Below are 121,896 nucleotides of genomic sequence, written 5' to 3'. Positions count from 1 at the left end.
GAAATGAACCTGAAAAAGTAACCAGTGAAATAGCAACCAGCTCGATTATAAACCATATAAATGACTCTAGAATAACAGAATTGGTTATAGTCTATAGTCCATCTTGGCAGAAGGTGTCTAGTTAAAAACATCAAATATTGTTAGTGTCACTGAATAAGGGTTTCAAATTTCTTAAAAGCCCTTTTCTTACTATGAATATAATGAATGCAGGATAATTCCAACAAAAAACTTAAAGCATTTGGCAGAGAGAACACGTGCTCAGATTCTTCCTGTAATAGTTTACAGAAGGATTTCAATGTGTCTCTCATGCGCCATCTACAATGAGAAACTTCAGTGAGAGACTGTGGTCCTCTGGGAGACTATGTAATATTTCATAATTTACTAATTGATTTGTTCATATGAAGGTGACACACAGTAGTATATTTGTGTTGCTTTGGAATGAAGGAACACATATTGTCACTTGAAGACAAGTTCTTCTGATGCTAATTTGCTGTTTTTCTTACGAAACCACCACAGTAGCTATCTAATTTTGCAACAACTGGACATATGGACATAGATGTTTAACTCCAAATTTGGATAGAAATACTACTAGAACATAAATTGGTAGGGAAGTTGTTTTAAAAGATCCTAAATTTTAAAAAACAGTTCTTATTTCTCTTGCAATCTAATCACAGGAATTACACCAGTTGAAGTGTGTAGTTTTGAAATCTCAGGCTGAGGTTTTTAGTCAATAGCTATTTAAGTATTAACTGTTTTGCCTCCACAACATTTATGAGGCACTAAAATTGAATTGCTTTTTAAAGTTTATAACAGCTTAACAAAAACCCCAGATTCCATTTGATAAACAACAGTCTTCAAACCAAATGGAAGAATCATATTGGCTCACTTGCCAAGTAAATGTAGGTCTATCATAGGCCAAAAATATGGATGAAAGACATCAAATACATTCAAAATGACACAGGAGACCAAAAAAGTTATTGTGCTTTAATTTCTTTAATAATATATTCAAAATTTTAATATGAGAAGGGTCACTGTTTTAATTAACATTGAAACACAATTATATAGAATATAAGACTGAACACATTTATGAATAAATTGCAGCATCTGTCTTTAGGTTTGTGAGCTGACACATTTAAAATGTATAACATATGAAGTCACAGAACCATAGGGCTAGAAGGAAACCCCCCAAGTTAATAGCTTAACTACAATCAGATCCATCTTGATACAGAAAACTTTTAACTCATGTGACGGTCATTTTGGCTCATCTAACTAACCCCACAGATGTCAGCCACAGGGCCTTGCAAATGTGGAATGGCCATTTTCAGTTAAAATGAAGTAAAATAGACAACCAGAATTAAATCAATCCCCCTGGTTACTGTTTCATACTTTCAATATGAGCACTTAAAATGTTAATAAGATAAAATTCACTATTTAAACTCACATTACATGTACCCAAAATTACAAATGAATACAGAAAGAATATAAGACATACTGTAGCCTCTGGCTTTCAGATCACACACTGGTCAAAACATTTAGAAATTCAAAGGATGTGAAGTTACAACAGGGAGTGGAAAACCTTAAGACAATTTAACTAAGCACGCTCACTCTACAGCTGACTCAACTAAAGACTAGGGCAACTGGACCACAACAATCCAGGTGTGCTTTTGAAGATGACAGAAACAACCTTGGTCGTGAGAAATGCAGGCTGACCACTCTAGGAGAATTTAATCTTCAAATTGGCAATTAAAATTTCCCATTACAGGAGGGGAATAAAAGTAGAAGAACATTAAACATCTACGAAGTTAATTACTCTTGTAAGTCAGGATGCCCTATGCTGAGGCTTTAGAATAAAAGTACACTTCACAAATAGAACAGTGAACATAAAGCATAACGAGTAAAGATAATAGTCATATAGAAGTAAGGCAAATTTTCTTGACTCACAAAAACTGTTGTGATGACCTTTTCATAATGAATTTAAAATGAAGTGTTAGCGCTAAAGACAAGACAAACATAAAACCATTTAACAACTTTAGAGCTTATGTAATATTCTTGCTGAACAACAGTTACAGAAATTACAAACAAAACGACAGAATATCCTTAAAGCAGTGCCGTCTCTATAATCTGTAGTAATCTCATTTGCTAAGTTTTAAGAAATATTCTCTGGTTTATAAATTTTCTGCAAATAGACTTCTACTTTATTGTTACCCAAATTACAGATATCCAAGATACCGACGATGTGCTCTCTATCCAGTTCAGTCACTGCTTTTATAATATCACCTAAAAGTAGAAAGCAGATGGTAAGTATCGTAAAATAGTTAAATATTTACTTGGATTTAGTATCACATAAGCTGAGGTTTTTATTCTTATAATATTAACAATGTCCCTCACCTTCTCCATCTTTCCTCCAATGCATCACACACATTAATCAAAGTTACGTTCGAGTAGCTTTTGCAGATAAAAGTGCACACATCAAACAGATGCTACTAATAATGCCAAGATGTGGCTGGTACGTCAGAGCCATATTTAGTTATTTTTATTTTTTAATTTTTTTAGTGGAGCAAAGTAAATCTACATATTTTCAAAGTCATTTATGTGGTGCCAAATAAACACCTTATTGTTACACTTCAAGTAAGTGCAAATATCAATTTTTCTATTTTGAAATTATTATTTGTAAAATTTACAAGACATAAAGCAAAATACATACATGTAACTGAAGCTTCTTTTAAAGTGTATTTCCTTTGAAACAGCTTTTTATTAACTAACACTTAGCTTTGGATACTCTCAAGAAGCTTTATAAAAAATGGATCAGATGAGTGACATTGCTGAAAATGGCAGAACAGGGAACTCCAGGGGTCTGTCCCTTCACTAAAGCAACTTATAAAGCTGGCAAAAACTCTCAGATCAACTTCTGCAGAAGTCCGGAATTTAGACAAAAACTTAATTAAGGGGAAAGATTAATGAAGAAAGTAGCTGCTGCACTGCGATAGGAGTGTGCTGTGGTGTTTTCAATTGCCAGCCTACTCCCCAGATCAGCAGCAGCCATGAAGACGGCAGCTTGCACTCCTGGTGCAGGCTGCTAGTACCAGAGGGAGCAATGCAGACCTTATTCTCAAAGATGCGGTTGTGTGTTTTGATCTGTCGGGCAGTTTCCTCCAGGACAGATGCAAGGGCTTGCTTTTGTTTCACCTGACTGGAGCATTCCCACAACTGGGATAGCTTTCCCAGTGGCTTTTGTTGAAAGCACATGAAGTCAAAAGCATTGGCCAGAGAAGCCAGGGCGGTTGGGACAAGCAACAGACAGACCAGAAAGCCTGGGGAGGAAAAGGCTGAGAAAAGAGCTATGTGTGGGAATAAGGGCTTTTAAAAGCTCCTGTGCACATCAGGGAATCAAGGAAGGCCACGTGTATGCCTAGTGCTGGATGCATGCTCAGAAAAGGCCAGAGAAAACTCTAATTGTTCACCTCTGGCTGACCATCAGGCTCCACAGAGCAGGTAGTAAAGGCTAAGACAGAGTTGTAGGCAGCCTGGCTAAGCGGTGAAGGCATGCTGCAACACAGATCCAATCTCCAAAAACTGGGAGAGTACTTCTTCTGTTTTTTCCTTTTCTTGGCTCCGGGTGTTTAAAAAAACTCTTTCAAAACACTAAGTGACCACTACTAGGCTAATAGATCACAGGCTTCAGTGGCTACATACGTCAAAGACTTCATTTTAAATTTGAGAAAACTAAAACAATTAGAGGTTAAGTAACTGAAGCAAAGTCACATGGTGATTTTCATCCAGACAGTCTGGCTTCAACGTATGTGCTCTTAACCTTTTATGCCAGAGCCACGTCTCTACAAAATTGTGCCTAAGAGTCACTTGGTAGATCTAGGTTTTGTGGGACCTGAAGGGTATACTATTTTGGGGCCCTTTTTATGAAAAAGAATACAAACTACAAAAGAATACCAAAAGGGCTTTGGGAAGGACCTAAGCAAGTGAGGGCTCCTCAAGCTTAGGCTCCATTAACTTCACAGTAAATCTACCTCTGCTAGACATGTCACAAAATCTGATGAATGATTTAAAATTCTGCAAGTTCACTAAAGCACAATGAATATAATAACAACTGCTAGTATTATATAATTTTCTTTTTCTTTGAGTGAGATGGACTTTAATTCAGATGCTTTGGAAAGATTACAAGATCTTCAAATTTGATGCTAAGAGCAGCACCCCAAACCTTAATAGTTCTAATTTCTATCATATGTTGACTTTTACAAATAATGACTTACATAGTACCTACAACATAAAGTAGAAGTAAGTTTTCTGTTTATGTGACTCTGCCTACTTGCATAATACTTTAAGCAAATGACAACCACTCTGTGCCTCGATCTGTTCATCAGTACCTACATCATAGGATGTTGTGAGAATTAAATACAGTAAAGCACTTAGAATGGTGGTTGACACATAGCAAGCACTCCAATACCAGCAACAATCACTTTCTACTTAAGAAAACCTAGAACAAAATTATGTTATTATTTATATCACAAAGGAGTTCTTTAAAAGGGACTACAGATTTTACCTATAAAATGAGCTTCTCTAAAATTCATTTTAAAACTGAATTACAAAAATTGTAAAAATTTTTAGGAACATCACAAATACATCAGGTGAGTGTGACAAAAGCAATGCTATGTTCTCCACTCTACTTCCTCTTCCTGGTCACATGGGAATGCAAAGTGTCCTGACCTCTTTGTAACTAGGTCGTAATCATGTAAGCACGTTCTGGTAAATGAGAATGCAAGTAGGAGTGATTTGTCACTTCCAGTCCAACACAACTGAAAGCCAGTGTCTGCTTTATCTCTTTCTTCCTCTTCCTAGACAACCCTAGAAGCCACTTGTTTTTGCTGGGGTTGCAACAAGATGGAAGCAGGCTGGATTCCTGAATCACTGCAGAAAAGACTGCTAATGACTGATTGCATCAGACTTGACTAGAGCAAAAAATAAACTTTTAGTATGTTAAGTCACTGAGACTTTGGAGTTGCTTTGTAACCACAGCACAGTCCAACTTATCTTGTAATACAGTGTGGTATTCCTGTCTCTGAAAATAATATGGGAAACTTGATTACCTAGAGAATAATAAAATTGTTTTCTTACATGTGTTAAAACCCTCCCGTATCATGTTATGCTTCTGAAATGTTTATCAATGGATAAATTACCTCAATGCTTTCAAAGAGGTGGAAGGCATATACATCCTTGTACTTCATAGGTAAAATGATACCAATTAGGACAACACATCAGTAAAGATTATTCAGTAAATCATTTGGGAAAGATGGCTAACTACTTGGAAAAAAGATAAAGCTGGATCCCTATCTCACTCTCTGTAACAAAATAAATTCCAAATGGATTGAAATTTTAAGTTATAAAGGTGAAGCCATATCAACAACAAAAAAACCAAACAACTTAATTCAAAAATGGGCAAAGGACTTGAATAGACATTTCTCCAAAGAAGATATACAAATGGCTAAGGAGCACATGAAAAAATGCTCAACATCATTCCTAATTAGAGAAATATAAATTAAAACCACAATGAGATATCACTTTAGGATGGCTGTTATCCAAAAAACAGAAAACAACTAGTGTTGGTGGGGATGTGGAGAAATTGGAATCCTCATGCATTGTTGGTGGGAACGTAAAATTGTGGGGCTTCTGAGGAAAATGGTTTGGTGGTTCCTCAAAAAGTTAAATACAGAATTATCATATGACACAGCAATTCTACTCCTAGATATATTCCTAAAAGAAGTGAAAGCAGGGACTCAGATACTTGTACACCAATGTTCCTAGCAGAATTATTCACAATAGCCAAGAGGTAGAAACAACCAAAATGCCCATTAACAGATGAATGGATAAACAAAATGTGGTATATACATAACAATGGAATATTATTCAGCCATAAGAAGGAATAAAATCCTGATACATATTAAAACGTGGATGAACCTTGAAAACGTTATCTCAAGTGAAATAAGCCAGACACAAAAGGACAAATACTGTATGATTCCACTTATATGAGGTAGCTGAACAAGCAAATTCATAGAGACAGACGTAGAATAGAGGTTACCAGGAGGTGGGGAAAGGGGGGAAGAAGGAGTTATTGTTTAACATGTACAGAGTTTCTGTCTGGGATGATGAAAAAGTTCTGAAAGTAGATAGTGGTGATGGCTGCACAACATTGTGAATGTACTTAATGTCACTGAATTGCACAATTAAAAATTGTTAAAGTGGTAAATTTTATGTTATGTATATTTTACCACCATAAAAATTATATATGAGTAAAAAAAATGAAGCTATAAAAGTACCAGGGAAAAAAAGTGAATTAAAAAAAGTCTTGGACTGGGTAATGCCTTTCTGAGTATGACATAAAAACAGTAGACACAAACCCAAAGACTGCTGTATTTGAGTATAGTCATGTGTCACTTAATAACAGGGATACGTTCTGAGAAATGTGTTGTTAGGCGATTTTGTTCTGCAAACATCACAAAGTATACTTACACAAACCTAGATGGTATAGCCTACTACACACTTGGGCTATCTGGTACTAATCTTATGGGACCACCATTGTATATATGACCCCTCATTGACCAAAATGTCATTATGTGGCACATGACTGTACATAAAAATAAAATTACTTAAAATACAAAACAAGCCTCCTATTGAATAAGTGTCAAACTGGGTAAAAGTATTTTCAACACGTGATAAAGGGTTAATTTCTTTAATATCCAAAGAGAGCTTACAAATTAATAAGAAAAAGAACACTCATAGAAAAATGTAAAAAGTAAAACTAGCATAGAAAGTTCTAGAAAGTTCACAGAAAGAAAAAATATAAATGGCCAACAAAAATACGAAGATGTTCAAGCTTAAAAAATTAAGAAATACAAGTAGAAATAATGATATAATACTTTTTTGCCTATCAGTCTGCCAGAGATTAACATGACCAATAATACCTAGCATTTCTAAGGGTGTGAGTAAAGTGGCATTCTTGCTTTTGGTTAAAGTGCAAACTGGTGTAACGTTTTTGGAGGACAATTTGACAATATCTACTGAAATTTTAAACACATCTTTTGAGTGAGTGACTTGTCTTCTAGGAATTCATCTTACAGATGTATTTGCATAACTGCACTATATGTAAGTGTATATATATATAGTGTATATATATACACACACTATAAGTGCACTTATATATACACTGTAAGTGTATATATATACATATATGTGTGTATATATACACACTATAAGTGCACAATATAAGTGCACTATATGTAAGTGTGTGTGTATATATATATATACACACACATATACATAGTCATGCACTTCATAACAACATTTTTGTCAACGATGGACTGCATATATGACGGTGGTCCCATAAGATTAGTACCATATAGCCTAGCTGTGTAGTAGGCTATACCACCTAGGTTTGCGTAAATACACTCTATGATGTTCACACAATGATGAAATCGCCTAACGACACATTTCTCAGAATGTATCCCCATCACTAAGTGACACGTGACTGTGTGTGTGTGTACACACACACATACAGACAAAGAGATATTCATTGCAGTACTGTTTGCTAATAGTGAAAACATTTGGATACAATCTAAATGTCTGCCAGTAGAGTACTGATTAAGTAAATTTTCTTACATCCACACAGTGGAATATTTGTAGTTATTAAAATGACTGAGGTAGCTGTCTATACACTAATACGAAAGATATCTAAGATGCGCTGTCAAAAGGAAAAAGCTGGCTATGGAACTATATGTTTACTACAATTCCATTTACGTGTATTCCTTAAGACTCTGTGTGCATGTGTGTGTGTGAGAGAGAGAATATATACTGTTCTATGCAAAAATAATTGCTTAAAGGATTCAAAGAACACTGCTTATCTCCGGAAAGTGGGTAAGTGGGCTGGTGGAAGGGGCTGGACCTGGGAAGGCAGGGAGGGAACTTTCACTTTTACTCTAAACCTTTCTGTACTGTTTGAATTTTTTAATTATGAACATGTATAGCTTTTGTAACAAAAAATAAACTAGCTCATAAAAATTGTTTAAAAGAGGACACTAATGTTATAGTATGAGCCACTGCATTACATCATTCTGTGCCTATTTTTCTCTTTCAGTGTGGAATCATGGAAGGAATGGATAAGTTTTAAATCAGACAGATCTGGGTTCAAATCCTAGCTATTACCCATGCTGATGAATGTCTCTGATTTTCAGTCTAGTCATCTACAAATAGGAGATAGTAATGTTCACCTTGCAAGGCTCTTATTAGGATTAGTTGTAACTTATGTAAAATGCCCAGGCACAGTGCTTGGCACAGAGCTAAATGGACACTATTACTGTTAATAATGCTCTGCCATGGAAAACACAGTATTCCACTCAAAATAAATCACCTTGCTTTTGATTATCACATCACTCTTCTCCTCTCGTGATTATTGCCCTTCATGTCCCAAATATTAACTGTTTTGGCAGAATGGCATCAGGTATTTTCACGTGACCATGTTAGTGACTGCTGGAAGAATATTGGCACTAGCAACTAGTAGGTAGCTGATAATTTTGCCTTGACATTTTATTTCAATAACACATAAATATAGAAGAAGAAACGTGACAGAAGTGGATATTGTATGAACAAGACAGGGATGCACAGATATTGAAACTACATATTAGGGTACTAATTAAGAAATCTGGAATTTCTGGAAGTCTAAGGAGCAGCAATGTGGGAAGTAATACTGCAAGTCAACTAACATATCATCTCTAAAATGGACTGTGGGAAAAATTAAAAAACTCAACTCTTATAAGATACTCAAGTTCAGTTTGCAGTAACCATTACTGCCAAAAGTTACTTAATCAGGCACAGCTCATAAGACTTGTTTAAAACAACGTACACTCAAGAGTTTCATCATCTTAGAAAGACCCACCACAAAATCCCAAGATAATAAAGGCTTTCTTAAAAGCTCTTTTAAATGTAATATCCTTATAAGCTTGATGAAAACTGCTAGAAACCTTACCACATGCTTAGGAAATAGAAATGACAACAGAAAATGAAAAGGATAAGTATAATTGGACACAATTTTATAGGGAGATAGAAATAATTCAAAGTTTGGTATATTACATAGCAGCCTCAACAGTCAGTTGGTTGAAGGATTTCACTATTGGGATGACATACACTCTTAGCAGTCCTCAAGGAATTTCTTGCATAGCACTTGAATAACTAAACATTTATGAGAAAACGATTGTACTGTACCATACTACGGAGATATTAAAATTACCGGCAATTATAAGGTGAAAGGACAAATTGCCCCACCTGAGTTAAAAGGAGAGAAGAGTAGAATTGCACTGCTCCATGTGCATACCACTTAGATCTAAGGTATACTTATGTTTAGAATTATATTATAAGAGAAAATTCTTAATGCCTGCCTGGAATAGAAACCATTAATCTATTCAGTTTTATTTAAAAATATATTCTCACTTATAAGTCTTGGGCTACATGTAAATAACCCTTTAAACTATATTAAATGTTAAGGCTAGTGGGGCTGGCCCCGTGGCCGAGTGGTTAAGTTCGCGCGCTCTGCTGCAGGCGGCCCAGTGTTTCGTCGGTTCGAATCCTGGGCGCGGACATGGCACTGCTCATCAGACCACGCTGAGGCAGCGTCCCACATGCCACAACTAGAAGAACCCACAACGAAGAACCCATAACGAAGAATACACAACTATGTACCGGGGGGCTTTGGGGAGAAAAAGGAAAAAATAAAATCTTTAAAAAAAAAAATAAATAAATAAATGTTAAGGCTAGAACTGTTTATATAATAACGTCTTAAGATTAGGACTGTTTACGATATTAATTTTATTTTCTGAATGAAAAGAATACAGAGACGATCTTACCTGCAAGTGCTCTTGGACGTAGCACTCTGTCACTGTCAGCTGTCTCCTGTGGATACACACAGCTGTAATTCATGCAGGTTAATAATGTGTCTATTTCAGATGTTCGGATATCTTCCGGACAATACATGGGCAGGAATGCAACATCCATTGCTATCTCGTGGTTCAGACCTGTTATAGAAAAATCACAGCTTATTAAAAGCTCACTGGGTTAGTACACGGTGCTAATGAGGCCAAGTTTGCTGCTCTGATCCTAACATGTGCCAAATAACCTCCCACCTGTAAAAAACTAGTGTTTCAAAACTGCAGACTAAAGCCTTAGCTGTACAAACATTTATGAATACAGGCTATTAGTCGAAAGAGGAGCTATTTCAGGGCAGTCTATCACCACTGCTGAAAATAAAATCTAAAATGTTTTCCCTACTGATGAAAGGTCGAAATCTTAATATCCAGAGGACAGCCTGGTCACATAAATAAAGACATGTAGAGTGTTTTCTTGGTCATTTATGACAGGTGCCATTATAGAATAAGAGAATTCAGAGATAACTATTGGTTCCCTTACTGCCATTTGGACTTAAGGATATATGACTCAAGCAAGGCCAGGGATGGGAGTAACTAGGTCCCATCTGTCCTCAAATATACAAGACAAGCGTCAATCATTCACTATTAGGGCTATAAAAGGTTGCAGTAGAAAAGGGGCTATGGGAGAACAACCAAAGTGAATCCTGACCTGTGACTGTTATCTTTTTACGTGGGTCAATGTCAGTTATAGCAAATAAAAAAAGACTTCCTAGTTGCAAGGGTTTGAGCTGGGTACTAAAGGATGAGTAGCATCTAAATCAACAGAGAGGAGGGTATTTCAGGCAGAGCAGGGAGTAGCCAAAAGTATTGACCAAAGGAAGGGGCCCATCTTGGCTGAAGCAAGGGTAAACACACAGAGCACAGCTTTAAAACTATATGAATTCCACCCAGTTAGCCTGATATTTAGTCACTGAGTTCCATAGATTCTATGACCTTAATATCTTTCCTATAAATCACTAGAGAGATTCTGAAGTACTGAATATGGGCCAATGATAGGTAAACAAAGTCCTTTCTGTTAAGCTGATCCAGAAATGCAAGTCCCTTTTTTGCTTTTTATGGGCAAATGACATTAAATTCCTTAGCTTTAATGTAACATACAACTAAGGGCTACTTACAGCTTTTTAAGGATTACTAAAATTTAGTATTCATAAACTAAAATAGTCATGATATCTGGAATTTACTAAGGATTCCAATTCAGTATTATAACAAGTGTAGCTATCCCCTAAATCTTAGCAATACTGCAAGTGTCATGTGACTGTGCACAAGCTGGTATCTTGTTTCCTTGCTTTTAAGACTAAATTTAACTCTAAGATATACCATCAAATTAATAAGTTTTTTCATAAAAAGGAAACACTCCATTAAGCGTACCCATTCACCATAAATGCATTACAACTTGCAAATGTAAAAAAGAAGTATGTCTTAGAATTGAGAAAATAGCAGAAGTTGCAAATCCTGATATTTTCAGGAAGGTAGCTTTATTATCAGTGTGTCATTGATACTATTTTGAGTTGTTTTCTAAATTATAAAATACTGTGAGTTTAGATACAACATTATCAATAAAATTTGTCATGAGTTGTTTGGTTAAAACTAGAGTTCAGAGTGCAAATGTATAAACAGGCCTCTGTACTTGCTGTTCCTGTGCCTAGAATGTTCTTTCCCCAGATAACTACATGGGTTTGCTCATTCACCTCCATAAGGTTTCTGGGGAAATGTTACTTTCTCAGGGAGATGTCCCGTGACCACGCTATTTAAAATTTAACCCTTTCCTACTACATCTAACCCCTTTTTTCTAGCACTTATCACCATCTCACTCTAGTAGATGCTCTTTTATCTGTTGTGTCCACTCATGTAACCTTAGCACCCAGAACAGTGCTGGGCACATATTAGGTGCTCAGTAAATATTGGTTAAATTGAGCAAATTAATGTACATTTGTGTATTTTTTACCTATAATTTTCAAATACTAGACTTTAAGACATTTGTGCATTTAGTGTTCAAATATGAATTCATCCATATTCCCATTATTAAAAGAGATGAACACAAATATCTTCCCCACAATGTGCACATATAATGCACTTCAATGGTGATTTACTGTTTAAGTGTGACTGAAATAACTTACAACATACTAACTATGTAAGTGTAATAATATATCTGGACAATATTCAAAATTATAGGAAAATATAAAATCAAACAAACTCATATTTCTCTTTTGTAAAGTGTACTATATGCAAATTATATACCTTCTTCCTCAATTATTTGTTATCACTGAGTTTCTTCTCCACTGAAAAGTGTGTGTTTGTGTGTATGTGTTACGGAGGAGGGCGATTTGTAACCCCAGCACCTAGCATAGTGCTCGTCATATACTATATTTTACCAAATCTAAGATGCATTGATTTTAAGATGATTATTATTTCATATACCACTAAGAAAGAAAAATGTTACCAACTAAACAATGGCAGGACATCAGTTATAACATGCATACCGATTTTCAAAGATGTTAAAATATGGGAAAAAAGTGTGTCTTACACTGATGAAATCTGATAGTAAGTACTTCAGGTTTAATGACTAAGTTATTTTCATTACGCAGAGGGATAAAGGACAGAATTAAGGAGTGACAACAGTAATCTAGCTCTGGAACTCATATATTCCAGTGTCCTGCAATATCTTGAGGATGTGAGGGAACCAGCGGAGGACCCAACGGTGAGGAAACCCAGTGCTATTCAGCTAGTGGGTCCAGTGGGCTTCAACAAGGAAGGAGGCACACCTCTGGGGTACAAATAATTGGACCTGAGCCCTCAGGCTAGTACCAAGGAGGGAAGGAGTTACATTGGTCTGCTTGGTTGCTTTAATAGGGGAAAACAATCAAGATAAGTAAAACCCTATCTATTATTTCAATATAACTGTAGCATATTAGTTTGATGTTATAATTAAAGCTATTAAAATTTTAAAATTATCATTTAAACGTATTTTGCAGAAAAGGAAAAGAACCATATGAAAAATTTTTGACAAAATATCTTTTGACAAAAAATCTAGAAAAGATTATTTTAACAGCTCTCCTTAAATCATATCCACTGTTACTGGGGTTTGCATCTCTTAACTTCCAAGAGACCAAGAAATGGCCTTTAAAGGTTTACAAAAAGCTAGCTGAATTATGTTCCTTATTGTCTAAGTCAAATGCAAATTGAAGAGAGGACTCGTAAGCTTTGATTGATTCACTGGATTTTCATAGGTAACTAAATTAGTGTTAGTAGAACCAATAATATACCATCTACAAGTCCAATCAAGATTTTGAAAAGTGTCTTCTTATACTTAAGGTGAGAAATAATTTTCAAAATTTGGAGAGACTGACAAATAAACGTTAAACTTTGTACTTGGACTAAAAGCACTGAAAATTTAGTTTGTTACTTCATCTCAATATCTTCTAAGTGTGTGTTATTACATAGTGGGCAATGGGCTGAGGTTTTAGGGCTTACTAATACTATCAATTTATTTGAGGCAAGTGAGATGGCATAGCAAGGATTTTGACACAAGACTCAGTACTTCTGCGGTAGGTTTCTGATATTGCTATGTACTAGCTGGTTGTTGGGAGCCATTAGAACCAAGGGAAGGAAGATTAATAATTCTTTTCAACGCTCTCAATAATGATTCACCCTAGACCAGTCAGAGCTAATGACCAAATAACAGGGTTGTGGTCTGAATAAGCTTTCTCCCAGAATGAGACACTTCAAAATTTCTAGGTCCTCCAGAGATCAGCAAGGTACTCTAGAGGGATAATAAACCACTAGAAGATAGCATCAATCTAGGTTGGACAATCTTTGTGCCTGAAGAACTTTAAACGTCATATAGATTTATTGTCTGGGTTGGTTTCAGCAGTCTTATCTAAAAACAGGTCTAGAACAAAGGTCAGAAAGCTATGACTTAGGGGTTAACTCAAGCCTGCACTTGGTTTTACACAACCCATGAGTTAAGAATGGTTTTTACATTTCAAATGGTTGAAAAAATCAAAAGAAGAGTAATATTTTGTGACATGTGAAAATTATATGCAATTCAAATTTCAGTGTCCATAAATAAAGTTTTATTCAAACACAGCCATTGATTTACACATAGTCTATGGCTGCTTTTACATTAAAACAGAAGAGCTGAATACTTGGGACAGAAACTGCATGGCCTGCAAAGCCTCAGACATTTACTACTTGGCCCTTTACAGAACAAGTTTGCCCCCTTTTACGGGACACACATAAAGTCATTTTCAGTGTGTGTTAGAAACTGACACACATATAGTCAATTTCACTATCTTTTAACAAATAGTACATTAATAAGAGATTTAGTCCTTTCTTCTGAGTTCACTGCTCATGCCATGCTTAAAATGTATAGGCTATTTGTCTGGTCTCATAATACAACTTGGGTTCACTCTTTCATGAAAGATATGAAAAATTCACCACTTTCACATCTGATATTAAGTTCTCATCTTAACCAAAATCAGAGAATATCTATACTTCAACTACTATTAAGAGAGCAGTAGTTTTCAACCTTTATTCTACTACTGCATACCTGACAGGATGCATTCTTGCCAGTGGCTCTGTGAGGCAGTAAGTCTCCCTTAGGAAGGGCAGGGAGACCAAACAGACTGCTTCTCTAGAGTGTACCAGAATCCTGTGGAGTGTGGGCAGGTCTCTTTCGATGATTTTTATGGGATAACCTCTCCCACTAAAGGTCTACAAGAATCACTGATCCCACTACCACTTGTCCTACTTCTTTGGATTTTATCTCTGTATTAAGTTAAACCATGAGAGAGCTAAGTACATGGATTATATAATAATAATAAAGGCAAAGATATATTCCTTTATGGAAATGCCTTACTAAGATCCGACTAATGATTATACTGATTATATATATTACAAGGTTGATGCAAGAATCAACTATCTGAAGAGCATTTCCATATCTTTATAAAAGAGAACTGTAGTTGAAGATAATCCATTTATTATTCTGTGATATTTATACAATAACTTCATATAGTAAGTTTAGACTTGACTTTCATTAGAGGAAAAAAATAACAGGGTTCCTATATATGAGTGTTTGTTTTCTCTATAATAGAAGATATGCTTAGAGACTCAGGAGACATAATTTCTAATCATGGCCTGGCTTCTACTTAACCAGGATAGGACTGGAAGATATCCAAGTTTCTTTTAAGTCTAAAATATCTCATCAGGAAAAATCTCCTTTCTCCCACCCTGCCAGAAAGCTCACAGAAAATTACTGCCAAATGACAGTAATTTGGTTATTTGCAAGTACCTAGTAACACCTACTTTTTCTGTTTCCTTTCAAATATTCTGTTTTGAGATACACAGATGGCCAACAGAAAAACGAACGATGCTCAACATCGCTAATTATTAGAGAAATGCAAACCAAAACTACAATGAGACGTCACTTTACATCAGTCAGAACGGCTATAATTACCAAGACAAAAAATAACAAATGTTGGAGAGGATGTGGAGAAAAGGGAACCCTTATACACTGCTGGTGGGAATGCAAACTGGTGCAGCCACTATGGAAAACAGTATGGAGAGTTCTCAAGAAATTAAAAATAGAAATAACATATGATCCAGCTATCCCACTACTGGATATTTACCTGAAGAATTTGAAATCAATGATCCAAAGAGATTTATGCACCCCTATGTTCACTGCAGCATTATTCACAATAGCCAAGATGTGGAAGCAACCCAAGTGCCCATCAACTAATGAATGGCTAAAGATGTGGTATATATACACAATGGAGTACTACTCAGCCATAAAAAAGACAAAATCGTCCCATTTGCAACAACATGGATGGAGCTTGAGAGTATGTTAAGTGAAATAAGCCAGACAGAGAAAGAGAAATACTTCATGATTTCACTCATATGTGGAAGATAACAAATACATGGATAAAGAGAACAGATTAGTGGTTACCAGAGGGAAAGGGGGTTGGGGGGGGTGGACGAAAGGGATAAAGGGACACGTATGTATGGTGATGGATAAAAATTAGGACCACTGAGGGTGAACACGATGAAGTGTATTCAGGAATTGATAAACAATAATGTACACCTGAAATTACACAATGTTATAAACTATTATAATCTCAATAAAATTACTTGAGGGGAAAAAAGTTCTGTTTTGTTTTATCCATACGTGGCTTTTTTTTCACTTTTTAAATCCCTGTAAACCACCTTAAGTCCTTGAAAACACGTAGGATATGAAATAACACAATTCTAACATGGATTAGAGCTGGTTGGGCAGAATGATAAATTTGCCTTCTCATTTGATTCTTACTTTTAGGTGATGCATAGCTAAAGCTACAAAGCTTTACAATTACTTGTAAGACAGCTGAGATGTTCACTGGATCAGTAACATGTTAAAAAGAAGAAAAATATTCAATTTCTACGTTTCCAGATGAACTCACGATTTCCATGGTTACTTTTTATGATATGTGGGAAATCTTTGCTATAATTTTTGTCTCCTAGATATAAAACTAAGACTGATAAACTACTCAAAGAGACCAAGGAATGCAGTCTAGAAGCATTTGAAACCTGGGTCTGAGATTGTCTAACAGGATCAGTGGAAATTCATGTTTTTCATATATTGTACACATGTACACAATCACATGTATGTACATATGTATGTGTGGGAAGGTAGGGAAGAGGGAATGGGAGAGAGTAAAGGGGGGAAAGGAATCTTGATAAAGGTCGAGGCAATTCATTCCAGTAGTATAGATGTAAAAATCTATTAACTGCATTTTTTGAGGCATTAATTTGCTAATGATTTTTCTACATTCTTTCATTTTAAAGTAACAAGACCTTCCTTTAAAACACAAATACAAACAACTTTTCTTTGACTCTGAGAGTAGTTCATTTTGCCTAAGATTTTATTTTAGAATTTTTTGTATACATTTTTCCTTCATTAGAAACAAACAAAAATAAATATAAGCTTAAAAATGTACTGACTCCTTTAAATATCTGTAAGTTCTATAGTTACTTCTCAATTTTGAACAACCTGAGGAAAAACAAGCTTATTTTCCTTTATCAGACACGGGAAGTTTTTCCAATAGCTTCTTTCTGCTCAACCTGAGTTACTAGAGAATTTTATTTTCTTTAGGGGCTAAACAGACCTCTGTTCATAGGAGCTTCTCTCGATTAGTACTCCTTTTTCTTTAACCTATATTTTACCCTTTAATGATTCAGATGCACTGAGAAAGAGGCAGAGAATATGGGCAAGGAAATGGTGGCTAAAGGAGAAATCATTTTTAGTTAGATAGTCAGGGATGAGGAAAGTTCCCACGGTTCCCATTGGTTCCCATTCTTCTCTCCCCAAATACTTTCTAAGGACTTGCCAATGTTAACATTAAAAGGCCAGAATTAGAGCTTAATGTATTCCAGAATTAGTGCTCCACTCCTTTGGTTTAAGCCAAACAGGAGCTCTCCTTGGGCTTAAATTTTTTTTTGGGGGGGCGGGGTGCTTAGTTTTTTGAAGCAAAATAGTATCATCTATATTTAAAATGTTAAATTAATAATATTCAAAGAGAAGAACAGTTGACTCACCTAGGATGGTTACTTCAAAATGCCCAAGGCTTCGGGCGCTCTTAAAATTATCAAGTTTTGGGGGCCTTCCTTCTGGTGGCACGTATTTTGCAGGCTGAGAATTATACTGCTCAGTAAGAAACTTTTTGTGTTCAAAACTAAATTTCCGTGGAATGCTTTCAGGATAAACATGGCTGTAATACTGATGATCTATTAAGTCAAACTTTTTCTCTCTCCACAGTGGACTTTCCCACCTATCACTTATAGTTTTTCTGGCTTTCCCAACGACACGAGCAGTTACGCATTCTTGACCTGTTGAAGACACAATGAGATAGACACAATTACTATAAACTAACCAAATCAAGTCATTCACTACAAAAAAGTATAGACTAATGAGGAATAGTTTAATTAAATTTAAATTCAAACAACTATAAAATGTAAATTAAATGTCCAGATAATTCTAATTAAAGTGAGGAAAGAACTAAATTCACTCTCAAAATAAACTTTTACTCCAAAATATTAAAAAGTGATATTATTTTCTCTGTTGCTGGAATTATGGAGATTTCTAACTATTTTCTTTATACTTCTTTCTGTCTTTTCCAAATGCTTTTAAGTAAATATATATTCCTTGTATATTCAGTGACAAATTCAAGTTATGTCAAATTCATCAGAATAACAACCTTTAGAGATGGGCCCATCACTCACTATTGGTGGAATTTAAGCTTCAAATAAAATTTTGTTAATCTTTGCTAAAAGTAGCCTGAAGAAATACATAATACAATCTTTTTCTTGGATATAACTCTCTTTCAAAGGGACCACTTATCTGTTATTTATGATACTCCTTTCAGATATAAATGACATATGGAAAACAAAGAGAGAACTTAATTGAGATGAAACAGCACTTCAATTCTTGATTGTTCTCTATCATCAAGTCAATTTATCATTTATGTACAATTTACCTAACACAGTTTCTAAGGCAGAATATAATTCTCCCCTACACATGATGACATTCATTCAACAAATAATTATTTAGCACCTATTATGTACCAGATACTCTGCTAAAGAATTTGGTAAAATAACATTTTAATTAAATAATACATTCTAGTAACTGAAGACATAGGGTCGAATCAGAAAAAATAGATTTTGGAACAAGACTCTCATGTTGTCAGTTCTGCTAGCTGAGGCAAGCCGACAGCAACTCTGTTCCAGAGTTTACCAAGATTGCTGAATTGGTTCCTTGCAGGCTGCTTATGCCTTGGTGTAAAAAACCTTGCTGAAGCAGAAAGGAGCTTCAACAGCAAGGTTTCAGTGTGGTTAATATACTACCTCTGCTTTTCAAACTTTATTCCGCATTCCCAGACTACTTTTTTGGTTTCTTAAACCTAGCCAGAGACTTACTGAAAATTTATTATGAAGTAAAATACTAGAATGAGCTGTAAGAGAAGATGAAGAAGTTGAACACATACTTCTTAGTCACCAAGAATTCAAAATACTGCAGTATTACAAAAGAGTTTTTTTTAACTCAAAATTCAGTTGATGAACACACTTAACTGCCTATAACGATGCTTGATAACAAAAAGGATAAAAAAATCAATCACATGTGAAAAGGAAAGGAATCAATCAAAGCCAAGAGAAAAACTCAAAGATAATAGGACTAAACTGAGGATTGGGCAGTGATTTAATCTTTTTTATCTTCCCTCCCCAAACTAATAAAAGTACATAATTAGAACAGCAGTAACTAGCTATTATAATGATCCAAGTTATATTGAGTATTCCTGACTGATTTGTTCTAAAATATAGCATGCAAAGAACAAATTATAGGCTATTCCAATTTTTAAAAATTAAGTAATTATATCTACCTTATAGAAAAAAAATCCTATGAGTGACTCTGTCAGGAATAAGTCAGAATATTTTCTATGCCTGTTTTCTTATTCAAGTGTTAATATTAAGAAGTGGCAAAGTATAAAGGTGTGTGAAAAATTCTGCTTTGTTTTTTAATTTAGTAACTTGGGACTGTAATTACCTACCCCAATTATATGTCCCTATTTAATATAAATGGGTATGAATTCAATACGAGAGATATTGGCAGTCACTGGTTGTGCATAGCAAGACTGCAGAGGGAATAATTAGGAAAGAGACAAAATACAGCTAGAGTTCCAGTTTTTTAAAAAATAAGATAGAAAATTATGAACCAGAATTATTTTATTTTTAGCTTGAATACTACTAAAATTACCATATGAAACACATTATGCTTTTAAGCCTAATGCATAACTAAGATACAGGTTAATTACCTAGCAAAATTACATTTTTGTATATATATATGATTATATATTATAATGATCAATGTAATTTTTTTTTACCTACTGGCCACAGGCGTCCTCTTTATTTTTTAATTTTGTAATCTTTTTGTGAGGAAGATTCGCCCTGAGCTAACACCTGTTGTCAATCTTCCTCTTTTTGCTTGAGGAAGAGTGGCCCTGAGTTAACATCTGTGCCCATCTTCCTCTGTTTTTCGTATGTGGGGTGCTGCCACAGCATGGCTTGATGAGTAGTGTAGCTCCGTGCCTAGGATCTGAACCTGTGAACCTGGGCTGCTGAAGCGGAGCTCACAAACTCAACCCCTATGCCAGGCTGGCCCCTAATCACTGTTATTTTAATGACTCATTTTACCCTTATTTCTGGTAAGAATGGATTTATGTTTTAGTGAGGAAAAATTTCAGAAGTAGACCACATTTAGGTTGTGAGGTAAAAGAAGACAGTATAAATGTATGTCTGTAGGTATGGTGATTTTGTTTATTCATAAGATCTACTCTGAGCATTTTATTATGTGAATAAGAGTGATAGGTATTGGTGTGTGGAGGCGTGGGGGAGGGAGAGGAGCTATATTCTTTGCCTCTTCCCCCCCTAGCCTCCACTGACCCCACCCTGGTGCAAGATCTACAAGGCTAGAAAAGAACAGGATATTCCAGTCAGTGCTGAGGTCTATGCTTGCTAGCAAGTACATCACAGACTTTTCAAAGGATTGTGCAAGTCAGAGATTACGTGTCATGTCTTGTGATCTCAGTAGTACTGTTACTGTTTATTGCTAACTTTTCAATGTATGTCTTATCTACTTATTTAAGTTATCAGATGTAAGGATAAGATGTTAAACTTTGGAGTCTTCAAAATACTGAGCACAGTCAAAACACACAGACAAATTAACTATATATTCACAAAATGAGTGACTTTTGAATTTACAGACATAGTAATTTCCAAAGTTATCATGAAACTTATCTGGGAATACATTAATAACCATGTTATCACATATAGGTCTAATTCATTCATTAAAATTGGAGTATGATAAACAAGTGGGACTACATCAAAGTAAAAAGCTTTTTTTTTCTTGAGGAAGATTAGCCCTCAGCTAACATCTGCCACCAATCCTCCTCTTTTTTGCTGAGGAAGACTGGCCCTGAGCTAACATCCGTGCCCATCTTCCTCTACTTTATATATGGGATGCCTGCCACAGCATGGCTTGACAAGTGGTCCACACCCGGGATCTGAACCAGTGAACCCTGGGCTGCTGAAGCAGAATGTGCGAACTTAACCAAGTGTAAACTTAACCATGTGCAAACTTAATCGCTGTGCCATCAGGCTGGTCCCTAAAGTAAAAAGCTTTTGCACAGCAAAGGAAAACCACCAACCAAATGAAAAGGCAATACTGAATGGGAGAAAATAATTGCAAATCATATAACCAATAAGGGGTTAATATCAAAAATATATAAAGAACTCATTCAATTCAATAGTAAAAAAACAATCTGATTAAAAAATGGGCAGAGGACCTGAATAGACATTTTTCCAAAGAAGATATATAGATCACCAACAGGTACATGAAAAGATGCTCAACATCACTAATCATCAGGGAAATGCAAATCAAAACCACGAGATACCATCTCACACCTGTTAAAATGGCTATTATCCAAAAGACAAGAAATAAGACGTGTTGGAGAGGAAGTGGAGAAAAGGAAACCTTTGTGCACTCTTGGTGAGAGTGTAACTTGGTGCAGTCACTATGGAAAACAGTATGGAAGCTCTTCAAAAAGTAAAAATAGAACTACCATGTGATCCAGCAATTTCACTTCTGGGTATTTATCCAAAGAAAACAAAAACACTAACTTGAAAAGATATATGCATCCCCATGTCCACTGAAGCATTATTTATAACAGCCAAGACTTGGAAACAACCTAACTGTTCATTGATGGATGAATGGATAAGGGAAATGTAGTACATGCATGCAACGGAATATTATTCAGCCATAAAGAAGAATGAAATTTTGCCATTTGTGACAACATGGATGAACCTTGAGGGCATCATGCTAAGTGAAATAAGTCAGACAGAGACAGACAAATATCATATGATCTCACTTATATGTGGAATCTACAAAACCCCCTCAAAAACAAAAAAGTGAGCTCATAGATACAGAGAACAGATTGGCGGTTGCCAGAGGAGTGGGTGGGTGAGGGGGAGTGAAACGAGTGAAGGGGATCAAAAGGTATAAATTTCCAGTTATAAAATAAACATATGGGGATGTAATGTACAGCATGGTGACTACAGTTAATAATACTTGTATATTTGAAAGTTTCTAAACGTGTAGATCTTAAAAGTTCTCATCATAAGAAAAAAATTTGTAATTATATATGGTGACAGATGTTAACCAGATTTATTGTGGTGATCGTTTCACAATATATACAAATATCGAATCATTATGTTGTACACCTGAAACTAACATAATGTTATATGCCAATTATACCTCAATAAAAAAAAGAAAAAAATAATGAATGTAAAAGAGCTTTGTAAATTAGGAAGAACCATTATCAACTTAATTTATCAGCCACTTCTTGAGAAACTATCCTGTAAAAGAAATGCCATATCGGGGGCTTAAGACATTAACTGAATAAGGTTTGTGCTCTGCTTATCAACAGAGATAACATGCATTGTAGTTATATTTCTGTAGAAGTTTTTTTTAAATAATTAGGACCATTTAATTATCAGTTTCTTCAAGATTTATATAACTTGAAGTTATATAACTAAATAACTAAATAACTAACTAAATAACTAAAAGTTATCAATATGTTTTCAACATTGTTAATAGTCAAGAAAAGAAACATACAAAGAGAAATGAAATATAAAGGCAATTATTCATATTGCTTGGGCAAAATCATTTACTGAGAAAAACATTCAGATTCCAAAAAAGTAAACAATTAAACCAATTATTCATGTGCTTAACACATCCAAGGGTTTATACTCATATAGTCTGTAAGAATTCACTGATTATTTTTATTTAGTTCCTAGATTTATTTTTCTACAGGGAGACTAATAAATATGACAACTTTGTGTAACTTTCACAGTTTAAAAAGTGCTTTCAAACAAACACTTGTTAAAAAGTCTTATGGTAATTCATGAAGCAAATTAAGGAATGCTGTCCATTTTAGAGATGAATAAATTGAGGCATAGAGTGATTGAGTGACTTGCCTCTGTTCAAATAAGTAAAAAAACTTTGATATAGTATATGAATGTGCTATATTTTATTTATATATTCTCTGTTAATTGACACTTAGCTTCTAGTCTTTCCTATTATAAACATTGCTCTAATAAACATCTTAGAACATGTTTTCCTGTGTGCCCAACATATAGGTCACAGAGTATAACATATTTTCAACAAATTAGGTATTGTCAAATTACTCTCAAACGTAGTTGTACCACATTTATCTAAGAAAGGGGGGGCCATGACCCTCTTTGATACACACACATATCTGCTTATATTACAAAACAATGGATAGACACACCATAGAATGAATTAAAAAGTTACCTATAGTGGGGCAGAAGGAATAGGATGCAGGGAACAGGGATAGAAGCTACACTTCTTTAAATATATATTCTTGTATATATTTGACTTTTGACCCATGGAAATGATTTACAAAATTAAATTTTAATTTAAAGAAAGCAATCCTTAAACAAACAAATAAAAGAAAGAATCTAAATATCTATCCAGTTGGTAGCATAACCATACAGAGAGAAAAATTACAAGCGGCTTTAAACTATAATAATTTGACTGCATTCCTAGTGGGATATATTCAAAGGGCAAAAGAATTGCAAAATGAACAAACAAAACAAACTTTGTTTATAATAATATTATTGGTGGAAATGTTGGGATGAATATTCTGAAACTGTTTTTATATGTGACAAGTTAAAGCAAATAAATTACTATGTAATATTCTGATTTTATCATCTCCAGGGTCTTTCAGAGCCAGGATTCTTAAAGTGGAATAAAAAGCCTCTTCTATCTTTATCTCCTAAGTAAAAATTCTGTATTTTTAATTTGAATTGGAAGTATAAAAATGAAATCATGACATATTTTGTCTTAACTAGCCAACCAACCAGTCAAATGAGTACATTTTCTAGTTCTGCTCACTGCAAAGGTCTAGAAATAATAAAAAAAAAACCCAGTATCAGTGAGCACCCATAATGCCCAATCTGTAGTCTACAAATACCAGAGCTCTGTGGAGAAATGGTTGATTCCATGTCTGGAACAAGAAATGTTCAAGACGAGCACGGATATACCTTGTCAAACCAGATATCAAAATAGTTATCACAGGCTCTTAGGGTTGTATCAAAAGGACTCATAAACAAATGTGAAGAGTTTCCTACTAGCCGAAGATGGTGTAGTTTTACGGTCTCTTTTAATCAGTGAAATTGACCTTCCCTCGAAGAGGCAGGGATAACATAACTCGAGAATGACTTGCGACTAGCAATGAGGATGGTAAGTGCTGTAGATAAAACACATCAAGTATGTTTAAATCCATGAGTTCATAACATTATTAAAAATACCAGAAACAAACAGAAAACTAATTGGTGACCTTTGGAGGATACTAGGGATCCAATTCATTATTTTGAAAATTGATAAAGAGAAAGAATCAAGTATCTATCCTGCTTTTCCTGAATGAACTGTACATCTTAGTAACCAAATAATAGATGAAAAGAAGTTTCTCCCTATTGAGCTATTTCAGTTACTAATTGAAGAAGGAAAGATAGGATTAGAATATGACCATTTTGCATCTTCTTATGAATTAAGGGACCTAAGCATTTATCATCAGCAGCCAATAAGAGTATCAAGAAACAACAAAACTTTATGAGTTGAGTAAAATGGCAGAGTAGGCAGCTCAAAGCTTCCATTCCTCCATAGAAACACTGAAAAATAAGGAGTATCTGTCAGAACTGTCAGAAATCTAGAAAACAATCAAAGGTTTCAGCAACACAGCAAACGCTGAATCAAGAAAAAACAACTTATAGTAGGAAAGCTTTGTGGCATTTTCACTTGCCCTTGTCCCACCCCCTCCTTGGCAGAAGAGCAGTCTTGAAGAGGGCAACCTGAATTCCAAATGTAGGACCCTGATCCGTGGTTCCAGAGGGAACAGAGCAGATCTTATTCACAAATTATTGTGTGGATCTGTTCTAACTTGTCTGGAGGCTTCTTGAAGGGCTGATTGATACAAGACTCTTATCTCTGTTTCACCTAACTTGGAACTCACTCAGGATGGAAAAACAGTGGGTATTGCTGGAAATCATTAGAAGGTGGACAACCTGTAGACACCCGGGGCAGATTACAGTTGAGACATAAACTGCCTAAGGCCACATAGGAAAAGCCAGGGAGAGAGCTTTGTTGGGAAATTAGTGCATTCAAAAGTATCCCTGTGATCTGACCCACCCACCAACACCTGAAAGGGTCGTGTGACTCCCTGCAGGGGATGGGGGGTGGGGAGCTTCCTCACCCAACAGTGTGCCCAGGCAGTTGTGCATCCCCAGGCTACACAGCCAGCCTGTGCCAGAGGCCTGCCCTACTCAAGAGAGAGCTAGCAACAGCCATGCCCTCAGGTGCACAGCAAGCCACACCGGAGGCTTGCCTCACCCACTAGTGAGCCAACAACAGTTCTGGGTGAGGCGTAACATGGGTGTATTATCCATGTGTTCCTTTTTTTCTTTGCAAAAGAATTTCTTTCATACTGTATTTTCCCCATCAATTTATTATGAGAAATTTCAAACATACCACAAAATTTTTAAAATTTTACAATGAACACCATATATCCACCACCTAGATTCTCTCATTTTGATGCACGTGCTATGTCCATCTTTCTAACCATCTATTAATCCATTTTATTTGCATTCTTTTCAAATAAATTGCAGACCTCTGTTCACTTTTTGATAAATACTTCAGCATGCATTTAATTACCCAGAGTTTAATATTTGTTTAAAATATTTTCATATAAACTTTACAATGAAATGCACAAATCTTACATATGTGTACTTAAAAAATGTATAGTTAGGTAACCAAAACCCCTCTCAATATATAGAGCATTGCCATCACTCAAAAATTTCCTTGTGCCCTTTCCCAGTCAATCCCCACCCTTGCATCAACACCTACCCTCAGGGAACTACTGATTTCTTCACCACAGATTAGTTTTTCTTGTTCTGGATGTTAATATAAATGAATTCATACAGTATGCACTCTATTGTGTAATATTTATTTCACTGTGCATAATATTTTGGAGTTTCGTCTATTCTGTTACATGTTATCAGTAGTTTGTTCCTTTTTATCGATGAATAGTATCCCATTTCATGAATATACCACAGCGTGTTTATTCATTCTCCCATTGATGAACAACTGGGCTATTTTCAGTTTGGGCTATTATAAATAAAGCTACTATAAACATTCTTTATAAGTATTTTGTGAATATAGAGATCTCTTGGAGCAGAATTTCTGGGCCATCAGATAGCTGTACATTTAGTTTTACAACTGACAGCCAGAGTTTTGTCCAATGTGGTTGTATCATTTTACATTCACATCAATAGTGTATAAGACTTCAAGTTGCTCTACATCCTCACAAACACTTGGTATTACATGAGATTTTTGAATGTTAGCCATTCTGGTGGGCATGTAGCGGTATCTCATTGTAATACTAATTTGCATTCTTTTGATGACTAATGATGTTGATTACATTTTCGTATCTCTTCTGGCCATTCATAAATCTGTTTTGTGAATGTCTGTTCAAATCTTTTGTCCATGCTTAACTGGGTTAGTTTGCAATTTTATTTTTGAATATTAGGAGTTCATTATGTCTTGGATACCAGTCCTTTGTCAGATATATATCTTGAGAATATTTTCTCTCCATCTACAGCTAGTCTATTCATTCTCTTTTTTTCAGTTTCCATTTCTTAACATTTTATTTTTTAAATAAAAAACTGTATATATTTAAGTTTTACAACATGATGATTTGTATACATATACATAGTGAAATGACTACTACAGTCAAGCTAATTAACATATCATTTCCTCTACAGTTACCATTTCTTTTGTGACGAGAGCACCTGAAATCTACTCTCTTAGCATATTAAAACACCAGGGGCATGCATGCACAGATAAAAAACCATGTGAGGACACAGCAAGAAAAGACGGCCATCTGCAGGCCAAGGAGAGAGGCCTCAGGAAAAACCCAAACCTGCTGACACCTTGATCTTGGCCTCCTAGCCTCCAGGACTGTAAGAAAATACACTAATTATGTTTAAGCCACCCAGTCTCTGGTATTTTATGGGAACCCTAGCAAATTAATACAATTGTCAACCCCAACTAGAATACTGAGTCGGCTGAATAGAGACAAGGAGTAGATAGATGAGTCATCCTTGACTCTTCTCATTTCCCTACTCCATTTTAATTAATATCCAGATATGGTTGATTATATTTTCAAAATTTTCTTTACTCTCTTCTTCTACTTTTTTCCTTTGATTACCACTGCTCTATTCCTGGCCTTCATTATCATTCATTGGCTTCTCTGATTCTAAAGTCGTTTTCCTTAAACCTGCCCTCGATATAGCTGTCAGAATGAGCTATTAAAATGCCAATCAAATTATGCCACACCACTGCTTAATATCTTCCAAAATGTCTCCCTTAATGTCTAGAAAATAAAGTCCATGTTCCTTCATATGGTATACTAGGTCCTCTACTGATGTCAACCTTTAATCTATTTCTTCAGCCATTAGACTTCTCCCTGTCTCACTCTTTTTGCTCCAGCAACACCAAAACAGTTGGTAGTTCCTTGAGGTTTCCATGAAATTTCTTATCTTTGTACTTGTGCTAAAACTGTTCTCTGCCTATACACACTTGGCTAATTTGTCAAAACTCTACTCATCTTCTAAGAATTAGCTGAGGTATCACCTGTACACTATAGTGTTTTAAACTTACATTTTCTCTTTCTTTTTTTAAGATAGAAAAATTGGAAAAATACAAAGCATAGCATAGTAAATACCAGTATACCCAATACCCAAAATTACACATTTTCAGATTTATATTTTGCCATCTTTGCTTCAAATATTTTCATGTTTTAAACTTTCTTATTGTGGAAATTTTAAAACATACAAAAGTAGACAGGAGAGTACAACGAACTCCCACATATCTATTATCTACTTTTAACATTTATCATCACATGGCCAACATTCTTTTACCTATTCCCTATGCTAATCCCAACTGTTTTATTTTAGAGCAAATCCTTGAGATATCATTTTATCCGTAATATTTTAATATGCATCTTTAAAAGATAAACACTTTCTAAAAAGATAAAAACAAAATTATTAGTAATAATTTAAAATAATTTTAAATATTATCAAATATTTTGTTCAAATTCCTCCCATTGTCTCGTAAATTATTTGCATTTGGTTTGCTGATATCAGAATGCTTCATATAAAATATTAATAAAATAATAAAATAAATAGAACATTGAAGATGAGATTTAAATAGCCTTTTTAAACTCTTCCTGGTCACTTTCCCCTTTCTTCCTTCCCTAGAGGCAACTAATATCATAAATTAGCTATGTATCTTTCCAATCCAGGGTAGATTCCTATATATGTATCTACGAACAATAAAGAGTTTGGCTTTAGATTTTTTAAAAATACGCAAAAAAGCTATTATAATACTGTCGTGATTTTTAAAATGATGATTACATCATTGTTTTATACTCTTTCATTTTTACAACTGTTTATTTGTAGTTTTCTCTTTTATTCTTGGTCAGTGTAGCTAGAGGTTTCTCTATTGTGTAAGTCTTTTAAAAGAACTGACTTTAGGGGCTGGCCCCATGGCCGAGTGGTTAAGTTCCTGTGCTCCACTTCGGCATCCCACGGTTTCGCCGGTTCGAATCCTGGCCATGGACATGGCACCGCTCATCAAGCCATGCTGAGACAGCGTCCCACATGCCACAACTAGAAGGACCCACAACTAAGAATATACAACTATGTACTGGGGGGCTTTGGGGAGAAAAAGGAAATAAAATCTTTCAAAAAAAATAAAAGAACTGACTTTAGGCTTTGCTATTCTCTATTTTTTTGTTTTACTATTTCACTAATTTCTGTTTTTAACTTTATTCTCATATTTTATTGAATCTAGAATGCTGTAAATTGTAAAACAAGTCATTATTTTACGTGCCACTAAGAAAAAATACAGTGCCAATTAAATCATGATATACAATTCATTTGGAATACATGTCCTAATTCCAGGGATGTTAAAATATGCAAAAATGGATATCTTGGAATTGATGACATACAATTTCCTTCCCTCTGGTTCATTTGGGTTTACTTTTTTCCCTTAGGTTTTTTAATTTATTGAGACTTGTTTTATGGACATAATATGGTCTATCTTGATAAATTTTCTGTGTGTATTTGAAAAGAATATGTACTCTGCCATTGTTAGGTAGAGTATTCTATAAAGAATAATAAGGTCAAATTGGTTGAGGGTGTTGCCATTGTCTTCTATATCCTTACTGATTTTCTGTCTAGTTTTTCCTATCAATTGTTGAGAAAAAGGTATTGAAATCTTCAACTATAATTGTGAATTTGTCCATGTCTACATTCAATTCTATCAATTTTCACGTAGTTTGAAACTTTATTGTTAGATGCCTACACATTTAGGATTGTTATTTTTTTTGGAGAATTGTATATAATGTAATATTTGTCTTTATTCTTTGTTCTGAAATCTACTTTTATGATATAAGTATAGCTACTCCAACTTTCTTTTGCATGCTATATAATTTTTTTTTTTTAAAGATTGGTACCTGGGCTAACAACTGTTGCCAATCTTTTTTTCTGCTTTATTTCCCACCCCCCTCGCCCCGCCCCCCCGGTACATAGTTGTATATCTTAGTTGCAGGTCCTTCTAGTTGTGGGATGTGGGACGCCACCTCAACGTGGCCTGACGAGTGGTGCCATGTCCACACCCAGGATCTGAAACCTGGGCCGCCGCAGCGAAGTGCTCGAACTTAACCACTCGGCCACGGAGCCAGCCCCTATAATTTTCCATCTTCTATATTGTGTCTTTAAATTTAAAGTGGGCTTCTTTTAGATCATATATACTTGGGTCTTTCTTTCTATCCAATATGAAAATCTTTGCTTTTTTATAGGGGTGTCTATACTATTTACTTTAACATAATTAATAATATGATAGGGCTTGAATTTGCTATTTTTTATTTGACTCCTTTGTTCTTTGTTCCCCTTTTTCTCGTCTTACCTTCTCTTGGATTGGGTACTTTTGAGAATAATTCCACTTAGCTCTACCATTGACTTATTAGCTGTGCTTTTTTTAGTGGTTGCTCTACGGTTTATAATATACAACTTAATTTATTATGGTCTATACTCAAATGATGTCATGCCACTTTACATATATAGCATAAGAAATTTACAACAGTGTTATTTCCATATGACCTCCTATCTTTGTACTATTCTTGTCATACATTTTACTTCTACATAAATTACAAACTGCACAATAAATTTTTATTATTTTTGATCTAAAAGAGATTAAAATTGAGAAAATATACTTTATTCTACCCACACATTTACTATTTCTGGTGCTTTAGCTTCCTTTATTTAGATCTAAATTTCCATCTGGTATTCTAATTTTTCTGCCTGAAGATCTTCCTTTGTTATTTTTCATTGTGTACGTCTGGTGGTGATGGATTCTCTCAGCATCTTTTGTTCTTTCTTTTCTCTATGTTTCAAAGATATATTCACTGTGCACAGAACTCTAGGTTTACAGGTTTTTTCTTTTCATTGTCTTTTGAATTACATATCTTCTCAAGAGAAATCTGTTGTTATGCCTGTCTTTGTTTCTGCACATGTAACGTGTCTTTTTTTTCTTTTCTCTGGCTTCTTTCAAGATTACTTTTATCATTGTTTTTCATCAATATATGTGTGCTTGTGTAATAACTTTTCATCTTCTTGTTCTAGGAGTGTACTACATAAGTTTGTCAACTGCTATCTTTTAAATCTATTTACATTTTTGAGGTTATATTATTAGATGTATATACTCTCATGTTTGTTGTTATCTTGTTGGAATGTCATTTTTATCATTCTATATTGCTCTCTTTATCTTTACTTAAAGTTTTGGCCTTAAGTTATATTTATCTCATATTAATATTGCTATACCACCTTTTCTTTGTTTCGTATATGTCAGGTATATCTTTTGCCATTCCTTTATTTTCAACCTTTTTATATAACTTTAAGTGTGTCTCTTACATGCAACATATAACTAGAATAATTTTTAAAATGGATATCTGAAAATTTAACATGTTTACACTTATTGGAATTGGTGATGTATTTGGAATTATTTCAGTCATTTTATTTTGTGTTTTCTCTTAATCATGCTACTTTCTTTGCTTTTTTCCCTTTTTCTCTGCCTTCCACTGGACTTTTGATAATTTATTGTTTTTTTCTGTGCTGTTTTGGAAGTTATGCCTTGTATACCTATTCTTGCAGTATGCACTCAAAAATTTTTTAATTTCATGTTTAAATTTATGAAGTCTACAGTTCATCAGTTTCTACCTTTCTCCATATACAATGATCTCAGAGTGCTTTAATTCTCATCTTCCTACCCATCTTAAAAATAGTACTTTAGTTTCATTTTATTTCAAATCTCATTAATTACCATAGTTATTAATTTTTACTGACTGAGTTTATTTATATTTACCAATATTTTACCAACTGCTTTGTTCACCATTTATTGCTGCATTCTGCTACTTCCTTTTGGTTTCATTTTCCTTCTTTCAGAATTCTTTAGTAACTCATTCATTGAGATGCTATGAGTAATAACTCTCACAGTCTTTGAATATCTAAAAACGTATTTATTTCACTTCACTCTTACAGTTTGTCTACTTAGACATAGAATTCTAGGTTAGAACATTTTTCTAGGTTCAACACTTTGAAGACATTATTCCATTGTCTAAGGCATCTATTATTGTTGATAAGAAATCTTCATCTAATTATATTTCCTTTAAGGATAGATACACGTTTTCTCTCTGGTAGTTTTTAAGATATCTACTATCTTATGCTCTGCAGGTTCACTATGATATAGATTTATTTAATTTTTCTGCTCAGGATTCACTGTGATCCTTCAACATAAGGATTTATATATATCTTTAAATTTGAAAAAGTACTTCTTCAGATATTGCTTCTTCCTGACTATCTCTATTCTGTCCTTTTAAAACTTATATTACATACGAATTGGAGCTTCTCACCCTATCTACCATGTCTCTCAACTTCTCTTTTACCTTTCCAATCTCTTTACCAATCTCTGGTGTGATTTCCTCTGAATCAATCTTCCAAATGCACTAATTCTCTCTTCATCTGCATTTTCTTATTCTTCAACCCCATCGTATATATATTGTTTTCAAATATGCCAGTCCTTTTTCATATTGATCTATTCCTGACTTACAGCTTCTATTCAATTCATCTAACTTTTTAAACACATATTTATTTTAAAGCCTCTTTCTGATTGGTCTAGTATTTCTAGTTCCTGGGGTATAAATTTTCCCACATATTACATCTGATCACATTGCCTCAAAGCAGTTCATTTCGTTGGGAAGTTTGTAATTTTTTTGACCATGAATTCATTTTCAGTAGATGTTTTCTATGGGAGTCCCAAACACTCTAGGTTATGAGAAGCCTCTCCTTAAGGCAGTTTCACACTTACCTTTGTCAAGACCTTAGGGGTTTCACTGATTTTGGACCAGATATTAGTGTTAATTTTTTAGCTCAGAGTTCTCACCATTTCAGTCATTTGAACTGTGACCACACTTCCATGCTGTATTGTCCTGGCATTCTAGTTTCTCTCAGGTGACTTTTTCCTACCCATTGACTAGGGGATATAGAAAGCTCCTTGATACTTGCCTATACTGATGAGCATAATTTCTCTGGCCATTCACACTGTTGCAACTTTATGTTAGTTCTACATCACATGCAGGAGGCCGGTGGTCTGGATTCTCCTTTCCATGTGGTTATTACTTCTTAGCCTATAGTCATTTAGGCCCCTATCTAGTTCTGAAATGCCCATGAGCAGAGTTTTAGTTTTAGTTCCTACTCACTACTAAATTTAAATTCTTTTGTTTCTGGCCCCTATGGATTTTTCATTCTTGTTTTGAGCTTGGTTATATATTTATATTATAATGATTTTCCCCTTATATTTTGTTTTACTTTTTTTGGGGGGGGAGGTGCAGACTCCAGGACCCTTTTGTGGGTTCTTAATCTGAAACTGACTAGAGGTCAATCCAAAATAAGAATAACTCATAAAGTAAGAAGGAAATAAAGTGTTAAATGTTTAGTCCAGAGACATGATCCCTTATGAGACTGAATTTAAACCAAATCACTCTAAGGATATCCTCTTACAACTAAATTATGTTATGAAATCACTTCAGAAATAATCCCAAAATTCAAAATTGAACCCAAAATAAACCCAGTAGCAAAGAAAGGAACTAAAACTATTTTTTAAGCTTTACCTATATTTATTGTCAAATAAAATTAAACTCCCTACTTAATTATTCTTCTGATAATTAAACCTAGTGTATTTGAAGGGATATACTATCAAAGAAACAAATTGATAAATGTAAGTTTGGTTATATTTACTTTCACTTTGGTGATGATACCAAATTGTTCTAAAGTTGTACTTAGACAGTACTTTTTGACAAGGACCTAAGCTAATTTAAATGAAAACCAGAGACAAAAATAACTAGCTATATATCTATTTAAAGTACTTATATTATGCTAGTGGCAGGCAGGACTCAAAAAAGCAGAATCAAATCAAACAGTAATCTATATATAATAGTGTTCCATAAAGATTTCATAAATAATAATAATAAAGCAACATACGTTGGACAGTGCTTGCCAGGCCCAGGTTATTTTCTTTTTTTTGTGCAGAAGTTTCTGGCTGAGGTACAGGAAATCTAGAAAAGATGAAAAAAGGATAGTCAATAGTTATAAAAAGAGACTTGAATGGAAAAAAATTAATTGGTTACATTCAAGATTTATTCTAATTCAATAAATTTAGAAAATATATAGGTTTAGTTTCTTAAAGTAAGGCATTAAAAATTTAAAGAAATTACTTTCAAACTATGAACACATATCCATACATAACATAATTTAAATACTGCAATAGATTTAAATGTTCTTTTAAGGAGTATTCCACAAAAGGAAGCACTCAACGGTATTAAATGTCAACTAAAGATGGATATACCTATTTCATTATCTACGATAATAATTCAAAAATTAGTTCAATGGCCTAGTTAATGTTTGCTTTGTTTAAATATTCTGGAAAACTATCTGGCCTAACTCACAAACCTCATTTCAGTTTTCTATAAGCCTCAAGCTTCATGCTTTTCCTTCTGCCTGGAACAACTTTTATGTCCCCTTTCCTTTGCCTGGTTAACTGTTATTCATCCTTCAAAAGTTAACACAGGCATTATTTCCTATAAGCAGCCATCCTGCATCTCTAGTAAGGCTCACGGCTTCTTGTATATGCTGTCATAGCAACATGCATATATTTCTATCATAGCATTCATCACACTGCATTGAAAATTACAGGCTTATCAGTCTGTCTCTTCCGAAAGATCCTGCTATAAGCTCTGGTATAAGCTCTACAAAAGTATAGATTCTATTTTGTTTTTGTATCTCCACATAATATCTCCTCAACAACTGTTTATTGAACTGACATGAACGGAGGGAAAGGGAACCATCTTATTTCGAAGCCAAGGAGAAGTCTGCTTTTATAAGGAATGATTTCCATCTGGTGTGCTTTTAGCATTTTTCTGTGATGACTTTTTCCTATTGGTTGGATTTCTGAAACTAAAAGCATAAAGTAAAACTGAAATGTCATATTGTAAAATGCCACATAATATTGCTCAACTTATTTTATCAATGAATTTGTCTCAAAGTAATATTCTTCATTTTACTAGTGAACTAAAAAGTAACTTTCATGAAGGAAGCATGCATTCATTTAACTACAAAACTCCAGCAAATAAAAACATACTTTATAGTTGTAATTTTAACTTTTTTCAGAAATTAGTAAACTTGAAAACATCAACTTTGAGAGAAATCTAAATAACTAAAAAATAGTTAAATTCTGTGTATTCTGAGATCCTTAAACAGAATGTATATACTTTTTAAGACATGTAATTATAAAGTGATTGTTTTCATCTGAAATTAGAAGAATAAATTGAATAAATTTTCAGCTGAATAGATTAGGAGAAATAGTTTTCCAAACTCTAACAGCACCATTATATTGTACAGAATTTTTAAAAAGTGGCTTAGAAGATTTTTACTGGAATACATAATTACGCATTTGTAAGACCTAAATGTCTTAAAGTTGAAGGGCTAACTGATAGAAGTGAAGGTATACAATGTCTATGGGTATTAACTGAACAAATTGAAAAAAGAGAGATGAAAAATGAAAAAATAAGAAGTATAGAAGGAAAGAAAGGAAAAAGAGGGCTAAAGGAAGAGACAATAAAGATGCATATGGTGGGTAGTGGCAGAATATTATAAAAATTATGTCAGAGGATATAATTTATACTCTAACCTTGCCCCTTTCACCAACTTATTGACCTTAGATAAAAGTCATATAGATTCTATAGTATCCTGCTCCCTTATCTATATAACAGGATTATAATTAATATTACTATAGTCTTATAAAATGTCTTTCTTTTTTTTTTAAAGATTTTATTTTTTTTCCTTTTTCTCCCCAAAGCCCCCCGATACATAGTTGTATATTCTTCGTTGTTGGTCCTTCTAGTTGTGGTATGTGGGATGCTGCCTCAGCATGGTTTGGCGAGCAGTGCCATGTCCGCGCCCAGGATTCGAACCAACGAAACACTGGGCCGCCTGCAGTGGAGCACGCAAACTTAACCACTCGGCCACGGGGCCAGCCCCTAAAATGTCTTTCATGCAGAGAAATTAAAAGTACTTAATATACATACAAACATATATAAATCCTATATTTATTCTTTCTGAGTCTCAGATTCAGCATCTATAAAATTGAGGTAATTATCCTGTGCCTCCCTCATGCAGATGTTGAGGATCAAAGGAGGTAACGTAAGTAATCTTGCACTGTACATTGAAATGTTGTATACAATTAACTGAAAGAATATTTTCAGTGCTTTCTGCCTAAGAAAAACAGAAAATTCTTTTGAGAAGTTGCTAATATAAGCAAATTAGAAATAATTTATAATGATCAAAAAATGCTAAAGTCTTTTATGATCATTAATTCAAACTAGTAAATGCTTTTCAGGCAACAACCATTATTTAAAAATCTTTCCTATGGTGCCCCTTCTGCTTTTCTTAGGAGGAGACACTGAAAATGATTTTTAAGGATTTATTTAAGTGGTATGGTTCACTTTCTCTCTTTATGGAATAAATATTATCAACAGAATGAAATGAAGAAGGTATAACATCTCATTTAATATATTTTATTTCTCAGTGCTAACTTTTGAATGAGTTGATGGATTTTGACTACATTTTAATATCTAACAGAGAGCACTATCTACCATTTGGATTAAAATGCTGGTTGATACAAGCTCTTAAATGGTCATGTTTACTATTATGGTACCAATAGAAGCAAACTAACAGGTGACCCAGACATTGCAGTTAGCAAGCCAGAATTTAAAATACAATGATTAATATGTTTAAGAAACAGAGGAAAAGATGAACAAAGCAGATACAAAATCTCAAAAGAGAACATCTAAAAAAAGACCAAATGGGCTTTCTAGAACTGAAAATCAGAATAGCTGAACTTAAGAACTGTGGTAAAATAAAGAATATATCTGGTCTTTGTCCCTGGTTCCTAGCACAGAGCTTCAAAAACCCTTAGAATTTCCTTAGATATAGGAGTGTCTTTTTTATGCTAATTAGTTGACTGATGATGAGCCACTAGATAGCTTGAAGATGGGGACTGTTACCAGAAAGACCAAGCATATGATTCAAAAGTTGGAACACTGGGACAGGCCACCCCCACAGAGGGGAGGGGGCTGAAGATCAAGTTCAATCACAAGGCCAATGATTTAATCAACTGTGCTTAAGTAATGAGATTCCTGAAAACTCTGAACATCAAGGCTTGGTGGAGCTTCGTGGTTGGTGAACACGTTGATGTGCCAACACCGTGATATGCCTGGATTCCATGAGGAGAGGGCACAGAAGTTCTGTGTTCCCTCTCAGACTCCATTCTGTCTCTTCATTTGGCTTTTCCTGATCTGTATCCTTTATAATAAAACTGTGTTTGTAAGCATAGTGCTTTTCTGAGTTCTGTGTATCATTCTAGTGAACTATTGACTCTGAGGGGGTCATGGGAACTCCTGAATTTGTAGCCAGTTGGTTAGAAGCGTGGGTGGCCTGGTGATCAGCTGAAGTGTGGCTAGCATCTGAAGTAAGGGCAGTCTGGTGGACAACTGAGTCCTTAAACCTGTAGAGTCTGATGCTAACTCTGAATAGTCAGTGTCAGAACTGAATTGCAGTACAGCTAATTGGGGTGGAAACAGAACAATAACTCAGTGACCTCAGCTGGTAGGTTTAATAGCAGACTGGACACAGTAAAAGAGTAAATAGAGAGATAGGTCAATAGAAAACGTCCAAACTGAAGCACAAAATCAAAAAAAAGAATTAAATATGTATATGAGCAAAAAAACACAGTGTAAGAAACCTGTGAGTCACAGTTAGAAGTGCTAACATATATGAAACTGGAATCATAGAAAGAGAGGAAACAATGGGGCAGAAAGGCTATTTGAAGAGATAATGGTAGGTAGTTTTCCAAAACTAATGAAAGACATCAATCCATATATTCAAGAAGCTGAGTGATCTCAAAGCAGTATACAACAAATACAACCACTCCTTGGCACATGACATTTAAACTGTTGAAAATCAAAGACAAAAATCTCAAAAAGTATTTCGAGAAAAAGGATGCAATATCTTTGAAGGAGCAAGTATAAGAAATTTGCCTGACTTCTTAACAAAACAATGAAAGCAATAAAACAGTAGAATTAGACATTTAAAAAATCCTGCAACCAAGTGAAAACATCCTTTATAAATAAAGGTGAAATAAAGATGTTTTTAGACAAACAAAACTGGAGAATATATCATCAGCAAGTTGCACTGATATAAATGCTGAGAGGAATTCTTCAGTCAGAAGGAAAATGATCCCAGAGAGGATGGAAATAGAGGTAGGAATGAAGAGAATCTAAAAAAAATGTGGATAAATATAAATGAATGCTAACCATATAAGAAAGACAATACTAATAATGTCTCATGGAATTTAACATTTATAGAGAATTAAAATGCAAGACAAAAATAATGAAAATGGGGATAAATGAAGCTGAAGTGTTCTAAGGTTCTAGCATTATCAGGAAAATGTAAAATAATTTGTATTTAACAACAATAAGACGAGCGTTCAGTTTGTAATTTATAGAGTAACCACTAACGAATACGTAACTATCAAAATAAAAGAGGGGAAATTGAACAATTAAAATTATTTGATTAAGCAAACAGTATGAAGATTGATATAAACCCAAATATATCATTAATTCCATTAAAAGTGAATGGAATAAATACTCTAAATAAAAGACTAAGATTATCACATTAGATCACAAAAACTAACAACTTTTCGCTGCTTAAAAGAAACAACCTTAATATGAGGACATAGAAGCATTCAAAGTAAACGGGATTGAATATATATACCACGCAAGACCTAATCAAAAGAAAATTGGTACAGATATATTAGGACTAGGCAAAGTAGACTTTAAGGCAGAAAACATTGTGAGAGACAAAGAAGAAAATTTCATAATAACAAAGGGGTCAATCTATCAGGAAGATATCAGAATCCTAAATCTATATGTATGCAGTAATAGTACTTCAACATATATGAAGCAAAAATTGAAAGAAAAGGAGAAATAAATCTTCCATCATAGTGGAAGATGTTAACACACCTATTTCAATTAGCTGAGGGAAAAAGCAGACAAAAAAATCAGTAAAAGATATGATCAACACAATTAACACACTTGGACCTAATTAACATATATAGAACATTGCACTCAACAATGACAGAATTCACCTTATTTTCAGGTGCATAAGAAGCATTTACCAAAATTGACATATGTCCAACTTAAGGAATGCCTTTCAGCATATTTCAATGAATGAAAATTATTCAGAATATTTTCTCTTTCCAGAGAGGAGATAAGCTGAAATATGCAACTTCAAGTGACTGGAAATTAAACTATACACTTGCCAATAAGTCATGAATCAAAGAAGAATCATGCTGAACTCTGAACTCTAAAAAAAATTTTTAAGTTAATTTTTATTGAGTTTATGACAGTTTACAATCTTGTGAAATTTCAGTTGTACATTATTGTTTGTCATTCGTGTCGTAGGTGTACCCCTTCACCCTTTATGCCCACCCCCCAGCCCCCCCTTTCCCCTGGTAGCCACTAATCTGTTCTTTTTGTCCACATGTTTAAATTCCTCATATGAGTGGAGTCAGACAGAGATTGTCCTTCTCTGTCTGTCTTATTTCACTTAACATAATTCACTCAAGGTCCATCCATGTTGTTGTGAATGGGACGATTTTATTTTGCAAATGAAAACTACACTAAGATATCACCCCACATCCATTAGAATGGCAAAAATAACCAAAACAAAAAGTAACAAGTGTTGGAGAGGTTGTGGAGAAAAAGGATCCCTCATACACTGCTGGTGAGAATGCAAACTGATGCAGCCACTATGGAAACAGTACGGAGATTTCTCAAAAAATTAAAAAAATAGAAATACCATATGACCCAGCCATCCCACTACTGGATATCTATCCAAAGAGCTTGAAGTCAGCAATTCCAAAAGTCCCATGCACCCCTATGTTCATTGCAGCATTATTTACAATAGCCAAGATGTGGAAGCAACCTAAGTGCCCATCAACTGATGACTGGATAAAGATATGGTGTATATATGCAATGGAATACTATTCAGCCATAAAAAATGTTTTTAACTGACGAAGAATGAAGTAGGAGGTAGCTAAAGCAGTGCTTATACAGAAATGTATAGCATTATATGTGTATATTAGAAAAGGACCAAAAATTAGTGATTTAAGTATCCAGCTCAAGGAGCTAGAAAAAGAACAGCAAGACTGATTCCAGAAAGAAACCCCAGAAAACACAAATTACAAGTATCAGGAGTTGAAAATAGGACATTACTATAGATTGTACAGAAATATAATAAGAAGATATTACAAACAATATTATACTAAAAATTTTTACAATTTAGAGGTAAATGTCAAATTCTTTGGAAAATAAAACAAACAAAGGAAGAAATAGAAAATATGAATATTCTAAAATCTATTAAAACATTAGTCAAAACCGTCTCCAAAAGAAAACCTCAGACTCAGGTGGTTTCACTGGACATCCATTCCAAACATTTTAAGAAAGTAATAACACTCATTCTAGGAACGCTTGAGTGATTCAACATTCAAGAAATTAATCAATTTACTTACCACATGAAAATAAAATAAGGAAAATTCAACAGATCAATAGATTCGGTGTAAACATCTGACAAAATTCAGCTCACATTCACGAGAAAAATTTAGCAAGCTAAGATCAGAAGGAAACTTCCTTAATATGATAAAAATTATTCACCAAATTTCTCAATGGTGAAATCTTGAGAGCTTTTCTTCTGAGATCAGGAAATTTAGACATAAAGCCAAACTTATAGAAACAGAAAGGAGAATGGTGGTTGCCAGGGGCTGAGGGGTGGAGGAAATGGGGAGATGCTGGTCAAAGGGTATAAACTTCCAGTAATAAGAACAACAAGTTCTGGGGATCTAACATACAGCATGGTAACTATAGTTAACAGTACTGTATTATATACTTAAAAGTTGCTGAGAATAAATATTAAATGTTCCCACTAAGAAAAAATATTAGTTATGTGAGGTGATGATGTGTTAACTAATCTTATTGTGGTAGTCATTTTGCTATATATACATGTATCAATTCATCATGACGTACATCTTAAACTTACACCATGTTATATGTCAATTATATCTCAATAAAGCTGTGAAAAAATTTTTAAAAATTGTCCTTAGACCACTAAAAAAAAAGAAGGAAATTAGACATAAATGGTGTCTACCACCAATTCTATTCAACATTGTGCCAGAGATCCTAATCAGTACACTAATTCAAGAAAAAGAAATAAAAAGCAAAATGATTGAAAAGAAAGAAAGAAACTACAGGTATTTGCAGATTACATGATTTGCACAGAGAAAATTTAAAAAACCCCTACAAACTTAGAATTAATAAGTGAATTTATCAAGGTTACTAGATACATAAGCTCAACATACAACTAAAAACTGCTACTCAAGTGAGCACAGCTACTATAAAAGATCAGAGTTTCAAAAAATCTTAAAATCTAAAATGATTCTGTGTTCCAACTGCTTTATTAGAATCCCACTTTTCCTGCTTCTTTAAAGAAACCAAAACTGTTAATCATATACAATTCATAATGAATGAGGTTATGTAGGAAAGATCCACGCTGAAACAATTGGTGAACGAATGTAAGCTATAGTATTTTAAATTGAAGTAAAATGCTTAAATAACAAAATACTCAGAAAATTAAGAATAGAACTACCATATGATCCAGCTATCCCACTCTGGGGTATTTATCTAAAGAACTTGAAAATGCAAAGGCATAAAGATACTTGCACCCCTATGTTCATTGCAGCATTATACACAATAGCCAAGACTTGGAAGCAACCTAGGTTCCCATCAAGGGACAAATGGATAAAGAAGATGTGGTATTTATACACGATGGACTAATACTCAGCCATAAGAAATGATGAAATCCGATCATCTGTGACAACATGGATGTCCTTGAGGATATTATGCTGAGTGAAATAAGTCAGAGGGAGAACGTCAAACACCGTATGATCTCACTCATAAGTAGAAGATAAAAACAACGACAAACAAACACATAGCAACGGAGAATGGATTGGTGGTTACCATGGGGGATGGGGGGGAGGACAAAAGTGGTGATTAGGCTCACATGTGAGGGGATGGACTATAATTAGTTTTTGGGTGGTGAACATGATGTAATCTATACAGAATTCAAAATATATTACAATGTACATCCGAAAGCTATATAATGTTATAACCCAAAGTTTCTGCAATTAAAAAAAATAACCAAAAAGTTACTATAATTCTACTAAAGAAAACATTTTGTTCTATTTCATGTATGCACATATGTTTGCACCTATGTTTGTACATCCCCATATACATGTTTGCGTGTGGATACACGAGTGTACATCTTTATAAAGACATACCACATTATATCACACTTTCTTCAATTTTCAAAAAAAAATAAAATACAAATGTTTATTTTTCTCTAATTATCCATTTTAAACTCTTTTTCTATTAGTCCATGCTGAGCATGGCAGATAAGAGGGTTTCTGTTATGGGTTGAATTGTATCCCACCCCCACCCCCCGCCCCAATTCATATGTTGAAGCCCTAACCCCCAGTACCTTAGAATGCAACCTCATTTGGATATAGAGTCACTGAAGATGTACTTAGTGAAGATGAGATCACACTGGAGTAGGGTGGACCCCCAATCTGACTAACGTCCTCATAAAAAGGGGAATTTGGACACAGACATAGATTGGGGTGATGTTTCTATAAGCCAAGGAATGGTAAAGATTGCCAGCAAACCACCAGATGCTAGAGGAGAGGTAAAAGGAACTTACCCTGCTGACACCTTGATCTTGGACTTCTAGCTTACAGAACTGTGAGACAATAAATTTCTGTTGTTTACGCCATACAGATTACGGCACTTCACAACAGCAGCCCTAGAAAACTAGTACAGATTTTGGCACCAGGAAACGGGATGCTGCTGTAACAAATAATTAAAAATGTGGAAGTGGCTTTGGAATCGGGTATTAAGCAGAGGTTGAAAGAGTTCTGAAGCACATAACAGAAAAAGCCTATATTGCCTTGAAGAGAATGTTGGTAGAAATATAAATTTTGACGGAGAATTTGTTGAGGGCCCAGCAAGAAAAAAAGAGCTGTCGAGAAAGCTTCTGTTGTCTTAGAGAAAACATCTGTTGTCATGAACATAATGTTGCTAGAAATTTGAAAGTAAAAAGTGCTTCTGGTGAAGTCTCAGAAATGAGGAATGCGCTATTGGAAACTGGATGAAACGTGATCCTTGTTATAAAGTGGCAGAGGACTTGGCTGAATTGTGTTATACTGGATGGAAAGTAAACTTGTATGTGACGAACTTGCATATTTGGCCGAAGAGATTTCTAAGTAGTGTTGAAGGCACAGCCTGGTCTCTCCTTGCTGCTTATAGTAAAATACAAGAGGGGAGAGAGAAGTTGAAAAGGGAATTGTGAGAAAAAAGGTACCGGAACCTCAATACTTGGAAAATTCTCAGCTTATCCATATTGTAAAAAATGAGAAAGATTGCTCTGGAGAGAACACCAAGGGTGTTGCTGGACAACCATTTGTCCAAGAGATTAAGCTTGTGACTTGTGGATCCAATAAACCATCTCAGTATGCACGCGGCTAGTTTGGACTGAAAGGGACATGGGTGGGACAAAATGAAGGAAGACTGTTGAACTTCTGAGATTCTATAGTCAGGAAACGAGCTAACAGAGATACCCAGCTGTGATCATGTGCTATCCTTCAAGAAAAGGGAAGAATGACCCTGAGGGTGAGGCCATTTCTTCAATTCCAGAAGGCATGGGCACCTTCTCAATTCCAGAAGGCAGGGCCATCTCCTCAGTTCCAGAGTGCAGGGCCACCACTCAGGGCCAAGGGGTGAGGCCACCACTCTGATGGGCCCAGAGGACACATTATCCTGCCAGAAAAGATAATTCTGGAGACTTAAAATCAAATGGAATTGGCCCTGCTAGGTTTTGAACTGTCTTGTGACCTTTGACCCCTTTTTCCTTCCAATTTCTCCCTTTTGGAATGGGAGTCCCTACCGTATGTCAGTCCCATCGTTGTACTCTGGACAGATAACATATCTAGTTTCACAGGTTCTCAGATGGAAAAGAATTCCGCCCCAGGATGAATCACCCTGCATCTCATCCATACATGATTTAGATGATATAATAGATGAGATTTTAGACTTAGAGTTGATGTTGGTATGGGTTAAGACTTTTGGGGATGATGTGATGGGGTGAATGTATTTTGCACGTGAAAAGGACATGATTTTCTAGGGGTCAGAGGCCAGACGGGGGTTGAATTATATTTCCACTAAATACCAATAGGACTACCAATATGTAACTAACAACATCTTCGATGACCCTCAGAATGTGACCTTATTTGGAAACAGTTCATTGAAGATGTAATTGGTTAAGATGAGGTCATACTGGAGTAGATCAGTACCCCAGAGTGTGTCCCTAATCCTGTATGCCTGGTGTCATTATAAAAAGGGGAAATACAGCCATGCACACAGGGAGAACGCCACATGAAGATGAAGGCAGAGACGGGTGATGTTTCTATAAGCCAAGGAATGCCAAAGATTGGCAGTAAAGCACCAGAAGCTAGGGAAGAGGCATGGAACAGATTATTCATCACAGCCCTCAGAAGGAACCCACCCTGCTGATACCCTAATCTGGGACTTCAGCAGCCCTAGAAAACTAATACAGTTTCTAGTATAATCACTCATTTTATAGGGTAGAAACAAACCAAAAAAATTAATATGCTACGTATACGCTTAATACAAATGACTTACGGTTTGGCATGTGGTCCTTGCAGAATTCTTTTTTTCTTGATAGGACTCAAACTTCCATTTGTAGCTTGAACACACTGAAATCCCACAGGACCAAGGTCTTGACGCTGTTTACTATCTCTTTCCCGACTTTGACTTTCTGTTCGAGCTGCCTGGGATGTTGAGGGTCGGTTAGCATCCTAAAACCAAACATTTAGAGAAAACATTTAAATCTAATTAACAAAAATTATTTCTCTCTTAAAAGACTCTACAATTTTACTTTACTCATTTTTCATAATCTTAAGAGTTGTGACAAACCTTTGCAATCATAACAGTGCTTTTATAAAGCTGATTTATCCTAATCCATCTGCTATTAAAATATTTTTAAAAGAAAGATAAACAAAAGTCCTTCTTATATTGGTCTAACTGAAAAGTTGGATTAGATGCTTATTTCCATAGGAAAAGCAATTCTAGAAATAATTTTTAAAAAGATAAACTCATGGCAAAAGTTAACTTATTTGTCTTGATTGTGCCTAGATTCCAGAAGTGGCCACTTCTACTAGAGCATTTATCCTACAAGAGTCATTGCTACCTCTCAGAGAACCTGAGTAAGACTGCCATACCAGATATAGAGGTAAAAACTTTCTGTGGGAAGCGTTCCTATAGTTCTTGTCTGGATAAAAAGTAGGACAAGAATATAATCATATATATCACTTGGCTGAAAGCAAAAACCAGATACCAAGTTTTGAGCACCTTGGGAAATATCAGAAGCAGTGGCCTTCACCCAGCCTGCTCCAAAACAAGTGACAGAAAAAGGAAACAAAGAAAAATGAATTTTTTCTTAGGTTTACATCATTAAGAATCAATACATGTGAGTTCTGAATAAAATGTACAAGGTACCAATTGTAACTATGATCATAGTGCTTTCAGAGATATGATATTAATTCTCTGGCACCATACCCGAAGTGTTTCTGATGTTGAGGCACTTCCAGTTGCAACGCTATGGGGGACATACTTTATAACAGTAATTATCCCCTGAATTGCAATGCGCTTTTGTTCCCTATACTGCAAATCTTCAACCTCCTTCCTCACTTCACTCATGGCTGTCAAGAGCGACTCAACTGCAAAAGAGTAATTCCAAGGAAATCGTAAGTTTTAGAGAACTGAAATGATAAAAATAAGAATTAGATTTGCAATGTAATTTTACAACATGAATTTATAAACTTGCTATATAACTTAAATTTGTGACTTTTGGCATCTCCTTATGTAATTTTTGTAAAATAGGCAAAACATATTTATCAGTTAAATTGTGATAGTCTTCCAGTCTGGAGTCCTAATTTGAAACAGAAATTTTACATATTGACTGTAATTTACACATCATATTTCAAACTATAAAGCATTGCCTAGCCACTGCATAGAAACACACTTTTCAATATTTTCAACCATATACTACACATTCCTGGCATTATGAAGTACAAGAGGATGCCAATATTTAGATGATGATAGGTCAGTTTTCAAAGTTTCTCTTTTTTTCCCAAAATCATGCAATTATCCCATAGTTTTTCAAAAGAATATACTTATGTTAAACTTTTCAACTGTCATATCTTAATTCTACTAAAATAAATTAACGTTAGGGCTCTCATCACTATTATTCTGCATCTCATTTATTTTGGTGTCATTTTTATTTAAAGGTAGTGTTCAATTATGCTATATCCAATATATGCCATTCTACAAGAGTAGCATAATATAGTTGTCAGTATCTTCACATCAAATTGTCCAGTGTCCCCTTGATATCTCTAGTCTCTTTATGTAATGTCATACGAGTTGGGATCTACCAAGGTGAGATTCGATTTCAATGACACTAAATCAAGATAATATCTCTAGTTAGTCCTCGTCCATGTTCTTTCTCTTCTTCTAGTCTAATAAAATCAAAACATTAATCTTTTGGAGGCATGACATGTAGGTTTTAGGTCTTCATAAAGACAAAATTATTATCAGTGAGTGTTGGTATATAAAAGAATATAAAGATGACTAACTGATATGGCATATACCATACATACAGGATATAGACATATCATAAAGGAATAGCAAATACATTATTACCTTTAAGAGAACTACTATACTTCGAAAATGTCTCTGGCACTGGTGGATAGGGGTAATATCCACCAATAACGGTATTCTTCAGTTCCCCAGAATCAGTCTTTGCTTTAATCCACTGAATAAAGTTTTTTACCTTGGGATCGTTGGTATATGGCTGGCCTCTAGGACCTGTTTTCAAGAAGGGAAAAGGGCAAAAAAGTAAGAAATAAAAAAAAAATCTCACTATAATAAAACGTATAGACTTTTTTGTATGAAAACTGTTTAATATTAAGGCTCTTGTTGTTTTTTTTTTTGAGGAAGATTAGCCCTGAGCTAACATCTGCTGCCAATCCTCCTCTTTTTGCTGAGGATTATTGGCCCTGAGCTAACATCTGTGCCCATCTTCCTCTATTTTATATGTGGGACGCCTGCCATAGCATGGCTTGATAAGTAGTGGGTAGGTCCATGCCTGGGATCTGAACCGGCAAACTCCAGACCGCCAAAGCGGAGCATGGAGACTTAACCACTGCACCACTGGGCTGGCCCCAGAACAGTCTCTTATGTCACAAAGAAAATAAGTTCACTTATTCATTATGTAGCAGATAAGTATACTTAACATGCATACAAAAATTATCAAAAAGAGTAAAAAAATCCTAACTCAAGAAAGAAATCAGACATATCAGAGTTTAAGTGCACTAAACTGCAGCTGTCTACAGGATACTGAAAAGCCCTAAGAAAAAGAAAACTACTCATCTGGATTTTTCTAATTATCCAAATGGGAAGCATCTTTTTTAAAGAACTGATTTTTAAATCATGTATTAACCTGAAGGTATGGCATCATATATGAACTATTTTGCCTATGAATATAGCTCAGCATTTAATTCATGCTCTTAACATACTTAAAAGTGCCATTTACATCTGATACTATTAGTACACATTTACATCTAATATTATTAGCATTTATAAAATGAGGTGTTGACAAAGCTGTGTGTTACATCCTTCCGCAGACTCTTCTTTTGGCAAATTTCCTAATTATCAACATGGTAGCATTCTAGTAAACATACCATTCCACACCACTCCCTCACTCATCTGGAAACTTTTATCTTTATTGCTTTGACCCCATTATCAGAGGGAACAGAGAAAAATAATCTACTTGGACATAAGCAGTGAGACTCTTTTAGCCATATAAGTAAAATGTGAGATCTGGGGGCCAAAATTGGATGCACATTTTTGTTTTATTTAGTATTTTAAAATATTGTTAATTGAATCCATATTGTGATATAGGGCCTAACAGTCTTCAATATACCTAGCAATATATGATTATCAACCTTATATCAAGCAGGAGTTAAGGTTAACCAAAGGACACAAACACAATTCTCCAGTGAGTCACAAAATCATTGCTTCAATTGTAAATAACCTAGAAGCAATATATTTCATAGGATAAATATTCTTTGTTAAAACATTCTTATAGTGATAAAGGAGGTCAAAATAAAGCTATCTTGTGGTTGAATGCTGTAATGTAAAAGTTAATTTAATGAAGAGAACATAGATTACACTCCAATAAAGTGTATACAAAGAAATTGCTCACCAGTAATAAACACTCGACTCTCATTTGTAGTGGTGAGGTAAAGCAGTTTAGGTACCTGAGTGTCATTTCTGACAACTTTCAACTGTGTACACATGAAATATGTCGCTGTAGAAAATGAAAACACTTATGAAATTACTTCTGCATTTCAAAGAGGACATATCAAGATCAGGATCTAACACAGTGCTTCTCAAACTTTAATGAACATAGGAATCACCTGGAACAACTGTCAAAATGCAAATTCAGGTTCAGTAGTTTGAGGGTGCCTGAAATTCTCCATTTCTAATAAGCTGCTAGGTGATACTAGTGCTGCCAGTCCTTTGACCACATTTGGAGCAACAAGGATCTAACACTTACCTTTTCCTTTAGATAAAGGATCTAACACTTACTTTTCCTTTAGAAAGTATGACAGCTGCACCTAACTGAAGTCACTGCTTGCTGCACAGTTGAAGAGTGCAATAGTCTTTCTAATCGGGCACACAACTGAGTGTGAACTGTTATTTCCTACAGAGAAAAAAGCTTAGTCTCCATAATGCGTTCATTAATTATCCCAATCTAACACTGATCCCTGAATTACTCTGACTCCTTCCACCAAGTAGGGCTATATAATATTAATCTGAATTTGCTTATGCAAGTGTTTTATATGTGCTTATCTTAATTACACTTGAAGCCTCAATGACAGGGCTTATACCACCTATTCTTTTCTGTTCACCTTGCTAACCAACTTGATAGACTAAAAAGAATTCTTGAAAATGAGATGAAAATGCCTTCAGACTTCAACTACTTTCAAAAGCTATCAATTGTTTTTAATTATCTATCAGGTTATTTGGGTAAAGTTTCACTAATCCAACAATATTTTTTTATTTTAACCCATTACATGCAAAAAGAGTTATGGTCTTACAAACTAGGAAATGAAGAAATAAATGTAAACACTTGTAATCTCACAAGAACGGTAAGTTCTCATTTGAGAATAAATATTTCCCTAGAACATAATAATAACTATAAATTCATTTCCTCTATCTCATATTTACTAGTTCTTTATTTTGGAGCAACGAAAATAAAGGAAATCTTTATTCAAATGACTAAGAATAATTCTCTTAATTTATATCGCTTTTCCTTTATTTCAAAGACTGCACAAATATGTGAGTATTCATGGTTAAAGATGTTGATATAGGAATATTAAAGAAACCTCTAATTCTAATTTCGTGGCTGTTAAAAATCAGACATTCCAACCCAACACTTTCTAGCTGTTTGACATCCAGGAAATCACTTAACCCCTCTGGACCTTTGTTTCCTCACTTGTGAATTTGTAAAAACAACTCTTTAAAAGGGAACTGGGAGTACAAAATAAGATAACATCTATGAGCATCCAGTACATGGTAAACACCCAATATTAGTTCCTCTTAGTTCTTCACTTTCCTTACTCAGAAGTAAAAAAGATGCCCTACTACTAAAGGATTCTGGTATTATTCTGGAAGACCTTCATAGGCCCAAAGCCCCCTCAATACTCACTATTCATTTAATGATTTTTTTCCCTTAACTCTGTCAAAAGATGAAAATAAGCTGTGATTTGTCGTCAACTATTGTACTAGAGTAAATCTCACCAAGATCTGTACAGACTTTTCTTAGAAAGATGTATTTCACATTATCATAAGAAATAGAATGTGCGTGCCTCACAACATTTCTGTGAAAAATCATTATCCAAAACTTGTGTCCGCCTGTCATTTAAAGGGGCTAAAAAGAGAAATAGACCTGGCCGTAAAACCTATCTAAAATGAGGTAATGGAACTGTCATCAGAGGAATACAATTACTACCAATCATTTACGCCCTGAGAGAAGTTATATGAGAGGTCATAGCACCACCCACCTCAGAAGCTCATGCCTTGGTTTTGGCCAAAACACTTTTCCTGCCTCCTCCCCGAATAGCTGGAGTGAAATTCAGTTTTATTCAGATATATTTAAAAAATGTAATCTTATAAGCGGAGAGTAGAATCTAATGAGGTAACGTCTGAATGGTGTGTGATACTGTTTTGCAATAGAGAAAAAAAGGGGTAGCAGAACAGGCCTGTAAATGGTCTCTAGGTCTCCTGACGATCTACAATTTCTACCTTGTTGCCGAATAAAAACAAGCTACGTGTAGTCAAGATTAGGAGTTTCCCCAGTGTTGACAAGCATTTAACAATCAGTATTTCATTCATATACTCATTTGGAAAATAGTAAAATAGCATGCCATATCTAAAATAGCTTTATGCTACAAATTCAAATAAGGAAAAATTCACTGGAATTGTTAAAAACTATTAAATATGTTTTTCTTATCATAGTAGACCGAAGACTAACTTGTTATATAAAATATATAACAGAGCATACCTAAAATGTTTTTAAATAAATGAAATCAGTGGAAAAAATATCTATATATCTGAATGAATGTAACGGGAAAAAGTCAGCAACAAAGTAAAATATTGACCAGCTGGTATAACACCACCAACCTAATACTAACTTAATACTCAAATGGAATCATACTTATCATTGTCATTATTTAATTACACGGTCTGCCAATCCTCTACCAATTGATTCTACATTAGTAAAGTTTTCAATGTCTTTAATGTGGTCTACTTAGTCAATTTCCAAATGGATACAAAGGGAATTCACTGTCTGTTTCAGTTTCACTGAATCTTAAGCTTTCATGTCTGAAATGCTAACAATGAGAACTGAGAAGAGGACCTGTTTTCTAAAAAGCTGGTTTCAATCCCAAATTAATTCTGAATAGAAAAAAACCAGAAGGTGGTTAATATCTGTAATACCAAATATAATATTAATACAGAAAAAATTTAAACATCCTAACAGACTGCTTAACTTTGCAAACCCAATATAATGCCACTCAGTAAGTCAGTTTACTCTACAATTTTTTTAAGTTAATGCCCCACACTTCCAAAAATAAAAAGATAAAATTTTTGAAACTGAGTACTTGGGTAAATGTTTTCAAAGATTTCTGGCTGAGATGTAGAAAACAGTTCCACTATGAAAGGTTGTTCTGAAGTTCCGTCAGCAATGTGAATCCAGCGATATGACCAAAAATCTTCACGGCTTTCTATATGAATAGATATTAGAATAAATGAAGGTAACCAATTATGCACATATGAATACAGAACTATTCAATGAAATAATTTTTATGACTTTCAATTTTAAAAGCTTACCTTTCTTTTTTGACCGCTGGACCCTTCCTACAAAAACTAAAATGCCAATAACATCACAGATATGATTTGCTGGCATATCATCCAGTTCTGATCTAAAAAAAGAAAAATTGTTAAATAGACTTTGTGTCTTCAAACAGGGGAAAAACATTCTACTATTACGATTGTGAAAATGAATATCTATATAATTGCTATAGCATAATTTGGGGTAGACTTTGAGCAAATTATAATACATTGTTTCAGTGACTAACATTGAAAATTAATATTTACGATATTTTACAAGAAGCTGTTTTACCTTGTGATAAAGCGGGGATTTAATTTTGGCAATCTCCATTCTGGTTTCACCTGCTTTTCAGGAATGATAATTATATTATTTGGAGGATCTCGAAGGTTCAGGCAGATTTCTGAAAAACAAATATATTACTTTAATATGATATTTAACACATATAAAAGAATATACACGCATATAAATTACACAGCAAAAGACTAGACAACACTTTTGAGCCCACCACTAACCCTAAGAACTAGATCATTATCAACAGCTTTCATCTACCTATTCCTACATTATCACATCCACTTATCTCCTACTAAAGCGTTAATCATACCTTAAATTTTGTGTTTTATCATTTCCTTAATTTTTTTAAAAAAGGTTTTTAATACTTATGTGTTTTTGCCCAAACAAAATACTCTTTGGTTTTCTTTGTTTTTGAACTTTATATGGATGGAATCACACTGTATACAGTATTCTAGGGCTACTTTTTCCACTCAACATTATGATCTTAAAATTTATCCACACAGCTGGATGCAGTAGCTTTTTTTCTCATTTCTCCTTTACCCAGCTGAATAAGGTTCCAGGGTGTTGCTATACCACAATTTTATTTACCCATTATTGTGTTGATGGATATCTGGATTATTTCCAGTTTTTTGCTATTACGAACAGGGTCACCATCAACTGTTTTGTACATGTCTCCCTGTGCACATAGGCAAGAGTTTCCTAAGGCATTATACCCAGGAAGGAAACTCTGGATTGTACAATATGCAAATATTCCACTCTACAGGAAAATTTCAAACTATTTTAAAGTAATGAACCTATTTACAGTTCCAGCAGCAATATGTAAATTCCCATTGATGAACATTCTCTCCGAACTTTGGTATTGTCAAATTTCTTATTCTTTGTGAATCTAGGCACAAAATGACAATTGTTGTGATATTATTTTGCATTTCCCTGATTACTAATTATGTTGAACAACATTCCATATACTTATGGTTCACTCATGCATCCTCTTCTGTAAAATACCTGTTTGTGTCTTTTGCCCATTTTTCTATTAGATTGTTCGTCTTTTTCTTATTTATTTGTAGGACTTTTTACATGTATTGGATACTAATCCTTTGTTGATTATATCATTGCAAATATCTTCACCTCGTTTTTGTGGATTTTTTCATTCTTCTTATGGTGTCTTTTGATGAACAAAAGTTCTTAATTTTAATGTAGTTAGATTTATTAATCTTTCATTTATAGTTACTATTTCCTGTGTCTTATCCAAGAAACCCTTCCACAGTCCAAAGTCAAACAGATACTTTCTATAAATTCTTCTAAAAGTTTTGCCTTTCACATTTAAGTATCTGGTATATCTGAAACTGATTTTTTATACTGTATGAGATAGGGATATAATGTCATTTTTTTCTCACATATAATCAACTGTCCCAATACTATTTTCTGAATGGTTCCTCCTTCCTTGATGATTTGTACAGCACATCTGTCATAGATCAAACTTTTATATGTCTAGGGCTGCTTCTTGACTCTGTATTGTGACTTGCTGATCAGTTTGTCTATACCTATACCAATATGACATGGTCACAAATACTTTATAATAATTCTTGACATTTGTAGGACAAGTCCTCACTCCCTCTTCAGCTCCCTATTCTTTTTCTTCAGAAGTGCCTTGACTATTCTTAATAATTATGCCTCCGTGTAAATTTTATAATCAGTTCGTCAGCTCCAGAAAAAAAATTTAATGAAACAGCACAGAATCCTCAGATCAATCTAGGGGGACTTGACATACTTATGAAATTGAGACCGACCTCCTAACTGGGAATATGGGATATTTCTCCATTTATCTAGGGATTCTTTAATCTCTTTCAGTAAAGTATTATAAACTTCTCCAAACAGGTTTTACATCTCTTCTGTTAGATTTATTTCTAGATACCTGACAGTTATTATTGACAAGGTAAATTATGTTTTTAAAATTATAATTTCTAACTCTGTTATTGGAGTGTACACTATCAATTGACTTTTGTATATTGATCTTACAGCTAGCTTTGCCAACACCTTATTATTTGTAATACTTTGTGTAATTTTGGATTTTCTTTGTAGAAAATCTAATTTGTGAATAATGACAGTTTTGTGTTTTTCTTTAAAATCCTTATGGCTTTAACGCATTTTGTCTTCTCACACTAGCCAGGACAACATTAAATTGAAATAGTAATAGAAGGCATCCATGTTCCCCATTTTAAAAAGGAATGTTTCTAAATTTTCCCCATTAAGAGTTGTGTTTGTTGTTTTGTTTTGATTTTGTAAACATCCTTTATCAGGTTAAGGAAGCTTCCTTCTCTTGCTATTTTCTTTTTTAAATTTATGAATGGGTGTAAGACTTTAACAAATGTCTTTTGTGCCTCTACTAGGATGATCATTATCTTCTTGAATCTGTTAATGTGGTGAATGACACTTGTAGATTTTCATATGTAAAATCAATTTTGCATTGCTGGAGAACAATGCAACACAGTGTGTAGTCATTTTTTACATATAACTGAACTCAGTTTGCTAATATTCTATTCATAATATATGTTCATAGCTGAAGCTACCCTTTAATTTTCCTCTTTCATACTATTCTTGTTCGGTTTTGATTATCAAGGTTATTTTGGTAGCAAAGAATGAGGTAGAGAGTATGCCCTCAGCCTATTCTCTGGAATAGTTTTGAAATGATGTATTCCTTGAATCTTTGATAGAAGTTGCCTATAAAATGATGCATGCCTGGTATTTTCTTTGTGGGAAGATTTTAAAATTCTGATTCAATTTCTTTAATAGTTATAGAATTATCTGGGCTTTCTATTTCCTTTTATGCCTGTAAATAACATTTTTCTAAAAATTGCTGTGTAGCAAACAAAGATTAAACCAGGGTGGAGATACTTGATTTCTCAGCCTACCTATTACCACCCATGTGACTAGAAAATTTACTTTACCTTTAAGAATTTCAGTCTTTTCATATATGAGTGAGGAAAGTTTGTATTACATGATACTATCTTGTACCTGGAAAATAGTTTGCGTTTCACAAAGCACTTTTATAGTCATAGTTACTTGATTATATTCAAGGTCCCTTCCAGCTCTAAAATGCTAAGATTTCGAATGAAACAAACAGCTCCTTCCCCCCAAAACCAAAAACACTTGATGCTATTATCTCAATATATATTATCCATTACAGTCTAAAAAAGCTCAAGATTTTAAAAAGTTTATTATTTGGGTATGCCAGCTGAATACTATTTTGTAAAAGATAGGACAGACTCATATACAAAAATGTCAATTTACAAAGCCATACATTACCAGCAAATAATAAGCCCTTTGATTTACAATAGAATTTTCATTTTTATAGGCTTCCATTTATTTGTTTTTTTTTTTAAATTACAACTTAGTTTCTATAACTTGGAGCTACAAGTGTAAATATGAAAAGCCAAACCAAGATAAATTATCCTAATACTTTGCTTCCATCATCAACACGTACAAGGCAGTGATGGTATCACAAATCCTCATTCTCTCTTACTGACCAATCCTGGCCCCCTCTACATACTCTTCCTCATTTATCCTGCTCACATTTATACTACTCTGTTGTTATTCCTAACCCCTACTTAAACTTTCTCCTCTCCAACCCATTCTCCTACTCTCCTGACCATTCTTATTTCCTCAACTACATTTCTGTATACTTCTTCTCCCCTTTTGTTCATCACATTTTCTTACTGTTTACTGTCATTCATTTCATTCTATTGTAATTTGTTCATCTTACATATCTGTTACCCTGTTAGACTAATTTTTTTAAAGGTAGAACTCTATATTACTTATCTTTGTATCTCCTCTGCCTAGTATGGTTTACATAACTATAACGGAAAACTCCATTTTTTTTTAAATAGATTGGCCCTGAGCTATCATCTGTTGCCAATCTTTCTCTCTTTTTTTTTCTCCTCAAAACCCAAGTACATAGTTGTATATCCTAGTTGTAAGTCATTCTAGTTCTTCTATGTGGGATGCCACCACAGCATGGCTTGATAAGCAGTGTGTACCAGGCCTGCAAACCGTGGGCTGCTGAAGTGGAGCATGCAAACTTAACCACTCGGCCACGGGGCCGGCCCTGAGACTTATAGAGATCTAAATCAGTAGTTCTCAACCCCAGCTGTACATTAGCACTACCTGAGCAGTTTTAAAGACATACCAGTCTTGGTCCCTTCCTCAGGGTAATTCAAGCAGAATCTCGGAAGGTGTGGTGCCTGTGGTTCTCTAAAGCTCTCCAAGTGATACTCATGTACTTTACGGCCAAGATTGAGATCTACTTATACATGTAGGCTTAGTAAACTACAGCCTGTAGATGAGTGACTGTTTTTGCACATAAAGTTTTGTTGTAACACAGCCATGCCTATTCATTTACATATCATCTCTGGCTGTTTTCACTCTATACAGGCAGGGTTGAGTAGTTACAACAAAGCCTATATTGCCTGCACAGTCTATAATATTTACTATCTGACTCTTTACAGAAATAGCTTGCTGACCACTGATAAAAAGGAAAAAAGTTCTATTACTTATCAAAAAGGTATGGGATCAAAGAGACTGATGCTAACACTGATAAGAAGTAAAACTGTTTTAAATCCTAAAAGGTACATTTTCAATATATTCTCATCAAGGCTCTCATTTTTAAAAATAATTTCTGTATTTGCTATTTTCTTCTTTGTTTGTTTTTTTGCTGAGGAAGATGTGCCCTGAGCTAACATCCACTGCCAATCTTCCTGGGTTTTTTTTTTGTATGTGAGTCGCCACAGCATGGCACTGACAGATGAGCAGTGTAGGTCTACACCTGGGAGTGGTACCTAGGCCACTAAAGTGGAGCATACCGAACTTAACCACTAGGCCACCGCGGCTGGCCCTGTATTCGCAATTTTTAACTTAAAGTATAAACAGCCTCTCAAATCTTTTTTTTTTTTTTTTTGAGGAAGATTAACCCTGAGTTAACTACTGCCAATCCTCCTCTTTTTGCTGAGGAAGCTGGCCCTGAGCTAACATCTTGCCCATCTTCCTCTACTTTATATGTGGGACGCCTACCACAGCATGGCGTGCCAAGCAGTGCCATGTCCGCACCCGGGATCCGAACCGGCAAACCCTGGGCTGCCAAGAAGCAGAACATGCGAACTTAACCGCTGCGCCACCGGGCCAGCCTCCCTCTCAAATCTTAAAGAGTTTCTATTACGAAAATCTGGCCCTATAATTCTATATAGCAGAGGTAGCAGAGCGCTTGATTCAGTTTAGGTGTTTAAGTGTTAGCAGCTGTTTATCTACTGACCACATGCTGTCTATTGTCCTACTTTCGCTATGTTTTTAAGGTTTAGAAGCAGCTATTAGTACCAGACATATTTCTGGATGTGTCCACAGCCATGTGAAAACTGTAATTTAAATTAATTCTCTTTACACCAGAAAACAGTGTATCTAGTTAAAAGAAGACTAGATTAGGCATCAGGAAACCAGGTTTTAAATTTCACTATGCCAGTGAATCATTATGTGACACCAACAAAGTCACTTACCTTATCTGTTATTGAAAAAGAATGCCTCAATTTTTACTAAAGCAATTTTGTCACTTGGATATGCTTGGTTGTGGAAAAGAATTTATAAATTGGTAGACATAATAATACATGTTGTGAATTAGCTTCCTCTTGTCAACATCTAATGTATTTTCTCAACATCACTATCAGTTTAATTTTCCACCTTTCTACAACAAAGAGTAACTAGATAATGGACTAATTGTACCAACTATCTAGGTAATAACTTGTTTATTCAGCAAGATATGATTGACATCTACCAAATGCTTAAGATTTCAATAAAGAATTACATGAGGTTTTCCTGAGTAAACATATATTTAAGGAAACAACGAACAAAGGCTACATTATCTGAATATTCTCTAAGTAATTAAGCTTAATAGATTAACTAAGGAATTTAGAATACATAGAAATACAGGTCCAGTATAAAACTATTATAAGCCACAAACAATACTTAAAGTTGTTAAGTGATGTAATCTACAATTTTGAAAAATGAAAATGCAAAAAAAATCAGAACCACATCTTAAAGCAATCACTTAATACACTAATTCTAATGCTCCCAAAATATTTAGGATAATGCCAAGATGTCAAAACTTTGATTTCATTACTAATTAGGATGAGCCCTTTTAAGATTAAAGCAATTGGCAACATTTGAATATTGACTATAGATAACAGTATTGTATCAATTTTAAATTTCCTGATTTTGATAACTGCACTGTGATTATGTAAGAGTGATTTTTTTCATAGGAAATATAGATTGAAATATTATTAAAGTGCTTAGAGGTAAAGGGGTATATATGATGGCTGCCACTTACTCTCAAATGGTTCAGAGGACACACACACAAATATATTATACATGGAGAGAGAGAGCACGCGCAAATGATAAAGCAAAGGTAAATATTAACAATTGTTGAGTCTGTATTAAGGGTATACGGGAGGTCTTTACACTATTCTTTCAACTTTTATGTAAGTTTGAAATTATTTCAAAATAAAATGTTGACAAAAGTCCTTTCAAATAGCACCTCTAACAGAAAACCATATTCAAGTCATTAGCTTAATACTATAATACAAAAAATAAAACAAAAATAAGTACATCTCAAGTAGAGCTCATTCATTACTCAACAATAAATATCACAGATGGTTTTTCTTAATAAACTCAATAATAAATAAGTATAATTATTAAGTGACTGCTTGAAAATTTTATGGTTTGTCAGGTTTAAAGGATTGTCAGGTTCTAACAGCTTCAGTTATTTTTGAGGGCCTCTGGACAACAGAGTACTTCGCAAATTCATACCCAAAAAAGCCACAAAATAACAAATTAATTGAATACTTAACCCATTGTAGAAATTAATTTGATCTGTGGATCCGCAGGGAGAGGCTGCGTCCTGACTGGATAACTCTTTTTAACAGAATAATCTTGAAGCAGAAGAACTAAACCAACTCGCAAACTTTTATACCACTCGGGACACAGGGCATTCCACATAATCACTGACACAGTGCCTGAACTGTCGGCAACTTCCAAAAAGGTCTAGACAAAAATGGAGTAAAAGCACATGAATGTTTGTCACTTTTATCTACAGGGTGTTCAAATTTTAAGAATGAGAAAGCAAATCTATAGGGAAATGACTGAATAATTTATGATATCATATGATAGACTCTATTAATTATGAAAAGTTATGAATGAAGAATTTTTAGCTATATGAGAAAATACTTAAGAAAATGCTAAATGATTCAAAATTTTATGTACAACATGATTCCCATTTCGTAGGATAATTTAATGTGATATATGATATACAGCCATATGCAATATATGATATGCATAATATACACATAGATGTGATATATATGGTATACATATGATATCACTGATATGTGTATATAAATTATAAGTATATATGTGTGTAGACAATATATACATACAAAAAAGGGAATAAAACACACTTTAATATTAACAGTGGCTCTGTGTGGTAGAATTTGGGGTGGTAATATTTGTCAGCTTTATTTATACAGTTTTCTACATTTTCCAAATTCACTAAAAGTACATATAACTTCTACAAAAAAACCATAATAAAACACCTAAAATAATTCTTGGTAACATGAAAGTACAGTAAAAATGTTAAGTAAAAAAAGAAAACAGGACAGAAACCAAGAAAGCAGTTCTCATCAGCACTATATGGCACAAGAAAAAGAAAAGGGTCAGATTGACAATTAGAAGGTCTCTAGCGACTGCCCAGCTGAAGAAAAAAGCCAAACTAATTGATTTGAGAGGTAAATGGGAAGCAAGAAAGTGAAAACATCTAGTGTTGACCACTTCTTCGAGGAGTCTGCCTGAAGAGGAGACTGGGAGTAGAGGAGTCCCGAGCTCAAAGGAGATTTTTTTCCTTTTTTTAAAATGGAAGACTAGAGTATGTTTATATGCTGCTGTAGACAGCACAGTAGAGAAGAAAAGACTGAATATACAGAAAAAGATGTGGAGACTAGCTGTATCAGGGAACTACAGGGTGCCCATACAGAAAGAATTCCTTCTTGTATGAGAAATTACATAGAAAAATACCTCGAAATATACATTTATGCACATTTTTCAAATTATTAAATCGAACTTATAAAATGTCATTTAAACATAAATTACCCTAATATGGAGTCGAGTCTGTAAGTTATAATCTATAACTGTTAAATTATCATATAAGATCTTATCACTTATACCTGGTATGGCTCAATCATATTTTTATCAGGTTTTCCATAGTATCGCAGTTTTGATTTATGCAAGATTCTCACAAGCAAAGCAGGAAAACTTCTTCTGTTAGTCCAGGTCATTTCAAGTTGAGAAAGGGAAATTATTTTGGTATCTAGAATACAAAAACGAAAAACAATGCTACTTAATACGTCATGGTAATTTCAAAATTCTATTTTAATGGTTAAAAACAGTAGTTAGATCATCCTCAAAGCAACTCTTTTTCATCACCTAAGCCAGTCTATATACTTCTCATATGTAAAACTTAATAATACACACTATGCCTAATAACAATAGCTTATATATACACATTACATGACTTACTATGTGCCTGGAACATAGGTAAATGCCTATATCAACTGACACACCGTTCCATCTAGAACGCCCTCCACCTTGTCAAACTGTGTCATTATCTCCTGGGAGACTTGGATCTAAATTCACCTCCCTTCAGAAATTTTGTGGACAAAATTTAATGCCATGGAATATTTTCTCACTACTAAGCACTTCTGTATTTAATTTATAGAATTGTTTTATGATATATTTCTGTATTGCCCTCACCTTAGTTTCCTATGTGTAAGTTCTATCTTTCCCAAACATGCAGGACATGGTCTTGTATCAGGGCCTTTGGACATGCTGTTCCCTCTGCCTGGAATTTCTTCCTCTTAGATACCCAAGTTGACTTCCTTTCCCCTCTCCTTCAAGTTTTGCTCAAAAGTCACTTTCTCAGTGATGTTATCCCTAACCACCCTATTGAAAACTGATCCCTTTACTTATCCCCCATCCCATTTTATTTTTCCACTTAGCATTTATTATTGTCTCATATGCCACATAATTTACTTTGAAATGTTTTAATCTCCAAGCTCCCTGGAAAACACAAAAACTGCTTAAAAGTTATTTACCATCTTTAAAAGATTAACCTGTATTTCTGATTTTATTCTTCCTTGGGTTAAGAGGGGTTCCATCTGCAATTCTCCCCACATTTTGCTCTCTCATAGCCCACAGGCCCAACTTTTAAGACTTGAATTTGTATTTGTTCCAATATTTACTTCACTAAGGCATCCTCCACTTCCGTATTTATTTACATAATGTATCACCTACTCAACATTTTGGCATGAACACCACACTTGCAAATTCTTTTTAATAAGAGTTTAAATGGTAATTTATGAATACGCCTCTAGCATAAAAAAAGACACTATTTTCAGTATTAGAATACCTTGTGTAATTCTCCTTCCAGATTCTCCCAATACATTACTAACCCAGGATCACAGGTCTTAATATTTGATCTGATGTAATCAAGTGATTTCCTTTTTAATATGGTCAGACAAATCGTGGATCAGCTCTAAATTATCAGGAATGTATGTGGAACACTCTTGATCAATGAAGGCACATAAACCCCATTTACTGCCTGGAATAAATTCAAGAGCTCCGTGGTTCTGTAAAATCAGAGTTCTAAGAGCCACTATTTCTGCTATAATTGGGTGCAGAGAGTTAGCTGTGATCAAACATCTGCCCGATTAACGTCTTCCCAGTTTGATTTTTTAACTCACAAACTTCATAGAATATATATATATCTTAAATCCAAAAATAAATTATAGGCCATATATAGACAATGAAGAATCTGTGCAAATTCATAGAAATAAGTGTGTGCATTATCAAAAGAAAGAATGAAAATGAATTAGATATTCAATATAAATAGATAGTAAGCAATAGAACAGTGATTCTCAAACTTTTTGGTCTCAGAACCCCTTCATTCTTAAAAATTATTGAAGACTTCAAAAAGCTTTTGTTTATGTGCGTGATTTCTATCAATATTTAGCACATTATAACATAAAACTAAAAAATAGAAAAATATTCATTAATTCCTTTAAAAATAACAATAAGCCTATTATGTATCATATATACATTTTTTGAGAAATGACTATATTTTCCAAAACAAAAAATGTAGTGAGAAAAGTGGCATTGTTTTATGTTTTTGCAAGTCTCTTTAATGTCTAGCTTAACAGAAGATAGCTGTATACACATATTTTCCTTGGCATTTAGTCTGTTTCAATGTCATATGTCATGTAGCCTCTGGAAAACTCCAATGTATACTTTTGAGAGAATGAGAGTGAAAAAAGGTAAATAAAAGTTTTAGTATTTTTATTATGAAAATAGTTTTGATGTTGTGAATCCCCTGAAAAGATCTTAGGGACACGCCTAGGGGTCCTTGGACCAAACACTGAAAATTCCTGCAAAAGAATAAATCCAAGGGATGCAGAAAGAAATAAAGATTAATGATGAAAATAATGAATTAGAAAATAGTAGAACTGGTAAATTCAATTCCCACAAAAACTTAATGAAAAGGTAGAAGTTTGACAAGTGCAATCATGAAGAAAGAAAAAAAATATAACGTCTGGGATGTGATCAACTATAGAGAAAAAATTTTAAAGATTATTGTATATGATTATATATCACTAAACTTGAATACGTCAGTGAAATAGATAATCTTCTAGGAAAACACGAATTACCAATATTGCCCTAAGAAGCAGAAGAAAACTGGAATAGGTCAATAACCACGGAAGAAAATGAAAAATTCACAAATAATGACTTCCAAACATAGGACAAGGTTCACATGGTTTTACAAGAAAATTCTAACAATTTTCAAAGAAAGCTCTTTCCTTTGACTATAAGTTGTTCCAGAGTACAGGAAAATGTAGAAATTGTACCAATTCATTTTATAAATCAGACAAATCCTGAAAAATTATGACTGAAATAGTACAAAAGAGAAATCTACAAACCCAAATCATTTATGATAGCAAAAACACCAAATCAAATCCTTCCAAATTCAGTACAGCAGTATACCAAATTGCATCATGACCAAGGAGAGTCCTAAACATCTTTTCTTGTTCAGGAGGAGTTTATTATAAATTCTGAATAATTCTAGAGATTGATACAAAAATGTGAGTTTAAATAATTTTGTTAAAACATTAAAGGTATCCACCAGCAGAATACAAATATAATGTATAATTTCTAAAGCACTGGAAGAAAAAACATTTTTAAATCTTGCAAAGGTAAAAAAAAAAATAGAGCATGGAATATAGTAAACAGATTCGGATTTCAAGAACAGGTACAAACGTCATTGACCACATTAAATTTAATCTAATAAAATTCGTCTCTTAAAAAAAGAATTGGTTTGGGTCAAAAAGCAAAATCTTAGCTACATGTTTCTTAAAAGAGACAAATTTAAAACAAAATGAAAATAAAGTGATGGACAAAGATATATACGCTAAAGCAGTGGTTCTCAAAATGTGGCCTTTACACCAGCAGCATCAATTATCACCAGAGAACTTGTTAGAAATGCAAATTCTAGGTCCCTACCACAGACCTACTGAATCAGAAGCTGGTGGTGGCACCCAGCAGTCTGCATTTTAAAACACTTTTAAGGTGAAATGGATGCCCACCCACGTTTAAGAACCATTGCTTTAAATGTTAACTAAAAGACAGCAGAAGTGGTAAACAGAAATATCAGACAAAATATAATTCATGGTAAAAAGAGACAAACTCCATACTGAAAAAGAGTAAAATACACCAAAAAGATATTAATAATTTATAAAATTTTACACATTATATAAACATCTAAATCAAAAACTTTGAGAAATATAAGGAGAAATGAACACCACCACCACCATAAAGAGAAACCAATATTCCTCTCAGAGAAATGAGCAAAGAAAATAGATTTTAAAATAAGGATATGGAATATTTTAATTAAAATTTTAAAACTTGGTATAATAAGGAACTTCATATCCAATAAGCAAGCTTTTTCTAAACTTTTGGGAGTTAGAGAGGAACTCAAATTTAAAATCAGAAAACATGAGTGACAATGAAATCTCTACACTTCAAAATCTGGAGGATGCAGACAAAAGCAGTATCCACGGAAAATTTCAGAATTTTAAAAGCATTTGGAAGTAATAAACAAAGAAATAAATGAAACAAGCATTCAACTAAGAAGGTAATACAAAAAAATATGAACAAAGGAAATAAAAGGAATTAAAGATGATAGCAGAAATAAAGTAGAAAACATCTCCCCACTACAGACTTCTTAATTAATAAAGCTGAGAGTCTTTGGGTTTTTTTTTTTTGAATAGCAAAAACATACATAAACCTCTGGCAAGGCTGATCACGAAAAAGGATGAACATACAAACATTAGGAATGTAAAAAGGAATGTAACTAACAAGACAGAGATTAAAAACTATGAACTACTGTGTACAACTTTGACATCTAGGTGAAATGAGATTTCCCAAAGGGTGGAAATGAGATCGAAACATCGGCTCTCAAAAATGGACTCAAGAAAAAGCATTGTTGGTTTTACTACTTTTTCTACAAGAAATTGAAAAGGAGTCATTCCCTCAGCCCCCTATACCAGCCCAAGGTCCCAGCTTCCAATAGCTTTAGGGGTAAATCCTACCAAACTTTCAATGAACACATGATTTCCATAAACACAAAAAAACAGGCCAGCTTCCCAACTCATTCTACTAAGCTAATATTAACCTGATACACAAATTGGACTGAAACAGTACCCCACTCAAAAAGTAACAAAACCTATGGACTAAATTCACCTGAACACACAGATGTAAAAATAACAACTATGACCAAGTAAAGATACAAAAGTGGCTCAACATTAGAAAATCCATTAATGTAATTTATTTCATTCACTCCTTTATTCAACAAACGCTGAACGCCTACTACGTGCCAGACATTGTTCTGGGTATAGGGAAAATAATCCACAGCAGTGAAAAAAACAGAGTCCTTGCCCTCATGGATCTTATAAACTAGTGGGAGGAGAAAGAAAATAATTTGAGTGTTATTAATTCTATGAAGGGCACTTGCACAGTGAAGTAATAATAATAAACAGGGAAGGAATACATATTTAAATAGCCCTTTTCTAACATGTTTTTTATATTTGAGCTGAAACTTGAGGATGGGAAGGAACTTACCAGAAAGAGGAAAAAGCAGGAGCAAAGTATCTGAGGCAGGAAAGAGTTTGGAGGTTTAAGGATTAAAAACGAGGCTGGTATTGCTGAAACAAAATGGTGGAGGAGAGAGGTTAGAGATGAGGTTAGAAAGGGCCGGTCAGTGGCGAAGTGGTTAAGTTCACACACTCCGCCTTGGCGGGCCCAGGGTTTCGCCGGTTGGGAACCTGGATGCGGACATGGCACCGTTCATCAGGCCACGCTGAGGCAGCGTCCCACATGCCACAACTAGAAGGACCCACAACTAAAAAAAATATGCAACTATGTACTGGGGGGCTTTCGGGAGAAAAAGGAAAAAAATCTTAAAAAAAAAACAAGAGATGAAGTGAGGAAGGGGATTCCGTAGGGTAGGAGAACACAAACTACAGCGTGAGGCAAATCCAGCTTGCTGCCTGTTTTGTAAATAAAATTCTATTGAAAAACAGCCAAATCCGTTAAGCTACACTCTGTCTATGGCTGCTTTCGCTATACAATGGCAAAGTTGAACAGCTGCCACACAGACCATATATCCAGCAAAGACAAAAAGATTTAGGATCTAGCTCTTTACAGTTTGCCAACCTTTGTAGGGGTTTGTGGATCCCCTGTAGAAGTCTGGATTGTGGTCTAAGGGCAATGAGGAGCTACTGGAGAGATTTCGGTAGGAGAGTGGTATTTTAACTAACTTCCATTTTAAAAAGCTGTCTTTGAGATCACAATATATTTTTTCCCGTTTTTTCTCCCCAAATTCCCCCAGTACATAGTCGTGTATTTTTAGCTGTGGGTCCTTCTAGTTGTCGCAAGTGGGACTCTACCTCAGCGTGGCCGGAAGAGCGGCGCCATGTCCGCGCCCAGGATTCGAATCAGCAAAACCCACCAGCGAAACCCGGGGCCACCAAGCGGAGCACGCGAACTTAACCACTCCGCCAGGGGGCCACCCGAGATCACAATATTGGTTACCTTTGGGGTAGAGTATTGACCAGGAAGGGCAAGAAGGAGCCTTTTGGGGTGCCTGAAGTGTCCCATATCTTGATGGGGGGGTGGGGGGGGATAGGGGAGGTGGAAGTGGTTACAAAGATGTATATATGTGTAAACATTGATCAAGCTGTATTTTTAAGACTTTTCCACGTTACTATATACATTGTACCTTAATAGAAAACTTTTAAAAGTACAAAAACACACCATAAAGTTAAAAGAGACAATGTGAGAAAATAATTTGCAATATATAGCAGACAAAAACTTAATATCCATTAGCAAAGAAATCCTATATATTAATTAGAAAAAGTCAAAAGATATAATTTAAAAATAGTACGATGGGGGAAATGGGCATTCTCATATACATGTTAGTGGGAATGTAAATTAAGAGAACTTTTTCAGAAGATGATTTGTCAATATCCATTAAATTAAAAAATTCAATTACTCTTTAATCCAGCAGTTTCTCTTCTAGGAATCCATCCATTCAACAGAACTATTTGAACACAGTGAACAAATACGTGCATATCCTAATGATGTTCAGCACTGGATCTAAAACTGAAAAACCGATGACTGCCTAAAACTACAAATTACCCATTCACATGGGCATGATCACATAAATCATGGTATATCCATATCAACTGCTGACAGTTTGGAGTTTTGAGAGGAAAGTTGAAAGCACAGGAGGAGGCAAAAGGGGCCTTCCACTCCACCCCAACCTTTTATTATTAAAAATTTCAAACATACAGCAAACCTGAAAGAACATCAATACACCCAGTTCTAGATTTTGTCATCAACATTTTACTATACTTGGGTCTTACTTTTTTTTTTTAAGATTGGCACCTGAGCTAACAACTGTTGCCAATCTTTTAAGTTTTTTCCCCTCCCCAAATCCCCCCAGCACACAGTTGTATACTTTTAGTTGTGGGTCCTTCTAGTTGTAGCACATGGGATACCGCCCCTACGTGGCCTGAAGGGCGGCGCCAAGTCCCCACCCAGGATCCGAACCAGGGAAACCCTGGGCCGCCAAGTGGAGCTCGGGAAATTAACCGCTCTGCCACACGGCAGGCCCCTACATTTTTAATATATATAGTTTGGATCTTTTAGCAGATGGACATTGCCTTTTATAATAAAAATACTGCTTCAATAATGAATAGATATTACTTTTATAAGCAGAAAAGTGAAATATTCTTTTACAAATTATTATTCCTCTCAATTCTTCTTCTAGAGCACCCATTTTTCATTTATATATTAAATTCTAAAAATGAAAATGATGGACAGAGTAGTAACGCGCTGCTGCCTTATTCCATGCTTGAGATAAAAATCATTCCATTATTTCATCCCTGAAATGACTATCTTGCTTTTAAAGCTTGTTATATAAATCATCCGTGGCGACACATTTCAATAACACCTTTTCCCCCTTATAACTGTTTATTACTTTAATTGCATATTTTTGACCTAGTTATCTTTTCCCTTTAAAGTTCGTTGCTGTTACACGTCACAGTAAGATTATTACCCATGATCTAGCATTATGATTGCAATGTAAAAAAACCCTGAAAAGCAGTAAATGTAGAGAATTATATTTCTCTCTCCAGTACTTTCGTCTTTATCGTTCGCATTTTATTTCCTCCCCATCCCATACACGTATATGACTATAGTACTATCATTCTCCTTACTTCCACCTCTTACAGATAAAAGATATTCTAGAGCAGTTGCTAATTACGAGCTGGCATTTTCAGGTTAACTTTCTACTTCTGATACAGAATTGAAACTCTCAGATCAGTATAGCCCGTGGGAAGTAATAAAAAAACATAAAAATGAGAATTCCAAGCCTTCCCACAAAATCACACATTGAAAAAGCGATATGTACATAACTGCTACACTCAAAGACATAAACATGGTGTTTCATTAAATTATTCAGGAATAAATTACAGAACATCCTTTTTTGAATAAAGGTTAAAACATGCAAAACCACAAATATCTACAACTTTGACGCTGAATTCAAATCTATCCACTCTCCAAGCAACACAGAAAGTACTATTTCCACAACTGGAATGCGAATGAAACTAAGATTAAGTCCGTGGTAGTCAAACGTATAATGAACACGAGGAATACTAACTACAACATCAGTACGTTCGCCAGATTAAATGTAAGAAGTATTCCGACACTTTCAGAATGGCCACTTCTACAACCAAAGCAAGATGCGGACCGTGTAAGTTTCATTAAGCCGGCGTCCCCGTCACTCGTGAAATCTCGTCTACTACCACTCCCGGCTTGTAATTAAAAATACCAAAGCACCTTCGTTTCCTTTCCCATGAACGCAAGCTCCTGAAAACTCTTTTCCGCCTACCCGTGCGCCGTCGTTCCCGCGAATTACTTACTGTTAAAATTGTGTTCCTCAGGTTGCTTGTTGGTTAACCAGATATCTCCATACGGATCTTCGTTATTCCACAGGGCCAGGTAATGACTCTTGCCGCCCCTTAAGGGCCTCTCCGGTATCTCCTCATGCGCTCTATTTCTGAAGGGCGTTTCTAAAGAAATAGCTTCCAGGGTCTTCCCACAGTGGACGTTATCTATGCACAGGATCCCCTGACCTAACCTTCTCTCGTTGTAAACACACGAGACTCTGGAAATTCTCATTTCTATGCCAACTTTAAGAATATTTTTATATACGAGAGAATTCAGGCTGGGGTCCAGGTAGCACTTCTCCTGGTACACCCCGTCCGAGATCGTCACATCATAGCAGTAAAGGGGAGGTTTGCGAATCCTGTCGCGGGGCTCATCCTCTAACAGGTATCTTTGGACGGCCACCACAGCGACAGGCACCACCTCCGAGGGCGTGACCCGCCGGCGAGGTGAGTCTGTTATTTGCTCAAGAACCTTTTGGATCCAGGACCTGGGCCCTTGGGCGTCGGCCCTTCCGACCCCTCGCAGGACCCCAACCCGATTTCTCTCAGAGTTCGGCAGGTATAGCCCACCATGTGAGGGGCCGGCCTGAGGTTGGCCTGACTCACCAGACATTGTGGGGTAATTCCGTACCCTTTTCAATCCCAAAAGCTAGTTTCCCGGGTCTAAAGCTGAGAGGATAAGAAATCGCGCGCTCGAGCGACAATCGCTACTCTGCCCCAGCTGACTGACCAGGCTCCACCCTGTGGCGAGGCTGTAAAGGCGTTTCGTTTGCGCGCGCCGGCTCTCTCGCCCCGCCCCCCTCTGGGCGCGCTTCCTGGTCCGGGGCACTGTTGCTAGGCAGACACTCGCGCGCTTACGTAGCGGATCCTCTGTTCTGGTGCCCGCTGGACTGCCGGGAGAGGAGTAGGGGAAAAGCTTTGGTTGCCATGGTTCCCAAAGCGTAGCACGAGGGAGGGGTAGGAGCGCTTGTGTCTCTTCTAGAGGTGCCGAGAGGCCGTGGAAAAGAAAACGGGGCTGGAAGCGGGGTGCAAGTTGTCATAGTTCAGGGGTTTGGGGGTTTGGGCCTTGGACCAGCAACAGAAAGTAAATTAGAGGGGTCGGCCCAGGCTGAGAGGTTAAGTTCGCGGGCTCCGGTTTGCCGGCCCAGGTTTCATCCCTTCGGATTCTGGGCGCAGACCTAGCACCACTCATTAGGCCACGTTGTGGCAGCGTCCCACATAGCAGAGCCAGAGGGACCTACAACTAGAATATACAACTATGTACTGGGGGGCTTTGGGGAGAAGAAGAAGAAGGGTAAAAAAGATTGGCAACAGATGTTAGCTGAGGTGCCAATCTTTAAAAAAAAAAAAAAGGAAGTAAATTAGAGTTGGTTAATATATATGAATGTGATGACATGGGTCTCCTGTAATACGAACGAAAACAGGTAATGTAGGCACAGCCTTCAGGACAGTCCTTAGCACAAAAAGTCCTCCGTAAACGTTGGTTGCTATTGGTATTAGCATTAGCATCGTTGTGTGTAGTGGCTCCCTGAGTGCAAGGTGGGTCAACTAGATTAAGTGCAAATAAAACCAGAAAATTGTAGAACAGGCTTGGTAAAGAGCAACCTTTAAATTAGACTTCTTAAAATGTACTTATGTTTTATACAATACCTGGCTTAACGTAGAGCTAGGATATAGAATTTCAGAAACTGCGTTTCTAAACTACAAGGAACTGAATGGATATAAATTGGAAAAGCTGATAAGAATAGTTAGAATTAAAAATAAAACATTTATTATATGTACCCAGATGTGCCAGTACACATAGAATGTAGTAATTGTCCTAAGAATACTTTTCAAAGGTGTTTATAGTCTTGTTTTGATTATATTAATCTCCCTTTGCTCGCTATTTCATCATTCTTTATTCACTTTTTATGAAGTCCCTGCTATGAGGTAGGCACTGTTCTAGCTCCTTAGGGATAACAGTAGTCAGACACCTTTAGTAAAGATTCTTTTCACTGCTCGGGCTGAAGAACTGTGCCATTATTATTATTATTATTTTTATGAATATTCTCAATTTTTTTTTAAATTTTTTTAAAGATTTTATTTTTTCCTTTTTCTCCCCAAAGCCCCCCAGTACATAGTTGTATATTTCTCGTTGTGGGTTCTTCTGGTTGTGGTATGTGGGATGCTGCCTCAGCGTGGCTTGATGAGCAGTGCCATGTCCGCACCCAGGGTTCGAACCAACGAAACACTGGGACGCCTGCAGTGGAGCGCGCGAACTTAACCACTCGGCCACGGGGCCAGCCCCTGAACTGTGCCATTATTAATATTTAACTAATACACTCAATCTACACATATTTCTTGAGTGTCTGCTCTGGGCCAGATACAGTCTTACTATGGAGACCAAAAAGTATAATAAGGGGAAAGGGGCAGTAGTTAATATTTTATATAGAATATGATTAGGGAAGGGGTCTCTATTAAGAAGTTGAACACCGCAGAGACCTTCAGGAAGTGAGGGAGTGGGTATGTGGACATCTTAGGAAAGGACATTTGAATCAAAGGGAACAGCAAGAGCAGATTCCGTGAGTAGAAGGATGCTTGATATTTACAAGGAAATGCAAAGCCATTTGGCTGGAGTGGAGGGGTGAAGGGGAGAGGGGTAGGAGATGAAGTCAGAGAAGTCACAAGGCTCTATAGGCTTTCCTCTGTTTTGAGCAGAAGAATGACATACTTCAGCTTGAGCCCCACTTCCTTCATGAAGCCTCCCATAAATGATTCATTCTAGAATAATCTTTCTCTTGTCTGTATCACCCATTTAACATTTATCATCTACTACCTTGTAATTAAAAACAACACTTCCAATGTATGTAGCTTGTCTCTCTAACTCAAGGTTTCTCAATCTGGACACTCTTGACATTTTGGGCCAGAAAATTATTCATTGTGGAAATGTCTTGTGCACTGGGGGATGTTTAACAGCATTCCTGGCCTCAACCCGCTAGATGCCTGTAGCTCTAATTCCCTGCTGCCCCAGCTGTGATAACCAAAAATATCCCCAGACATTGACAAATGTCCCCTGAGGGCAAAATAGCCCCTGGTTAGGAACCACTAGACTGTAAGCCTTTTGAGAGTAGAGACATTTATTCTTTATTGTTTCCTGTAGCTCTTCCACTACCGCTATGCATAAAAGGCACTCAAATCTTTTAAATAAATGACATATATAATTCCCACTGCCTCTCCACCAAAGGGACTATAATATATGAGTGCCTCTCTATAAACAAATGCAATACAGAAAAATCCGAATTTACAAAACACAGAACAAGTAAGCTCCCTGAGTGTAGGTTCTTTGTTATGTTCGCTGCTGAATCTCTGGTTCCAAAATCAGTATGTAGTATATAGTAGGCGCTCAATAGTAATTGTTTAATGAATAAATGAAATTATGGATTTTTATGAGATTTACTGCAGAAGTTATTAAATATCAACTATCTCTATTGTTTATCCAAAAAGAACTGGTTTGAAATATTTCAAATCTGCTCCATCGGCACCCCCTAAACTATATACTGAGTGGAATTTAGTCGTAACAGTAACATATTATCATATTCTGGGTCCTTCCAACCAATTCATAAAAGATGAATGTTGGCAGTGGTGCTCAATAGTTGGGTAATTACTGGAATGGGGAAGAAATAGCACCCATGTTTGTTTTTACAATACAGCACACAATAAAGGTGTACAATGACTATGGACACACATGGAGTCTTTTGTATTGTTCTACTGACAATCTGCTGATAGTGCGTCTCCACAAGAATTAAGGTGTCTACTTGAGTAGTTGTCACACCTATGTATGAATGTTCCCTGGTGTGGCATTATGAGCACTTGCTTTAGGATTAATTACACAATATTAGAATAAGTAAGAGAAATGACTTTTAGAGCCAATAATGAGTCTCAGTTAGGTTATTGATTTTTTTCTCCCCTCAGACCTGGGCAATTTGTATAGTGCCCTTCAGAGCTTAAAATAGTAAAGGCAGGCAAGATAATACTTTATTTTATAAAATGGTGATGTGCTAAGATATTCAAATCATTTTAAATACACTATGAAATTTATTTTGTAGTCCACTAAATTTGGTGCAGATATCAGCCACATTGATTTTCCTCATCTTTAAAACTGGACTCATAAAAGTAGTCACAGTTGTTGAAAAATTGTTATTTCATATGGATAAAGTGCTTAAAACAGTATCTGGCACATACTAAGAGTTCAATAAATGCTAGCTATTGTTACTATTATTCTAAAAGGAAGATAAAGGCATGCCACAAAATCACAGAATGCCAGAACTATAGGGAGCCATTAGATACTCAATAATACACTGTTTTTAAACTGTGGATTGTGAGGCATTGATGAGGTCATGAAGTCAATTTATTGTTCACAACCGGCAATTAAAAATATAAAAAAGAATAGAACAGAAAATGTCAGAGTGCATCACACATAGTAAGGGTTAGGATTGCTTTGTAAGATTTTTGTTTCGGATTTGTTGGTATATATATATGAATACCGGGTTGCCATGTAGAATGTTTTTCTTTTAAAAAAAAAGGTTTTATTTTTCCTTCTTCTCCCCAAAGCCCCCCCAGTACATAGTTTTGTATTTTTAGTTGTGGATCCTTCTAGTTGTGGCATGTGGGATGCCGCCTCAGCATGGCTTGATGATTGGTGCCATGTCCGCGCCCAGGATCCGAACCAGCGAAACCCTGGGCCTCTGAAGCGGAGCTTGCGAACTTAACCACTCGGCCACGGGGCTGGCCCCTAAAATGTTTTTCTTACTATAGATTGTGGCCAGAATTTTTTTTTTTAAAAGTACTATGGCTCAACCCCCTTTTATTACGAATGAAGAAACTGAGGTCCAGAAAAGGGGACTAACATGACCAAGATCACACAGTGATAAGTGACAGAATATCAGAACTACTTGCCAAGTCTCCTGATTACCGAGCCAATGTCCTTTCCATGACACGAAGTTGGACAGATCCTGGATTATCCCCAAATATATTTGTTTTTTATTTAGAATAATTTTGTTTTGGTTATTTTTATTTGAATAACCTTGTTTGATCTTCTCATTCATTTAACAATCCTTTCATTTATTTGCCTCGGGTAAGCAAATCAGCATCATTCCCTCGCCTTGGGCATTGGGCATTGGAAGCACACTTGTAGGTTCATTAAATTCATCAGATTATGACAGTGTTGGTTGAGCTGTGGGGGAGGAGGAAACAGAAGCGTGTTGACTAGTCGGTGCTAAATGGACATGGAGAGTTCGGATGCTATCTCAAAGAGTATTTAGGTAAGCTCTCTGAACATCACCACGGTAACAAAAGAGGACCTGAGAGTGGCTGCCTGGCAACCAGAGCACTACAGCCTCCAGCTCAGTGCTGCCCTTTCCCAACATCTTTCTCTTTTTAAGGCTGATCTTGATGATTTTATTAACTAAATTGCCTCTATATACAAGGATGGATCTGCATAGTTTATAATACCCCCTACCTCATTGGAATCAAGGATGTTCTAATGTTACCTTTCTATCAGATGTCAGATATGTTTTGATTTATGTGTTGGATGTACATAAAAAGTAGTCTCTAACAGGCTCACCATAACAATGGTTCTAGAGTCTTTTTGCCCTTCAGTTTCTCAAACAAATGCTCATGTTTGTCCCCATGACTTCGCTTATTCTGAGTACATATTAGATGCACAATAAATGGTTGATTGTTGCTGTTCCCCCCGCCTTCTCTTTTGTCCATTCAAATTCTACTATTTTTCATAAGGATCTCAGTGTGGTAGCTTTTCTTCTGAGTCTCAGTATTATATATCTGTAAGAGACTTGGATTTTAGAATATCGATTTGATCATTTTCAATTTATTGGGTCTTTGTTTCCTTGGTTATCAGAGAAAGGGTGACTGCCAGTACACTCCCAGGGTTCTACAGATTAATTTATTCCTGCTTATCCTCATTTGTCATCCTAATATGTATCCAGCATGCTTAATGTTTATATTCCTCCTCTCAAAAATTTCTGTTTGTTGAAATGTGTGGTTAAACTTTGATGACATTTTGGAAAGCTGAACACCAGTATGTATACTGGGTCGCCTTACCTGAAATAGAGCTGGGCATAAAGTTGGTTCTCAATGGGCTATTTATTTAAAGATATCCATGTTAGTTTATTTTTAAAATGACAGCTTTATTGAAATATAATTCACAGAACATATAATTAACCCATTTAAAGTGGAGAATTCAATTCTTTTTAGTATACTCAGAGTTGTACAATCATCACCACAACCTAATTTTAGAACATTTCATCCTCCCATAAGGAAACCCTATACATATTATTAGGCAATTTCAATTCCAATTCCCTGCCTCAGCCACTGGCAACCACTAACCTACTTTTTGTAACTATGAATTTTCCTGTTCTAGACACTTCCTATAAATGGAAACATACACTGTGTCTGGCTTCTTTCACTTAGCATTATGGTTTCAAGGTTCATCCATGTTGTAGCATATTTCATTATTTGTTTTTGAGCAACAATATTTTATTTTATGGGTATACCACATTATGTGCATCTATTCATCAGCTGCTGGACATTGGATTGTTTCCATTTGTCACTACGATGAATAAGGCTGCTATGAATATTAGTGTAGGAAATTGTGAGTGAACATATGTTTTCAAATCTCTTGTATATATACCTAGGACTGAAATTGCTGGCTCATATGGCAACTCCATGTTAAAATTTTTGAGGAACTGCCGAACTGTATTCCAAAGTCTTGCACCATTTTACATTCCCATCAGGAATGTACAAGAGCTTCAATTTTTCCATATCCTTGCTAACATTTGCTATTGTCCACCTTTATTTATTGTAGACATCCTAGTGGGTATGAAGTGGTATCTCATTGTGGTTTTGATTTGCATTTCTGTGAGAACTAATGATTTTGAACATATTTTATTGCCATTTTTTAATCTTCTTTGGAAGAATATCAATTTAGATCCTTTGCCTATTTTTAAATTGAGTTATTTATCTCTTTATTACTGAATCATAAAACGTCTTCATATATTTTATATATTCTAGATACAATTCCCTTATCAGATATATGATTTGCAAACATTTCTCTGATTATGTGGGTTCTCTTTTTATTTTTTTGATGATATCCTTCAAAGAATAAAAATTTTTAATCTTTATATGTACATATATACTCTTGCTTTTGCTTTTGGTGTCATAGCCAAGAAACCATTGCCTAAACCAAGGTCACAAAGATTTACTCCTATGTTTTTTAACTACAAGTTTTATGGTTTTACCTGTTACATTTAGGTCTATGTTCCACTTTGAATTTATGTGGTGTGAGGTAGGTGTCCAACTTCATTGTTTGGCCTGCGGATCTAGGTGTCTCATCGCCACTTGTTGAAAAAACTTCTTTCCCCATTGAATTGTCTTGACAACCTTATCTAAAAACCAATTGACCATAATTTTAAGAGTTTATTTCTAGACTATGAATACTATTTCACTGATTTATAGATCTCTCTGTGTATTGCCACGCAATCTTGATAGCTGTAGCTTTGACGTGAGTTTTGAAATTGGGAAGTGTGAGTGCTCCAACTTTGTTCCTCTTTTTCAAGATTGTTTTAACTATTCTGGGTCCCTTGCATTCCCGTATGAATTTTAGGCTCAGCTTTATCAATTTCTGCAAAAATAGCTGGAATTTTGAATTGTAGATGTTAGTCCATTTATATATTTTTTATCTTTATTGAGATATAATTGACACATAGCATTGTTTAAGTTTAAGGTGTACAATGTGGTGATTTGATACACATACATATTGTGAAATGATTACCACAATAAGGTTAGTTAACACATCCTTCACCTCACATAATTAAGATTTTTTTGTTGTTTCTGTTATGGTGAGAACATTTAAGATTTACTCTCTTAGCAACTTTGAAGTATTCACTACAGTGTTATTAACTGTAATTACCATGCTATACATTAGATCGTCAGTATTTATTCCTCTTATAACTGGAAGGTTGTACCTTTTGACCAATATCTCTTCATTTACCCCGTCCCACAGCCCCTGGCAACCACCATTCTACTCTCTGCTTCTATGAGTTTGGCTTTTGTAGATTCCACATATAAGTGAGATCATATAGTATTTGTCTTTCTCTGTCTAACTTATTTCAGTTAGCACAATGCTCTCAAGGTTCATCTGTGTTGTCACAAATGTCAGGATTTCCCTTTTTTATGGAGGAATAATATATATATATATAAAATATATCTCACAGGTTTTTTTTCTATTCATTTGTTGATGGACACTTAGGTTGTTTCCATGTCTTGGCTATTGTGAATAATGCTGCAGTGAACATGGCAGTGCAGATATCTCTTCAAGATCCTGTTTTCATGTCCTTCAGATAAACACCCAGAAGTGGGATTGCTGGATCATATGGTAGTTCAATTTTTCATTTTTTGAGGAACCTCCATACTGTTTTTCCATAGTGGTTGCACCAATTTATATTCCCACCTACAGTGCACGAGGATTCCCTTTTCTCCATATCCTAGCCAGCGTTTGTTATTTTTTGTCTTTTTGATAATAGTCATTCAAACAGATGTGAGGTATATCTCATTTTGGTTTTTGATTTGCATTTCCCTGATGGTTTGCGATGTTGAGTACCTGTTCATGTACTTCTTGATCATTTGTGTGTCTTCTTTGGAAAAATGTCTATTCAGGTTCTTTGCCCATTTTTTAAAGTGGATTATTTGTTTTTGCTGATGAGTTGTATGAGTTTGTTATGTATTTTGGATATTAACCCACGTCAGATATATGGTTTGTAAATATTTCCTCCCTTTCCATACATTGTTTTGTCATTTTGTTGATCATTTCTTTTGCTGCGTAGAAGTTTTTAGTTTGATGTAGTCCTACTTGTTGATTTTTGCTTTTGTTACTTGCGCTTTTGGTGTCATGTCCAAAAGATCATTGGCAAGATCAATGTCAAGGAGCTTTTCCCCTATGTTTTCTTCTAGGAGCTTTACGATTTGAGGTCTTACATTTAACTCTTTAATCCATTTTCAGTTAATTTTTGTGAGTGGTGTAACATAGAGGTCTAATATCATTCTTTTGTGTGTAAATATCCAGTTTTCTCATTACCATTTATTGAAGAGACTATCCTTTTTCCATTGAGTATTCTTGGCTTCCTTGTCAAATATTAGCTGACCTTATATACGTGTGTTTATTTCTGGTCTATGTGGGTATCACTTGTAAAGTCTCATCTTTCATTTGTGATTTTTTATTTGAGTCTTGTCTCTTTTTCTTTTAAATTTAGTCTACTTAAGTGTCAATTTTGTTTATCTTTTCCCAAAACCAACTCTTAGTTTTGTTGATCTTTTCTATTATTTGTCTATTTTCTATTTTATTTCTTTCTGCTCTAATTTTCATTATTTATTTCCTTCTGCTAACTTTGGGCTTAGTTTGATCTTCTTTTTCTAGTTACTTGAAGTATAAAGTTAGGTTCTTTATTGTTTTTTTTTTTTCATGAGGAAGTTTGGCCCTGAGATAACATCTGTTGCCAGTCCTTCTCTTTTTGCTTGAGGAAGATTGTCGCTGAGCTAACATCTGTGCCAATCTTCTCCTATTTTGTATGTGGGACACTGCCACAGCATGGCTTGATGAATGGTGTGCAGGTCCACGCCTGGGATCCAAACCTGCAAACCCCAGGCGGCCAAAGTGGAGCACTCAAACTTAACCACTACGCCACTGGGCCAGCCCCTAGGTCTTTCTTTATTCTTAATGTAAGAATTTATCACTGTAAAATTCACTCTTAGAACTGCTTTTCCTGTGTCCCTTAAGTTTTGGTATGTTGCCTTTTCATTTTCTTCGGTTTCAAGACATTTTTTAATTTCTTTTTTGATTTCTTCTTTGATCCGTTGATTGTTTAGAAGTGTGTTGTTTAACTTCCACGTATTTGTAAGTTTTCCAATTTTCTTCCTGTTATTGATTTCTAGTCTCATACCATTGTGTTGGGAAAGGACAGTTGGTATTATTTCAATCTTAGTTTTTTTTTAAAGATTGGCACCTGAACTAACAACTGTTGCCAATCTTCTTTTTTTTCCTGCTTTTTCTCCCCAAATCCCCGCAGTACATAGTTGCATATTTTAGTTGTGCATCCTTCTAGTTGTGGCATGTGGGAAGCCACCTCAACGTGGCCTGATGAGTGGCACCATGTCCGCATCCAGGATCCAAACTGGGGAAACCCTGGGCTGCCGAAGCGGAGTGCACGAACTTAACCACTCGGCCACGGGGAGAGCCCCTCAATCTTAAAGTTTTAAGATTTGCTTTGTGACTTAACATATGATCTATCCTGGAGAATGTTCCATGTGTTCTTGAGAAGAATGTGTATTTTGCTGCTGTTGGATGGAATGTTCTATATATGTCTGTTTGGGAACATTTGGTCTAAAGTATAGTTTAAGTTCAGTGTTTCCTTATTGATTTTCAAATGCTCCATTTGTATTTAACTTTTGACAATTTGATTATAATTTGTCTCAGTGAAGACCTCTTTATGTTCAACCTATTTTGGGTTCTTTGGGCTTCATGAATCTGCTTTTCCTCCTCCTCCTCCTTATTCATTTGACTCATTTTATTCTTTGCCATCTTAGGTTATTGAACCTCTATAGAAGACATCATTATCATCTTTGATAGCTTCTCTTGAGTGAAGTCATACTGACCCTGGGACTAATAGAAAATGTGCTCCACTTCATCTGCCATAAGGACAGCTTCAGCAGCGTCATCTGAGGATCCTTCCTCAGGAACTTCAAGAGAACAAAAACAAGTAAAGAGGGAATCATTATATAACTGCTTGATTGGCAAAAATTAAAAAGCCTAGGAATGCCAAGTGTTATAAAGGATGTTAAGCCATAAACTCTTGATATGAGTATAAATTTGTTCAACTAGTTGTAATGTTGAACATGTGCATACCATATGATCCATAAATTCTCATCTTTTATATATGCCCAAGAGTAGTGTTTGTCAAAGGGGAGGATGATATTAATATTTTGAGGGAGAATGATTTTTACTTGTACTGGATAGTATCAGACATTATAGGGTATTTAACATCCCTGGCCCTAACCCTCTGAATGCCAGTCATATTTCCCAATCACTGTGACAATCAACACTTCCTAGGTGAGAACTACTGGCCTGGAGAAACTTGAATAGCTGCACTAGTAGATATGTAAAAGAATGTTCAGTATCATTGTTCATAATAGCTATTAACTGGAAAAAGCCAAAATATCCATAATAGGAGAATGAATAAATAAGTTGTGGTGTAATCACACAATGGAATACCCTGATGACCTCATGATACCAGTATACCAGGCCTTACTTGCTTATATTCAGGGTTTTTAATGTAAGAGCAAAATAATCTTTTTGTCTCATTTAGCCACTCTTTTTCCAGTCTCTAAAAAATACTAGTTTTAAAATGAGTGTGACTTGGAAATAAGCCCTTGCTGTTGGTAAAGACCCCATAAAACAAATGTGGTAGTGTAATGAAATTGTTTCCCCTGTAATCACTAGGTTGCTCCCTAAAATATATGAAATGTGTAGGACTTAGATATAATGCTAACTGATGCAATTTGATTATGATACAGCATTCTGAATTTAGGTGCTGATATTATTTTTGAAATGAAACCATAGTTAGCTTTTAGCTACATGATTTATAAGGTGAATTATGCCTTAGCAAACCAGCCTTTGTATGTCTGGACATTTTTGGTATAATTAAGTTGTTCAGACTCTGGATATCTGGTGGTCCTCTATGCACTTTGATAGCCCGAACCTTGAATGTCTTGCTAATTTTCATAAAAATCAAGACTTGGCTGGTTTCATAAGATACAAGTCCTAATGGTTTTCTCTCTTAAACAGCCTGGAAAGAATTCATATCATTAGTCTGTGCTGGTGCTGTTGTAACCTCTGACGCATGCTTAAGGTCATGCTCTTCCTTCTCTGACTAGACATAGTTTTCTGGAAGACCCAGTTTCTTTTGGGGTACCCCTAGGCTGTTGAAATTATTTCATCTATCCTTCTCCTCTATCAAAGTACTCTATACTCTGGAGAATGATGAGAAATTCTAACTCATAATTTCTTTTTGGTTGAGGATTTTCCACTTTTTTCCCTGCTGGATCTCAGAAGACAGGCATTGGCAAAAATATATGTATGTTCTTTATCCATAGTTTGCTTGTAGTTTTACCATTAGAAGTGGAAAGCTAGCTTTTAATTAGACTAATACAAATTTGAATTCTCATTCTCCCACTTACTAGTTGTTTGATCTTTACCCAGTTACCTAAACTCTCTAAATCTGATTCTTCCTTTTAAAAGTGGAGTGGAGCACCTACCTCACAAATTTGTTCAGAGATTTAAACAATAGTGTACCTAGAAGGTCAGGGACATAGCCCCTTTGAAAGTTTATACTATTTACAGGGTTTGAATAATAATTCCTTAAGAGCAAATGGTCAGCAAAAAGATGTTTCATAATTCATAACATAGGAAAAGTATCCTAACTTCTTTCATAGTCAGGAAATGCCAATTAAAATTACCTACTAAATTGCCAAAAACATTTTTTAAAGCTTGATAATAGGTTATTCATTGGCACTCTTTTTGTCTCACCTTCAAATTGTTGGACCCAAGTGAGGCCAAAAGAACAGAAGGAAGAAGATCATATTAACTGAACTGTAGGGAAAGCAACAGTCTCAAGGATCCTGAATTTCACTGGAATGTGGCTGGTCTGCTCATATATCTTTTATGCTTTTTCTCCGCTCATACTATAGGACTGATCTAAACTCTCAACAACATGTCAAGGTATCTCTTTTCTTCCCTGCATTACCAGAAGGTGTCTCTAACACGGGGATCTATATTTTAAATATAAAAATTATAAATTGAAAATTATGCATCAGGCTTTTGCTTTCTGCTACAATGGAGGAGCTGACATCAAACTAATTCTGCCATTGGCAATAACTATAAATGCTTGACAAACATTTTTATAAAGCTATTTGAAGACATTACAGAGAAACCAAGGCAGCCAGAACATGAGAGGACCAATTATAGTGAAGGGAAAAACACTGAGATGAGTCTTCCATTTGCTGCTTCTTTCTCCCTTCAAAGAACTGTCCAGTTCACAGAGTGTGTGGCATAGAGGCCAACCAAATAGCAGCAATTAGAGCTTGCGGCACTCTTATTGGGCCAGGAAGACCAAAACTGGAGAACACAGCTACCAAGTGGCTGGGACTTGAGTGAACAAGTTCCCTGAAATAAAAAGAAAATAAGAAAAAGATAGTTGCAAAGAAGTATGATTAGCATTCCACATGAAATTTCCCCTTGAGGCATTTGTGGACTTTTAACCTGTGCCCTTCCAGGATGAGAGGCAAAGAAATGAAGCATAAGGCAGCTACTAAAATGCTATAAAGTTATCTAGATTCAGGAATATTACAGAACCAGGAAGGCATAAAAGGAATTCAGGAATCTCCAAGGGACCATAGTAAATAGCCTAGGTTTTTAGTTGAACCCCAAGAAGTGTGGCACCATATGAGTAAGGTTAAACTGGCAATAGACCATACTCAACTGCTTCAAGGTGATCTACCTCCACTCTGATTATTGTTTAGAAAAAAACATTTTCTCTTCTTCTGAGGAAGACAACATCATCCAGAACCACTACAATTTTCCATACACGAAGTCTGGATAAAAAAATCACCTGGTTAACAGGACCAAATAAGCAAAAATCAAGGAAACAAATAATAGAAACAGATGGACAAGGGATTTAAAAGTTAGAGTTAACAGACATGGACTTTAAAATAACTGTAATTAATATGTTCAATAAATAAAGGAAATGATGGCTAATTTTACCAGAGATATGGAAATTATAAAATGCAATCAAATGAAAATTCAAGAATTAAATAATAGAATAACTGAAATTAAGAATTTAAAGATAAACTTAACAAAGATTAAACAGAACAGAAGAGAGGATTAGTGGACAGGATAATAGGTCAGTAGACAATATCTAGACTAAAGCTCAGAGAGAAAAACATGGGAGAATACAGAAAAGAGAATAAGAGATGTAGAAAACATGGTGAAACGGTCTAATATATGCATAATAAGAATCTGAGACAGAGAAAACGAGGGCAAAAGCAGTATTTGAAGAAACGCTTGCCAAGGATTTTCCACACATTGAAGAAAGTCTCAAGCTACATGTTCTAGATGCTATATGAATCTGAAGCAGCATAATGACTGTGGCGGGCAGAAAAATGTACCCCCAAAGATGTCCACATCCTAATCCTCAGAACTGTGACTATGTTATGTTACATGGTAGAAGGGAATTAAGGTTGCAGATGAAATTAAGGTTGTTAATCAACTGGATTGAAGATAAGGAGATTATCCTGTATCCAGGTGGGCCCTTAAAGGTGGAAAAGGAAGGCAGCAGTTTTGGTTAGTGAAAGATGTGGTGTGAGAAGGACATGACCAACCTTTGCTAACTTTAAACATGGAGAAAGGGGGCCATGAGCCAAGGAATGTAGGTGGCATCTAAAAGTTGAAAATGGCCCATTCAGCTTACAGCCAGCAAAAAAACTGGGACCTCGGTCCCACAAGGACAAGGAATTTAATTCTGTCAACAACTTGAATGAGCAAAAAAGAAGAATTTTCCCCTAGAACCTTCGAAATGGAGCTTCTCTCTCCTGACATTAGCCAGTGAGACGTATACTGGACATCTGACCTACAAAACTGTAAGATAATAAATTCGTGTTGTTAAAAAAAGTCACTAAGTTTGTAATAACTTTTTATGGCAACAACAGAAAACTAGTACAGTGAGAAAGAAAACCAGACATAGGTACATCAAAGTAAAACTGATGGATACCAGAAACAAAGAAAAATTTTTAAAGTAACTAGAGAACAAAGACACATTATCTTTTCAGGAGTGACAATAACCTTGACAACTGATTTTTCAAAAGAAATAATGAAAAAAGACAATGGTCTGACATCTTTAAAGTGCTTAAAAAATATGTTCCAACTAGGCAAATTTTTTTTCAAAATGAAGGTGAATCAAAAAGGTTTAAGACAAACAAAAATTGAGAGGGTTAATAACTGTCAGACATGTACTAAAAGAAATACTAAAAAGAGTTATTTAGGCAAAAGGAAAATGATCCCAACTGGAAACAAGGTAATTCAAGAAGGAATGAAGAACACTAAAAAGAGCTAATATGGGTAAATCTACATCAATATTGACTGTTCAAAACAACAACAATAATATCTTTTTGAGTTTAAAATATATGTGGGATTAAAACACATGATAACAGCACAAAAGGTGGGAGAGTATAAATGGAGCTGAAGTGTTATAAGCTTCTTACTTTGTCTGGAGAGTGGTAAACCACTATCTTAAGGTAGAGTTTAATAAGCCAAGGAGGAATGTTGTATTCGTGAGTAACTAAGCTATTAATAAAAAATGTATCACAGACAAACTACAAGAGTGTTAAAAATGAAATAACAGGGGCCGGCCCCATGGCCTAGTGGTTAAGTTCACGTGCTCTACTTCAGCAGCCTGAGGTTTGCTGGTTCGGATCCTGGCCACGAACCTACACACCACACGTCAAGCCATGCTGTGGTGGCATGCCACATAGAAGAACTAGAATGACCTACAACTAGGATATACAACTATGTACTGGGGGTTTGGGGAGAAAAAAATTAAGAAAAAGATTGGTATAGATGTTAGCTTGGGGCCAATCTTCTTCACTAAGAAAAAGCATACCTTTAAAAAAAATGAAATAACAAACAATTTAATTAATCTAAAAGAAGGCAGTAAAAGAGAAAAATAGAATAAAAAAGAGAGGGAAAATAGAAAACAAGTACTAGTAAAATGGGAGGTTAAAACCCAAATTTCCCAGTAATCAGGTTAAATATAAATGGAGTAAGTATTCCAATTAAAAAACAAAGATTGTCAGACTGGATAAAAAAACAAGTTACAATTATGTGCAGCTTTTGAGAGACATACCTTAAATGAGGCATAGAAAGTTTGAAAGTAAAAGTGTTGAAAAAGATATACCATGCAAACATGTACAAAAATAAAGCTGCTATAGTTATGCAAATATCAGACAAGTTAGACTTTAAGTCAGGAAGCATTATGAGAGATATTGGAGAGACACTTCACAACGTTTAAAGGGCCAACTCAGCAACAAGTTAAAAAAAATCCTAATTGATATGCACAAAATAAAATAGCTCCAAAGTGCAGTGAAAACTGACAGAATTATAAATGTAAATAAATAAATCTACAAACATGCTTGGATATTTTAGCACACCTCCTCCAATAACCAATTAAATAAGCAGACAACAGAAAAGATGTGGATATAGAGGAATGAACAACAAGACTAACAAATATGTCCTAACATATTTAGAACATTGTATGCAATAAATGTAGAATATCCTTTTTTTTCCAAATGTGCATGGGTTATTTATCAAAATTGACCATATACTGGGCCACAAAGCAACTCTCAGCAAATTTCAAATGGCTGAAATCAGAGTATCTTCTCTGACCACAGTGGAATTAAGATAGAAACCAATAACAAAAAGATACTTGAAATCTCCAAATATTGGAAAATTAAGCAATATGTTTCTAAATAACTCAAGATCAAGGAAGGACTCAAAATTGAAATTAGAAAATATTTTGAGCTGGATTATACAAATATGACATCACAGCTTGTGCAATTCATCTAAAGCAGTGCTTAGAGAGAGCTTTAAAGCCTTGTTTGTGTATATTAGGAAAAAAGAAAGGCTAGAAATCAGTGATGTAAACTCCCACCTCAAGAAGGTTAAAAGAGCAAGGTAAACTCCAAGAAACGAGAAGGAGGGAAATGATAAGAGCAGAAACCAGAGAAATAGAAAACAGACAATAGAAAAAAACAACAAAGCCAAAAGTTGGTTCTTTGAAAAGACTAATGAAATTGATTAGTCTGCAGCAATACTGATAAGAAAAACAGAGAAGGCATAAATTATAAGTATCATTAATGAAAAAGGAACATCAGTACACAATCTATAGATATTGAAAAGATAATGAGAGGATATTATGAATAATAAATTTGATTATTTGCATGAAATGCACAAATTATGTAAAAAATACAACTTACAAAAACTGATTTCAGAACATATACAAAATCCAAATAGTCTTATACATATTAAAGAAATTGGTTCCACAATTAAATATATTCCTACAAAGAAAATATTAAACCTAGATGGTTTCACGGTAAATTCTCCCTAATATTTAAGAAAAAAAATAACAAATCTTACTTGAACTTTTCCAGAAATTAGAAAAAGAGCAAATGACACATTTCCCTACTTGTTTTACAAGGCCATTATAATCTTGATACTAAAACCTGTCAAGGACATTATAAGAAAGGAATACCATAGACAAAATCTCTTGTGAATATAGATGCAAAAATTCTACACAAAATATTAGCAATATAAATCCAGGAATTATGAGGAGAATAGATCACAACCAAGTTGGATTTATTCTAGGAATGGAAGAATGGTTTAACAGTTCAAAAGCAGTAATATAATTCATCACATTAACAGAAAAGAAGAATATATGATCATCACAGTAGAGGCAGAAAAAGTCTTTGATAAAATTCAACATTCATGTGAAAAACTCTTACAAAACTAGGAATTGAAGGAAAATTTCTTAATCTGATAAGGTGTTTGGAACTTATCAGATTACCCAGTAATTCCAGTCAGATATATAAGCACGACAGAAATGCTTATGTACGTGGATCAAAAGAAATGTATGAGAATGTTCATAAGAACATTATTTGTAATAGTTGAAAATAGTAAATAACCCAGATGTCTATCAACAATAAAGCGAACAAATTATGTTATATTCATGCAATAAAACTATAGCAGCAATGGAAATGAATGAAGCACTATTGCAAACAACATGGATGTATTTCACAAATAGAATATTGAGCAAAAGAAGCCAGATACAAAGGAATATGCATATATGATTCCATTTCTATAAAGTTCAAAAAGAGGCAAAACTCATCTATGGAGATAGAAATCAGAACAGTGATTAACATCATGGAGCTAATGACTGAGATGGACATGGGGCAGGATCTGGGGTACAGGTGATGTTTTATATCTTGATCTACATGTTGGTTCCATGGATGTGCTTGTCTTGTAAACAGAAATATCAAGCTGTACACTTAGTATGCATACACTTTACTGTATGTATATTTCAATAAAAATATTTACAAAAAAAGAGTGATAACATCCAGAGCTGGAAAGGATGTGTGGAAGTAGGTGCTCTTGTACATTTTTATTGAAGTTTGATTGATATATCCCTTTTGAACATTGAAAATTATATTTATGGAAATTTCAAATATGCCTATCATTGACCAAGTAATTCCACTTTTGAGAATCTGTGATAGTCAATATTATTGTTTGCCTAATATTTCTGGTTCCCACTCTAGGTGTGCAGTTGGTTTATTCTCAGATTCCCTTGGATTTAGGCATTGCCATGGTCTGTTTTTGGCAAATGAAATTTGAGAGGAAGTGACATTCCAACAAAGAAAATAGAAATAACAAATGGTTAGGTAACAAACAAACAACTCTCCCTTAAGAAAAAAAGACAACCTCATTAGCAATTAAGTAAATCCAAATATAAATAATAATGAGATTTCATTTTTCACTTATTTGGATTTAAAAATTGGAAAAAGAAAGACCTAACACAATGTCGGCAATGGAATAAAGAACTGGGCACTGTTGGGCTCATGCCTTGGGTCACACAGCTAGGAAGTGGGGAAGCCCAAATCAGAACCCTCATCTGTCTGTATCCACAGCAGGTGTGTCTGCTCTCCCTATTAGCATTACCCATTCCTGGTCTACCATCTTTGTGGTAGAATCTTTGAAGTTAGCCCTAACCATGCTACAAATTATGTCATGAGATACATTTCAAACCACTAATTCTCTCTCCCTCTCCCTCCAAATTTCTGTTTGAAAAGTAAAAACTACAAGTGTGTTAAAGCCAGAACGGCAGCTTGCATTGCTAGTCGGCAGGAAATCAGACTCCGAACCACCAGTCACATAAACCATCATGTCTATAATGTAGTCTTCTTGGATTCAGGGAAAGTTCTTCTTCCATGAATGAAAAATAAAGAGAGTGGTGTGCAACACAATGGGGTCATTTTTTAGTATCATTGCTTTTATTTTCCACAAAAGGAATCATTTAGCCATGCTATTCTTGAATTTGTTTCTTTCGTATAATTTGATATCACTCCGTATCACTTCATAGAGTTCAACTTCAATCATTTTATCAGGCTACTTTAGTATTCCACTGTATGTATGTGTTTATGCATATCAGTAATGTACTCCATACAGTATCATGGCCATTAAGAAAAGAAATTTTATATCTTCTCTGTCTCTCTTCCTCTGTCTCTTTCTCACATCCCCTCCATGATCTCTCTTCTCTCTCCTTGGAATGTATAGATCTACTGATAAGTAGATGCTGCTGACCAGAGGTAGTCATCTACACAGGTAGATGACAAGGAAAGCACCTCCAGGGGATTCAGGCAACTAGAGACAAAAGATATATAGGCTACACTGCTCAGCCATGGAAAATTCCATTCTTAACAAAAGACAAGGATGCATGTGTATGTGTTCATGTGTGAGAGGTTGTGGTGTGTCTAACACAGTGGGTTATATCATTTTCAATTCTCTTTCCTCTGATTATAATATGGTGACCTGAAGAGAGAGATGATAACACACTCCAAGCAGTCAGAAAACTCTTGTTATCAAGTATATATGCAGCACTCTACTCACCAGCCCCATGAAAAATTCTATCCTCATCTCTGTGTTGTGTGGAAGAAAACAGGATAGGCCATTTTCAGCTTCAATTTTTTCCTGATTTTATAAATGTTCTTTGAAAAATCTTAAAAGATGGTGAAAATTATAAGGAAGGAAATATATATAATCAGTAATATTGTCACCCAGATACATCTGTCATTGATGTTTAGATCTATAATCTTCCACGTTTCTATTCTATTTGTTGTGAGTTGAATTGTATCCCTACAAAAGAAATGTTGAAGTCCTAACCCGTTACCTGTGAATGTGCCCTTATGTGGAAATAGGGTCTTTCCAGATATAATCAAGTTAAGATGAGATCATAGTGGAATAGGATAGGCCCTAATCCAATATGACCACTGTCTTTATAAGAAAAAAAAAAAGAAAAGAGATGCAAAGACAGAGAGAGAGAGAGAGGAGAATGCCAAGGGAAGACATAGACACAAAAGGGAGAAGGCCATGTGAAGACAGAGGCAGAGATTGGAATGATGCATTTGTAAGCCAAGGAATGCCAAAAATTGCCAGTAACCACCAGAAGCTAGAAGAGGCAAGGAAGAATTCCTTCCCGAGAACCTTCAGAGAGAGCACGGACCTGCCAACACCTTGATTTCGGACTTCTACCCTCCATAACTTGAGACACTAAATTTCTCTTGTTATAAGCCACCTAGCTTGTTGTGTTTTTGTATGGCAGCCCTAGGAACTAATACATTATTAATGCATTTAATAAACTGTTTAAAAATAATTTTTTAAAAACACCACAGCGTATTTAACATCCTTCCGTGCTCATACTGTCTATATCATTTTGTTAATTAGTTGCAGAAGAAATACTTTCTGCATATCTTCAAATTTTAAATTTCATTTAGTTTTCTGTATAAAGGTAGTATATTTTTTAGATAAGCAAATAGTAGGGAAAATCTCTAAAATAACATTTAATTGCTGTGCGCCCTCTCCTAGGCCCCTTTCCAAGGTATTATCTATAAATAGTTTTGGTATATATTTTTCTAGAGATTATTCACTTCGTATTCAGTACCAAGAGAAATGTAACTTTCTTTTTCTCTCTCTTTTTCTGTCAATTCAAGGTGCATATGTTTATTGATATAGTATGTTAGCATAAGAATGCTTTTTGAAGCATTGTCTATAATGGCAAAATACTGGAAACTAGTTGAATGTTCACCAATGGGTGAAATTGTTTTATATTCATAATAGAGCATTTTCTTCAGCTATTAGAGAAAAAGTAAGTTGTATCTATATTAATGACTTGAGATATTTATGATATATTAAGTGAAATACACACACACACTGAATGTTGAGAAAAGTGTGGGACAATACACAGTAGGTTATCTGGAGTTTGGAGGTGAGGAAGAAATGTGTGTGTATGTGAAGTTACATATATTTTTGGTAAGATCATTATATTATTTCATTCAATTTTTTTCAGTGAACACATGCTAGTTTTATGATTCTGGAAGAACATTTGATCACAGATTGAAAAAGTGTACACATCTGAAAACTTCTTATTTATTATGGATATATTAATTAAAGGATATATTATCATTACCATTTGTTATAAGCTTAAAACTTATAATAAACTTATTATCTAAAAGTAGAAAAAATAACGTGTTGCACAAACTCTGAGTATTTAGTGCCATGAACATAAAGAATTTGTTTAACTCATGAGTGTTTTCACAGAAAAATCTCTATTTGTAATACATACTTCTTTCCTTAGAAGGGGCAAAACATCATTCCAATGATATGAATTATGAAATTTTATTTATTCAAAAATCCTCATTGATGACAGATAAAGGTTGGATAAAATTGCTTAGGAGGTGTTGTAATAGCATTTGCAAAAGCCAGATAAAAGGATGTTATGAACAGCTCTTTTGAGAGGATCTTCAGGATCATTTACTTGCTCTTGCTATGCGTTTCCTTTTCAAATTTCTATTTCAGGATGCAATTTTGGAGTAGCTCCTGATTATAGTTAATGACTGTTCTACAAAATTTATGACATTTTAGCAAAATGAAATAGCCCCTTGTCACATTAATTTTCTTCTTGTCAACACATTGCTGTCATAATGGTCGTCACTTATTTATTGTGAGGACTATAACAGCGTCAATATTTTCCTAGTCTGTTGAAGACTGGTGAAAGATGGAGAGCTGTTATAATGTACATGTTACAAGTGGTACTGCATTGATATCCCTCAGATTATCTGCAGCAGATTTTACTGGTCATGATCACAGCTTAGTGGATCAGAATGTCTTTATGCATCATGCATCAGGTAGAATAATTAATTGAACGCTTCATGAGTGCCAGGAACTGCGCTAAGCATTGTATAAGCATAATATCATTTGAAATAAGTAATTATCCAATTAGATAGGTATTATTATCCATACTTTAAACCAAGGCTCAGGGTTTAAGCTATTTGTCAGGTAGCAAGTAGCAAAGCTAGGGCTTGAATTTAGGGTTTGTGACTCTAGGTATGCTCTTTACCTACAAACTGTACTACTTCCAATTGTATCTAAGGTATGTGTTACTAGAGTTCAACAATATCTGGTTCTTCTGAATTTTATGTGCATTGGAAGGGTGTATTACCTAGCCCTCTTGTAATTAGTTGGGATCATGTAACTAGTTCTGGCCAAGGGGCTGTGAACAGAAGGGATGTTTTTTGTTTCCAGGTTGAAATATTTAATTGCTCATGTGCAGCTCTCTTGCCACCGCTCTTTCCTAGCTGCAGCAACTGAGGAGGCCTTGTGTTGAGACGCTAGAGCTTCAAGTTTGAAGCAGCCTGAATTCACAGTCACCAGATAGAGAGAAGATACTCTGAAGAGTTGTCTGAATCCACAGCATAATTTGTGTGAGTGAGAAGCATGCTTTTGTTGTGTTAAGCTACTGAGACTGTAGGACTGTTTGTTACCATAGCCTAGCTTAAGCTATTCTGACTAATGCAGAAACTGGCACTGAAATTGGAGTATTACCATAACAAAAACCTGAAATGTGACATTGGCTAAGTGGGTTTGGGGTAGGATTTTTCAGTGGCAAAAATTTGGTGAAATTGTAACTTGCAATAAACTCAGCACACATTATTAGCGATTTTGTAACTCTAGGAGACAAGGTTGGAAAACAATGCTAGTAGAGAAATATTATAAGGGAAGAGTCTAAAAAACAAAATGTTAGTACTGTTCATAGTAGTGATAGTAGTGTTTGTTGATTGCTACTGGCTTTGATTGGTGTGATGGTTCATTTTATGTGTCAACTTGTCTAGGCTAAGAGATGCCCAGACCGCTGGTAAAACATAATTTCTGGGTGTGTCTGTGAGGGAGTCTCCAGAAGAGATTAGAATTTGAATCAGTAGACAGAGTAAAGAAAATCACCTTCACCAACGTGGATGGGCATCAGTCAGTCTGTTGAAGGCCTGGATAAAACAAAAAGATGGAGAAAGTGCAATTCGTTCTCTTTGTTTGGGCTGAGACACTCATTTTCTCCTGCACTTGGGTATCAGTGCTCCTGGTTCCTGGGCTTTTGGGTTCAGACTGGGAATTCCACCATCAATCTCCCGATTCTTAGGCCTTCAGACTCAACTGAATTACACCACTGGCTTTCCTGGTTCTCCAGCTTGCAGTGGGCAGGTTGAGAGACTTCTTGGCTTCCATAACAGCACGAGCCAATTCCTATAATAAATCTCCTTTTATATATATATCTGTATATGTCCCATTGGTTCTGTTTCTCTGGAGAACCTTGATTAATACAATTGGCAGGAATAACACAAAAAAGAGGAGAGCTCAGGAAAGAATTAGCTGTTTTGCAAACAAATAAAAGGGAATAGAGAGTATAAGAATTTCAGACACTTTGTGGTTGGAAAACCCAACTGAGTTTCAACCTCCAACTGTAAAAAATAAGATTGAGAGAAATTTGGAGGGACAAATACCCATTAAAATGTTTCAGATTATTAAAGTGTATCAGGGGAATATTAGACTAATGGTGTGACACCCTGTAAAACTTCACAATTAAATAAAATTCTCAAGGCAAAGATTACCTTAATGACATGGTCTTTTCACAGAAGACTGATAACCTCAAATTAATCAACATTAAAGAAACAGGGAGATATGGGGGCAAGAAATAAAAACAAGCTATAGCAAATCTGAGAACTATGCCAGCAAAAGTTGCTGATGTGGTCACTGGCACATGTAGCTGACTAAAACCAAGCCTGAGTTTTCAAGACAATTGAACTGTTAAAAAACCATAAGCTTAAATTAAGAAAGCTTGTGAAAAGGACTTAAACCAATCCTTGGGCCACCAGGATTAAAATAATCTAGGCCATCAGACTCGATTTAGGCCATAAGACTTAGAACAACTCTTAGGACACCCAGATTTTATAGACAAGAAGCAGGCTGAGAAAGATACATACGTCCCTTGGAAGACATATTCTATAATGCTTACATCAGACATAACCAAGAGAGATGATGGAAAAAGAAAGTGAAGGTGAATCATGGGGCCACAGAGAACAATGAACAAGAAAACTGTTACAGAGAAAAGAATCAAGACCTAATGAAGGGACATCTCCAATCTCCTAGGGAAGAGATATTCACAATTCCTGCTATACGTGTGTGACTCCTTTTTGTCTCTGCAAATGAGAGTATTTATCGTGGTTATACCATTTGTGTCCCACCATTGCAAACTGCAGGCAGATGACTTGACTTTTTAGTTCATAGATCCTGAGGCCAAGGGGAGCCACAATTTGACCTGATGGAGTGAGTACTGCAAATCACTTGGAGATTCTGGATTTTTAAATTGTGACTGGCAGATTATGATGAAGATTGTTAGTGTTCACCAATATTCATTTTTCCTCTACTTCTTGGGCATATAGAAGATCACATTTATCACCTCTTTAGACTCAGATAGAGCCACATTACTAGTGCTGGCCAATGAGCTGTGAGGACAAGTGGTATTCCCTTCTGGGCAGGAGCACTTAATTGCTTTTGTGTGCTCTCTTCCTTTTTTTGTGGTGAAAGAGGAGGTTGTGGGTTGAGATAGCACAACTCGAAGCAACTTAGTTTGCAGTCACCACTTGGAGGAGAACTGCCCTATGGAGCCATTTGATCATGATGAGATTTTAGGGTTGCTTGTTACCATGGCATAGCCTATCCTGTTCCTCTCACAGATATGAAACAATTGTTATTATTACAAAAAATATTAAGTATAAAAAGAAATTGGAAAGATTGTTAAATATCTTCTTAACATCTTCAAAGAATAGATATCTCCTAGCTATGAAAACTAATCCAGACACATGCACAAACATATATAGATATTCAATTAATTTTATGAAGCTAGTGTAACCTTAACACAAACTTGGTAAAGATATCTCAGAATAGTAGGCTAATTGCATTTATGAGTAGAAGTACCTAAATTTCTAACAAATGTAGTAGATATTGTGGATTGATTAACTCAATCTCTATTCTATCCACCTAATTGCAGTTAGAGTTCTGATATCTGCCAGTTAGATAGACTTGGATATTTGTAAGGTGGAAGTGAGATAGAAGACACCTTCCTGCTGCTTTTGTGGCTGGCAAGGTCATGAATAAGAGAATGTCAACTCTATTTAGTAGAGACCACCTTTAAGTAAAGCTGTGGCAGGCACATTTGGTGCCCCAAACTGCATTTGCACAACCTTAACTCTGACTTGTCCCGTGCATGTCAGCCAGCCTCTGTCCTTGGCTACTCCAGTGTTTGCACAATGTGTCTGTGAATGAAGTAGCCATAATGGTAAGGATAAGGACTATATATGGGCTCAAAAGTATGGAGTACTCTCCAAGAATAACCAGGATTTGGGTGGCAAGTTGATTATTTCAGACCCTTCTACCATGGAAGATGGCATTATTTGTCCTTAAGAGAATTAAAATCTTCTCCAGATATGGGTTTAGCTTGCTTTCTCTGCCCTCAGTGTTTCTGCTGACATCACAATTTGAAGATTACAAAATACCTGATTCAAGGGACCCATTTTATGGTGAAGGAGGTGTGGCAATGGGCATACAACTGCAAGGATCCACTGGTCCTGTAACATAACATATAATCCAGCACCAGCTGGTCCAATAGATTGATTGAATGGTCTGTTAAAAGTTCAGCTAAGGGGGCTGGCCCCGTGGCCGAGTGGTTAAGTTCGCGCGCTCCGCTGCAGGTGGCCCAGTGTTTCGTTGGTTCGAATCCTGGGCGCAGACATGGCACTGCTCGTCAGACCATGCTGAGGCAGCGTCCCACATGCCACAACTAGAAGAACCCACAACGAGGAATACACAACTATGTACCGGGGGGCTTTGGGGAGAAAAAGGAAAAAATAAAATCTTTAAAAAAAAAAAAAGTTCAGCTAAGGCACCAGACAGAGGAAAACACCTTGCCAGAGCTGGAATATTATATTCCAGTATGAGGAATATATACTCATATATCGACAACTGATATGTAGTACTGTATTCTTAATAGCTAGAATACATAGGTCGAAGAACCAACCCAGTGACCTACTTACAGAATTTGTGTTTCTTGTTTCTATATACTAATGCTCTGCTAGATTAGGGTTTCTGCTTCTCAAAGGGCAATGATTCCACTAGGGAACACTTTAAGAGTTCTACCAACTCTGAAGCTGCAATTAACTGCTGGTCATTTTAGGCTCCTCATTTTGGTATACCAGAAAGGAGTTATTCTACTTATAAGGGTAACTGTCTTTGATCACCATGAGAAATTAGGGTTTGTGCTACATAATAGAGGCAGGTAAGAATATGTTTGGCGCTGAGCTGATCCACTGGGATGTCTTTTGGTGCTTCCATGCCTGATGATAACAATGAATGAACAATTGTAGTAACAATGGCCTAAAAATGGCAAGGATATTAACCCCTTGTTAGGTGCATGGTTTGCAAATATTTTCTCCCATTTTGTAGGTTGCCTTTTCGTTTTGTTGATTGTTTCTTTTGCTATGAAGAGGGTTTTAGTTTAATATAGTACCACTTATTTATTTTTGCCTTTGTTGTTTGTGCTTTTGATGTCATATCCACAAAATCATTGCTAATATGAATGTCAAGGAGCTTTTCCCTATTTTTTCTTCTGAGAGTTTTATGGTTTCAGGTCTTCTGCTTAAGTCTTTAATCCATTTCAAGTTAATTTTCTTGAGTAATATAAGATGACGGGTCCAATCTCATTTTTCTGTATCTAGTTATCCAGTTTTCCCAACACAATATTTTTCCCTTTGTTTTTTAATTTTTTTGATTGCAGTAACATTAGATTATAACATTATACAACTTTCAGATGTACGTTGTAATATATTTCAAATTCTGTGTAGATTACATCATGTTCATCACCCAAAGACTAATTATAATCCATCACCACACATGTGTGCCTAATCACCCCTTTCACCTTCCTCCCTCCCCCCTTCCCCTCTGGTAACCACCAATCCAATCTCTGTTGCTATGTGTTTGTTTGTCATTGTTTTCATCTTCTACTTATGAGTGAGATCTAGGTATTTGACTTCCTCCCTCGGACTTATTTCACTTAGCATAATATCTTCAAGGTCCATCCATGTTGTCACAAATGGCTGGATTTCATCATTTCTTACGGCTGAGTAGTATTCCACTGTGGATATATACCACATCTTCTTTATCCACCTGTCCCTTGATGGGCATCTAGGTTGCTTCCATGTCTTGGCTATCGTGGATAAGACTGCGATGAACATAGGGATGCATGTATCTTGATGCATTTGTGTTTTCAAGTTCTTTGGATAAATACCCAGCAGTGAGATTGCTGGATCACATGGTAGATCTATTCTTAATTTTCTGAGGAAACTCCATACTGTTTTCCATAGTGGCTGCACCAGTTTACACTCCCACCAGCAGTGTACGAGGGTTCCCATCTCTCCACATCCTCTCCAACACTTGTTGTTTCCTGTCTTGTTAATTATAGCCATTCTGACGGGAGCCAGGTGTTACCTCATTGTAGTTTTGATTTGCATTTCCCTGATAGTTAGTGATGTTGAACGTGTTTTCATGTGCCTGTTAGCCATCCGTCTATCTTCTTTGGAGAAATCCCTGTTCAGATCTTTTGCCCATCTTTTAATTGGGTTGTTGGTTTTTGTGTTGTTGAGATGTATGTGTTCTTTGTATATTTTGGATATTAACCCCTTATCTTGTATATGATTTGCAAATATCTTCTCCCTATTGTTAGGTTGTCTTCGTTTTGTTGATGGTTTCCTTTCCTGTGCAGAAGCTTTTCAGTTTGATGTAGTCCCATTTGTTTATTTTTTCTTTTGTCCCAACACAATTTATTAAAGGGACTATCCTCTCCCCATCAAGTATTCTTAGTTCTGTTGTCAAATATTAGTTGACCATATATTTGGGGATTTATTGCTGGGCTCTCTATTCTGTTCCATTAGTCTATGTCTGTTTTTATGCCAGTATGATATACTGTTTGGATTACTATAGGTTTATAATGTTTGAAATCAGAAAGTGCGAAGCCTCCAGCTTTGTTCTACTTTCTCAGGAATGATTTGGCTATTCAGTGGCTTTTGTGTTTCCATACGAATTTTAGGATTGTTTTTCTATTTCTGTGAAAAATGCCATTGGAATTTTGATAGGGATTTCACAGAATTTAAGATGGCTTTAGGTAGTATGGACATCTTAACGATATTAATTCTTCCCACGAACAAGAGATATTTTTCCATTTGTTTGTGACTTCTTCAATTTCTTTCATCAAATTCTCATAGTTTTCATTATACAAATCTTTCACCTTATTGGTTAAGTTTATTCTTAAGTGTTTTATTGTTTTTGACACTATTGTGAAGGGGATTGTTTCCTTTATTTCTTTTTCAGATATTTCATTGTTAGTATATAGAAACACAACTGATTTCTGTATGTTGATTTTATATCCTCCAACTCCAAGAATTTGTAGATTAGTTCTGACAGCTTTTTGGTCAAGTCTTTGGGATTTTCTATATATAAGATCAATCATATCATCTGCAAATAATGACAATTTTGCTTCTTTTCCAATTTAGATGCCTTTTATTTCCTTATCTTCCATGATTGATCTGGCTAGGACTTCTAGTACTAAGTTGATTAAGAGTGGTGGAAGTGAGTATCCTTGTTCCTGATCTTAGAGGAAAAGCTTTCAACCTTCCATTGTTGAGTATTGTGTTACCTGTGGGCTTGTCGTATATGGCTTTTATTATGTTGAGGTATGTTTCTTTCTTTTTTTTTTTTGAGGAAGATTAGCCCTGAGCTAACTGCTGCCAATCCTCCTCTTTTTGCTGAGGAAGACTGGCCCTGAACTAACATCCATGCCCATCTTCCTCTACTTTATATATGGGATGCCCACCACAGCATTGCTTTTGCAAAGTGATGCCATGTCTGCACCCGGGATCCAAACCGGCGAACCCCGGGCCTCTGAGAAGCAGAATGTCCGAACTTAACCACTGCACCACCGGGCTGGCCCCAAGGTATGATTCTTCTACACCCAATTTGTTGAGAGTTTTTATCATGAAAGGATGTTGAATTTTGTCAAATGCTTTTTCTGCATCTATTGAGATGATCGCATGATTTTTATCTTTCTTTCTATTAATGTGCTCTATCAATTACATTTATTGATTTGTGTATATTCATCCATCCTTGCATTGCAGAGATAAATCCCAGTCAATCATGGTGTATGATCCTTTTAATGTGCTGTTCAATTTGGTTTGCTAATATTTCGTTAAGAATTTTTGCATCTATATTCATCAACGATATTGGTCTGTATATAGTGTCCTTATCTGGCTTTAGTATCAGGGTAATGCTGGACTCATAAAATGAGTTTGGGAATGTTCCCTCTTCTTCAATTTTTTGGAGGAGTTTGAAAATAATTAGCATTAATTCTTCTTTAAATGTTTAGTAGAATTCACCAGTAAAATCATCTGGTACTGGGCTTTTTTGTGTGTTCGGAGGTTTTTGATTGTTGATTCAATTTCCTTACTCATTGAGTGTTCCTATTTTCTATTTATTCATGATTCAGCCTTCGTAAGTTGTATGTTTCTAGGAATTTATCCACTTTTTCTAGGTTATCCAATTTGATGGCATATAATTGTTAATAGTAGTCTCTTATGATCCTACGTCTTTCTGTGGTATCAGTTGTAACGTCTCTTCTTTCATTTCTGATTTTATTTATTTGAGTCTTTCTTTTTTTCTTAGTCTAGCTGAAAGTTTGTCAATTTTATCTTTTAAAAAACCAATTCTTAGTTTCATTGATCTTTTCTAATGTTTTTCTGGTGTATATTTCATTTATCTCTGCTCTTATCTTTGTTAGTTCCTACCTTCTTCTATCTTTGGGCTTAGTTTGTTCTTCTTCTTCTGGTTCCTTGAGATGTAAAGTTAGGTTTTTTTTTTGAGATCTTTCTTTTTTCTTAATATAGGCATTTATCACTGTAAACATCCCTCTTTAAACTGCCTTTGCAGCATCCCATAGGTTTTAGTTATGTGTTTTGAAATATTTTTCAATTTCCCTTTTGATTTCTTCTTTGACCCATGGTTGTGCAGAGTGTGTTGTTTAATTTCCACATATTTGTAAAATTTCCAGCTTTCCTCTTGTTGTCAATTTTTAGTTTCATACCATTGTAATCAGAAAAGATAATTGGTATGATTTCAAACTTCTTAAATTTGCTAAGATTTATTTTGTGTCCTATCATATGATCTATCCTGGTGAATGTTCTTTGCATGCTTGAAAAGAACGTGTAGTCTACTGTTGTTGGATGGAATGTTCTATATATTTCTGTTAGGTCCATTTGGTCTAAAATATGGTTCAAGTCCAAAGTTTCATTGTTGATTTTCTGTTGTCTCTTTTTACCGTTTTTGGCTTAATGTCTATTTTGTCTAATATAAGTATCGTTAACTCTGTTCTTTTTGTTTTCCATTTGCATGGAATATCTTTTTCCATACCTTCACTTTGAGCCTATGTGTGTCCTTAAACCTAAAGTGAGTCTATTGTAGGCAGCGTGTAGTTGGATCTTACTTTTTTATTCATACAGCCACTCTGTGCCTTTTGATTGGAGAATTCAATCCACTTAGATTTAAAGTAATTATTGATATGTAAGGACTTACTAGTGCCATCTTATTCAAGGTTTTCTGGCTATTTTATAGTTCCCTTGTTCCTTTTTTCCTCTTGCTGCATTCCTTTCTGAATTGGTGATTTTTTGTGGTGATATGCTCTCATGACCTTCTCTTTATCTCTTGTGAACCTATTATAGGTTTTTGCTTTGTGGTTATCATGAGACTTACATAAAACAGACATAACAATCCATTTTACTCTGATAACAACTTAACTCATTTACATAAAAACTGTCTAAGCTTTTAGTCTTCTCCTTTGTGTTTTTAAAATCACAATTTACTTCTTTCTGTGTTGTGTGTTTGCTAACAAATTATAGTAGCTATGGTTATTTTTGACACTCTTGTCCTTTAACCTTTATACTGTAGTCAAGTGGATAACTCACCATCATATTACTGTATTAGAGTTTTCTGAATTTGACTATATATTTACCTTTACCAGTGTGCTGTATATTTTCATGTTACTAATTAATGTTTTTTCATTTTAGCTTGAAGAACTCCTTTTAGCATTTCTTGTAAGGCATGTCTAGTGTTGATGAATTCCCTCAGTTTTTGTTTGTCTGGGAAAGTCTTTAATTCTCCTTCATTTCTGAAGCATTACTTTGCCATATAGAGTATTCTTCGTTGGCAATTTTTTATTTCAACACTGACTATATCATCCCAGTCTCTCCTGGCCTGTAAGGTTTCTGCCAAGAAATCTGCTGATACACTAATGGGTGTTCCTTTGTAGGTTACAATTTTCTTTTCTCTTGCTGCTTTTTGGATTCTCTCTTTGTCTTTGATTTCTGACAGTTTTATTATAATGTGTCATGGAGAAGATAGTTTTGGATGGCAATAATCGGGTGATCTATTAGCTTTGTGAACTTGATTGTATAAAACTCTACCCATGCTTTGGAAGTTCTTATTCATTTTTTAACATAAGCTTCCCGCCCCTCTTTCCCTCTCTTCTTCTGGAACTCCTCTTCTTCAGATATTATTTCTTTTGATGGTGCTCCAAATATCATGTAGACTTTTTAAGTTTTTTTCATTCCTTTTTATTTGTTCTCCTCTGACTGGGTTATTTCTAAGTTCCTATACCCTATCTCACTGATTCTTTCTTCTGTTTGGCCTATTCTGCTTTTGATGCTCCCATTGTATTTTTCATTTCATTCATTGAATTCTTCAGCTCCAGAATTTCTTTTTGGTTCTTTTTTATGGTTTCTGTCTCTGTTAAATTTCTGATTTTGATTGTGTATTGTTTTTCTGATTTTGCTGAATTGTTTTCTTGTAGCTCATTGAGTTTCCTCAAAACAACTAGTTTGAGTTATTTATCAGGTAAATTGTAGATCTCCATGTCTTTGAGTTCAACTACTGGAAGATTATTGTGATCTTTTGATATGTCATGTTTCCTTGATTTTTCATGTTCCTTTGAATTTTGCATTGCTGTTTTCACATTTGAAGTAGCAGTCACCTCCTCCGACCTTTACTAATTCTTTTCAGAGGAGAAATACTTGTCATTAGTCCTGCTATAGATTCTGAGTCTTTTTCAGACCTTGTGTGGATACACTTGCTCTATGCTTCTTCCTCTCCGTCGTGGCAGAATTCTTAAGATTGTATGTCTTCTCTCTATATATAATTTATAATAGATCAGGCTGGCTGCTGGTAGCATCTCTTTTGTTTTCCTGTAGGTGGCACTACAGCTCAAGTTTATGGTTTATCTCCTACCCTCAGATCCAGGCCTACTTTCTGTGTGTGTTCCCTGTCTACCAGAGTTCACTCTCATTGCCACACTTAGAAGTACATGCTGGAAGCTGGCTGCAGAGTGGAGGGAAGTATGGGTTTGGCAAGCAGTGTGCTGTGTGTGCCTGGGGGCCAGTTGAGGTTATCTGCATGTGAGGTTTTCCCAGCAGCTCATGGGTGGTCTTCCTAATGGAGTCCAGAACAGTCAGCAGGAACCATGTCCCTTTAATGCCCTCCAAAAATCCTATCTGTCTCTTTCCCACTCTCCTCCCTTCCCGAGTCATGGGGATCCTGATTTAATACTCTGGATGCTGTGAGAGACAAATGAGTCTCTTTGGCAATGTCCCACACAGCTGGGGAAGCTGGGCATTCACTTATTTGCTCTTCCTTTCTCCATAGGAGAAATCTTGGGTTGTCCTGTTCACATATAAGCTCTGTAACCTTGAGAGAGGGTGATGCTGCCAAAGTTAAGCTGTTCTTCTTACCCACTTCCATGTGTCCAAATTGGTATTTCTTTTGCTCCAACAAAGCTGGAACTTCTCCTCTGGAACCTTGACTTCCACAAAGGCTCTCTTGTCTGTGGGGTGGCTCCCGAAGTCAGTGTTTTCCAGGTGCTCCTGGACCATGGCCAGGAGGAGCTAGAACTGGTTCATAGGCTCCTGCAGATTCCACAGCCAGTGCTGAAGTCTGTTTATTATCTGATGTATAGGTGGGCGAAACTACCCCTGGGTCCTTTGGCATATCATGCTGGATATCACAGCTCCTACAGAAGCACTTTTTTTCATGGATGGACGCTGAATTTTTGTTGCCGAAGGTGATGGCAAAAATGAGGGACATCTTATGCTGCCATGATGCTAATGTCATTCCCTTCATCTCCTTTGTTATGGTGAGTTTGGGGACATTTCCTTGAAGTAGTTTATGGCAGTAAAAATATTGTCACTTTATTTTCCTGTACCTACACTGAACTTTGCTCTTAACCACTTGAACTTTTTAATAGTGCAGAAGTTTATCTAGTCACTGCAAGTCAGAATCACTTGTGATTTAGTCACTTATGAACTTTTCCTCTCTCTTTTGGGTGAATACATGGCCAAATTCAAGGCTTTCTCTCACATTTTTACCCCTTACTAATACTCAACTTTTAGTTTTTTGGATTCTATCATTTTTCAATTCTCTATTTCATTTACCTTCACTTGAATTTTATTATTTCCTTTCTTTTGCTAACTGTGGGTTTAGCTTGATCCTTTTTTCTAGTTCCTTAAACTACAAGGTTAGGTTGTTGATTTGAGACTGTTCTTAATTTTTAATGTAGGCATTTAAAGCTATCAATTTCCCCTGACCACTGCTTTGATGGCATAACATAAATTTTGATGTGTTGTGTTTTAATTTTCATTCATCATAAAGTATTTCTGATTTCCCTAGTGATTTCTTTTTTTACCGACTAGCTATTTAAGAGTTTGTTAATTTACACATATTTGTGCATTTTCAAATTTTTTAGTTTTTGTCCATTGTGAGAAGAGAACAAACTTTATATGAATTCAATCTTGTTAAATTTTTTGAGACTTTCTTATGGCTTAACATATGGTCTATCCTGGAGAATGTTCCACGTGCCCTTAGAAGAATGTGTGTTCTGCTGTTGTTGGGTGAAGTGTTCTGTATATGTCTGTTAGGTCTAATTGGTTTATTGTGTTGTTCAAATTATCTGTGTTTATGGATCATTTGTCTAGTTTGTTTATACATTATCAGAAATAGATATTTACATCTCCAACTATTGTAGAACTGCCTATTTCTCCCTTCAGTTTTGTCAACTTTTGCTTCATATGTTTTGGGCCTCTTTCATTATGTGTACATATGTTTTTAATTGTTATATCTTCTTGATAGAGTGATCTTTTTGTCAATATGTAATGTCCTTTGTCTTTGTAACAATTCTTTTTCTTAATTTTTTTTTAAAGATTGGCACCTGAGCTAACATCTGTTGCCAATCTTTTTTTTTTCCCTTCTCCCCAAAGCCCCCCAGTACATAGTTGTATATTCTAGTTGTGAGTGTCTCTGGTTGTGCTATGTAGGACGCTGCCTCAGCATGGCCTGATGAGCAGTGCCATGTCCGCGCCCAAGATCTGAACTGGCAAAACCCTGGGCCGCTGAAGCAGAGCGCATGAACTTAACCACTCGGCCACGGGGACAGCCCCTCTTTAACAATTTTTGGCTTAAATTCCCTTTTGTCTGATATTAATATAGCTATCTAAGCTCTCTTTTGACTACTATTTGTATGGACTATCCTTTTCCATTTTTTTCTTTCAACTTATTTGCATCTTTGGATACAAAGTAAGTTTCTTATAGACAGCATTTAGTTGAAATGTTTATTTACTCATTCTGCCAATTTCTGCTTTTTAAAATTATTTTATTGAGGTCATAATGGTTTATAACTTTATGCAATTTCAGGTGTACATTATTATTTATTAGCTTCTGCATAGACTGCATCGTGCTCACCACCAATAGTCTAGTTTTTATCTGTTGTTGTATATATGAGCCCCTTTACCCCTTTTGCCCACCTCCCCACCCCCTTCTCCTCTGGTAACCATTAATTTCTGCTTTTAATTACAGAATTTAATTCCTTTACATTTAAAGTAATTATTGATGATGAATGAGCTACTTTTGACATTTTGCTATTTGTTTTCTATATTTCATATCTGTTTTGTTCCTTAATTCCTCCATTCCTTCATTCTAGTTTAATTGATTATTTATATTATATCACTTTAATTCTCCTCTCATTTCCTTTTATTTTTTTTTAAGTTATTTTCTTAGTGGTTACTTTGGGGATTACAATTAACATTTTAAACTTATAACAACCTAGTTGAATTAATACCAACTTTGCCTCAAAAGCATACAAAATCTGTGATTCTATACAATTCTGTTACTCCCTCCTTATGTTGTTATCATCACAAGTTACATCTTTCTATATTGTGTGCCCATTAACATTGATTTATAGTTTTTAAATGCATTTGTGTTTTAAATCATATAGGAAAAACAGATGAGTTACAAACCAAAAACAGTAATACTGGCTTTTATATTTACCTGTGTTGTTAAATTTTCTGGTTTTCTTTATTTCTTTGTATGGCACTGAATTGCTTTCTACTTTCCTTTCATTTCCATCTGAAATTTAGCATTTCTTATGGAGCAGGTGTACTAGCAACAAACTCCCTCAGATTTTTTTTTTTGAAATATGGGAATGCCCTAATTTGTGTTTCATTTCCAAAGGATGATTTTTCTGGTTATAGAGTTCTTGGATAACAGGTTTTTGTTTTTGTTTTTTCAAATTTCAATGCTTTAAATATCTCATCCACTGCCTTTGTGTCTCCATGATTTCTGATGAAAAATTGGCTGTTAATCTTACTGAGGATCTCCTGTATGTGATTATTGCTGCTTTCATGATTCTCTTTGTGTTTCACAGTTTGATTGAATGTGTCTTTGTATAGACATCTTTGAGTTTATCTTGCTTACAGTATGCGAAGTTTCTTGGATGTGTAGATTGGTGTCTTCTTTCAAATTTGGGAAGTTTTCAGCCACTATATCTTCATATATTCTTTCTACCCTTGTTTCTAGTTACTTTCCTTCTGGAATCCCTCATTATGCATATGTCAGTCCACTTGATGGTACCACACAAGTTGCTTAGGTTCTATTCATTGTTATTCCTTGTTGTTTCTTTCTGCTCCTCAGACTGAATAATCTTAACTGACCTATTTAAGATTGTTGATTTTTCTGTTGCCTGCTTAAATCTGCTGTTGAACCTCTAGTGCATTTTTAATTTCAGTTATTGTACTTTTCACCTCCAGAAATTTTATTTGCTTCTTTTTTTATGATTTCTATCTATTAATATTCTCTATTTGATGAGACTTCATTCTCTTAGTTTCGTTTACTACTTTGTCCATGGTTTCCTTTAGCTCTTTGAGCATATTTAAGATAGTTGCTCTTTCTACTAAGTCTTAGTTTGAGTAAGTCTTTTTCTAGTAAGTCCAATGTCTGTGCTTCCTCAGGGAAAGTTTCTATTAGTTTATTTTTTTCCTGTGAATGAGCCATACTTTCTTGTTTCTTTGCATGTCTCATAATTTTTTGTTGAAAACTACATTTTAAACATTATGATGTGTTAACTCTGGAATTTAGATTCATCCTCCCCAGGTTTTATTGCTGCTTTCTGTGGGTTGTATTTGTTCACTTGTTTAGTGTCTTTTCTAAACTATTTTTAGTAAAGACTGTATTATTTGACTTGTGTTGTCTCTGAAGTCTCTGTTACTTTACCTTAGTGCTCTGTTAGTGTTTTGACAGATAGTTCCTTGAATTCTGTGTTTTAATGGCCTTTCTCCTGGTTAAGTGTTTGCTTGGTTGTTGTTTAACTTTGGACTATCTTATAGAGTTTTGATAAGGTTGATTCTGAACAGTTTTTGCTAGATTTTTAGATATTTTTAGGAAGGGACAGGAACCCACAGTTCCTACTCTGCATTTACATTGATGTCAATATGGAAAAGACACTTTTAAATTTAAAAGGAAAATCCTGGGATCTTGTCAAGATGGTGGTGTGAGCAGATGTCGAACTCATCTCCTCCCACGAACACAACCAGGTTACAACAATTTTTGGAAGAATTACCCTGGATTGAAAACAGAACACTGGATAAAAAGAGCCACCACAACAAGGGACAGTCCTGACAAAGGCAGAAGAGGCAGAAATTCCTGCTGCAGAGGAAAAAAGCCACCTTTGGGAGCAGCAGAGCTTCTCAGCTGATCAGGCGGGAGCCACCCTAAGGTACGCAGCCCTCCTAGGAGGAGTGAGGTCCAGAGCAGTGGCGATACTGCTATAAGCATCCTTCAGACTCAGCCCAACTGAGACGGGGGTCTTACTGTCTGGCTTTGCTGGCTATTAACTGCAGCGAGGATACCCCCAGAAAAGCTATTGGCCAAGAGCAGAAAAAATTCAGATCTTAAAGGGCCCATGCACAAACTCACTCATTGTAGCAACCTAAAATCACCAGAGAGAATGCTGACAGTCCTTTGGTGAAAAGAGACTCACCTGGTGGGCTCTGGGGGCATCTTGGTGAGAGGAGGGACCTCTCCGGAGACTGGGACATTGGTGGGGGCCATTGTTCTGACCTGGTCCAGGCGTGCTGATACAGCCGGTGGGGGCCATTGAGGTTCGTCCCTTGGGCTGTTGGCCCAGGGGTCTGCCACGCCCGCTAGAGCACAGATTTAATCCAGTTCAGCCAAGGCAGGCAACCCGCCCTAGGGACTGGCCCCACCTAACAGCAAGCCCTCAGGCTACTTTTCAGCTTGCATTGACTGGTTGCCTTGATCCTCTACAGGCAGGCAAGGGTGTCTGCCTTTGTGGGGCAGGGCCTGTGTAAGGACCAGGTGAACTGTGGGAAGCATTGGTGGAGAGGTGGGGGCCTCAGCAGTGCAGTGTCGGGGTACCATCCAGGCGGTTGAGTAGTGTGCACGGACCAGGACTGTGTTGATGGTGTGTGTGGTCCTGTGGGGGATGAGGCTTACCAGCAGGGCAGAAGACCTGTGCTTCACAAATAGCAAAAAAAAGGATCAGCCCCACCTTCCAAAGCCTGAAACAATTGAGTTCTCCATGCCTAGGGCCAGCCCCACTCAGCTGCACTCCCAAGAGAACTGACAACAGCCTTGTTGGCATGAGGCCTATCACAACTGTACGCCCCTGAGCCTAGCAACCAGCTACACTGGGTACCAACCCAATTAAGAGGAAAACTGCAATAGGAACGTGTTGATAGACTTTTTGGCCAACAGTGCTGAGGCTCCCCAAACCGGATTTACAAAAGCTGGCCAGGGAAGGAAAGATCAGGCTCCCTGGGTACCTGCAGTGGGAGCAACCCTGCCACAGCAGAAGGACACAAGTAGCCCACAAAGGGGTCACTCCTGGTTTTTGTGGACTGGTGACGAGAGGGAAGCACACTGCTGGGCCTCATAAGGCACCTCATACATAAGGCCACTTCTCCAAGATCAGGAGACATAGCCAACTCACCTAATATAAGGAAAATAGCACAGAGAAAGAGGCATAATGAGGAAGCAAAGGAATACTTTCCAAGCAAGAGAACAGGACAAAACCCCAGAAAAAGGACTAAGTGAAACAGAAACTAGTGACCTACTCGATAAAGAGTTCAAAAAAAATATCATGAGGATACTCACAGATATGCAGAGAACGGATGAACACAGTAAGCACATCAGCAAAGAACTGGAAGATATAAAAGGAAACAATCAGAAGTGAAGAATACAACACTCAAAATGAGAAATTCACTAGAGGGACTCAATAGCAGAATAGAGGAAGCAGAAGAACAGATCAGTGAGTTAGGTGAAAGACTAGAGGAAAACACCCAAACAGAACAGAAAAGAGAAAAAAGAATTAGACAGAATGAGAACAGTGTAAGGGAACTCTGGGACAATATCAAGCATGCTAACATTCAGATTATAGGTGTCCCAGAAGGAGAAGAGAGACAAAGGGGCAGAAAATATATTTGTAGAAATAATAGAGGAAAATTTTCCTCACCTGAGGAAGGAAACAGACATCCAAGTTCAGGAAGCACAGAGAGCTCCAAACAAGATAAGCCCAAAGAGGCCCACATCAAGACATATTACAAGCAAAATGTCCAAAATTAAAGACAGAGAGAATCCTAAAATCAGCAAGAGAAAGGCCACAAGTGATATATAAAGGGAAGCCCATCAGCAGACTTCTCACTCGAGACCCTACAGGCAAGAAGAGAATGGCACAACGTATTTAAAGTGCTAAAAGGAAAAAACCTACAGTCAAGAATACTCTATCCATCAAGGTTGTCATTCAGAATGGAAGGAGAGATAAAGAGCTTCCCTGACAAGCAAAAATTAAAGGAATTTATCACCAAGAAACAAGTTCTGCAAGAAATGCTGAAGGGACTTATTTAAATGGGAAAGCAATCACCACAAATAGAGATAAAAAAATTATCAACAAAACGAAACAACAACAACAAAAAAACAGGCAATAAAATCACTTGTAAGGTAAAAATATAGTAAAGCAGCACATCAACTACCTGTGAAGATAATATGAAGGATAAAAGAGAAATGTACTAAAATCACCTATTGCAATGATAAGAGGGTAATGGACAGACACACACTAAACAAGAGACTATATATGATTTGAAAAACATATAATGTGGGAGGAGGGGAGTGAAAAAGTAGAGCTTTTAGAAAGAGGTCAAGCTAAAGAGTCTATCTACTCAATATAGACTGTTATATGCATAATATATTAAATAGGATCCTTATGGTAATCACAAATCAGAAACCTATAACAAGAAAGAAAAAAAGTAAGACTAAAGAAATCAAACATATTACTAAAGATAGCCATCAAACCACAAGAGAAAAGAGCAAGAGAAAAATAAAGGAACAGAGAAGAACTACTAAAACACCCAGAAAAAAAAAAGTGACAAAATGGCAATAAATACATATTTATCAATAGCTACTTTAAATGTCAATGGACTAAATGCTCCAATCAAGTGCAATAGGGTGGCCAATTGGCTAAAAATCAAGACCCATGTATATGCTGCATACAAGAGACACACTTCAGACCTATAGACACTCAGAAACTGAAAGTGAAAGGATGGAAAAAGATATTCCATGCAAATGGCAAAAAAGAGAAAGCGGGGGTAGCAATAGTTATGTCAGACAAAATAGACTTTAAATCAAAAACTGTAATAAGAGACAAAGATGGGCACTACATAATGATAAAGGGAACAATCCAACAAGAAAATATAACACTTGTAAATATCTAGGCACCCAACATAGGAGCACCTAAATATATAAAGCAATTATTAACAGACATAAGAGGAGAAATAGACAGTAACACAATAATAGTAGGGGACTTGAACACTCCACTTACACCAATGGATAGATCATCCAAACAGAAGATCAATAAGGAAACACTGGCTTTAAAGGACACATTAGACCAGATGGACTTAGTAGATATATGCAGAACATTCCATCCCAAAACCACAGAATACACATTCTTTTCAAATGCCCATGGAACATTCTCCAGGATTGATCACATATTAGGCCACAAAACAAGTCTCAGTAAATTTAAGAAGATCGAAATAATACCATACATCTTTTCTGACCACAAAGGTATGACACTGGAAATCAACTACAGGAAGAAAACCAGAAAAGCCACGAAAATGTGGAGATTAAACAAAATGCTACTGAACAACGATTGGGTCAATGAAGAAATCAAAAAATTCCTGGAGACAAATGAAAATGAAAACACGACATGCCAAAATCTGCGGGATACAGCAAAAGCGCTTCTATGAGGGAAGGTTTTAGCAATTCAGGCCTACCTCAACAAAGAAGAAAAATCCCAAATAGACAATCTAAAAGTGCATCTAAAGGTACTGGAAAAAGAACAACAAACAAAGCCCAAAATCAGCAGAAGGAAGGAAATAATAAAAATCGGAGCAGAAATAAATGATATAGAGACTAAAAAAAAATAGAAAAAATTAATGAAACGAAGAGCCAGTTCTTTGAAAAGATAAACAAAATTGACAAACCCTTAGCTAGACTCACCCAGAAAAAAGAGAGATGGCTCAAATAAATAAAATCAGAAATGAAAGAGGAGAGATTACAATGGACACCTCAGAAATTCAAAAGCTAATAAGAGAATATTATGAAAAGCTATACGCCAACAAATTAGATAATCTAGAAGAAATGGATAAATTCTTAGAAACATACAACCTTCCAAAATTGGACCAAGAAGAAGTAGAAAATTTGAATAGACCCATCATCAGTAAGGACATCGAAACAGCAATCAAATACCTCCCAAAAAATAAAAGTCCAGGACCAGATGGCTTCCCTGGTGAATTCTACCAAACTTTCAAAGAAGAATTAATACCTATCCTTCTCAAACTCTTCCAAAAAATTGAAGAAGAGAGGAGGCTTCCTAACTCCTTCTACGAAGCCAACACTATCCTGATACCAAAATCAGACAAGGACAACACAAAAAAAGAAAATTATAGGCCAATATCACTGATGAACATTGATGCAAAAATCCTCAAGAAAATACTAGCAAATCGAATACAGCAATATATTAAAAAGATCATACATCATGATCAAGTGGGTTTCATTCCAGGGATGCAGGGATGGTTCAACATCCACAAATCTATCAACGTGATACACCACATTAACAAAATGTAGAATAAAAATCATATGGTCATCTCAATAGATGCAGAGAAAGCATTTGACAAGATACAGCATCCATTTATGATAAAAACTCTAAATAAAATGGGTATAGAAGGAAAATACCTCAACATAATAGAGGCCATATATGACAAACCCACAGCAAATATCATTCTCAATGGAGAGAAACTGAAAGCTGTCCCTCTAAGAACAGAAACCAGACAAGGATGCCCACTGTCACCACTCCTATTTAACATAGTATTGGAAGTCCTAGCCAGAGCAATCAGGCAAGAAAAAGAAATAAAAGGGACCACATTGGAAAAGAAGTGAAACTGTCACTCTTCGCAGACGACATGATCTTATATCTAGAAAACCCTAAAGATTCCACTAAAAAACTTTTAGGAACGATAAAGGAATACAGTCAAGTCGCGGGATACAAAATCAATGTACAAAAATCGGTTGCGTTTCTATACACTAACAACGATGTAGCAGAAAGAGAAATTAAGAATACAATCCCATTTACAATTGCAACAAAAAGAATAAAATACCTAGGAATAAACTTAACCAAAGAGGTGAAAGATCTATACACCAAAAACTATAAAACATTGTTGAAAGAAATTGAAGAAGACATAAAGAAATGGAAAGATATTCCATGCTCTTGGATTGGAAGAATTAACGTCGTTAAAATGTCCATACTTCCTAAAGCAATCTATAGATTCAATGCAATCCCTATCAAAGTTCCAACAAACATTTTTTACAGAAATAGAACAAAGAATCCTAAAATTTATATGGAACAACAAAAGACCCCGAATGGCCAAAGGATTCCTGAGAAAAAAGAACAAAGCTGGAGGTATCACACTCCCCGATTTCAAATTATACTACAAAGCCATAGTAACCAAAACAGTATGGTACTGGCACAAAAACAGACACACAGATCAATGGAACAGAATTGAGAGCCCAGAAGTAAACCCACACGTTTATGGACAGCTAATATTCGACAAGGGAGCCAAGAGCATACAATGGAGAAAGGAGCGTCTCTTCAATAAATGGTGTTGGGAAAACTGGACAGCCTCATGCAAAAGAATGAAAGTAGACCATTCCCTCACACCATGCACAAAAATCAACTCAAAATGGATTAAAGACTTGAATGTAAGACCGAAACCATGAAACTTCTAGAAGAAAACATAGGCAGTACACTCTTTGACATCAGTCTTAGCAGCATATTTTCAAGTCCCATGTCTGACCGGGCAAGGGAAAAAAAAGAAAAAATGAACAAGTGGGACGACATCAAACTGAAAAGCTTCTGCACTGCAAAGAAAACCATCAACAAAACGAAAAGACAACCTAACAATTAGGAGACTATATTTGCAAACCAGGTATCAGATAAGGGGTTAATATCCAAAATATACAAAGAACTAATACAGCTCAACAACAAAAAAACCAACAATCCAATTAGAAAATGGGCAAAAGATCTGAACAGAGATTTCTCCAAAGAAGATATACAGATGGCCAACAGGCATATGAAAAGATGCTCAACATCATTAGCTATCAGGGAAATGCAAATCAAAACTACAATGAGATGTCACCTCACTCCCATCAGAATGGCTATAATTAACAAGACAGGAAACAACAAATGTTGGAGAGGGTGTGGAGAGAAGGGAACCCTTGTTCACTGCTGGTGGGAGTGCAAACTGTTGCAGCCACTATGGAAATCAGTATGGAGTATCCTCAGAAAATTAAGGGTAGATCTACCATATGATCCAGCTATCCCACTGCTGGGTATTTATCCAAAGAACTTGAAAGCACAAAGGCATAAAGATACTTGCACCCCTATGTTCATTGTAGCAGTATATGCAATAGCCAAGACATGGAAGCAACCTAGATGTCCATCAAGGGACGAATGGATAACGTAGATGTGGTATTTATACACGATGGAGTACTACTCAGCCACAAGAAATGATGAAATCCGGCCATTTGTGACAACATGGATGGACCTTGAGGGTATTATGCTGAGTGAAATAAGTCAGAGGGAGAAAGTCAAATACCATATGATGTCAATCATAAGTAGAAGATAAAAACAATGACAAACAAACACATAGCAACAGAGATTGGATTGATGGTTACCTTAGCGAAGGGTTGAGGGAGGAGGGCAAAAGTGGTGATTAAGCTCACATGTGAGGGGATGGACTATAGTTAGTTTTCGGGTGGTGAACAAGATGTAATGTACACAGAATTCGAAATATGATGTACATCCGAATATAAATTAATTTAAAAAATAATTTTAATTATTGAAATTTTATTCGTTGGCCATTTCAAAGATAGAAATATGATGATGGAGTAGAAATATGATAGTATTCACCCAATAATACTTTGTTAAGCATTTGCTATTGCCTTAGGGGCTGACAAAGCGGAAATGAAGATACAGGCTTTGCCCTCAAGATGCTCAAAGTTTAGTAGGAAATGAAATGAACAGGGCCCTGATTGGGACAAGTCCAGGCTTAACTTAGTAAGAGAAGCGCAAAGTGCTTAACAAGTACTAATGAATCCTAAGTGTGGCAAAGGACGTCAGAACTCTGTTGGACTTTTTTTTTCAACATTTTATTTCATTCTTTTTCTAACAATATTTCCTGACTAAACATATTTGGAAAGAAAAATATCTTCTAGAAGCAGTCATACCAGGAAGCCAAAACCAATTTGAAATACAGTGTATTAACTACTCTGAGATTCACTTCCAAAAAGTCAAGGACTGAAGCAGAGGAGGCTGGAGAAAGGGGAAAGAGGAAGGCCAAGGAAGAGATGGGGAAAGAGGCATTCAGTAGAATCATCAGATTCTGTTATTTGGTTTCCTTTCATTCCAAAAACACAAATTCAGGCCCTTGGTCTAATTCTTGGGGTTTTCAGATGGTGTGTGATGATCAATTCCAAGTTATATAGACAGCAACTAGGGAGGCTAGACTCTATTTTCTGGGATTGTGTAGTTTGGGGAATGCTGTTTCTTCACTTGTTTCTACTAAACGTTTGCTCCAAGTTAATGCTTAACATGTACTCTAAGCTCTTCCAACTATGATCCTCCATCTCATTATATTTATATTCAAATTATGTTTTGCAATAAAATTTATTTCTCATGAACCTACCTCTGATTTCTACCTTAAAGCCTTTGTTGTCTCAAAATTACATTTGGGGGAAATTTTATTTTTCTTCTTGACTGTATTACTCAACTTCTTAACCATGTCAATCATGTCTTAACCAACTTTTTAACTCAGTTTTGGCAAACTCAAAATTGCACTTTTATCCTTCTTGTGAAGGATTAATCCACTGAAAACCAAGACCAATGTTGACATTGATGTGGTGGCTGATTTCCTGTTTGATGTAAAATTAAAAAGTACTTTATTTACTGGTCTTTTTGGTGTAAACATGACTAAAATCATAGTAGATACATTTAAAACATGAGTAAACTGCAAGTAGCATTGGGAATCACACCGTTTCTGGTCATGAGAGAATCTTGGTATATCTTTCCATACTCAAGGGTGGGCTTGTCGTCTTCTAACCATAATTCACACCTGTTGACTTTTAGAGCTTGATTAAAAGGTAGGCTGCCACCAAGAAAAGCCTAAATAGCTTCTATCTTGGAACAGCATTCACCTTATTTGGTGGTGTTGCTCTTGTGGGCTCACTGACTTTCTGGGTTCTGAATCCTCCCTTCTGACCAGCTTGGACCTATCCCACATGCTTCCTCCCCCTTACCTTTCTTACCTGCCCTAGACTTGACTCTTGCCTTGGCTGGCGTTGGGGTTCCACCATAGATTTGTGCATAGCATTCTCCCAATATGCGGGCCTTCCAGGTATCCCTGTCCCATTACTGACCATACTTTGGCATGACACTGTCTCTAGGCCTAGGTAGGGAATAAAATGACTTTGCCTTCCAGAATATCCCCTGTAGTGGCCTTGTGGGTTAAGATATACACTTCCCTGGGCAGTTGTTTACTCGCACTTACCCCTGCCATATCATTCTCTGACTAGTTTGACTAGTCCTTGCTGCCACCTCCAGTTTTTATGGCTTCCCAAATATCTTTCTGCCCTTCTACAGTCAGAATTGAGCTTCTAAATCTGACGACTGCCATCTAAATTATTTACTCTTTATTTTCCTACGTCTTCTGAAAGGGAGATGCACTCTATATGAATGGGAGGACCTACAAACACTGCCTCAGAGGAAGCAGCTTATATTACAGTGTAGTTAGTAAGAGCATGAGTTCTGGAGCCAGATCTCCTGGGTTTGAACCCCAGCTCAACTTCAGATGGTATGAATTAAGGGGAGTTATTTAATCTCTGCTTCTTTGGTTTCTCATGTGTAAAATGTGGATAATAATTGTGTGTCCTATGTATGGTAGGTGAAGGATTAAATGAGAAAAATTATGTAAGGATCTTAACACAGTACCTGGAAAACAACAAGTGCTCAATAATTATTAGGTATCATTAGTATTATTAGCCCAGTATACAGAGAGTTCATCCCAACTTTTTATACATTCAATCGAAAGAGCTGACCAAATTCTTCTATGCTAGGCTAAGAGTCAGTCAGGTTATGAAGAAAGTCCATGCAAACTACCATACCCTGAATTAGAAGAGCTTAGCACTAGCATCAGTTGTGTTAAGCAGGGAAAGTTGGCTTAGGAATTGTTTCCCCGAAAGTGCTTTTGCTCCAAATGTGTACCACAGAGGCTGGTAACTCTGAAACCAAGTAAGTAGAAGCAAAGCCTCTCAGAGGCCTCACAAATTGCCTTCCAAGGAACCACATCATTATGAAGATTTGGCTCCAAGCAGTCCTAGAGACCCAAAGGCTCTGGCATGGGATAGATGGTTAGCATGAAAGCCATACTTTCATAGGGATGGAAATTCTATGTCAATGTGGGTTTGAACACTTGACCTGAGAGGAGAGAATCTATATCGGCCTTGAGTGTTCCTGAGTGTCCGGCCCATTCAGTAGATGTCAAGTTGATAAAACAGACATCGTTTTGTGGCCCAGGTGTTTCTTTGTGGCTATGGGAGAGCTTGTTTGGAGGTCTTCACCTCTGGATCTGCCATCCTCCCAATATTTGGAGAACTTCTTCCAGATATTTTCTAAACCTTGCATTTTCCATGGTTCTTAAGACGCTTGGATACTGTCACTATTTGGAGCAGAGTCTTACTCAGCATGCATTACTCCCACTACCAAATGACTCATCTAGGTCTTCATCTCAAAGATTTCATAAGGAGCATGCCACTCACCTGACAGCTCGGGGTCTTATATATGTTGTTCATGTCACTCAGTGACTAAGGGTCAAGTGTTTGTGAAATAAGGTGAATGACAGGAATAGGTTCAGAATAAAAGAGCCAAGACATTTCTGCCACTAAGCTCACTGGATCATTGTGACAGCCAGAGAGATGTATTGTGTGGATCTCCCCTCAAGCAAAAACTTGCCATTTAGCTGCAAAGAGTGAAGTGAATTGACAGCCTCCAGCAATTAGCACTTTCAGGATCCACCTCAGCTTTTGAGCCCAAACCACATTCTTCCTGGCCAGTCCACAGACAATGACTACCAAAGGCCTGGCCGTTTCAGCCCAACACAGAGTTTATCTAAATGGAGATGTTTGCTTCATAGCTCCCCTTTGGATTGGCTGCGACTCTGTCAGATGTGCATCGAGATCTAAAGCTTTCCCTGCCCAGTTCTGCTTCCCTCCTTTTATTTTTCACAGACGCCCCCTTAGAAACTTCTTGTATTCCTACATCTCTAGCCCAGTGTCTGCTTCCTGGAGGAACCAAATGACACAATTACTAGTTGTTAGGTAAGTACGTTTCAGAGGAATTTGATACATTTGTTGCCTTTACCCTCAGGCTCATCACGGCCCTCCCAGCAAAAAAAAATATATATGCATACATCACCAGCCAAAGTGCTTGTACAAAGAAAAACAATGAAAAATTGTGGTCTTCCATACTGATCACAGCACTCAGCCAATTTGCTGCTACAAATGGGTAAGTACTTCCACTCATTCCAGAATTATTCAAACATTTTTGATAGGCCAGGAGGGTCACAAAGTAAAAATCTCCAGAAAGCCTATAATCAAGTCTTGGGAAATAAAGGCAACATGGAAGATAGCAATTTCTTGAGAGAGGGACTGTTTGCACACAATGCCATGCTGTTTGTGCCACGTAATCCCCCAACCTCTTCCCAAAAGAATCCCAAAGGATTTCACAAACTAGCTCATCATTGTCTGTCAGGACACCTACTTGGTCTTTTCCATTGCATTAGGTGAATGTGACTAGCTAGCAGCTGAAAACCCGACTACGAAATCTCTAGAATGGCCAGTTGGATACAAAACCAAAAGAATTAAAATTGAAATTGTCTCAGAAAAGTAGAAACTTTGAGTCAGATTATCTTGTCTAATGAGTTGCAGAATAATGTCCTCAATTACAAATGGGACTCTCCCACACATATGAAGAGTCCAGAAATTCTTGCCCTCTTTTTTTTTCCATAATGTTCTTTGTAAATAAATCCTTCCTTGTCTTATTCAAAAAAATTCCCAGTTCAGAAAATAAAGGCGAGGGACTTCTAATTCTAAGGGACCCCATCTCTGGCCAGTAAAAGGTGGTCTTCACCTCATTCCAGAAATTCTTGTTACAAGAAAAGATGTTGAGACCTTAATCTATGCATTTTCCTCTTCTGTGCTTCATTGAATTTTACCCAAGACCCTCTCCAACCCCAGCCCAAATGCTAAACATGAGTTACCCATGGCTTCAGGGCAAGTTGTCAGAAGGTAACTAGAGAACAAAAGGGCCAAAATCTTGGCTCTTGAATTTTTCAAAGGCTATAAGCTCAGGGGTAAGACAGAGAAAATTTGGAAGCATTTGTAACCCAGTTCTCTTTTCTTCTCCTATCCAGATTCCACTCTCTGGGGAGGAAAGTGGTGGAGTCAGACGGGAGAAAACATCAAGTTTCACTGAAGAAAACCAAATCAGTGGCCTGAGCCACAAAGACATGTTTCAAGGAGCCTATTGCTCACTGATTAAGTGTCCGGCAGGAACAATACCTGCCTACATCCATTCAGCAACCCAGGCACCTCCCAAACTCCTGGACACCTGGGCAAGGTCAGATGATAAAAACTGTCTTGAGATCTCCTGTGGAATCGAGACTCTGGTGAAATACCCAATGGTACAAGATTCACTCTTGATCTCAAGTAGTCATGGCTGTAGAGACAAATACCATCGGTTGATCCATTGGAATTGTTATGTCAGGGTTAGGAACCCTGAAATAGTCGTGCTCTATCCATTCCTAGCAAAGAATCCTAGTGGAACAGCATGAAATCATCTGATACAGACTGCTCTGGCCATTAAAGCTGGGTTTTAAAAATGGCTACACCTGCTCAAATGCTTGCTATTTGTGGATAACTTCCAAATACCTAGCCTCCATTTGCTAATTTTACGTGACTCCATTTATTAGTCAGGGTTCAAGCAGGAAGCATATGGCTCTCTCAAACTGATAATTGAGGAGGGTTTAATAAGTGGACTCTTTACTGCGGTATGGGCAGGGCTGGAGGAAACAGACAAGGTTGCCTGGGACTATTAACTGCTGGAGCCCTTACTTTCCCTAGGCCTGAAGGAATAAGAGGGGGGTGCACTTACCAGAACCTAAAGGGAGGTGGTAGCCATATGGAGAGGGCTGCCTGACAGGAGTTGTGACCTTCAATACAGGGGCACAACAAATCCCTGGCAAGCTAGCAGGAAAGGAGCCAGGGAAACAAGTGCTCTGTCCTCACTCTCCTCCAGCCTCTCCTTCTGATCTCCTGGAGGTGCCTCCCATGGGCTAAAACCAGCTTGGAACCTTAAGGTAAGGGAGCCCATTGAAGCAGTCCATGCAGGTCAGATCAGGGTGGAGAAGTGGGAAGGGTGGGCATGTGGGTGGGAGGCAATGGAAAACATTCAGCACAGACAACTTGATAGGAGTGAAATCCACGTAAGAACTTCCTGGAAAGCCTTGTTCCCTTTGAGAATTTGATAAAACCCTTGAACAATCAAAAGAACAACAAAAAGCACAAATAAATATAAATATTTGACATTTGCATGACTTTTCAGGGGGGTTTAAGCCCCTGCGGATTCTCCATAGTGAACCCAGAAGTTCCGTGGATCTCAAGGCAAGAACCCTCTGCTCTGGAGAGAGGTATGTAGGAATGCATGCCCTCCTGTGAGTGTTTTTATTTCCTGAGCTGTTTTCCCCTACTATATTTCCAGCAACTTAGACACCCAGGAGTAAAGCTGACACCTTTGGCCAACTGTAAGTGAGTCAACCAGACTCATTCTTGTCTCAGATCTGCTGAATCTGAGCTATAGTATGAAATCTGAGTGGCAGAGCTCTGCAGGAGAAGCAGACAGAAAATGGGAGGTTGGTCATGTGATCCTGGGTTGCCTAGCAGCACTGGCTGGAAAGCTCTCCTACCTGAGCCTCTCAGCCGAGAGAATTGGTTTCAAAAGTGAGTGAAAGAGATGGGGGTGCGGAAGCAGAGAAAGAGAGAGGGATAGAGAGAGACAGAGTGAAATGCAGAGCCAGGCAGACACAGGCAGGCAAAGGAGAGAGCTTAGTAAACAAAGACATAAAAGAAATGAGAGAGAATGAGAGCAAGTTTAGGGGAAAAGGGAAATGGAGTGAGGTTCAGGGAGTGGACTGTGCGGTCAACGCAGCTGAAGGAGAGAGAAAAGTGAGAGGAGCAAAGGCCGAAAAGAGAAATGTCCAAAAGAAGTGGTGAGGGGTTGATGGAGCAGGAGCAATTCCTCTTGCCCACGTCCCCTCACTGACGGCAGCTGCGTTACCTTTTCTTGACAATAAAAGTTACCCAGTCTCTTCTTCTGATTAATTTTTTCTCTCATAAGTCAAATGCTCAGTTGCAGCAGCAGCACCAGGAATTATTTGCTAAGCACTACTGGGACCACAGCATTACTCAGGCCGGTAAAGATCCTTTTATAGTAACCACAATGAGGACTCGTCCCCTGGGCACAGCTCTTTACAGCTTACCAAGTGCTTTCACCACTGTCATCTCATGGGGCCCTTCCTACAGCTCTGTCAGGCCATGCAGGGATTGTCATTACTTCAACTGGGCACATGGAGAAACCGAGGCCCTGAGAGGAGGAAGAGTTGCCCAGTGTCCTGCATTTGGTGAGGCTGGAGCCAGGACTCAGGACTTGTGTCCTGACTCCAAGTTCCAGGGCTGGGGCTGGGATGTGGCTCCGCTTGGACTTTCCAGGTAGGCACTAAGTGTGGTGGACCTGACAGGGCGCCATTTGCTCTCTACCACGTGCTACGAAGGAAACTGAAGAGCCATTGTACAGTCTCAAGCCTGTAGAGGGCTGATTCTTTCATCTTCTTTCCCTCTAATGTGCAAACGTGTCGCTCTGTGCCCCCAAGAACAGAGCTTAACTGGCCTGAATGCGCAGCCGCCAGCCTCCTCCAACCCCTTGAGAATTCCCTGGGCACCCATCCTCTCAGGAAAACTTGCCTCTCTCATTTTCAGAACGACCACTAACGGTTGCGAAAGACCTCTTGGGCTCGGGGAGGGCTGTTTGGGAGACAGGAGTAGTTTGTGACTAGAGCCAGAGTGGCTGAAAGATCACGCAGATCAGAAGAGTTGGTAATTGTGTGCCGTGGAGCGGTTGAGTAGTTCTCGTCCTCTCCCGTGACTCTCCAGTGTGTGAGGACTGGGATGGGACACAAACAAGCTTGAGTCCTCTGGTTAGCTTCTCTCCTGCAAGTCTCCCTCTTGTCTGATCTACCCTGTACCTGCTGACAGATTAAATTTCCAAAAATGTCACTCACCTGCTCAGCAACCTTCCATCCTTTCTCCATTCATTATGGCATTAGTTTCATTACCTGGCATTCAAAAGTCGCTTTAGAGAGCCCCAGACTTCCTTTTCAGTTTGCTGTCTGCCCATCCCTACAGCCCAAGTGCCTGAAAAGCTAGGTGACTTGTTGATTCTCAAGCATAGCGCATGGCTCACATCCACGCCCTTGCTCAGCCCATGCCGTGTGCCTGGAATCTCTTCCCCTTTCCAGTCAGACAGTATTGTGTCTCCACAGAGCGCTTGGCTTTGTATTGTGGCAAATTGGCTAAACTAAGCCATGTTTCACAGAATTCCCTTTTCTATGGTTTAGGGTGGGCCAAAAGAGAGATTCTTGTGGGAGATTTGCAGGGCAGAAGGGAAGCAGCGGCCATGTTTTTAGCTCACAAACGTTGTCACTTAGCTGCTGTCTCATCTTGTCGGTGTAAGGCAGTAGTTAGGCTTGCAACTGTTCTATCTTCTCTTGGATGCTATTTCAGCGTCTTTGACTTCTGGACTTGGTTGTGTGTTTAGTTCAATAACCAAGGGCCCCCAACTTCTCCAGGATACCCATAGCATCAAAGTCAGAGGCAACGAGAACAGACATGGTTTCAGTTCCTCCTTGTGGGCTCAAGCACGTGTCTGTGGGTTCCATCTTGTTCTGGCTCTCCCAGACCTTGCATTCACCTTCTCTTCCCTGCTGCCCACTTGTGGGCTTTAAGATACAAGATCAGCTGCAAAGATAACAGCCCTTCAGAGACTGTTTAGCTAGTCTCTGACTAATGCAATTGTCTAATTGCATTATTTGCAATTGACTAATTTGCAATTGTCAAATCCCTGTGACAATCCATGTACAAAAAATCTTTTTGTGGTCCTTCTTCTCTGATTGAGTTTGAATATGAGCTGCTGGAGGGCAGATACAATGCCTCTGACAAATTTTGAAAAACTTTACAGCCTACAACAAGCTTTCACATTCATCATTTCATCAAATTCTCACAACCGGGGCCACCCTATATACAGTGATGCATTGACCAGCATGTTTCACTATCCTAGCATTCAAGTTTTGATGGGACTGCCGTCCCCCCCAGAGTTGAGCAATACGGCAGTCATAGTCACTGCAGCCATTTGCAGTGGACTACACAAAGATTGTTATCGTCATTGATTTGGTGAGATATTATGAGGGGAGGGGAGGGGATAGATTACTTCAACTGAATGATGAAGTATCCTGCCTGGTGTCATGCAATGACTAGGAGGCAGAACCTGACTGCACATCTAATGCAGTGTACCCCGTTATTTTTCAAACAAAGGATCCAACCCTTTATTCTCTAGCTATCAGGATGAAGCATGGGTGATGCCCCTTCTTCTCCTATTTTCTCATCTATGATTTCCTTTTGCCTTCAAAGTCAGCTCTGAGTGGGTGACAATAATGTCTGCCTTCCTTTGGGAACAAAGGGAACACCCATTCCACAATGAACTGGCATTTGTCCCTTCCATGGCAAGAACATGCTGAGAACAACATGGTGAAAGCCACCATAACCAAGGAAATGTCTAGACGATGGGACATGATTCAGTCAAGGGTTTATCAGAGCCCTTTTCTGAAAGAGATCTAAGGTCCTTGAGAGAGAGTTATTGCTCCACTGCAGTTGCTAAAATTGTTCCATGTAAGTCTTGTCTATAGAGAGTGACCTCATCCATAGCAGGAGAAAATAAGGCCTAAGAGCCAAGCAGCACTGAAAAATGGAAGAAGAGAGAGGAAAAGTGAGGTAATGTCCTTTGAACCACTGGATATTTCCCTGTACATTACTGTAC

The 121,896-nt window shown here is 36.2% G+C and overlaps 1 protein-coding gene across 1 annotated transcript; it reads right to left on the bottom strand.

Moving 5' to 3' along the window:
• Window positions 1-974: 974 nt before the first annotated feature.
• RADX (RPA1 related single stranded DNA binding protein, X-linked) lies at window positions 975-69,220 on the bottom strand. The gene is made up of 14 exons (XM_008544716.2): window positions 68,372-69,220; window positions 60,005-60,147; window positions 58,637-58,829; window positions 51,750-51,858; window positions 51,458-51,549; window positions 51,229-51,351; window positions 48,267-48,371; window positions 46,703-46,867; window positions 45,560-45,720; window positions 44,624-44,799; window positions 33,741-33,814; window positions 17,550-17,840; window positions 9,903-10,070; window positions 975-2,277 (listed from the first exon to the last, which is right to left on the bottom strand). Exons 1-14 carry the CDS (start codon window positions 69,009-69,011, stop codon window positions 2,147-2,149), a joined length of 2,571 nt encoding a protein of 856 aa, XP_008542938.2. The 5' UTR covers window positions 69,012-69,220; the 3' UTR covers window positions 975-2,146.
• Window positions 69,221-121,896: the final 52,676 nt, after the last annotated feature.

This window comes from Equus przewalskii, chromosome X (assembly GCF_037783145.1).
Source record: "Equus przewalskii isolate Varuska chromosome X, EquPr2, whole genome shotgun sequence".
Taxonomy (NCBI): Eukaryota; Metazoa; Chordata; class Mammalia; order Perissodactyla; family Equidae; genus Equus; species Equus przewalskii.
The sequence above is the reverse complement of the archived record's forward strand: the minus strand, read 5'-3'. Positions and strand labels throughout refer to the sequence as shown.

What these genes read in the sequence shown, in the direction of transcription:
- RADX (XM_008544716.2), bottom strand. Translation starts at nt 69,011, where the DNA reads ATGTCTGGTGAGTCAGGCCAACCTCAGGCCGGCCCCTCACATGGTGGG. An exon ending in CCAGCGGTCAAAAAAGAAAG is followed by an intron (nt 51,352 to 51,457) that starts GTAAGCTTTTAA and finishes CTATTCATATAG; the next exon opens with AAAGCCGTGAAGATTTTTGG. An exon ending in CAAGGACCACATGCCAAACC is followed by an intron (nt 33,815 to 44,623) that starts GTAAGTCATTTG and finishes CATCTTTTCTAG; the next exon opens with ATTTCCTGTACCTCAGCCAG.